Source organism: Oncorhynchus mykiss, chromosome 11 (assembly GCF_057628025.1).
Source record: "Oncorhynchus mykiss isolate SJ-2025 chromosome 11, ASM5762802v1, whole genome shotgun sequence".
Taxonomy (NCBI): Eukaryota; Metazoa; Chordata; class Actinopteri; order Salmoniformes; family Salmonidae; genus Oncorhynchus; species Oncorhynchus mykiss.
This window is the reverse complement of record NC_143032.1, coordinates 78,789,571-78,928,038: the sequence shown is the minus strand read 5'-3', so window position 1 is coordinate 78,928,038 and position 138,468 is coordinate 78,789,571. Positions and strand designations below refer to the sequence as shown.

Below are 138,468 nucleotides of genomic sequence, written 5' to 3'. Positions count from 1 at the left end.
TTTAATCAGGGCAAGGTGACCGGAAACATGACCGAATACAAAAAAGTATAGCTATTCCCTCCGCAAGGCAATAAAACAAGCTAAGCGTCAGTATAGAAACAAAGTAGAGTCGCAATTCAACGGCTCAGACCCAAGAGGTCTACAGTCAATCACGGGTTACAAAAAGAAAACCAGCCCCATCGCGGACCAGGATGTCTTGCTCCCAGACAGACTAAACAACTTCTTTGCCCGCTTTGAGGACAATACAGTGCCACTGACACGGCCCGCTACCAAAACCTGTGGACTCTCCTTCACTGCAGCCGACGTGAGTAAAACATTTAAACGTGTTAACCCTCGCAAGGCTGCAGGCCCAGACGGCATCCCCAGCCGTGTCCTCAGAGCATGCGCAGACCAGCTGGCTGGTGTGTTTACGGACATATTCAATCAATCCTTATCCCAGTCTACTGTCCCCACATGCTTCAAGAGGGCCCCCATTGTTCCTGTACCCAAGAAAGCTACGGTAACTGAGCTAAATGACTACCGCCCCGTAGCACTCACTTCCGTCATCATGAAGTGCTTTGAGAGACTAGTCAAGGACCATATCACCTCCACCCTACCCTACCCTAGACCCACTCCAATTTTCTTACCGCCCCAATAGGTCCACCGACGACGCAATCGCAACCACACTGCCCTAACCCATCTGGACAAGAGGAATACCTATGTATGAATGCTGTTCATCGATTACAGCTCAGCATTTAACACCATAGTACCCTCCAAACTCGTCATCAAGCTCAAGACCCTGGGTCTCGACCCCGCCCTGTGCAACTGGGTCCTGGACTTCCTGACGGGCCGCCCCCAGGTGGTGAGGGTAGGTAACAACATCTCCTCCCCGCTGATCCTCAACACTGGGGCCCTACAAGGGTGTCTTCTCAGCCCTCTCCTGTACTCCCTGTTCACTGCACGCCTCCAACTCAATCACCAAGTTTGCAGACGACACTACAGTGGTAGGCTTGATTACCAACAACAACGAGACGGCCTACAGGGAGGAGGTGAGGGCCCTCAGAGTGTGGTGTCAGGAAAATAACCTCACACTCAATGTCAACAAAACAAAGGAGATGATCGTGGACTTCAGGAAACAGCAGAGGGAGCACACCCCTATCCACATCGACGGGACAGTAGTGAAGGTGGAAAGTTTTAAGGTCCTCGGCGTACACATCACGGACAAACTGAATTGGTCCACCCACACAGACAGCGTGGTGAAGAAGGTGCAGCAGCGCCTCTTCAACCTCAGGAGGCTGAAGAAATGTGGATGCCGGCTGTATCACCGCCTGGTACGGCAACTGCTCCGCCCACAAACGTAAGGCTTTCCAGAGGGTAGTGAGGTCTGCACAACGCATCACCGTGGGGCAAACTACCTGCCCTCCAGGACACCTACACCACCCAATGTCACAGGAAGGCCATAAAGACCATCAAGGACAACAACCACCCGAGCCACTGCCTGTTCACCCCGCTATCATCCAGAAGGCGAGGTCAGTACAGAAAAATGTATCACTAGCCACTTTCAACAATGCTACTTCATAAAATGTTTACATACCCTACATTACTCATCTCATATGTATATACTGTACTCTATACCATCTACTGCATCTTGCCTATGCCGTTCTGTACCATCACTCATTCACATATTATTATGTACATATTCTTCATTCCTTTACACTTGTGTGTATAAGGTAGTTGTTGTGAAATTTATAGGTTAGATTACTCGTTGGTCATTACTGCATTGTTGGAACTAGAAGCACAAGCATTTCGCTACACTCGCATTAACATCTGCTAACCTTGTGACTAATAAAATTTGATTTAAATAACTACTGTATTTTAGGTTCAACTAACTAAATAACTACTGTATTTTAGGTTCGACTAACTAAATGACTACTGTATTTTAGGTTCGACTAACTAAATAACTACTGTATTTTAGGTTCGACTAACTAAATAACTACTGTATTTTAGGTTCGACTAACTAAATAACTACTGTATTTTAGGTTCGACTAACTAAATAACTACTGTATTTTAGGTTCGACTAACTAAATAACTACTGTATTTTAGGTTTAACAAACTAAATAACTACTGTATTTTAGGTTTAACTAACTAAATAACTACTGTATTTTAGGTTTGACTAACTAAATAATTACTGTATTTTAGGTTTAACAAACTAAATAACTACTGTATTTTAGGTTCGACTAACTAAATAACTACTGTATTTTAGGTTTGACTAACTAAATAACTACTGTATTTTAGGTTTAACTATACCATGATTATTGTCTTTGAGACTCGAAGGTATCAAGGTTTCTCTTCACAGACATCACCATGTCCACCAATGGGACAAAGGGTGTTTTAGTGAACCGTCAGCACTTCAAACTTTTCCAATCTCATGGGGATCCCCTTTTATTATCTAAGTCTATGAAAAACCCCTCAGTGTCCTAGTTGAATTCCACTTGAACAGTTTATTGCAGACTCAGTTCAACATTGGGGGTCATAGCTGATAGCTCAATCAATATTTTTGCATGTGAATACTGTATGGGAACTTAATGACCAGGCTTGGTGACCACACACACACACACACAGTGAAGCTACTGTAAGCCACTGTCAGACACACAGGCAGAGCAGACCTGCTTTAGTAAAAGTGACTATTGAAACAGGATTAGAAAGCCGTTATTTTTTTAAACCCTGAATAGGGGCAGTCTGTATATATGGCTTTGAGGGCCGTTGGATTTCCACAGGGTTAAGGTTTCAGAATTCATCCTGAGTGATGTCACAATGGGAAGCCCTCACCAGACCGAGCAGCCAACCAATCAGCTCCAGGCTCATCACATCTCACCAGCACAGGGCCTGCTTATTGGCTCATTCTTCAGTAGGATGGCCACGGAAGGTTTATGAATAATGCAGTACTCATTACCTGCTTATGGGGGTGTGTGTGTGTCCCAAATGACACCCTATTACCTATAGGGCTCTGATCAAAAGTAGTCCACTATTTAGGGAATATGGGTGTCATTTGGGACAAGCCCATGGAGTCTGGCACTAAGCAACAGGACAGAACAGGGAGTGTCCCCATAGGTCTGGAATAAGTACCGACTGCAGTCTCTATGTTCACAACTACAGCTTTTTGCTTGACAGGCCACCTCGTCTAGTATTTTATGTGTACTACATTTTTACATTGACTGTCTTGTGTATGTTTTTTTACTCTCACAAAACATACCCCTATGTACGTTGTCCGATACCTACAAATGGCCAAATAAACTTTGAAAAGCAAATATGCATCACATGAAAATCTGCTGTGGCTCTCTGTGAAGCTCTTTGACAAAAAAAACTCTGTGAAGCTCTCTGTGAAGCTCTCTGTGAAATTTAAATAACATTTCAGAAGAGCACAATATACACTGAGTGTACAAAACATTAAGAACACCTACTCTTTCCATGACATAGACTGACCAGGTGAATCCAGGTGACGGATATGATCCTTTATTGATGTACCTTGTTAAATCCACTTCACTCAGTGTAGGTGAACGGGAGGAGACAGGTTAAACACTTATTTTTAAGCCTTGAGACAATTGAGACATGGATTGTGCATGTGTGCCATTCAGAGGGTGCCTTTGAACAGGATATGGTGGTAGGGGCCAGGCGCTCCGGTTTGTGTCAAGAACTGCAACGCTGCTGGGTTTTTCACGCACAACAGTTTCCTGTGTGTATCAAGCATGATCCAGTATAACCGGGAGACAACCCTTCCTGCTGTCACTTTACAGCTGTGGTGTAAAGTACTTAAGTAAAAATACTTTGAAGTACAACTTTAAGTAGTTTTTTGGGGTATCTGTACTTAACTATTTATATTTTTGTCAACTTTTACTTTTACTCCGCTACATTCTTAAAGAAAATACTGTGTTTTTTACTCCCTACATTTTCCCTGACACCTAAAAGTACTCGTTACATTTTGAATGCTTTAGCAGGACAGGAAAATGGTCCAATTCACACACTTATCAACAGAACGTTCCTGGTCATCCCTACTGCCTCTGATCAGGCAGACTCACTAAACACAAATGGTTTGTTCGTAAATGATGTATGAGTGATGGAGTGAGCCCCTGGCTATCAGTAAATGATGTTTGAGTGTTGGAGTGTGCCCCTGGCTATCAGTAAATTAAAAAAAACACAAGAAAATGGTGCCGTCTGATTTGCTTAATATAAAGAATGTGAAATTATTTATATTTTTACTTTTGATACTTAAGTATATTTAAAACAAATACTTTTAGACTTTTACTCAAGTAGTATTTTACAGGTTGACTTTCACTTTTACTTTAGTCATTTTATACTAAGTTATCTTTACTTTCACTCAAATATGACAATTGTGTACTTTTTCCACCACTGAGACAGCATAACAAGGAGGCAACCCTTCCTGGAGTCACTTTACAGACAGTATAACAAGGAGGCAACCCTTCCTGGTGTCACTTTACAGACAGTATAACAAGGAGGCAACCCTTCCTGGTGTCACTTTACAGACAGTATAACAAGGAGGCAACCCTTCCTGGTGTCACTTTACAGACAGTATAACAAGGAGACAACCCTTCCTGGTGTCACTTTACAGACAGTATAACAAGGAGACAACCCTTCCTGGTGTCACTTTACAGACAGTATAACAAGGAGACAACCCTTCCTGGTGTCACTTTACAGACAGTATAACAACCCTTTTCAATGCACATATTCCAATAAAGGAAATAGAGAATCGCCAAAATATTATCATTTCAAAGATCCAAAGACATGAGTAGTTTTGAGCTGAAAACACCAGGATTATTCAGATCCTGTCCAGGAGAGCAGCTTGTGCAGTTATTGATCGTTCCAGCAGCCTTCATTAACACACCTGACAATATTTTTTGTCTTCATTCTGGACCATAATTAACTGATTCAGGTGTGTTACTACAGGTTTGGAATGAAACCCTGCACACCCATATCCTCTTCACAGTTCACACTACTGAGCAAAGCTGAGCTGTACTGAGCTGCACCCTGGTTACTGGAACCATGCTGGAAAGGACAGGGTAAATATACGTTTTTGCGAAAATGTTGCAAGTAGCTCTCCAGGACCAATTTGAGAAACGTTCTCCATATACTCACTCTGTATTCCTTGACTATTTATGTGTGAATAACGCCCTCTGGTGGTGAATTGGTTATATTGCATAAATCTGACCCCACCGCGCCAATGACTGTCACTCCTCGGCACAATAGGTAGCGTGGCGGTGACACAAACAGACACGAGCTTTTGGGCGAGCGCACACCGATTGTTCGAATCGCACGCGTCTTCTTCGCACAACCAAAACAAACATGGATGGAGCCATTTATAGAAATAAGAATACATATTCATTATTTTTTTCTATGGAGCCTTTGGCACATAACACAAGTTTGATCTCCCAAGTGTGGACGTCAGTATGTGTCAAATAAAGTTTAAATAAAAAAATAAATAAAAAATGTGGTTTGCTGGCGGAAGTTATCCACAAAAATGTCAGAAGAAACCAATCTTGTTGAAATTGACAATGGAAGATCAAGTAGAATTTTTAAATCACTGCTGCCTGCATGAGTTGGCCACAGCCACCCAGAGATGAATGGAAGAATTGCCAGTGGGGAATTCACCTTTGTGTTTGGGTCACCAGAGTTTTGTCCAACGATTATGCCATGAGGACAATACTGGAGAGTCCTTTGTATGGACAGCGACTGGTTGGAATGGTCGTGGAAGGGTCTACACAGTAGTCCGACAGTAAATCAGTTAGATAGCTAAGAAAACAATCAACATTTTTAGATGAGGATGTTTCATATACCTGGCTATATTGAAAGGTAGAGACTCTGCAATATGAAAATGATAATGCCCACATTTGGGAATAGCAAGTTGTGGCTATATTGAGTTATGGCTGTTAAGTCAGTCTAGAATGGGTGAAATTAATGACGTATTAATCATGATAAATTATGCTGTACGTCTTTCATTGGTGACTTCAATTACTTTAATCTGACATGACCATTGTGATTTTATCTTTTTTTTTTGGAACAGGTGCAAAGGAACACCAAAATGGCGCTCCGTTCCAGAAGTGGTGAAAACTAGCGGATGAGCTGAGATGTATACTACCCTGGCAGAGGCTACTCCTCACCCTCACCTCCACAGCATCACAGACCACCAGGAAGTGGGTGAGGAAGTACACTGTACATACAAAAGTATATGGTCACCCCTTCAAATTTGTGGATTCGGCTATTTCAGCCACATCCGTTGCTGACCGCTGTATAAAATCGAGCACACAGCCATGCAATCTCCATAGACAAACATTAGCAGTTGAATGGCCTTACTGAAGAGCTCAGTAACGATCGTCGTGGCACGGTCATAGGATACCACCTTTCCAACAAGTCAGTTCATCAAAATTTCTGCCCTGCTAGAGCTGCCCCGGTCAACTGTAAGTGCTGTTATTGTGAAGTGGAAATGTCAAGGAGCAACAACGGCTCAGCTGCAAAGTGGTAGGCCACACAAGTTCACAGAACGGGACTGCATGGTACTGAAGTGTGTAGCGAGTAAAAATCATTTGTCCTCGGTTGCAACACTCACTACAGAGTTCCAAACTGCCTCTGGAAGCAATGTCAGCGCAAGAACTGTTCGACAGGAGCTTCATGAAATGGGTTTCCATGGCCAAGCAGATATACACAAGCCTAAGATCACCATGCGCAATGCCAAGCGTCAGCTGGAGTGGTGTAAAGCTCTCCGCCATTGGACTCTGGAGCTGTGGAAACGTATTCTCTGGAGTGATGAATCACGCTTCACAATCTGGCAGTCCGATGAATGAATCTGGGTTTGGCTGTGCCAGGAGATCGCTACCTGCCCCAATGCATAGTGACAACTGTAAAGATTGGTGGAGGAAGAATAATGGTCTGGGACTGTTTTTCATGGTTCAGGCCCTTAGTTCCAGTGAAGGGAAATGTTAACACTACAGCATACAATGACATTCTAGATGATTCTGAGCTTCCAACTTTGTAGCAACAGTTTGGGGAAGGCCCTTTCCTGTTTCAGCATGACAATGCCCCCGTGCGTGCACAAAGCGAGGTCCATGCAGAAATGGTTTGTCGAGATCGACTGGCCTGAGCAGAGCCCTGACCTCAACCCCCTCGAACCCCTTTGGGATGAATTGGAACACCGACTGCGAGCCAGACCTAATCGCCCAACATCAGTGCCTGACCTCACTAATGCTCATGGCTGAATGGAAGCAAGTCCCCTCACCAATGTTCCAACGTTTAGTGGAAAGCCTTCCCAGAAGAGTGGAGGCTGTTATAGCAGCAAAGGGGGGACCAACTCCATATTAATGCCCATGATTTTGGAATGAGATGTTCGATGAACAGGTGTCCACATACTTTTGGTCATGTAGTGTACTTCAATATGCAGGACTGCCTGGAGGAGGTCAAAAGCCAGGAGAGGGACAACACCCGCCTGGCTGTGAAAAGTGTCCTCAAACCCATTGGGCCGACCAACCAGTGCTCCCCACCACCCGCCAACCCCTCTTTTACGCTACTGCTACTCTCTGTTCATCATATATGCATAGTCACTTTAACCATATCTACATGTACATACTACCTCAATAAGCCTGACTAACAGGTGTCTGTATGTAGCCTCGCTACTTTTATAGCCTCGCTATTGTATATATCCTCTTTGTACTTTTGTTTTATTTCTTTACCTACCTATTGTTCACCTAACACCTTTCTGCACTATTGGTTAGTGCCGGTAAGTAAGCATTTCACTGTAAGGTCTGTTTTCAGCGCACGTGACAAATAAACGTTGATTTGATTTAGAAGACCTTCTCCTGGTTGTGTGAGGAGCTGGCCTTCAAGGGGCCCGACGCTGGCAAGACGGTCATGTGCTGCTCAGACATCAAGGACTGTGGCCAACTGACCTGGTATGTGTTCTTGGCAGCCCTGGGAAAGAAGTCAGGCTACAGGAGCTGAAAATGTCTCTGGGAACCGACTGTTCGACATGTTCCATTCGCGTACCCCTGAGAACATCCAACAGAGCATCATCAGCTCCCTGAACGACCCCTCGTCCGTTCTCCGGGTCGTCATAGCAACAGCAGTGCTGGGGCAGGGGGTGGACTTCGCGAGGGTGCGTCACGTGGTGAACTATAGCCCGCCGTGGGAGATGGAGACCTACATGGAGGCCTGTGGCAGAGCATTGGAGGGACGGCTCCCCATCTCACTCCCTCATCCTCTACCATGGCATACAGATGCTCAGCCTTTCGGGCAAGACGAGGCACCGTGGTGGGAAAAGTATCCAAAAGATACCATAATAGAAGTAAAAGCGAAAGTCCCCCAGTAAAATACTACTTGAGTAAAAGTCTAAAAGTATTTGGTTTTAAATATATTTAAGGAATACAAGTACATGTAATTGCGAAAATATACTTAAGTATATCAAAATATCTTATATTAAGAAAACCAGACAACACAATTTTCTTGTATAAAAAAAAAAAAATGTATGGGTAGCCAGGGTCACACTCAACACATATAATTTACAAACAAAGCATGTGTGTTTAGTGAGTCCGCCAGATCAGAGGCAGGAGGGGTGACCAGGGATATTCTCTTGATAAGTGTGTGTGAATTGGACAATTTTCCGTCCTGCTAAGCATTCAAAATGTAACGAATACAGGGAAAATGTATTAAAAGTACATTATTTTCTTTAGGAATGTAGTGAAGTAAAATTAAAAGTTTGAACAAATAGAAATAGTAAAGTAAAGTACATATACCCCCCAAAAAATAATTTAAGTAGTACTTTAAAGTATTTTTACTTCTGTACTTCACACCACTGACGAGGCAGTACGTCTCTGATAGCACCACCTGCAGGAGGGTGAAGGTACAGCAAACAGAGCCGGTTTCACGTAAACTCAACCTCTGTGACAACAACTGTGCTGCGTCCTGCGGCGGCGACGAGACATGCGGTCGCTCCAAGACAAAGACCGGTCAGTGAAGAGACCTCGTAGGGTAAGAGTTTAATACCCCTGGGTTTAAGGTATAAACATTAAAATATGGGAAGTCTCGGATTGTACTAACTACATGGAGATAGGATCCATAAGCAGTTCCTATAGATGGAGCTGTTCTGTCCTGAACGTCACCGTGAATGGGTGATGTACTGGATAGGGTAACTAGCTTGGTCTGCTATACATTTAAATCATTGTAATATAGGCTTTGTTTTTATTATGTATGATGATTTACGGTCTCACAATTGATAGAGTGGCGTCTCCTGCTTCCAGCGATGTCTGTAAAGACTGACAGGTTAATGCAGCTAGGTGTCAGCTAGAGATGTGCAGGAGGATAGCGATGTGCAGGAGCTTGCAGGGACTTGTAGTTTTGCATGATGTCTACTTTGACGCTAATTAGCATTTTAGAATCGGGGAGTAAATAGAGCTGAATATATTGATAAAAGTCACTTGACCTAAAGAGATGTACACGGTTATCAAAATGTCACACCAGGATGAGCCTACACGAAACACAGCCGTTATTTGAATTAACCTGTACCCCGCACACTGACTCGGTACCGGTGCCCCCTGTATATAGCCTCGTTATTGTGTTACTTTTTATTATTACTTTTTATTTTAGTCTACTTGGTAAATATTTTCTTCTTCTTGAACTGCACTGTTGGTTAAGGGCTTGTAAGTAAAGCGTTTCACTGTAAAGTCTACACTTGTTGTATTCTGCGCATTTGACAAATAAAGTTTGATTTGATTGGAAGTGTTTCTAAAATGGAATGGTGGAAAAACGACTGGAACCACTTCCCTTCTTGACCGCTAAGTTTTATGGGTATTGTAACCAAAACTGTCGATAGTGATGGGCATTCCGGTTCTTTTCAGTGAGCCCTCTCGTTCGGCTCAGCTCACCAAAAAGAGCCGACTCTTCTGGCCCTCAAACGGCTCTTAAAAAAAATATGTTTTGTATTTTTTCCAAGTCAAATAGTTTGAGATAGTTTGACTATGATTGGTGTTAAAACAATTCTAATTAAATTATTAAATGAAATCATACTCTGCCTTAACCACAATGTGTTTAAAAATGCATTGGTTTGTTATGAAAAATAATGCTATTAAACATTTTTATTTAAAGTATAACTTTTTAATGTATATAAACAAAGTGCCTATAAATCTAACAATTCAAAACGAATACAATCTGAACAACATAATAATAGAATATTGCACCATATCAAAGAAAAATAAACAATGTGCAAAACTGCAGCATCCCTCTTAAAACATTAAACTGGTCCCTCTTTTCTCTCTCTTCTTTATTGCCATGTTATAACCAGCAGCACACAGCAACGCTGACCATATTTAGCATTTTTTTTCTTCCAGAAATGCAAGCGGCCTCACTTTCGAGGGGCTGATGTGGTTTCTTCTCTCAGTAGTTATTTGTCCCGTTTTCAAGAAGACCCTCTCAGAGGGAACGGATGTGGCCACTATGCAGAGTCTCCCTGTCATGACTTTAGCAAGCCGTGGGTAGACAGAAACCTTGTTCTTCCACCAGCTCAGAGGATCTGCAGATCTTTGGAGGAGGGGCTCCTCCAAATAGGATCGGACCTCCATTATGACATCTGCTGAGGGATTCCTTCGTGCTGCATCCCCAGTTGCTCTCTCGTCAAACAGCATCCAAACAGCAGACGTTTGTGGCACTACTGCTGGTGCTTCTGCTCCATCTGATCCCTCTTCTTCCTGTTGCCCTGGTGCCTGAGCCAGCTGACTGCTGGGGCTGTCCCTCCCTGCTGCTGAGGTTATTCTTTGAAGAGCCTCATCAATCGCTCTGGCATCACTGAAGGCTAACTTCTTAAACCTGTGGTCATGTGCAGTGGTTTCTAATAGCACGTGATTATATTCCATTCTGTGGAACTTTCTGTCCGTTGATGAACAAAGGGTGTCCATCAACTCTGTCACGTCCTGAGGTTACATTTGCTTCTCTCTGGCGGCTGGCTGTGATTGGCTGCAGACCCTGACACAGGAGTATCATTATTGAGGCTGTCACATAGCTGAAAAGAGAGAACAGTAACTTATTAGTTCAAGTTCATGTTTTGTCTACTGATACATTCTCATCTACTGCTCATATACATATATAATACTGGACTAAATAGTGATGTAGTAATAACTGCTTACTGTACCTCTCTCCACTGATCTCCACAGTGACCTGCTCAAAGGGTTCCGGGACTCTGCACACCTCCTCCACCACCTCCCATTCCTCTTGGGTCAGAGCATCAACAGGTGCATTGACAATAGCCAGGGTAGAGATGATGGCATCCTTTGACTCAATAAACAGCTTCAACATATAAAATAGTGCAGTCTTGTTTAGGCCTCAGCTCAGCCATCCCCATCTGGCGTTGTGTAGACTTGTAGTTTTTCAGCACCTACTGTGCTCCTGTGGAATTATTCCACAGCTGCTTTCACTTTGTCCACAGTGGGCTTCATCACCTTCAGAGCATCTCTTACAATCAGGTTGATTGTGTGGGGCAAGACATGGATGATGGGTCCATTTTAACATTTTCATGACTTTGGTTGTTAGCTGCATTGTTGCTAACGCAACAGACCACTTTTCCATCTATTTGCCATTCTCTGGCCACTCAACAGTTCCTCTGCCAAGTTCTCTGAGGTGTGTCTGTCGCTGAACTCAAAGCAGTCCAGAAGACAGCTAGACATCGAGAAATCTTCAATGAAGTGACATGTAACCGACATGTAAGAAGTGGTTGCCCTTGATGTCCAGCAGTCAGTGGTAAGAGAAACTGCAGTAGCTTTTGGACTCTTTCCCACACTGAAGCCTGTGTGCTCTCGTACAGTTGAGGAATAACTGATTTTGAAAGGGTTTTCCTGCTTGGAATTGTGTACATTGGATTTAGACTATTGCTATAATTTCTAAAACCTCTGTCCTCCACGATTGAAAATGGCTGGAAATTGTTGGCAATCATTTTAGCCAATGCAATATCAAGTTGGCCTTGTTTTGCTACAGATATAGACTTTGGCATAAACTGGTCCATAGAGAACTGTGTTGCTGTTGTTCACGGAGTAAGCCTACTTGACTGAGTGGATACATCTCCACCACTATCACTAGCAGGCCTACTTGACTGAGTGGATACATCTCCACGTGTGGAGGTGCTGGCTCCACCACCACCACTAGCAGGCCCGCTAGTTTCTCGAAGCTCCGCTACAGCTAGCTTCACAGTTGGGTGGACAGTTCGCATATGCCGGTGTAGGTTGTGCGTAGAACCGACTTTATATGAGATTTTGTTTTGGCAAATTCTACACTCTGCTCTAACATTGTCTACATTATTAAAATGCATCCAAATGCTACTGTGCTTCCGACTCATTTTCCATCTGTTGTTTTAAAGGATCCTCTCTCCCCTCGGCTGCGGTTGGCTCGGCCCTCCCTCCCTCACGCATCTTTGGTTCATTGGTTGACACTGCGTGTCTGATTGACAGGAACAACAAGTGAGGCTGTTAGTCAGAACGAATGTATGTGCGCTTGAGCATTTAGTCCTATATTATTTATTCATTTTTTAGTTCTTTGAATTAGTTTATTCCATTAATTTAAATATTTTAATAATTCATTTCTTAATTAAAAAATTATTTTTATAAATAGATTTGGCTCTTCTGATAACGTTCACCTCATAACGTTCACCTACAAGAGCCGGCTCTTAAGAGCCGACTCGTTCGCGAACGACCCATCACTACTGGCGTATTCTATGCTCTAACCACTAGGCTACCTGCTGCCCCAAACAAACAACGAGAGGTCTCAACCCCCGAGTGATTTTATTTTTTAGAACCAATCGCACAATTTCTGCATGAATACTGCCCTATTGGTAATGGTGAGAGGTTAGGGTATGATCTTTGTGCCTCTGTAACTTTCTCAATAATCATTATTTATGATTCATTCATGATTATCCGTAATCATGGTAGCATCCAGACCACTTTAATTTACTTAAGTGAATTTTGTCCAAATACTTATGACACCTTCAAATGGGGAGACTAGATACATACAGATATTTCATTTATAAAAAGGTAAAACACATATATATGTATGAATATACCCTCCAATAAAAGGTTACATTCTGTACTGTCGCCTCAAATGAAACATTTGATCAATTCCAAAATGCCAAATTAAAAGTTTTAGCTTCATTCATAAATATTTAAGGGAGTATATTTGTACTTGGTTGGCATGGTCCCTGACAAATAAAATACTAATTAACTACATATTAATGTTTTAATTGTATCTGTACCTAATAAATGCATAGAAAACTATTTGACAATAAATACAACTACTAGAGAAATACAGACACACCTTTGCTTTGGTAAACTCCAGTACTGTACGTCCAAGTACCTTTTTAGTTAGTATACTGTATATTCAGATACACATTCATGAAAAGCACATTAACAAGTACAGACAGTAATACTGGACATCAAATTAAACCCTCAGGCATGGAGTAATCCCCAGGCGAGAGAGAGAGAGAAAGAGAGAGAGAGATGAGTGGTGTGATTAGAGTAGCAGTGACAATGATCGGAACATTTGTTCAACTTGATTCAGTCATGTACACTGTTCCCCAATAGATTGATACCTTAGACTTAGTCTGGGTTCCAGTCTCTTTAGCTAACATTCCACGCCAAAGGCAATGACAAGGAGTGTCAAGGAGTCAAATGTTAGCGAAAGAAACTGGTACTCAGGCTAGCTTAAACTTCTGTCTCAGTACTGTAGATGTGCACTGACTTTACATTCATTAAACCGTTAAAAATAAATGACGTTTCCACTTTTAACTAAAGAAATTAAAGACATATGTTGACATAAATATAACTATTTACATGTTTTGGAGTGGAGGTACTATTCCCCATACTCATCACTAAAATACACAAGGTAATAAACTATAATCAATTGAACAGTGAGCACAAACCAACATTAAGGCTATAATGGCTAGCTTACAGTCCATGATTTTCACTCTAAGTGCAAAATACGTTGTCAAGATGCCGACAGAAGACGGATTCAACCGATATATAGTACAGTTTACAGACAGATGACCAATACCAGTGTTTGAAGTGTTTCAACTGTCCATAAGGTTCATTGGTTTTGTTGCAGCACGTTTTTCAATCACACCTGACATAGGTAAGCATACAGCAGGACATGTCTCTTGTTTTTACATACAGTATTTACTGGGAATGAAGGATCTACTGGTTGCAAAATCCCAATAACTTTCACAAAATGTCCACGTTGTCCAGAAATCTAGTTGTCAGATTCCCGGAATCAGGAATAAGCACAAAATCCGGAATCCTCTAACTAGGATTTCTGGAAAACATGGACATTTTGGTTCACAGAATTTTGGAAACTATATTTGACATGTGTGTGATTTTGGAACTACAGACACTTTTGGCATTTCTTATGAAAATTGAAAAAGTTGTTTCTTGAATACTTTTCTCCTTTTGTCAGGAATCATAAACTGGTATTGGATGTGACTATTTTTTTCAACAATACAATAGATTTGACTGTTTTTCCAGAACCTTCTGCAGATGTCATTAGCATCACATCATAAAACATATTTTATTTTAAAACTGAATGACAAACAATGGTTTTATTTTATCTTGTCTATATGATTTGGTGCTACCACAATCAGAAATATATATTTTAATTCATTCATCCATAAATATGTGCCTTTTGCTGGCTGAGCTTCTATACCGGCACGGAGGCTACCATCGACAATACAATTTATTGTTGAAAGTGTTATATATTTATCATTTTTACAATAGTTATATTGGGAACAAGTGCTTTACACTTGACATAGACAGAAGTGCGCTATTTCATGTGTAAATATATGTTTTCTTTAAAATGCTATGTGTCCACCTGGCACAGCCAGAAGAGGACTTGCCACCCCTCAGAGCCTGGTTCCTCTTTCTAGGGAGTTTTTCCTTCTACACCTGCATTGCTTGCTGTTTGGGGTTTTAGGCCGGGCTTCTGTACAGCACTTTGGGACATCTGCTAATGTAAAAAGTGCTTTATAAATACATTTTATTGATTACATTGTGGCTGTAATGACGGGGTAATGGTGTATCGCATTAGGATAGTCGTTCAAAATAAGTGGGAGGAAATGGATATCTACACATAATCGATTGCTATAAAGACAGTATAATATCATGTAGTAAGCAGTAATGAGCGGAGGTATACATTCTATACAGAAGTTATACAAAAAGTCACTACTTTGTAATGGTAATAACCCGGAAATTGTCAATACCGACACATTTTGGTGTTGGAAATGACAATTTGTTAATTTTTGGGATTGAACTGCCAGGCCATAAGGTTTTTCTTATTTGACTTAAAACCTTTTGCTTTTAGGGGAGCATAGGTCATTCGACAAACGTCCCCTATGCCGTTCGGAGTTTTCTCTAATCCAGCCCCATTACCTGCATTTCATTTGGATTTCATGTAGTTATTGTTGTGTGACTTCCTCGAGTTCTTTGTTTCTTATGGGTGTTTGACAAGTATATTGACAGGATGTGTCTTAGGCATTTGTTTCTGAAAGTTTGAAGTCTATTGCTCGTTACGTTTGTGTTTCTCCACGTTTCTTCCCCGTAGAACTGATTGGATATTGGAGTTGAAGATGCGTATTGGCTTTCTTGTTGAAATGATCTTGGGAGGTCCATATTTGTCTTGACATTTAAAAAAAGCTGTTCTTGACTTCCCTATTCTTGTTCGTCAGTCCGCCACTTCCTCCGTCTTTCCCGATTACACTTCCCAGGTCGGTGAATAGATGTTACTTCTTCCAGTATATCTCCCGTCCAGGTTTATGGTGTTGTCTGTTGTTTGGTTGATGCTCATTACCTTGGGGTTTGATGTGCTCATGTTAAGTCCCAGGGTCGTTGCCAAAGTCGACAGTTTTGTGGTTTTGTTCTGCATATCTTGCATAACATATTTTCCAATGATCACAAGTCAGGGTGTGGGACAACTGCCTGTGGCATCTACAACTAACCCATCTCAATGTATTGTTGGAAAATAAAACCTATAGTGATCCTGATGTTATTTCATGTGAATTTAATTAAAAACATTTTTTTGTGAATGTGGGTTCCTCTCGGTCAAATAAAATTTAGAAAACTGATTGGAAATCCCTTGGACTACACTAAGGGACATTTCCCTTCTCTGCTTCAGTTTGAGCCTCCTGATGTACTGGGGGTGATGATGTAGTGGGGGTGATGATGTAGTGGGGGGTGATGATGTAGTGGAGGTGATGATGTAGTGGAGGTGATGATGTAGTGGGGGTGATGATGTAGTGGGGGTGATGATGTAGTGGGGGTGATGATGTAGTGGGGGTGATGATGTAGTGGGGGTGATGATGTACTGGGGGTGATGATGTACTGGGGGTGATGATGTAGTGGGGGTGATGATGTAGTGGGGGTGATGATGTAGTGGGGGTGATGATGTAGTGGGGGTGATGATGTAGTGGGGGTGATGATGTAGTGGGGGTGATGATGTAGTGGGGGTGATGATGTAGTGGGGGGTGATGATGTAGTGGGGGGTGATGATGTAGTGGGGGGTGATGATGTACTGGGGGTGATGATGTACTGGGGGTGATGATGTACTGGGGGTGATGATGTACTGGGGGTGATGATGTAGTGGGGGTGATGATGTAGTGGGGGTGATGATGTAGTGGGGTGATGATGTAGTGGGGTGATGATGTAGTGGGGGTGATGATGTAATGGAGGTGATGATGTACTGGGGGTGATGATGTAGTGGGGGTGATGATGTACTGGGGGTGATGATGTAATGGAGGTGATGATGTACTGGGGGTGATGATGTACTGGGGGTGATGATGTACTGGGGGTGATGATGTACTGGGGGTGATGATGTACTGGGGGTGATGATGTACTGGGGGTGATGATGTAATGGAGGTGATGATGTACTGGGGGTGATGATGTACTGGAGGTGATGATGTAGTGGGGGTGATGATGTAGTGGGGGTGATGATGTAGTGGGGGTGATGATGTAGTGGGGGTGATGATGTAATGGAGGTGATGATGTAATGGAGGTGATGATGTAATGGAGGTGATGATGTAATGGAGGTGATGATGTAATGGGGGTGATGATGTACTGGGGGTGATGATGTACTGGGGGTGATGATGTACTGGGGGTGATGATGTAGTGGGGGTGATGATGTAGTGGGGGTGATGATGTAGTGGGGGTGATGTTGTACTGGGGGTGATGATGTACTGGGGGTGATGATGTACTGGGGTGATGATGTACTGGGGGTGATGATGTAGTGGGGGTGATGATGTAGTGGGGGTGATGATGTTGTGGGGGTGATGATGTAATGGGGGTGATAAAGGCCATTGGTAATTTGAAGATATCAGCATCAATTTGTTTAATGGAGACGGCTGTACATCTACCAGGGCCAAGATATCCTGTGGCGTCCCACAGGGTTGAATAATTGGACCTTTGTTATTCCTAATCTATATCAATGACCTTGCTGCTGGGTCTTCTACCGTACTTCTTCCCCTTCTCTTTGCTGAGGATAAATTTGATTTTATCACACAATCATTTTCCTTCACTAATTAACTAAGCTACTTCAGGCATGGTCATATGTTCTGAATGGTCCAAGATAAACAAATGATCTTTAAATGTAAAACAAACCAAAAAATATATCTTTATTGTATTCACCAGTAAGAATAAGAAATATTGTAAAAAATATTTTTAAAAGAGCCAAAGTCATATCTACTGTGTTCTAATTAATGAAAAGGTGTCCTGGAAAGATCATATTCAGTTTGTCTGCAGCAAAGTGATGAAATGTGTTGGTATCATCAGAAAGATTAGAGGCGTGGTTCATCAGGCTTGCTTCCTAACTCTATACTATAGCTTCATTTACCCAGATCTCATTTACTGTAATATTTGTCTGGGCCAGTACATATGCCTCCTTCCTACAAAAATTTCTCCTCATACAAAATACATTTTGCAAGACTAGCCACTTCCTCTAATTACCTGGCCCCATCTGCACCTTTGTTTAAGAAACTCAATATCTTGTCTATTTACGACATTAATGTACGCCAATTATGCACTTTCATCTACAAATACTCCTACCTCCCAGACACTTTACCTAAACCCTTCAATGGATTCTTCCAGGTTCATTCTGAAATCCATCTATATAACACAAGACACTGTGGAAACCTTCACCCTCCCCACTGCCGCACCTCACATAGTCAATTCTCTATCAGATACAGAGGTATCATACTCTGGAATTATTATCTTCACATTGCCAAAACCTCATCATCCCTCAGTAACTTCAAGAGAAGACTGGAAGTCAGCCTGATGAACCAAACTACCCAGTAATCTGATCCATGAAGATTGGAGGTCAGCCTGATGAACCAAACTACCCAGTAATCTGATCCATGAAGACTGGAGGTCAGCCTGATGAACCAAACTACTCAGTAATCTGATCCATGAAGACTGGAGGTCAGCCTGATGAACCAAACTACTCAGTAATCTGATCCATGAAGACTGGAAGTCAGCCTGATGAACCAAACTACCCAGTAATCTGATCCATGAAGACTGGAGGTCAGCCTGATGAACCAAACTACTCAGTAATCTGATCCATGAAGACTGGAGGTCAGCCTGATGAACCAAACTACTCAGTAATCTGATCCATGAAGACTGGGGGTCAGCCTGATGAACCAAACTACTCAGTAATCTGATCCATGAAGACTGGAGGTCAGCCTGATGAAGCAAACTACTCAGTAATCTGATCCATGAAGACTGGAGGTCAGCCTGATGAACCAAACTACTCAGTAATCTGATCCATGAAGACTGGAGGTCAGCCTGATGAACCAAACTACTCAGTAATCTGATCCATGAAGACTGGGGGTCAGCCTGATGAACCAAACTACTCAGTAATCTGATATCTGTTTTAACTAAACATTTTTATTTTGGTACTTATGTATTGTAATTCGTTTTTTTTAGGTGATTTGTATATCAGTCATTGGGCTGACAACCACACCTGCACACTGCTTCATTGTTATCTGGATGGGTGTTTATCACTTGTCTTCTTTGGTGCAAATAAATTAAGCTAAAATTTAACTAAATGCGAAACAGTGACCCCCAGCTAAAAAAAATGTAATAATGATAACAAAAGTTTAAGGTTATTTGAGTGTCAATTTAACATATGTAAATTAACAAGATACCCCATGGACACCAAAAGGCCTGTAGTTGCAGAATCTCCCGTATACAGCAACAAGCCACTTCAAATTACACAACAACATGGAATGTCATTCTAGTGCAGGGGTTCCCAACCTAGGGGGCACGTCCCCTATAGGGGCCAACGTTTCGTAGGAGGGTGGCACAGGACCTTCCTTGATTTGAGTGGTAAAAAAAAAATGCTTTAAGCTAGCAACAAGCGGTAAAATGCCAGAGGAAGACACGACATGCACATGGGAATTAATATCTTTGGTTTGTCTTATCTTTGGTTTGTCTCTATAACATTCAGAAGCTAAGCTACGACATTCTAATGCCGAGGAGGCATAGAAATTTGACACAATGTGTGACTCTGTTGCTATCAATTGATCTATTCACTTTCTGTAAACGAGAATATGTATAATTACATTGAGGGTTCATATAAATTATCATAAAACATATTTGGAAACATTTGGAGGACTTGGGTCTAGACTTTATCTTCCTTATCTATTCTTCTTATTCATATGTAAATAGCCTATCTGAAAGATGTCATGAGTCTTGTTAAACTACATTGAATTACAGGAAATGAGCTTCAAAACAATATTTACCCAGGTCCCTCAAATAAAAAAAGTCAAGCTGATGGTATATTTAAAATAGATTGAGTTCTCTGTAAACAGTAATACACGTGAAAAGAAACCCCTGCTGTAGCGTATTGATGCTTAACGAGACAATACCTTGTACAGTGGATATTAGCTTTCTCACAGGTCTTGCTTTAACAATACTAAATATATATATATATATATATATATATATATATATATATATATATATATATATATTTGTTTTCCCTGAAAATAAAACTACTTGTATGTCAACGTATGAATTTAAAACAGAAATGTTTGATGACAAAAAGAAAATACACACTCAAAATGGCCTGAGGAGAAGAAGCCAGAGGAGGAGGAGAGGGAGAAGAAGCCAGAGGAGGAGGAGAGGGAGAAGAAGCCAGAGGAGGAGGAGGGAGAGAAGAAGCCAGAGGAGGAGGAGGAGAGGGAGAAGAAGCCAGAGGAGGAGGAGGAGGGAGAGAAGAAGCCAGAGGAGGAGGAGGGAGAGAAGAAACCAGAGGAGGAGGAGGGAGAGAAGAAACCAGAGGAGGAGGAGGGAGAGAAGAAACCAGAGGAGGAGGAGGGAGAGAAGAAGAGAGGAGGAGGAAGGAGAGAGAGAAAGAGAGAGAGATGACTTAGGTTTAGGTTACAATTACTTATGTTTAAAAATAAGCTCAACTGGACACCTAAGCGGGTCAGTGAATGAACTGAGAGAGAAAGCATGCAGGGCATTCTACGCCATTAAAAAAAACAATTCAAATTAGCTAAAACTAATTGGGTGTCATTGAACCAATTGCAATTTATGGCAGCGAGGTGTGGGGTCCACTTGCAAAGATTTTACCCAATGGGACAAACACCTAATTGAAACCCTGCATGCAGAGTTCTGTACCATTATCCTACATTGTCAGAGGAAAACTACAAACAATGCATGCAGGGCAGAATTAGGACAATATCCACTAATAATAAAACTGAAAAAAGAGCAATAGGCTACCCGTCCTGTTGGGGGAGGACGCAGAGAGCTGTGGGTTGTTGGGGGAGGACGCAGAGAGCTGTGGGTTGTTGGGGGAGGACGCAGAGAGCTGTGGGTTGTTGGGGGAGGACGCAGAGAGCTGTGGGTTGTTGGGGGAGGACGCAGAGAGCTGTGGGTTGTTGGGGGAGGACGCAGAGAGCTGTGGGTTGTTGGGGGAGGACGCAGAGAGCTGTGGGTTGTTGGGGGAGGACGCAGAGAGCTGTGGGTTGTTGGGGGAGGACGCAGAAAGCTGTGGGTTGTTGGGGGAGGACGCAGAAAGCTGTGGGTTGTTGGGGGAGGACGCAGAGAGCTGTGGGTTGTTGGGGGAGGACGCAGAAAGCTGTGGGTTGTTGGGGGAGGACGCAGAAAGCTGTGGGTTGTTGGGGGAGGACGCAGAGAGCTGTGGGTTGTTGGGGGAGGACGCAGAGAGCTGTGGGTTGTTGGGGGAGGACGCAGAGAGCTGTGGGTTGTTGGGGGAGGACGCAGAGAGCTGTGGGTTGTTGGGGGAGGACGCAGAAAGCTGTGGGTTGTTGGGGGAGGACGCAGAAAGCTGTGGGTTGTGACGCAGAGAGCTGTGGGTTGTTGGGGGAGGACGCAGAGAGCTGTGGGTTGTTGGGGGAGGACGCAGAGAGCTGTGGGTTGTTGGGGGAGGACGCAGAGAGCTGTGGGTTGTTGGGGGAGGACGCAGAGAGCTGTGGGTTGTTGGGGGAGGACGTAGAGAGCTGTGGGTTGTTGGGGGAGGACGCAGAGAGCTGTGGGTTGTTGGGGGAGGACGCAGAGAGCTGTGGGTTGTTGGGGGAGGACGCAGAGAGCTGTGGGTTGTTGGGGGAGGACGCAGAAAGCTGTGGGTTGTTGGGGGAGGACGCAGAAAGCTGTGGGTTGTTGGGGGAGGACGCAGAAAGCTGTGGGTTGTTGGGGGAGGACGCAGAGAGCTGTGGGTTGTTGGGGGAGGACGCAGAGAGCTGTGGGTTGTTGGGGGAGGACGCAGAGAGCTGTGGGTTGTTGGGGGAGGACGCAGAGAGCTGTGGGTTGTTGGGGGAGGACGCAGAGAGCTGTGGGTTGTTGGGGGAGGACGCAGAGAGCTGTGGGTTGTTGGGGGAGGACGCAGAGAGCTGTGGGTTGTTGGGGGAGGACGCAGAGAGCTGTGGGTTGTTGGGGGAGGACGCAGAGAGCTGTGGGTTGTTGGGGGAGGACGCAGAGAGCTGTGGGTTGTTGGGGGAGGACGCAGAGAGCAGTGGGTTGTTGGGGGGAGGACGCAGAGAGCTGTGGGTTGTTGGGGGAGGACGCAGAGAGCTGTGGGTTGTTGGGGGAGGACGCAGAGAGCTGTGGGTTGTTGGGGGAGGACGCAGAGAGCTGTGGGTTGTTGGGGGAGGACGCAGAGAGCTGTGGGTTGTTGGGGGAGGACGCAGAGAGCTGTGGGTTGTTGGGGGAGGATGCAGAGAGCTGTGGGTTGTTGGGGGAGGACGCAGAGAGCTGTGGGTTGTTGGGGGAGGACGCATAGAGCTGTGGGTTGTTGGGGGAGGACGCAGAGAGCTGTGGGTTGTTGGGGGAGGACGCAGAGAGCTGTGGGTTGTTGGGGGAGGACGCAGAGAGCTGTGGGTTGTTGGGGGAGGACGCAGAGAGCTGTGGGTTGTTGGGGGAGGACGCAGAGAGCTGTGGGTTGTTGGGGGAGGACGCAGAGAGCTGTGGGTTGTTGGGGGAGGACGCAGAGAGCTGTGGGTTGTTGGGGGAGGACGCAGAGAGCTGTGGGTTGTTGGGGGAGGACGCAGAAAGCTGTGGGTTGTTGGGGGAGGACGCAGAAAGCTGTGGGTTGTGACGCAGAGAGCTGTGGGTTGTTGGGGGAGGACGCAGAGAGCTGTGGGTTGTTGGGGGAGGACGCAGAGAGCTGTGGGTTGTTGGGGGAGGACGCAGAGAGCTGTGGGTTGTTGGGGGAGGACGCAGAGAGCTGTGGGTTGTTGGGGGAGGACGCAGAGAGCTGTGGGTTGTTGGGGGAGGACGCAGAGAGCTGTGGGTTGTTGGGGGAGGACGCAGAGAGCTGTGGGTTGTTGGGGGAGGACGCAGAGAGCTGTGGGTTGTTGGGGGAGGACGCAGAGAGCTGTGGGTTGTTGGGGGAGGACGCAGAGAGCAGTGGGTTGTTGGGGGGAGGACGCAGAGAGCTGTGGGTTGTTGGGGGAGGACGCAGAGAGCTGTGGGTTGTTGGGGGAGGACGCAGAGAGCTGTGGGTTGTTGGGGGAGGACGCAGAGAGCTGTGGGTTGTTGGGGGAGGACGCAGAGAGCTGTGGGTTGTTGGGGGAGGACGCAGAGAGCTGTGGGTTGTTGGGGGAGGACGCAGAGAGCTGTGGGTTGTTGGGGGAGGACGCAGAGAGCAGTGGGTTGTTGGGGGGAGGACGCAGAGAGCTGTGGGTTGTTGGGGGAGGACGCAGAGAGCTGTGGGTTGTTGGGGGAGGACGCAGAGAGCTGTGGGTTGTTGGGGGAGGACGCAGAGAGCTGTGGGTTGTTGGGGGAGGACGCAGAGAGCTGTGGGTTGTTGGGGGAGGACGCAGAGAGCTGTGGGTTGTTGGGGGAGGACGCAGAGAGCTGTGGGTTGTTGGGGGAGGACGCATAGAGCTGTGGGTTGTTGGGGGAGGACGCAGAAAGCTGTGGGTTGGCAGCACACTACGTTTGTATTTTATATTGAACCTTTATTTAACTAGACAAGTCAGTTAAGAAAACATTCTTATTTACAATGACGGCCAAACCCGGACAGCGCTGGGCCAATTGTGCTCCGCCCTTTGAGACTCCCAATCACAGTCAGTTGTGATACTGCCTGGAATTGAACCAGGGTCTGTAGTGACGCCTTAGACCGCTGCGCCACTCGGAAGCCCAAAATTGCTGCCTGCCATAAAATGAATGTTATTGATTATCCCGTTAATAATCTTGATTATTATTATTTGAATTAGAGATAGAGAGAGAGAGAGAGAGAGACAGAGAGATAGAGAGATAGAGAGAATGAATCTCTGAAGTCTTTCCTTATTCCTTGAATTTTGAGAAGGTTGTTCAGCACTGCAAAATAATACGCCCTACTCTGTGGCTATGTACCCTGTTCAGCACTGCAAAATAATACACCCTGCTCTGTGGCTTCAGCACTGCAAAATAATACGCCCTGCTCTGTGGCTTCAGCACTGCAAAATAATACACCCTGCTCTGTGGCTTCAGCACTGCAAAATAATACGCCCTGCTCTGTGGCTATGTACCCTGTTCAGCACTGCAAAATAATACGCCCTGCTCTGTGGCTTCAGCACTGCAAAATAATATGCCCTGAACAATAACCAGCAATGACATTCATCTATAGTAGATATCCCCGGGCTATTTGTATCCAAATCCGGCTTTAAACTCCTTCACAACAGTATCTCGGGCCTGCCTGGTGTGTTCCTTGTTCTTCATGATGCTCTCTGCGCTTTTAACGGACCTCTGAGACTATCACAGTGCAGGTGCATTTATACGGAGACTTGATTACACACAGGTGAATTGTATTTATCATCATTAGTCATTTAGGTCAACATTGGATCATTCTGAGATCCTCACTGAACTTCTGGAGAGAGTTTGCTGCACTGAAAGTAAAGGGGCTGAACAATTTTGCAATTTTGCACGCCCAATTTTTCAGTTTTTGATTTGTTAAAAAAGTTTGAAATATCCAATAAATGTCGTTCCACTTCATGATTGTGTCCCACTTGTTGTTGATTCTTCACAAAAAAATACAGTTTTATATCTTTATGTTTGAAGCCTGAAATGTGGCAAAAGTTTGCAAAGTTCAAGGGGGCCGAATACTTTCGCAAGGCACTGTACATTTGTTTGTTGGAGCAGCATATGGAACGGTCCATGGTCAGATGAAATCCCTCAGTGCGGACCAGTGGGGTCTGTTTCAGTGCTTTCAAGTTTTCACTGACCATGGGGGGGGTAAGACTCAGGCTTGTGTCCCAAAGTGCACTATATATGGAATAGGGTGGCATTTGGGACACACTATAATCTAGGACAGGCTAGCAACTCAGTAATCTCGGTTACTTAGAATTAAAATTATCTAATATCCTGTTTTACTTCTGGGGGTGATTGCCGTTAACAATTCTGATTAATTATGTGCAAAGGAAACAAAGTCTCCTCCTTCCCAAATGGAAACTCTCAGCCAAACCTAATTTCACCAGTGTTTATCATGGCAAAAACAAAAAAATTGATTTTGACTTTGTGGCTGTGGAATCTAGTGAAAACCGTTCATCTGCACACAGGCTTGAAAATCACGGCACCAGTTTAAGCCCCGCCTTCACCCAATCCTGATTTGTCCAAATAATCAATGATGTAAACCCAAAACGAGGAGTGACTTCTGCTTGTAATCACATAATTCTACCTGAGCCTTGACAGATTCTCACCCGTTTCATCTGTCCACAAGAGATTAGCAACTCAGTAACGTCTGTCACGATTGGCTGCTGGCCCCAGATTCCGGCCCACCCCTGTTCTTCAGAGACTGCGATTGGCTGCTAGCCCCCCTTTCTGACCCACCTCTGTTTTTCAGAGACTGCGATTGGCTGCTAGCCCCCCTTTCTGACCCACCCCTATTTTTCAGAGACTGTGATTGGCTGCTAGCCCCAGATTCTGACAGACTCCTGTTCTTCAGGGACTGTGATTGGTTGCTGGCCCCAGATTCCATCCCAATCATTTTCTTCAGAGATTGCGATTGGCCGGGGAGCAGGACCTCGACCGTAAAGCTAATGCGTTTGGACTGGAAGATACTGTAGGTGTTGTCAAACCGCAGCACATCTGGAGAAGCAAAAGAAAACAACTTAGATGTCTCTCCTCAGTCAGGTCCTTCTACACCTTGACCTATTGCCCTTGTCCTCTTTGGCAGTGTTTACACAAGCAGCCCATTTCTGATATTTTGCCAAATTATGGCAAAAAAGCTGATCTCATTTGTCAAAAGACCAATTAGTGGAAAAAGTTGAGATTTGGGCTGCCTGTGTAAATGCAGTGTTTGTATCCCTGTATGCCAGGCCTGGTTCTCATGTGCCCCTGCACAATTCTCCATGTGTGACTGTAACCTTACCGAGCCGAGCCAAACCAAGCTGTATAGTGTCTGGGACCAAAAATACCCAAGCTAGCACAGTATGGTTTGGATCAGCATGTTATTGTGAGGAGGGTTTACAGCCCTGTCTGGCTGTCCTGTACTCACAGATTCCAGGCTCGCTGCAGGTGAGAGAGCCGTCCTCAGGCACCAGGTGGGTATTGTATCTCTGGCTGGGAACCACCTCCTGCATCTGCGATGCGTTCTGCCTCTGCCCCATCTTACCCTTCATAAACACCCCAAAGCCGATGTCTGCCCCATCACTGGAAAACTGCCACCTGCATAGGATACACACAGGAAACAACAGGAAGAAATATTAATGGATTCATTTTCCTTTCGGCTTACACTATACACAACACACATACAGTAAAAGAAACAGAACGAGGAACAGCGATGGTGAGAGAGGGATAGAGAGGTTAACAGGTTCCCACTCACCGGAGCACACAGCCAGGGAAGAGTATCTCATACTCCAGTTGCTGTGAGGAGCCTCGGCTGACTGTCAGACACCGTTCATAATCCACCTTCACGGACTCCCTCACGAAGTAGGAAGCAGGCACCGGCCCTGCGTAGTGGATCTGGAACACATTTATACAGTGTTTAGAGGATGGATGGTGTGGGTCTAGCTGATAAACATACTATGAAAGTCAGCAGGAAAAATGTTAGGGGAGTAAACACGGTTTTTATTTATTTTGAGGGAAGGAAATAAGAGGATATAAAAAAAGAAAGGCGTACTTACTACAATGAACACATTTCTGAGGTTTCATAGTTTCGAAATGAGAGTCCAGAGTATACGCTTCTGAGGTCCATTGTTTATTAATTTGCATAAAAACAAGAACAGCAAATTTTATTTGACCACACTGACTGTCCTCATTCTACTGGTTAATCTAGTCTTCCTCTGTAGTAACCCTCAACAGACATGAGAGGGAGCCCTCAGCCTTCAACCAAACACACGAGAGGGAGCCCTCAAGCCTTCTGTGCAACCAAAAATATGAGGGAGCCCTCAGCCCTAACGAACACATGAGAGGGAGCCCTCAGCCTTCCACCAAAAACACGAGAGGGAGCCCTCAAGCCTTCTGTGCAACCAAAAATATGAGGGAGCCCTCAAGCCTTCAGTGCAACCATGACATGCCTGGGATCACACAGGACCATGACATGCCTGGGATCACACAGGACCATGACATGCCTGGGATCACACAGGACCATGACATGCCTGGGATCACACAGGACCATGACATGCCTGGGATCACACAGGACCATGACATGCCTGGGATCACACAGGACCAAGACATGCCTGGGATCACACAGGACCATGACATGCCTGGGATCACACAGGACCATGACATGCCTGGGATCACACAAGACCATGACATGCCTGGGATCACACAGGACCATGACATGCCTGGGATCACACAGGACCATGACATGCCTGGGATCACACAGGACCATGACATGCCTGGGATCACACAGGACCAAGACATGCCTGGGATCACACAGGACCATGACATGCCTGGGATCACACAGGACCATGACATGCCTGGGATCACACAAGACCATGACATGCCTGGGATCACACAGGACCATGACATGCCTGGGATCACACAGGACCATGACATGCCTGGGATCACACAGGACCATGACATGCCTGGGATCACACAGGACCATGACATGCCTGGGATCACACAGGACCATGACATGCCTGGGATCACACAGGACCATGACATGCCATGTGGAATGTTCAGAGCTGAGCACTAGTGATAGGGTTATATCCACGGGGCAAGTGGCTTTAGGAAAGAAAACCAGCTTTACCGATGCGAACTAGATTGAAGGACTAATTCTATCGATGTATGTTACTATTCTGGTGAGCAAGAGTTTATTTAGTCTTCTAGGGCAACGTACAGTATAATGACCGAAGAGAAGCTGCATGTGTCTAATTATAGACAAGTTGAAAATAGCCTAACAAAATGTTTGAAATTATAAAACAGTAACATAGGCCTTTCTAAAAAAAAAACGGCATTTCAAAACATATTTTGTTCATCTCAGACTGTGTATTTTCTATATTAGTGGTTTAGGGTCAGGTGAGGGTCTTTATCACATGTAGTCGTACGGTTGCGGATGGGTTATTAGCAATTGCAGGTGGACAAACTGCTGACCCGCGCATCACTACTGAACACGGGTGCAGACACAAACAGGCCCAAACGCATTTGTGGCACTGCCAACGGTAAACGTGTTAAAAAAAATGACCTTTCAACTTTCACTGACTGTTTGCATAATCTGCCTTGTACACTGTACTGTACAAGCAGACCCCCTAATCTAATCTCTCTTATACAGCAAATAGGTGATGATGTCTGCACGACCTTCCAGCGCCTCACAGTCACAGCAGAAGTTGCAACATTCCACACATAGAATGTAGAACTACTAGGACCTGTGGAAGTCTTGACCCTTGATTTGATAATACTAATAAAATATATCTGATGAGACTTTGGTCTGAACGAGGTCAACAAGGCGTTAACCTAGTTCAGACCAAAGTCTCATCAAACACATTTGAATTGCTTTGTCATGTCTCTACATGCCTCTCTTTGGACTGAGCATCAGTTCTTCACGTTCACAGAGAAGTCAACAAGTAAGAAATGCTCCACCAAGTATCTGACCGAAGCACTACAAATAAAGTAGTGGGATAGCTAGAAAGTATGGGGCTAGATGACTACCAATGATAAAAAGCAAACTAAATTCCTGTTCACATCTTGAAAATGGCTAAATGACTCAAAAATGGAATGGAAGTAGAGAGTTTCAGTCCTTAGAATCTTAGTCTTCCTGAAGATTCCAAAGTCATTCCAAAAATACTCAAAGATTCCAAGAGTTCTATGAGATTTTCCTGGGCCTCATTTGGAATGACAAAGACCTGTCCTCCTGCTCCTCATCTCCGGTTAGGAAGACATCTCTACCTATATATCTACAGAAACATCAGACATAAGATCAGTTTTTCTGGGTAATGAAATTACCAATTTATCAGTCAGCATGTGTCTGCCCAAGCCTGCATCTAGACAACAACTAACAACTGCATTTAATGGCATGAAGATGACTAAAATGGCCATTGGCGGTGTTGGCTAGCAGCGAGGTCCAAGGTGAAAAGGTAGGACTGAACTGTAGAGCAAGAAGAAGCAGATCCATGACAGTAACATTGTCTAACATAAAATACCCAATCGCCATCAGACTGTATCCTGTGGAAGCAGACCCAAAGGAAACCATCTGGAGCTCCTATAACATCTCAGTGACCAGAAGTAATGAAGAGCCTGTGAAGAATGGTTGTGAATCGTTTCTTGATGCTGTACAGTCCACAATCTCAACGGATCACCCATAGGAGTTCAATTGTCCGACAGAGACTCCTTATCTAGCCCCACTGCCAGCAGGATGCAGCTTATGATTCACTAGTCCTGCCTACTGCATCTTGTGGTCACAGGCAGCAAAGCAAAGCTGCTCTCATCTCACAGCCTAATATCTAGTATGCAGCATCCTACTGCAAAACCACTAAGGCAGGTATGGAGAAACTACTAAATGCTGAAAATGAAAGTCAGAAATGTAGTCACCATGTACAACAAAAAGCGCCAAAACTACTTAAGAGCAGTAATGAGTGCAGAATTGAACTCTCCAGCCTATCATTCCAGCTGTAGCAACATGAGAATGGGGTCATGAAAACACTGCCCCCCCATGAAAAAAGCGTCCCACTTCCTGGTGGTGCGAGCTCACCTTGTTCCTACAGCGAGGGTCCCCGTCAGGGTCGGTGAGTTTCCCTCCGTACGCGGCAGGAAGCTGCTCTGGGTCTATGTAGTTCAACAACACCTCCTGCCAGTTAGCTGCACAACACACAGGTGAGGAGAGAGAGAGAGAGACTGATGTTACCATGTTACATTTCAGTCATTTAGCAGAAGCTTATTCAGAGCGGATAACAGTTAGTACATTCATAACCTTCATCTTCATGTAGGGTTAAGATGGGTATACATACTGTATGTATTCATAACCTAGTGTGTGACTAATAGAAATGGCATCCATAGAGCTGACAATTCTTTACTCAGCATTCTAGAACAGTACATTTTTATGGGAACATTCCGATGTCAATAAGGAAGTGTCTCACCCCCCAGGATGATGATCTTGTTGCGGGTGATCTCACTCAGGAAGTGCTTGATGAGGTTGTAAGCCACAGGGAAGAGCTTAGGGGCTGAGGAGAGGTGGAGGGGAGAAAGGACCATGTAAACGACAGTATGGTGTCTCATACAGGTTTAAGAGATGTGAGACACAGTTGCGCAGCGGTCTAAGGCATCGCATCACAGTGGGTCTGGGTTCGATCCCGGGCTGTGTCGCAGACCGTGAGACGCATGAGGCGGTGCACAATTAGTCCAGCGTCGTCCAGGTTAGTGGAGGGTTTGGCCGGCTGGGATGTCCTTGTCCCATCGCGCTCTAGCGACTCGTGGCGGGCCGTGCGCATGCACGCTGACTTCGGTCGCCAGCTGTACGGTGTTTCCGCCGACACATTGGTGCGGCTGGTTAAGCGAGTCAAGAAGCAGTGCAGCTTGGCAGGTTTGTGTTTCGGAAGACGCATGGCTCTCGACCTTCGCCTCTCCCGAGTCCGTACGGGAGTTGCAGCAATGGGACAAGACTGTAACTACCAATTGGATTCCACAAAATTGGGGAGAAAAAGGGGTAAAAAGTACCACAAAATATATACAGTTGAAGTCGGAAGTTTACATCCACTTAGTTTGGAGTCATTAAAACTATTTTCTCAACCACTCCACAAATTTCTTGTTCACAAACTATAGTTTTGGCAAGTCGGTTAGGACATCTACTTTGTGCTTGACATAAGTCATTTTTCCAACAATTGTTTACAGACAGATTATTTCACTGTATCACAATTCCAGTGGGTCAGATGTTTACACACACTAAGTTGACTGTGCCTTTTAAACAGCTTGGAAAATTCCAGAAAATGATGTCATGGCTTTAGAGGCTTCTGATTGGCAAATTGACATCATTTGAGTCAATTGGAGGTATACCTGTGGATGTGTTTCAAGGAATACCTTCAAACTCAGTGCCTCTTTGCTTGACATCATGGGAAAATCAAAAGAAATCAGCCAAGACCTCAGAAAAAAATGGTAGACCTTCACAAGTCTGGTTCATCCTTGGGAGCAATTTCCAAACGCCTAAAGGTACCACGTTCAAATGTACAAACAATAGTACACAAGTATAAACACCATGGGACCACGCAGCCGTCATACTGCTCAGGAAGGAGACGCATTCTGTCTCCTAGAGATGAACGTACTTTGGTGCGAAAAGTGCAAACCAATCCCAGAACTACACAAAGGACCTTGTGAAGATGCTGGAGGAGACAGGTACAAAAGTATCTATATCCACAGTAAAATGAGTCCTATAATCAACATAACCTGAAAGGCCACTCAGCAAGGAAGAAGCCACTGCTCCAAAACCGCCATAAAAAAAGCCAGACTACGGTTTGCAACTGCACATGGGGACAAAGATCGTACTTTTTGGAGAAATGTCCTCTGGTCTGATGAAACAAAAATAGAACTGTTTGGCCATAATGACCATCGTTATGTTTGGAGGAAAAAGGAAGAAGCTTGCAAGCCAAAGAACACCATCCCAACCGTGAAGAATGGGGGTGGAAGCATCATCTTGTGGGGGTGCTTTGCTGCAGGAGGGACTTCCCAAATAGATGGCATTATGAGGTAGGACAATTATGTGGATATTTTAAAGCAACATTTCAAGACATCAGTCAGGAAGTTAAAGCTTGTGGGCAGAACTGAAAAAGCATGTACGAGCAAGGAGGCCTACAAACCTGACTCAGTTACACCAGCTCTGTCAGGAGAAATGGGCCAAAATTCACCCAACTTATTGTGGGAAGCTTGTGGAAGGCTACCCGAAACGTTTGACCCAAGTTTTACAATTTAAAGGCAATGCTACTAATCGACATCAACTGTATATTTTAAATAAAGATATGTGAGACACACTACACAGGTAGGTTTACCACGGTGATACTAAGACATTTCACAATTTTGTTGTAGCCCTAAACTTGCGCACCCCGATTCACATAATCAAGGGTTTGATGATTTGTTGACAAGTTGATTCAGGTGTGCTAGCTGTGGAATAGTTCAAATACCTGGAGTGGTAGGGGGTCCCTACCCCCTGTGCTAGTGGGGATGAAACTTACCTTTGATGACAAACAGTCTCTTGAGGCCCTCTGGGTAATTGTCTTCAAACATGGTCAGGATCTGTAGAGGTACAACAACAACACAACGATCACACAGTATCATCACATTCACACTCTGGATTCTACAGAACAGTGTGTGTGTGTGTGTGTGTGTGTGTGTGTGTGTGTGTGTGTGCGCATGTGTGCGTGTACCTCTCCGTAAGTCTCGATGGCAGGCTTCCATAAATGTTTGAGACCCAGACCATCACAGTCATAGATCATAGTGATGGCTTCAACATGTCTCCCCAACTACAGCAGAGAGACAGTGACAGAGGAAGAGAGAGAGAGCGAGAGAGCGATTGAGCGAGAGAGAGAGAGAGACAGAGAGAAAGAGAGAGACAGAGGGAGGGAGAGAGAGACAGAGACGGAGAGAGAGAGACACAGAGAGAGAGAGAGACAGAGTGAGGGAGATAGAGAGAGAGTATCAAAGTATCATCTCAGATCTGTAACCCAGAGGTTTTAACAGATGACAAAGATTCTAGAGAGGACCACTTCATTAGCGGTATCTAATCTCAGTAAGGTTAGTGTCAGGAGTTTGTATCTAATCTCAGTAAAGTCAGTGCCAGGAGTTTGTATCTAATCTCAGTAAGGTTAGTGTCAGGAGTTTGTATCTAATCTCAGTAAGGTCAGTGCCAGGAGTTTGTATCTAATCTCAGTAAGGTTAGTGCCAGGAGTTTGTATCTAATCTCAGTAAGGTTAGTGCCAGGAGTTTGTCCTGGTCAGGTCATACTGTATGTTCAGGAACAACTCCAGGCCCTCCACATATGAATAAAACTCTCATATACCCTCTCAGACTGCAGCTCACACTCCTTCTGCAGGATCTCACAGTCTCTGATCTTAGACTTGATGAAGTCCTGTTTAGACGCTGACAGGAAGAGGCCCTTGGGGTCCACGGGGCCGATGACATCCCACCAGATGGGGCTCCCCTCACGGTCGTACCCACACATCCCACCTGACAGGTACTTCTCGATCACCTGGACACAAATACAATGGTAACGCACTATGAATACCACGGTAACGCACTATGAATACCACGGTAACACACTATGAATACCACGGTAACGCACTATGAATACCACAGTAACGCACTATGAATACCACAGTAACGCACTATGAATACCACAGTAACGCACTATGAATACCACCGTAACACACTATTAATACCACCGTAACACACTATTAATACCACCGTAACACACTATTAATACCACGGTAACACACTATTAATACAAGAGACCGGTACCTCTGGAGGCTGCCATTCTGTGGTGATTGTGTCTGCGTTCATGTGTTTCCTGAAGTCAAGGTGCTGAAATAAAACATGATAGAACAGTTTTTACATGTAATAGCATGTTCTTCCCCCCTCCCTCGCTCTTACACAGACATGCAAGAACGCACACACGCTCACACAGACAGGAGAACAGTGAGTATAGTGAGTTAAGTGGATCAGTCAGACTGTCAGAGTGACTAATACCTGCATAAATACCCCCTCAGCATGAAAGGGATATCAAATGTCACATGACATAATGGTACAGTAGGCTTGGCTAAATTGTTTAATGAGATTAATGTTCCGCATTAGACTAAATGCTGTTTTGTGAGCAGCACTTGTATGTGACACAATCCCTGCTATTTTCCATGGGCTTTCCCCACATAATTTCAGATGGCTTGTGTAAGGCTGGCTGGACAAACCACTGGTCACACTAGGGCTAGTCTAATGGTAGCATTGACAATATACAACAGATAGACAATAGCCATATAGCTACATGTTTCAATAAGAACAACATAGGAGAGGGGTGGCCTGGGAGGGTTACCTTTCTCAGCATGGCCTCTGATTTGTTGACATTGAAGTTCCTGGCTGAGAGGAGAAAGAGAAGGGGCCAGGGAGAAAGGGGGAGAGAGAAGGGGGGGGGGGGGGTGAATAATAGCTATGGTTGTAGATAACAGCTGAGGGGGATTGGGAATGTATGTGTGTGTGTATATGTGTGTGTGTGTGTGTATATGTGTGTGTGTGTGTGTATATGTGTGTGTGTATATGTGTGTGTGTGTGTATATGTGTGTGTGTGTGTGTATATGTGTGTGTGTGTGTATATATATGTGTGTGTGTATGTGTGTGTGTGTGTGTGTGTGTATATATATATGTGTGCGGTTATTCAACATGTAGTATGTCTATTTGAGAAACACAGAGCATCTTTGTCCTCCACAACTAAAACATTATCAACAGACAACTACTGGCAAACAAACAGGAAATGACCCCAAGTCCCCTTTTCGTTCATGAGAAGACGATGAGAGGCACTGGTTGAGTCCAAAATAGCTCCCTTTTACATATTTAGTGCACTACTTATGGGCCCTGGTCAAAAGAAGTGCACTGAAGAGGGAATAGGGTGCCATTTGAGTGCACTAGAGGGAATAGGGTGCCATTTGAGTGCACTAGAGGGAATAGGGTGCCATTTGAGTAATATAATTGGCTGAAACCCTGGTTTCCATCTCTCTTTATATACCCAGACATTGCATTTATTCCTCACTCTGGGTTTCAGCCAATGAGCAGGGCAGAGCTGGTTGTGTCACCATGACAACAGACTATCGCTAGCCTCCATTAACGATGGGAATCCGCGCCACTGGCCGCCCCACCAACATTGTTATTGTTTTTGTTGCCAAACTGAGCAGCAAAGTGGGAGAAAAAAATAGCAGCACAGGTGCTCTTCTATCGCTCGTGCAATGATGTCAGAGCAGGAAAAACTGTTGGTTGTTTGTTTGCAGTAACTTCTTTGTTGTTGTAAAATTGCAAAACAGACGTGGCTGCTTCACCATGAAAAATTCCAGCTTGAAGGGTCCTTTAAGAGATTTAAAGCATCCGGTCGCCTGCCTGAGGCTTCCTTCCACTGTGTGCCAAAACCTTATCAGACCTCCCGCTTGCAGTAGCAGCACTGTACAGTACTGACCCAGAAGTACTGACCCAGAAGGGATAGGAGAGGATGCCAAGCAGCCTATCTAATACTCTAGCTAAGGTGATTAAGTGGCCAGCTGACAGCAGGGGTCAGTCAGTGGCTGTGTCCCAAATGGCATGCTACTACCTACAGTGCCTTGCGAAAGTATTCGGCCCCCTTGAACTTTGCGACCTTTTGCCACATTTCAGGCTTCAAACATAAAGATATAAAACTGTATTTTTTTGTGAAGAATCAACAACAAGTGGGACACAATCATGAAGTGGAACGACATTTATTGGATATTTCAAACTTTTTTAACAAATCAAAAACTGAAAAATTGGGCGTGCAAAATTATTCAGCCCCCTTAAGTTAATACTTTGTAGCGCCACCTTTTGCTGCGATTACAGCTGTAAGTCGCTTGGGGTATGTCTCTATCAGTTTTGCACATCGAGAGACTGAAATTTTTTCCCATTCCTCCTTGCAAAACAGCTCGAGCTCAGTGAGGTTGGATGGAGAGCATTTGTGAACAGCAGTTTTCAGTTCTTTCCACAGATTCTCGATTGGATTCAGGTAACTAACTCAGTTGCCGGAGAGGAAGGAAACCGCTCAGTGATTTCAGGCTGGCAGCTTCATTAAATAGTACCCGCAAAACACCAGTCTCAACGTCAACAGTGAAGAGGGGACTCCGGAATGCTGGTCTTCTAGGCAGAGTTGCAAAGAAAAAGACATATCTCAGACTGGCCAATAAAATATTAAGATGGGCAAAAGCACAGACAGAGGAACTCTGCCTAGAAGGCCAGCATTCCGGAGTCCGTAGGTACGTAGGTGATCTTCAGTTTCTTGAAAATGTCTCGCATGGAATAGCCTTCATTTCTCAGAACAAGAATACACCGACGAGAAGAAAGTGCTGTATTTCTGATCAATTTTATGTTATTTTAAATGGACAAAAAAAACATGCTTTTCTTTCAAAAACAAGGACATTTCTAAGTGACCCCAAACTTTTGAACGGTAGTGTATGTAAATTAGATATTTATGTATTTCATTTTCAATAAATCTGCAAGAATTTCTAAAAACATGTTTTCACTTTGTCATTATGGGGTATTGTGTGCAGATGGGTGAATATATATATTTTAATCCATTTTGAATTGAGGCTGTAACACAGCAAAAACATGGAAAAGGTCAAGGGGTATGAATATTTTCTGAAGGCAATGTAGTTATCATGTTTCACATTGGATTTATGAACTACCAAAAGGGAAAATGTTTTTAATCCTGATGACGCTCTGCACACACAAGTTCGTTAGCTAGCTGGCTAGCTAGCTGTGGTCCAATGTTAAGCCAACTCTCTGAATTTCAAAGACATTCAAAGTTCCTCGATGGAAGCCGCTCATCCGTATGTATAATTGCGTGGGCCTAATTCAGATAATGCATGTCATAACAAGATGCTCAGGGCTTAAAAAAAAGCCTCCTCCTCCACCCTGTCTCACCAACAGGAAAAAATGTCAGTCACATCTCGCACCCTACACTCTGTCCATCTCGCATGTAAACAACTAGGCTACAGCTTGCCCGCTCCATAGCAAGATGCTTTATCCAAACTGATTGGTAGTAATGTGATTTCAGAGGTTTAAAAAGGAACTTAAAAGGAATTATATAAACCTGTACTTTTTGGGGGGGGGGGGGTCAAAACTTTATTTTGCAGGTCGGAACAGTGGAATAGAACGAAAAAAAATGACGGTTTCATTCAGAATGAAACGATTGGAAAATAATTTCGGTTCCAACACCAGTTCTTAGCTCTTCAGGGTTCTAAAGCGGACCTTCGTTACAAGGAGCACATGTGCGCTTAAAGTTTTAAAAATGTAGGTGTAACGGATGTGAAATGGCTAGCTAGTTAGCGGTGCGCGCTAGTGGCGTTTCAATCGGTGACGTCACTTGCTCCGAGACCTTGAAGTAGTGGTTCCCCTTGCTCTGCAAGGGCCGCGGCTTTTGTGGAGCGATGGGTAACGATGCTTTGTGGGTAAACTGTTGTTGATGTGTGCAGAGGGTCCCTGGTTCGTGCCCGGGTATGGGCGAGGGGATGGTCTAAAGTAATACTGTTACATAGGCGCACACAAAGAAATTCAGGAGCACCGTATTTCAGGTTATAAATACTGCATCACCCATCTCATGTGTATATACTGTATTCTATACTATGCCACTGTATCTTAGTCCAATGCCACTCTGACATATGTATGCATTCTTAATGCATTCCTTACTTAGATGTACGTGTATTTTGGGTTATGTTGTGAAACTGTTAGATATTACTTGTTAGATAATACTGCACGGTTGGAGCTAAGAACACAAGCATTTTGCTACACCAGCAATAACATCTGCTAACCACGTGTATGTGATCAATAACATCTGCTGAACACGTGTATGTGATCAATAACATCTGCTAACCACGTGTATGTGATCAATAACATCTGCTGAACACGTGTATGGTGATCAATAACATCTGCTGAACACGTGTATGGTGATCAATAACATCTGCTGAACACGTGTATGGTGATCAATAACATCTGCTGAACACGTGTATGGTGATCAATAACATCTGCTAACCACGTGTATGTGATCAATAACATCTGCTGAACACGTGTATGGTGATCAATAACATCTGCTAACCACGTGTATGTGATCAATAACATCTGCTGAACACGTGTATGGTGATCAATAACATCTGCTAACCACGTGTATGGTGATCAATAACATCTGCTGAACACGTGTATGGTGATCAATAACATCTGCTAACCATGTGTATGTGATCAATAACATCTGCTGAACACGTGTATGGTGATCAATAACATCTGCTAACCATGTGTATGTGATCAATAACATCTGCTGAACACGTGTATGGTGATCAATAACATCTGTTAAACACGTGTATGTGATCAATAACATCTGCTAACCACGTGTATGGTGATCAATAACATCTGCTGAACACGTGTATGGTGATCAATAACATCTGCTGAACACGTGTATGGTGATCAATAACATCTGTTAAACACGTGTATGTGATCAATAACATCTGCTAACCACGTGTATGGTGATCAATAACATCTGCTAACCACGTGTATGTGATCAATAACATCTGCTAACCACGTGTATGGTGATCAATAACATCTGCTAACCACGTGTATGGTGATCAATAACATCTGCTGAACACAATACATTTGATTTGAAAGCTAAAATCCTTACATTTTTTCGAGCGCACTGTTGGTCCTACATTGAAATTCCAGGTCACACAACAAAATACTCAGGCTCAATATGTGAGTCAAATGGTTGCACTGTAGAGCCCTGCTGTTGGATTGCAGGACTTTGACTGTGGGAAATCACCTTCCCCGTCAGCATATTGAATATTCTAATTGCACTTCACAGCCTAACCTATGGACTGTGCAGTCATTAAATGGGATATCGGCCTACTCAGTAACACCCACAGAGCACAATTAGCTCTGAATGGTCAATACACAAGGGATGCATCTAGACAGGCAGCCCAATTCTGATATTTTTTTCCCCCCACTAATTGGACTTTTGACCAATCATATCAGATATTTTCACGTCAGATCTTTCTCAGAGCTGATCTGATTGGTCAAAAGAATTGGGCTGCCTGTCTAAACGCAGCCGTTGTCGTTGACTGGCGGGCTAATGTGGCTCATTTCAAACTGGCTTCAGAGTCCTGCAATAGATTAGCCTATACATCCAACTTGAATCAAGGCTTGGAGGTAAGGATGACAGCGGTGGTGTAGCCTAAAGGCGTTACTGTATCAATAATAGGCCTAAGTGATATTGTATCTTCATAGCAAACAAACATTTTGATTTAACTAGGCAAGTAAATAAAGAAGTTGTTTGAGTGGTAAGGGGAAAGTCTAGGAGTGAAGTCAGGAGAGGTGCATCTGTGACACACCAAAAGCAGACACTGATGTGGTGTTCCCAACAGCAAGGCTCAGTGGAACATGGCAATGACTGACATTCTTTATAAAATGTTTTTTATTTCTTTCTTTAAATGTCGAAATAAACATGTCTCCAGCCCCAAATCAAACACTCACAACCTGAAAATATGTTTGTACATTGTTCAATCAATTGGTGAGAGCGAGAGCCTCAAATATCACATCCACTGTACACATCCATCGTACATATCCACTGTACACATCCATCTGTACACATCCATCTGTACATATCCACTGTACACATCCATCTGTACACATCCATCTGTACATATCCACTGTACACATCCATCTGTACACATCCATCTGTACACATCCACTGTATACATGAAGAGGCAAAGTAGTTTCCTGTTTCAGTCACGTCATTGGTCACGTTCCTGTGGTTGACGATAGAGCCTCCCACTATGCAGGTCGATGGCGGCAGGATGAAGTCGGTGAAGAGCAACTTTTGAAACTTGGAGTCAAAAACGACATTTCCCTTTGGTCACATTATTTTTGTTCCTGCAGTCGACATGTAGGCGCAAGTGAGACAAGTTGTATCCCTCGTAATGCAAAACACTTTGAAAGGCGACTTGACAGAAGTGATCCGCCCATTGACAGCAGGTATTCAGCAGTCATACAAGTATGCCTTATTTACTTTGAAGAACTACTAAAAATAGTGATTTTTGTCAGGCAGCAGCTCTATAGAGATGAGATGATGACTTGGAATGAAATAATAAAGTCAACAAATAAAACTACTGTAATAAACACAACTGGAACATTTTATTACAGTAAAGTCACGTGTGTAGATAGATGTTAAGTGATCAGCAGTAATAGGCCGTCCCTACCATCATGGGACTTGTATTGATTGTTGTATTGTGTTGTTACAGCATTCAACCCACATAATGCAGAGCGCAACAACAATAAAAAAATCCTCGAAAACTAAATTGAAAACCGTGAATATTTTTTTGGGGGGGAAAAGAATCAAAACGAAACCCAACGGACCTCAAAAAACACTAATCGCTCAGCACTAGTAACTGTAAGGAATTACATTTAGATCCACGGGCATACAGAATGGGGGCCGTGGTCGAGTTGCCCATCCCTGGTCTAGACAGACCAGACCATTACCGCTGAGTGATGTTGCTATGCAACGCCAGACTTGTTCAATGTTTGCATGAAGAAAAAAAAAAAGAAGGTCAACAACCTCTGGGTTCACCCCGTCTTCCTGTCACATGGGTCACAATAGTGTGCGTCATCCAACAGATTTCAGGGGACGTCTACAGTAACACAGCTACATATCTTTCTTCTCTAAACAAAATGGCACAGTGATTTCCCATGTCATGGCTCTTCCACACAGCAGCAGACGACTGGTGCAATAATTTGCCTTGGATTCAAATGTCTTTCCACTTCTTTTTTTTAACACATTCCCATTTACAGCAACAACCTGGGGAATAGTTACAGGGGAGAGGAGGGGGGAGGGGGATGAATGAGCCAATTATAAGATGGCAATGATTAGGTAGCCATGAAGATACAGTATGAGGGCCAGATTGGGAATTTAGCCAAGGACACTAAGGTTAACACCCCTACTCTTATGATAAGTGCCATGACATCTCTCAGCTTTTAAAGGAACCTTTGTGAACCATGATAATTGCCCTCTCTCCCTTGAAACCTGTTTTACAGGTTTAATGTCATCAGGTCATCTACAAGTCCATGCTAGGTAAAGCTCCGCCTTATCTCAGTTCACTGGTTACGATGGCAACACCCATCCGTAGCACGCGCTCCAGCAGGTGTATCTCACTGATCATCCCTAAAGCCAACACCTCATTTGGCCGCCTTTCGTTCCAGTTCTCTGCTGCCTGTGACTGGAACGAATTGCAAAAATCGCTGAAGTTGGAGACTTTTATCTCCCTCACCAACTTCAAACATCTGCTATCCGAGCAGCTAACCGATCGCTGCAGCTGTACATAGTCTATTGGTAAATAGCCCACCCATTTTCACCTACCTCATCCCCATACTGTTTTTATTTATTTATTTTTATTTTTCTGCTCTTTTGCACACCAATCTCTACCTGTACATAACCATCTGATCATTTATCACTCCAGTGTTAATCTGCATAATTGTAATTATTTGCCTACCTTCTCATGCCTTTTGCACACAATGTATATATAGACTCCCCTTTTTTCTACTGTGTTATTGACTTGTTAATTGTTTACTCCATGTGTAACTCTGTGTTGTCTGTTCACACTGCTATGCCTTATCTTGGCCAGGTCGCAGTTGCAAATGAGAACTTGTTCTCAACTAGCCTACCTGGTTAAATAAAGGTGAAATAAAAAATAAAATAAAAAATGTGCATTGCCCTAAATAACAATGATGCACAGAGAGCCTGTGTGAGTTCAGCCCAGTCCCATCTAGAACAAGCAGGAGCTACACTTCCTGGGGTCCACAAACACAAAACATGACAAGTAACAAAACACTGGTACACTAACAGACAAGGACAGACACATTTAAAATACTAAAGAAAACAAACAATACTCTCACTCTCTGTGTTCCTGCAACCTCTCGCTCTCTGTGTTCCTGCAACCTCTCGCTCTCTGTGTTCCTGCAACCTCTCGCTCTCTGTGTTCCTGCAACCTCTCGCTCTCTGTGTTCCTGCAACCTCTCGCTCTCTGTGTTCCTGCAACCTCTCGCTCTCTGTGTTCCTGCAACCTCTCGCTCTCTGTGTTCCTGCAACCTCTCGCTCTCTGTGTTCCTGCAACCTCTCGCTCTCTGTGTTCCTGCAACCTCTCGCTCTCTGTGTTCCTGCAACCTCTCGCTCTCTGTGTTCCTACAACCTCTCGCTCTCTGTGTTCCTACAACCCCTCGCTCTCTGTGTTCCTACAACCCCTCACTCTCTGTGTTCCTACAACCTGTCACTCAACCAATCAACTCTAGACCACAGACATTCTAACAACATCCATGTCCAAGCTAAACAACTTGGTTTCTAAATGTTTTCTCTCTTTCTCAAACTCTTCCCCCCATAACACCCAACTGAAGGCATTTACTGTAAGCAGGTTTTGTAAGTTCCCTAAAGGTCGCTTTCTATTTGAAAAGCTGTTGGTTACTTCTATGTGTTGAAAAACTATTGAGAAATACAAGTTTCAACTGCTGAAATTGTTCTGGTCAAACTACAATATCTACGCGTTCAATGTGACTTCTTCCATAGCGTATCCCAGTAACCCAGCTAGACCTGAGAGTTTGTCCACACACAAGCATGGTCTTATTAACAGCCTTACAGCTCTCCTAGTAGAATATTATAGTAGTCCAACTCCAAGCCGTGATGAAGCAACAGCTGTAGTTAGCCTCAGTCTCCCACCAACTTTAGTTTACCTCACCTCTGAGCCAGCGCAACAGGAAGTGGTCATGATGAGCAGGAAGTAGTGGAAGAACGTCCTGAATCCTCTCTCGAAACTGCCCAAGAATGAAACGGGGTGGCAGTAATAGAGAGAGAGAGAGAGTGAGAGAGAGAGTGAGAGAGAGAGAGAGAGAGAGAGAGACAGGGAGAGAGACAGGGAGGGAGAGAGAGAGACAGAGAGATAGAGAGAGAGAGACAGAGAGATAGAGAGAGAGATATAGACAGAGAGATAGAGAGAGAGACAGGGAGAGAGAGAGAGAGACAGGGAGAGAGAGAGAGAGAGAGAGAGAGAGATAGAGAGAGAGAGACAGGGAGAGAGAGAGAGAGAGAGGCCAAAGGTTGTGTTAGTGATAGACAAGGGTTTAGTTGTAAACATGAATGAAAGAACATGATATGAAATTAATTGTTATATGAAAATCACAGACACTTGTCTAAAATCACATGCAATCCACCTCAAAATGTGGAAGTTAATCTATTCTTACACATTAAACAAAGCGCATAGGTCAAAATAAATTCCATAGTGTGACTTCTGAGGGAAATTCCTGCTTTCAATCATAAGTTAACAATCACAAAAATAAGTCCACTAGAGAGCACACTCAGACATCAAGTTTAATATCATAAAATAAGACCGATGAAACCATAATCATACACACTGCCCCAATCTGTGACACTACTGTCACACTTCTGTTGATTCTGGAATATTAAAATGTGTTATGTAGAGATACGTAGGTAACACAAACAATCAGATTGTATGTTTGAGCTTTGCGTGATATAAACATAAACACAAGACAATATTAGAAAGTTGACATAAAAGGACAGTAACGAACCAAGACCGGAGAAACTCAATTCCATAAGCTATAAATAATGTTACATAATATCTTGAGAATTCATTCATGGAATACTAGGCCTTCAGGACGTTGATGTCAAATTCAGTTAGGTTAGGTTTAAGTCAGAATTATGAGATAGTAAGTCTGGATCATGGACATTGAATAGTCCTGCAGGTGGACCCCTTCTAAACGGGCAATCTGGGTTTCAAACAATGACAAAGCATTTACCCCGCTGAGGGAATGTCGCATGAGAGATGTAACCACTCTCAAATAAATAGACACAAGGAATCTAAAATATGGATGCAAGGACTAACCATCCATGACATCAAAATTATAGTTTTAACCATGTTTTGAAGATATACAGTGTTTGTTTACAATACAGTGTTTGTTTACAATTACATTGTTTACAAACAGTTGAGTAAACAAGCATAGATTTGGGGTTCTGATGGGGTAAGACCGTTGCTCATGAGGCATTTTTAAGTTCCATTTTTCGACATTTAAATTATTACTATATAGCCATTGATTCTTGAAGAATGTATGTACCAATCCCAGATTGCCCCTTTAATGGGTAGAATTGTATTCGTTAATTCTGATGTCAACTAGATGTCATCGAACAGGCACCCAACTCGCATCAACAAAACATCTTCAATCCATTAATATGGAACAATATCACCACAAACTCTCTCTCTCATTTTCCATCCTCCCCATGATTCAGAATATATCATTTTCATAGTCATGGCATATTTGTTAAAGTGCTATTGAAGATTGAAATCAGGAAGAACAAAAAAGTGTGGATTGTTCTATCCTCCCCTGATTCAGAATACATCATGTTCATAGTCATGGCATGCTTAGCTCAATAGCTATTGACGGCAGAATACCGAATATCCAGTATGAAACTAATTTGACCTTGGTGCTCTCGCCTACACACCAACGGTAATTTGATATCTGTGAGTATCAGCGCATTTACGAACGCAACCGATGCAGATTAGGGTAGGGGATATAGGCTACTGAATAATGGTGTAGCTATTGCGCTGTTTCTCCTGCATGTTGTTGGAAGACCAAGGCAAAAGTAATATGAAGTTTGGGACACACCAGTTATGCTTTTTGATAATCATATAGACTTAACGGGAGCATTTTTCTCCAATAAACAAATGACTTGCATGAACACGTGGTTTTGTTTAGGCATTTTAGTTTGATATTTGCCAGTGTGAAACCAACTTGATCAAATTAAGCTCTCTGAATCGAACTAGGCGTACAGCTCAGAACTGTGTGAAAACGCCCTTATAGAGAAACTTCAGGGAGAACGACATGATGCAATAATATTCTATTGGTAGTTACAATTAACTGTAGCCATATGTTTTCTAGGTTCCAGGTGTTACCGTCCTCAACAGTATCGGCGATTGTCACTTCGACAAACATAAATAATTGCTACACAAAAACAGAAATGTAGCCTACAATACAGACATTTACCTCTTCCAATGCCCCTGCCTGCTTCGGGCTGAGGTCGCCAACCCTGCCGCTCATCACGTCACGTCAAAGCACACACACAAAAAAGCTTGTTTTTCTGCCGTCAATGGAAGTTTAAGAACGACACACTGCTATCCCAGTTGCTGGACTGACTGCAGTCGGTCTGTCACGGTATCGTACTGTATGGTGATGCTCGACGGGGGCGCTGTTCTCTTCTCCATCCCTGTCTGTCAAGTCGTAAATGTGTAAATTCCAGAGGAAAACACCCACACCCTGACTTGCCAAGTTAATTAAAGGTTACACATTGGAGAGAAGCCAAACATTTTAAGTGATTTTAAGTGGTTAAGCCATTACTCAAGGACACATTTGTAGATTTTTCACATAGTCAGCTCGGGATTCGAACCAGCAACGTTTCAGTTACTAACCCAACGGTCTTGACCGCCAGGCTACAACCAACATTTACATTGGGCAAAAATAAGAATGAAACATGCCATCACAAGTTTAAACTTATCAAAAGCAATTAATGTAGATCCCTTTCAAGTTGGTGGCAGAACAACAGGGGAGTTCTTATAAAATGCCAGAAAAAGAAGCCTCTATTTACATATGGGGCGGCAGGGTAGCCTAGGGGGAAGCCCAAAACCTAAAAAGAAACCTAGAGAGGAACCAGGCTCTGTGGGGTGGCCAGTCCTCTTCTGGCTCTGCAGGGTGAAGATTATAACAGAACATGGCCAAGATGTTCAAATGTTCATAAAGTTCATAAAGATACCCCTGGACATACCCCTGGACAGGGCCAAACAAGCAGGATATAACCCCACCCACTTTGCCAAGGCACAGCCCACACCACTAGAGGGATATCGTCAATCACCTACCCTGAGACACGAAGACCTCCCCCATGGCACGAACCCGAGGGGCGCCAACCCACTCAAGTGACGCACCCCTCCTAGGGACGGCATGGCAGAGCACCAGTAAGCCAGTGACTCAGCCCCTGTAATAGGGTTAGAGGCAGAGAATCTCAGTGGAGAGAGGGGAACCGGCCATATCAATGAGCGTTACCATTCTAGCCAACAGGCAATCTCAATTAGGCTATATCAATGAGCGTTACCATTCTACTAGCTAACAGGCAATCTCAATTAGGCTATATCAATGAGCGTTACCATTCTACTAGCTAACAGGCAATCTCAATTAGGCTATATCAATGAGCGTTCTAGCTAACAACTGCAGCACGAAATAGTTATTTTTGCAAAGAACACAACCAAATATAATCTTAACGCTGTTCAAGCAAGAATCAAAACATCATTGTAAGCGCATGAGCACCCAAAGAGGTTATTTTGTTAAGAAGTAATATAGGCTATGTTGAATGGGCGCAGACGGCTGTTGCTTTCTTACGAGTCTGTGCCTGAGGTCAATGTGTCGCGTACTGGAAAAGGGTCTATAGCTTTGAAACAGAAACATCAAACGCAAGACAAGAAGGGTCTTTGCTTATGGATAATTCCTATTTCCTTTCATCTAGGCAAGGCCAAACGAGTCAATCAATTGTTGTATAATTGTTCTAGTACCCAAAAACGGAAATTGAATATCGACTCGTTTTCTTGTCTATGGTTGTCAAATTGAGTAACAGAAAACAAGTAACAACAAAATGTATCAAATGTTTATTTTTTTATTTTAGTTCATACCTGGAAGTACACACCCCCTAATATATTATTCAGGAGAATAGCGGCAGTGTTTACAGTCTGGGTCGAGCTGCAGTATCAGCAGCACAGACAAGGTTGCCATGTTCGCGTTTTTCCCCAAAATTAGGCTACTTTGAAAATCTATTGTTCGCGGATTGCACGTTTTTTGGACTACTAAATTGCACCGCGGCTGCAATGGCATTTCTCTTTTTTATTATCAATTAATTTCACTGTGCTGCTGTTGACTATCAGGCAGTGAAGCAGGCTGCTGTTGCTGAGTGAGTGAGTGAGTGAGTGAGTGTCGGCGAATAGCTTCGTATACAGTCATTGGAAGGGAGGGGTATGCCAGCTGTGAAACAGAAGAGTCGTTGTCTGTTCTTTTGAGTTTTGATGTTGAGTCTTTGCCCGACAAAATGTTAGGATATATAAATTATCCTGTACGAGATTGTAAGCTGAATACATTACGTTGTTACAGGTGTCAAGTGTATGTGCATGTGGCAGAATTGTGTAGGAGGGAGGTTCCTAGGTGTGAGAAGTGTGCAGAAGGAAGGGCATGAGACAAAGGAATGTGTAGCATTGGGAAAATGAGTGGTATGTGTTAATTATAGGCGTGCCCATGGAGCTGGGGATCAGAAAATATCCTGTGCGAGGCAGGTTGAGGTTTCCAGGGTTAGAGTAGTGCAGAAGTCGTATGCTGAGGCAGTGAAGAAAGTAGAGGAAGATGGGTCAAGGGAGAGGGATCCTGAGAGAACTGGTGTCAGTAGTGGTGTCAGTAGTAGATCTGTACCAGTACAGAGGGAGGGATCCTGAGAGGACTGGTGTCAGTAGTAGATCTGTACCAGTACAGAGGGATAGGCCAACAAGTGATATATGTTTCAGTAAGATTGGATTTTTTGCATTTATAGCAATGGTTATCAACTAAACTGCAGGGGCAGAACGTAAGTGGCAGAAAATGGAGGTTGTGATGTCTGCGAGACTTGTCATCAGAAGAGTTACAGAGTGTAGTAAGTGGTGGTGTCCCATCCTTTCAGGCTGTTGGCCTGAGGTACGACTAAATCTATTTAAATAGTGGAGTAGGGTGGTGTTTATTTTTTTGTGTATTTCATTTTAAATTGTTTGTTTATTAGTATCATTTTTTTAAAGTGTAATGTTAGATGGTATGGCATTTGTTTATTTATTTCAAGCAAAGTATAAGGGAGTAATACTCCAGTCTAGTAGGTTGGCGTTAATGCAACCTTTATTGAATGCCAACCGCTGTTAAACCTCATGGAAGAAGAGGGGCGGGCTGGACGGGTGTGTGTGTAGTACTATTGAGCACCCGATTAGACTACAATCACCCCATTAGAAGGTGGAAATCGTCACACCAATCCCACCATTCATATGGTGAATGTGGTACCTCACACTTACTGGTGCATGCACCCTGTGTTAACCATTAATCGGGTGGTTGTATGGGGGGTGATAAGTGCCAGAATTAAGCCTCGTGAAGCTACAAATATGTTTGTTATGGAAGATCTTACTATGAATGCCTTAAAAATGTCTACATGTGTTATGCGTCACGGGTTAGTTTAAGTGTTAGTTTAGTTTATTATTAAAGCTCTCACCATGAACACCTTGCAAATGTTTGCATGATGTCCATTTTTTTTACATTGCCAGAGTAATCTAATCAATTCAATTTGTCAATTTAGCTTAAAATAGCCATATCACCTCAATACAAAAATTATTAGGTTAGTTGATATCACAGCCGGCCACCTTTACTGTGCCTATTTCTCACATCAATACAGACAGAAGGGCTTCTTTGTTGGAGGTAGCCCTATTCAGAAATAAGATGTAGCTTAGGTCTCTAGCATTCAAAACAACTCAACTCAATCTCTGACTTCAGTGCGTTCAAGACAACCGGGAACACAGAAAAAGAAGATCTCAGACTGAGATTTTTTATTTTACGGTATTCTAACTCGGAATTTCAATTCAGACACCCTGGCATCTTTCTCTGACCTGAACATCACTGATGTCATGATTTGACCCCCCCAGAGTGTTCAGTTTACTGGTTTAACGGACACAATCATTGTCACCATTCAATCCTTAGGCTCTGCATATTTCTGTAGAGATGTGGTTAAAAGCAGGGCTCGAATTTGAGGGGGTGTGTGAGGATAGAGGCCTCACCCTTGTTATAGAGACGGATAAAAAGCATAGGCTACCCCTTGTTGGTTTAGCCTTAGAAAAAACACCGGTCCTGATTATACAAAGTGATCTAGGCAAAAACAATGATTAACTCTACGATTATATCCACATAGGCTAGTAGCCTATCGAAGGTCTTGCTCTGACTCAACATGGTTTCTTGGTAGACCTATTTATGACAACACTCACTTTTAAATTAAAAGCAAGTGTCACTATCACAGGGAAATATGGTTGTTTAATTAAATACGCCACAATTAGTGGTAGGCTAGCATATTAGTGGTAGGCTATGCCTACAGCAAAATACCAAAAAGATAGGATGGTTATGGGTCTGTCCATAGACCATAAAGTTTAACAGATAAACATTTTTTTTTATTCAGGAGAATCGCATTGAATCAGGCTATTACATTTCAGTGCAGTTGTGTTCTTACGCATAACCGTAGTCTAAACGGAACTGAAAAACACCCCAGCTTGTTTTGATCACAGATCATGATAAAGCCTGAACATTTCATCTATATTTGTCATTGATTTAGCCCACAATCGCCTACAGATTCGATACACACGAAGGCCTATATTTACTCTGGATTTGACAAACAATAGACTGACTAGGATCCTTTGACCTTTTCCCCACATATTTGTTCCCAATTAGGCTACAGTCCTATTGTGATTAATGATATTTACTATAATCTCCTTTTTTATGAATTAACAGGCATCGGGATAAAAACTAAAAATATATTGTTTCGATGCCCCCCGTTCACACATTAATGTTACTTACCTTAGATTACAAAGCCAGCTAATTTCCACTCCGTCCATATGCAAATACAAGTGATTCATACACTGGCTTGTCTGGCTGTCATGTTTTCATTTTAACCTTCCCTTTAAATAATAGTATTTCAGTAGTCCTCTATTATGACAAAAAAAAAAAACATATAGCTCATTAATACACCATTGTGGTTGAATGTATCTATTGGAGGTCCTAGGATACAACAATGAGTAATGTTGCACTAACAAATACCATCAAGGGATACCTTTACAACAATGAACACCTTGTGAAACATCTGTGTAAACCAACCTGGCAATATTTAAGATTTAAATATATAAACTTTGTTATTTTTTAGGGTACGGGTGTGTCAATTTACTTTCAAAGATTTCCTGTACACTCACATGACAATCATAGCCTGAAATACTGCATTACGGTGGGTGGAATAGAGAGGAGGTGGGTGCTGTGTGGGTGGGAGGTTCTGCCCGTCACTGCCCGGTTCTCAACAGGCAGCCAGTCAGTCTCAGAAGGGGGACTTAAAAAGGGAGAGTGCAAAGTCCAGGCACTGCTGCTCTCTTTGTTCTGAGTGTTTGCAGTGCTAGTGTTTTTAGTTAGTCTGTGTCTCACATATTATGTGCCCAGTATGATGGAGCAAGAAAACGTTCTTAGCAGATAATGACAACATGACAATAACAGTAGCTGTAGAGGATGTAATGAAAAGTTGGAGGGTGCTTGGTGATGAAGAACATCAGGTGGACCCATGTCTGGGTGTTGGGCAGAACCCCTAGGTCCTGGAGAACAGGAGCAGAGTTAAAGAGAACAGGTTACAGGTTGATCAGGTATGTAAAAATACAGTTATTGAATGATTTCATTTGAATGTTTGATTAGACATGCAATATTGTTAATGGCAGACAGAAACGAAAGGATATGTTTTATGTCAGTGGGGTTGATGAGAGAGGTAAGGGATGGTCCCTGGAAAAGATGAGTGAGGTGAGTAGTGAGAGAAACTCTGGGGTAGTGTCATAACCACTGGAGTCATACACCTTAACAGAACCTACCTGGCAAAAACCTCCACACCCTTCTCAGTCTGGGCCTGGAGGTGGTCCTCGAAGGCGTTCTGATCTGCTTCTTCAACTTCCACCACATCAGGTGGAGTTTCAGTGATCTGAAAGTACGTTATACAAATATAGCAATAGACAAAAAACATTAAGTCAACAACAAATTTGAAATATCATTGTGCGCTAGTGTTATTATTTATAAAGGCCATCTTACATCAGCTGATGTCAAAGTGCTGTACAGAAACCCAGCCTAAAACCCCAAACAGCAAGCAATGCATGTGTAGAAGATGCAACAGGTCAGCACCTCAGGAGTAAATGTCAGTTGGCTTTTCATAGCCGATCATTCAGACTATCTCTACTGCTCTTACTGTCTCTAGAGAGTTGAAAACAGCAGGTCTGGGACAGGTAGTATGTCCGGTGAACAGGTAAGGGCTCCATAGCCGCAGGCAGAACAGTTGAAACTGGAGCAGCAGCACAGCCAGGTGGACTGAGGACAGCAAATAGTCATCAACCAGGTAGTCCTGAGGCATGGTCCTAGGGCCCCCTTTGGCAGTTCTATCTTGGCTGAAAATGTTATAGTTAGCGATGGAGATTTCAGGGTTTTTGGTGGTTTTCCTAAGCCAGGATTCAGACACGGCTAAGACATCCGGGTTGGCAGTGTGCTAAAGCAGTGAGTAAAACAAACTTAGGGAGGAGGCTTCTAATGTTAACATGCATGAAATCAAGGCTATTAAGGTTACAGAAGTCAACAAATGAGAGCTCCCGGGGAGTGGAAGTGGAGCTAGGCACTGCAGGACCTGGATTAACCTCTACATCACCAGAGGAACAGAGGAGAAGTAGGATAAGGGTACGGCTAATGAACTGGCCGTCTAGCACGTTCGGAACAGAGAGTAAAAGGCGCAGGTTTCTGGGCACGATAGCATAGACTCAAGGCATAGTGTACAGACAAAGGTAAGGTAGGATGTGAGTACATTGGAGGTAAACCTAGGCATTGAGTAATGATGACAGAGATATAGTCTCTAGAGACATTTAAACCAGGTGATGCCATCGCATTGGTAGGAGGTGGAACAACATGGTTGGTTAAGGCATATTGAGCAGGGCTAGAGGCTCTACAGTGAAATAAGACAGTAATCACTAACCAGGACAGTAATGGACGAGGCATATACTATACCGACATCTATGGATAGCATAATTGTGTCTAACAGGTAGGCTTACCACTTATTTTTGGGAATAGGATGAAATAGGCTCCGATTATATATGTAATTCAATGATTATGCCCATAACAAAAGTAGGTGCACATGTGCACCTATAGGAGGTCCCAGGCAGAAGGGAATTTGACTTTAACCCCTGCATCGGAGAGTTACATTGTTGCTATCACTATGCAGCCAGTTGCCTATAGTAGGAAACAGAGTTTCTTACTAATAATATGACACCTGTTATCACACATGGCACAACCCCACAATTGTTACAATAAAATAACACTTTTATATTTTAACATATTTAACAAATGTTTTTAATATTCGAGTAGAACTGTAAAAAAAAAAATACAAAAAAAAGAGTGAGATAATTGTAGCTTTAGAAACGAGTGCTTTCATAAATGCATGGTGGGCCTCGTTTCACTGGAGCTGTGTAAAATAAGCTTTATGTCAATGACCCAGCTTCAACAGAATTTTGTTTATTTACATATCGAATTTGATTGACCAACATCAGTTTCACCATTTATTTATTTTGTCTGCGCCTAAAGTTGACCTCTTTCCTCTTCTTTGGCGCTGCATTGCAAGTCAGCGATGTTTTCTCTCTGTAGTTGTCCATGGTCCTGAAATCATATCATCTGAGAGAGAGAGAGATGTAGTCTATTTCAATCTAAAAAAAACAAACAAAGTAAACAGGTGATAGATAATTGAGTAATCTTACAAATGAATGCGGGTGTATGATCAACGCTTACCTTCTATTCAGACAAGTTGACTCGCCTGGCCTTCCAGGCAGCAAAAGCTGCTTCTTGGAGGTTGAATTTTGTAAGACAACTTGTGCTCAATTGATATGGTGGCGTGTCCTTTGAGTCTCTTGCTCAAGACTTTGAGCTCATTAAACAGATCTTTTGCCTCGATGTCCCTAGATTCGCCATATGTAAGGGCCCTCTCCAGTGTTGCGCAGTCCCTGGTAAGTGCTGCAGTGTCCATGTCCTTGATGGTGGGGATGTTGTACAGGATGCTGAAAACACTGCTGTGCTCTCAAGATGCATAAAGCGTTCGTTGACGGACTGGATAGCAGAATCCAGAATCTGATTAAAGAAAACTACTTTGAATTTCTGCTGAGGGTCAGTCACAGGCTCATCCTCTCCCTCGTAGCCAAACAAAACAGATACATTTTCTTCCTGGGACGGACCGTGGGCTGCCCTGGGAAACAGGGCTCAATACCCATCTCCTCTGCCAACTCTTCTGCGCTTGCTAATGCGCCAGCGAAAGCTGCATCGGAGCGGTAGTCTTGGCGGAATACCCTGGTTGAGTTCAATTGAGCCACTGCTAGTGAAAGGTTAAAACTAACTGCCTGCAAACTCTTACTGGTCATGTTCACTTCGAACAAGATGTCATACCAAACGACCACTGCGCACATGAAGCCCAAAGTTGTTCATCTTGGCAGCAATGCTGTTTGCCCCCAACCTTGTTTTAGCACCACAGTTGCCTGTGAGCTTGGTGTCGGTGGCGATCGAAAACAGGGCATCATAAATCTCCCCGAGTTGGTAACGCACGGGTTTCACAGCCTCCACCTGGCTCTCCCATCTCGTGGTGCTGAGGGGTTTCACAGCCTCCACCCGGCTCTCCCATCTCGTGGTGCTGAGGGGTTTCACAGCCTCCAACAGGCTCTCCCATCTCGTGGTGCTGAGGGGTTTCACTTTGAGTCCATCTTTTACGTGCTCTTTCAGCAAGGTCCCAGCAGTGTGTAGATCCGGATAAAAATGTATAAATCTCTTGGATGGTGTTAAAAAAAACTCAACGCCTCAAAGCAACACCATGCTGCATCAGAGAGAACCAGGTTCAGCGAGTGCGCGCTGCTTGGCACAAAAAAGGCCCTCGGATTGATATCCTACACTCTCTTTTGAACTCTGCTGTGCCTCCCACGCATATTCACCCCGTTGTCATAACCCTGCCCTCTCATGTCCATGATGGCGATGCCATGTTTCAGTAGTTTAAAGATGAGCAACTCGGTCATGCCCCCCCCCCCCCCCCCCCGTTGTGTCAAGCAGTTCCCTCAACTCCAGGAAGTTGCTCTCTCGTGCGCACTGACCCATCATCCTCGGTTGAAACAAAACGCACCACCATGGTCATCTGCTCTGTTTTGATCTTGTCTGGTGTGCAATCCAAAATGAGGTAAAATGTTTGTTTATATGATGATGATCCCATATAATCAGACACATCTGTGACACACACATTCTATATCACCTGTACGCCACACACAGAGACGTGTAGAAAGCTCTCCCTTGCCCTCTATTTGGTAAATCTGACCACAATTCTATCCTCCTGATTCCTGCTTACAAGCAAACATTAAAGCAGGAAGCACCAGTGACTCGGTTTATAAAAAGTGGTTCGATTAAGCAGATGCTAAACTACAGGACTGTTTTGCTATCACAGACTGGTGACCGATGACATTGAGGAGTACACCACATCAGTCACTGGCTTTATCAATAAGTGCGTTGAGGACGTCGTCCTCACAGTGACTGTACGTACATACCCCAACCAGAAGCCATGGATTACAGGCAACATTCGCACTGAGCTAAAGGGTAGAGCTGCCACTTTCAGGGTGCGGGACTCTAACCTTGAAGCTTATCAGAAATCCTGCTATGCCCTGTGACAAACCATCAAACAGGCAAAGAGCCAATACAGGGCTAAGATTGAATCATACCACACCGGCTCCGACGCTTGTCTTATGTGGCAGGGCTTGCAAACTGTTACAGACTACAAAGGGAAGCACAGCCGCGAGCTGACCAGTGACACGAGCCTACCAGACGAGCTAAATCACTTCTATGCTCATTTCGAGGCAAGCAACACTGAGGCATGCGTGAGAGCATCAGCTGTTCTGGACGACTGTGTGATCACGCTCTCCGTAGCAGACATGAGTAAGACCTTTAAACAGGTCAACATTCACAAGGCCGCGGGGCCAGACGGATTACCAGGACGTGTCAGGTGTCTTCACTGACCTTTTCAACATGTCCCTGATTGAGTCTGTAATACCAACATGTCTCAAGCAGACCAGCATAGTCCCTGTGCCCAAGTACACCAAGGCAACCTGCCTAAATGACTACAGACCCGTAGCACTCGCGTCCGCAGCCATGAAGTGCTTTGAAAGGATGGTAATGGCTCACATCAACATTCTCCCAGAACCCCCAAATCCACTCCAATTTGCATACCGTCCAAACAGATCCACAGATGACGCAATCTCTATTGCACTCCACACTGCCTTTTCCCATTAGCTATTTGTATCTAGTCTCTTAATAATTGCATTAAGGTGCAAGTTAGATATGTTCATTATAGTCATTCTGAGTCGGTGATGCAATGATTCGCTATCTTGCTATCTTGCTAGAGACGCACAGGGCCTGTTGCATTTTTTTTTAAAGAAAAGAAAACCACGCACTGCAGTATAGGCCTATACTCAGATAAAAGATGCTATCTACAACCTAAAAGGATTATTCCGCTGACCCCCCCCCCCCCCCCCCCACACACACACACACACAACTGTAGCATCTCGTTTACATTTCTCACATTTTAGGCGTCCAGTTGAGGCCTTGGATTGATCATGTTGCAATGAGATGGGCACAGACCTTTTCAGTGTGGTGGCAAATTAGTTGAACAGGAGAAGAGGATGTGGTTGCTTGTGGAGGGAGAGCAGTGGGGGGGGGGGGGGGGGTAGAACATCTGCAGTGAAGCTGATTGGTTGCTCTGACTCATCATTTCTTGACTAAAAGATAGATTTAGAAATGAGTTCGACATTGACATAGTTCAACAGCTGAAAAGCCTTCATTAACATACTCCCAGAGATAGCAAGACATTCATTATTCACTGAATGAAGTGACCTACCCATCTCCATTTACAATGTCATTCATCAATTAAATAACTTATAGTATAGCACATTCAATGACATCATTATTGTAGACTATGGACCACTCCTCTATCTACCTTGTACAATACCGTAATCATTGAATGAAGTAGCGTACCCATCCACATTTACAATTTCATCTATCAATTAGATAAATAATACTAGCACATAGTTACATTATTGTAGATTAGGCTACTCCTGTATCCACACTATATCAGGATAGCGTTATGATTGCATTGGCCTTGTCAGGCATGAATTTAGGTCTTCGATCAAAGTCGTATGTTGTACCACGTTTCCCTTCAGTAAAAAGTACTTAAGCATCCCCCATTCAATTCAGATCGAGTGTAAAATGTGTAGGCCTAGTGACAGTGGAAAAATAAACCCATAGCTCCAGCACACAATGGCAAGTAGGAGTAGTCTATTACAATGTCAAATATGTACTGTATATATGCTATAGCACAATGGCATGCAGGAGTAGTGTATTACAATGTCAAATATGTATACGTATATCCTATAGCATCTTTTCATTTACAATTTAATCCATGAAATAAATGATACTAACATAAAATGACGTTATTATTGTACACTATCCCACTCCCCTATCGACACAGTAAATAATATTGCCTACGTGCTTTCGACAATACGTTATCAACTCATTATCAACCAAAAGGATTTGCCTTTTCAACACAGTAGGCCTAAATATTTCCTAACGATATCGCCACTTAAATATAACCTGCTTACTCCTCAATCAGATCAAGGACATCTGGGTAATTATTTTCATCGTCTCGAAGGAAACTATCTGGGTCATTAACTCACGTCTGCTTCTTGTAAAAAAAAAAACAATTTTTTAAATGAACGCCTGTGTCACCGCCGAGCTCTCAAATAGCAAGTCCATCTCTCACTTGTATGAACGGTCACTGCTATCCGGATTCCTTGGGACATCCCTACCCTAAACCCTAAACTATAACCCTTAACACTAAACTTAACCATTTTACATGCATACTTGATAGAGGTAGGGACATCCCAAGGGTCCCGAATAGCACGGACCCGCTAGGAAGGCATATGAACTCCATTCGACTGAACGCCACAACTCTTATTGGTTGTCTGATGTAGGCTACTGGGAACTGGTAACAACACAGTCTGTGATTGGCTAACAACATTTAGATCTGTATACAGTGAGATAAGATAACATACCATGAGGTGTTGAGGGAAAGACAGATTACCTATAGATTGGACATCATCTTTTCTAGGCCATTAGCGATAACAGGAAATAAGGCGTTGGTATGACGTCATGGTAGTTACACGCAGGCGTCACGCAGACGTTAGTATCGTGTCATGTCAGTCAGACGTTCAATGGTAGGCGACAGCCACACGGTAGTACGGTTGCCTAGGCTTAATTCTGGCACTTATCACCCCTCATATGGTTGAGACAGAGAGATTTTGCTGCTGCCGGCAGCTCAGCTGAGTCATGTCAGTGAGAGAGAGAGCAGCACACGCTCACATCATGAAGTCATGTGAGGTTCAACAACGGACAGCAGCACTAGCTAAAGTACACTAACCCCATTCCATACAAATGTGCGCAACCGCGACATTCAAACAAGGCTGCAGAGAAAACTAATGGGACTGTAGCGACTGTGTTGACATCAACATCTGGGGTGTGAACTAGGTTTCTATTCAAGCGTTGATTGACATGGTAATGGCCCTATAGTATTGGAGAAAAGTTGAAAAAACTGGCCCCTCCGACGCTGTACGTTACATCGTGACGTGTCATGGCGTAACGTACAGCACGCATAAAGCAACTCATTCTGTCTTACAGCCTCTCTCCACCTGGTGGAGCACTTCTCTCACTGTTTAAAAACAAGAAAGGGACAGGGACAGGGATGGGGACAGGGTAAGGGACAGGGATGGGGATGGAGACAGGGATGGGGATGGGGACAGGGATGGGGATGGGGACAGGGTAAGGGACAGGGTAATGGGGATACCTAGTCATTTTCTGCGTCATCACTGCAAGCTATCATGACTCTCAAAAGCCGCTGTTTACTTCTGAAGATCACTTTAGCACCGCCCTAAAAACCAGATTTGAATTCAACACAAACCTTCAAATAGGTATCTAATGACACATTATATAAACTCTTTATTGTGTTTTATTTACATTTTAGAGGCGATAAGGTGATGAGTTGGACAGATCGAGTGAAAAAATACGTTTCTCTCCTTCTCACTATCACGTAATAGGTTTAGCTTCCCCACATGACATCTGTCTTTCTCACTATCACGCAATAGGTTTCCCTTCCCCACGTGACATCTCTCCTTCTCACTATCACGTAATAGGTTTCCCCACACAACATCTCTCCTTCTCACTATCACGCAATAGGTGTCGCTTCCCCACATGACATCTCTCCTTCTCACTATCACGCAATAGGTGTCGCTTCCCCACCCGCCATATTTAAAAAGACCAGACGGAGCTCACTGCCTTCTTGAATCATGCAGAGATGGGCAGCATAAAGGTCTCATCATTGATTTTGTTGGAAAGGGGAGAAATTGTGCTTTACATTGGTATTAATATTACAGTTGATCTGGAAGTATTACATTTTTTGGGGCGCTAAAATAAGGTCAATTGTACAGACCAGCGCGATGTACAAAAGTGAGTGAGTTTACGTTAGCTACATACTTCCCCCTCAAAATGATTCTTTGCATCCTGACTGCCCCCAGTCTTAACAATTATTACAGGCAGCACAGCAAGGCAGAGAAATTGAGACATAATTATCCAACAGCTTCAGAGAGAGGATCGAACAATGTGTTTTCTCTCTGGGTATGTAGCTTGCTAGCTAACATTGGCCAGAAAGTTGAAGTCAGAGGAGAGAGGACAGATCGATGAACCGATTTGACAGGCTAGTTTACTGGCCATCAGGCTGTTAAACAGCCATCACTAGCACAGAGAGGCTGCTGTCTACATACAGACTTGATATCATTGGCCACTTTAATAAATGGATCACTAGTCACTTTAATAATGCCACTTTAATCATGTTTACATATATTGCATTACTCATCTCATATGTATATACTGTATTTTATACCATCTATTGCATCTCAGCCTATGCCGCTCTGTCATTGCTCATCCATATATTTATATTTATATATTCTTATTCCATTCCTTTACTTAGATATGTGTGTATTAGGTAGTTGTGACCAATAACATCTGCTAACCATGTGTATGTGACCAATAACATCTGCTAACCATGTGTATGTGACCAATAACATCTGCTAACCATGTGTATGTGACCAATAACATCTGCTAACCATGTGTATGTGACCAATAACATCTGCTAACCGTGTGTATGTGACCAATAACATCTGCTAACCATGTGTATGTGACCAATAACATCTGCTAACCATGTGTATGTGACCAATAACATCTGCTAACCATGTGTATGTGACCAATAACATCTGCTAACCATGTGTATGTGACCAATAACATCTGCTAACCATGTGTATGTGACCAATAACATCTGCTAACCGTGTGTATGTGACCAATAACATCTGCTAACCATGTGTATGTGACCAATAACATCTGCTAACCATGTGTATGTGACCATTAACATCTGCTAACCATGTGTATGTGACCAATAAAAATTGATTCGATTTAGACACGATTCTACTGTCAGAATGCCAGGTAAATTGACAAAATATTGCAAAGACTGGTAAAGAGAATGGGGTATAAAAGGAAGGGATTAAGAGCATCCCAGGAGATGACAGAAAAACTTACTGTTAAGGTATTGCAAATCAGAAATGCGAGCTCACCACGCCGATCGTATTTCTCATGCACAAACTCCAGCATTGCAACTGTAGATCGCCTGGGATGTGTTGTTGATGACATTGCAAAGAAAGGAATCAACATCCACAGAACAACATGCACAGCGCTCGTGAAGGGCCTGCAGTGCCATGAATAACTAATGAAAGGACACTGGGAATGACGTCACAACCAAGAAGCAGCTGCGTGTGGTGATAAGATACCACAGTAAGAAACTCTCAAATCACTGGAAAAACACAAGAAAAAAAGCAGGGTGAGTAACTTTTATTTTTTTATTTTTTTTACAAGCGTTATTTTTGAGTCTACAGACAGACACTTCCTGGAGTCGTCTGTTACGTCTCATTCCTCCCATTTCTCTAACACATCCCTCATTAGATCTCTGTTTGTGCCACGACGTTAAGCTTTATTTTAAAACGTTAGTTTTGGACTGATCCCATTAGCATTAGTAGCGATTTTGTACTAACTTTTCTAGCTAATGACAACATTGCCATCTGCCTAAAGTACATTTGACAATGTGATAATGCTGGCAAAGTAGTTTCCTACTAAACATTTGAGTACTTTAGCGATGTCATCATATTTCCAGACACTATAGTGTAATTTAGACAAAACGGTTTATTAAACCCATCAGCTCTTATTGGCTCACAAAACAGACATTCAAGAAGATCTACATGCATATTACCATGAAACTGATTGACATCAATCGATTGCCATGCAGACGCAGTTAGTACATTTCTCTGATAGAACGTGAAGAATTGTTATTCACGATTGACAGTGATGATGCCATAGGCATACCTAATCTCAAAATAGCCTAACTTGGTGTTTGAGGGTGTAAAAAAAACGAACTATGGGTGCGTTCGTAAATTCACTCTGGCTGTCTACTCCGAATTTCAGAGCACTCGTCTGAGTGTGCCAGTGTGCAGAATAACTGATGAATTTACAAACGCTCAACACCCGTTGAATATGGCCGGTGTCAGTAGACGTCGGCAAAAATGCTCCACGGTTCTGACTAGAGGGAATACAGCTGATCGGAAGTTACTTTTCGGTAAAAGGTTTAGGAGAATTTACCCAGCAGGTTATAATAGTTAACGTAACAGGTTAGGAGAATTTACCCAGCAGGTTAGGATAGTTAACGTAACAGGTTAGGAGAATTTACCCAGCAGGTTAGAATAGTTAACGTGGCAGGTTAAGAGACTTGGGTTAAGGTTAGGAAAGGTTAGGGTTAGCTAAAATGCTCTCCTAACCTGCTACTAAAAGTCATACTTGCACTCTAGTCAGAACTGAGCTTCACAGGGTCCGGACGTCATTTAGACATTAATTGTAGCCATGGACGCTCTGTAGAGTTGCTATTGGGCGCATTTGAGTAGTAAGACGAAAGTAGCAGACTTCTGGAGACAACTCCTACTGTTTCTAGAAAACACAACAGTAGCAGACTTCTGGAGACAACTCCTACTGTTTCTAGAAAACACAACAGTAGCAGACTTCTGGAGACAACTCCTACTGTTTCTAGAAAACACAACAGTAGCAGACTTCTGGAGACAACCTCTACTGTTTCTAGAAAACACAACAGTAGCAGACTTCTGGAGACAACTTCTACTGTTTCTAGAAAACACAACAATGGCAGACATTCACCTTCAGGTTATTGCCGATGAAGTGGATGCTATCAAAATTCCTCTTCTCCTTCTCGTTCTTGTCTCGGTATTGGATACATTTGTGCTCATCGGACATTGATGACTCATAATTTCTTCCTGAGACCAACAGAGTAAATAACTCAGAATAACTCAGCTTCCATTCAGTCAGCACATAAAAACGCTTCGCTAGGCCAAATACAGTATATACACTCCTTTCTTATAACATGCATATTGTACCTGCAGTCATGACGGACTTAAGACAGAGGTGCAGAACGCCTCAAGATAAAAAGGTCATATTGAAAATCTGTAAATTTGACTAAATATTAGCACTTCACTCCACATACTGTTCTCATGGGAAATAACCTTCAATCTGGGAAAATAACACAACACAAGTGATAAGGCTAGAGAAATGTATCGACCAATAATACCAACACAGTCAACACCAAAACACGTCGGAGAGTAAGCATGGAGAACCAAACCCCAAAAGAAAACGAGACTCCTCGACAGACATGGGCGATCTAGGCTATACTCCAACGGGGAATGGTAAGTGTAGAAACCGACTTGCTACAGTTGATAGATGATAAACTGGGCATACTTAAACTAGTCAGTAAAGATATAAAGGAGTTGGAAGGCGAGCCTCGAGACGAGTGACCACAAAGCCGCAACAAAGGAGAAAATGTTGTGGAAATATTCAGTCAATCATATTTCTCAAATACCAGAGCCTGTGAGTTCAAATAGACTTTTATTATAATATAACAAAAGCCGACCTTGGTTCATGAAAAACAACTAACTTTCCAATCTTGGCACATACTTCTTATACATTTTTCCTACCCCTGCTCCCTAACAAAGCAGAGGCTAGGAAAGAGATGAAGACCCTACCCCTGCTCCCTAACAAAGCAGAGGCTAGGAAAGAGATGAAGGCTGTTTCAAAATATTTTTTACATGACAGTGTTAAGTTCCCATGACAAGTTGTGTAGGAAAATATGATGTATTATTTGTCTCTTTTATGCCGTTATATTCTTAATGTAAAATATACGTTGACTGTGATCAGGGTAGGTGTGTTTTAATTAACAACATAGTGAACTATACGTTGACTGTGATCAGGGTAGGTGTGTTTTAATTAACAATATAGTGAACTATACATTGACTGTGATCAGGGTAGATGTGTTTTATCTGTTTTAATTAACAACATACTGAACTATTGATTTCATTCATTTGACATTCTATTGTTTTATAAATATATTTGATTAATCTTATGTTTCTTAGGACATGCCTAAACAAATGAATAATGGATTTATTTTTGATGGTGTATATTCAATGGATTTATTAAAATAAACCTCACCCACATCTGCACACCACTACCACCAGTCCTCAAAGGTACAAAAGGCTATACAGGCAAGAATGTGGTAAAAATGTTCCTGTTTCTAAATGGGTCATTTAAAAATTGCACATATAAAAAAAAATTGTGGTAAAATACCGCAAATCCTGTGTGAAAGTAGTATTATTGTACAATGATGTTACTGTGTTCTCTGCCGCCCTCTACCCCCTCTCTCACTGGCTGGTATGTTATGTGTATGTGTGATAGGGAGTGTCTGTGTACATGTCAAGACCTGAGGAAGAGAAAACATTCTAGAAGGGCATTCTAATGTTCTTTGAATCTGTCCTGGAATTCCATGCGTTCTTTACAGAAAAATGTTAAGTCAAAGACATTTGAATGCATTTGTTTGTCCTTCTTGAAGGGCCCAGGGTTCACCACATGGTGAAATAACATATTAAGTATAGTATAACAATAGTTTATGGGGGGGGGCCCAGGGTACACCACGTGGTGAAATAACATATTAATAGGGGTCAGAAGTGGAAGAGTATCTTCTTGTTTCTGCCTTCTACTGTCACTATGGATGAACACATCACCAGGAACCCTGTGTCACCTTTTCCTATTGGACACCTGTCTTCCTGTTTCCCCCATCACTAGGGGAGAACTTCAGCACTGTGACACCTCTTCCCACAGAATATCTGTCTCTTCCATCACTAGGGGAACACTTCAGCACTGTGACACCTCTTCCCACAGAATATCTGTCTCTTCCATCACTAGGGGAACACTTCAGCACCGTGACACCTCTTCCCACAGAATATCTGTCTCTTCCATCACTAGGGGAGCACTTCAGCACTGTGACACCTCTTCCCACATAATATCTGTCTCTTCCATCACTAGGGGAACACTTCAGCACTGTGACACCTCTTCCCACAGAATATCTGTCTCTTCCATCACTAGGGGAACACTTCAGCACTGTGACACCTCTTCCCACAGAATATCTGTCTCTTCCATCACTAGGGGAGCCCTTCAGCACTGTGACACCTCTTCCCACAGAATATCTGTCTCTTCCATCACTAGGGGAGCACTTCAGCACTGTGACACCTCTTCCCACAGAATATCTGTCTCTTCCATCACTAGGGGAACACTTCAGCACTGTGACACCTCTTCCCACAGAATATCTGTCTCTTCCATCACTAGGGGAACACTTCAGCACTGTGACACCTCTTCCCACAGAATATCTGTCTCTTCCATCACTAGGGGAACACTTCAGCACTGTGACACCTCTTCCCACAGAATATCTGTCTCTTCCATCACTAGGGGAGCCCTTCAGCACTGTGACACCTCTTCCCACAGAATATCTGTCTCTTCCATCACTAGGGGAGCACTTCAGCACTGTGACACCTCTTCCCACAGAATATCTGTCTCTTCCATCACTAGGGGAACACTTCAGCACTGTGACACCTCTTCCCACAGAATATCTGTCTCTTCCATCACTAGGGGAACACTTCAGCACTGTGACACCTCTTCCCACAGAATATCTGTCTCTTCCATCACTAGGGGAGCACTTCAGCACTGTGACACCTCTTCCCACAGAATATCTGTCTCTTCCATCACTAGGGGAACACTTCAGCACTGTGACACTTTGCCTACAGAACAGCTGCAGGCACGCAGGGCTGAGCTTCACAGGAGAGGAGAGGAGAGGAGAGAGAGAGAGAGAGAGAGAGAGAGAGAGAGAGAGAGAGACTTACACCGGGGAGGCTCAGAAACCGTCTGCCTCTTATCTCTTAAGATTCTCTCTTTCCTTTCTTCAGTAAGTGAGAAGTAAGTCAAAATGTCTCGGTGTTGCCTTAATCTTTTTCACCCTCCTTCCATTTTTATACGACTACCTGATGATAAACAACGTGGCGCCGAGAGACACGGTCTCCCTGTTTCTAGCTCTTAGCCAATTTCACAGTATGAGCCGTTGTTGCTCCTAGACGTTTCCACTTCACAAGAACAGCACTTACAGTTGACCAGGGGGAAGCTCTAGCAGGGCAGAAATTTGACTTGAACTGACTTGTTGGAAAGGTGGCATCCTATGACGGTGCCACATTGAAAGTCACTGAGCTCTTCAGTAAGGTCATTCTACTGCCAATGTTTCCCGATGGAGATTGCATGGCTGTGTGCTCGATTTTACACAGTGGCTAATTTAAAGGGGAGTCCACATTTATTTATATATAATATAGTGTACATGACACAGGCCATCCTGCAGGAATACACAACACACAGATGCACTGAGTGTACAAAACATTAAGAACACCTGCTCTTTCCATTACATAATAATCAGTACATAATAATCATTACATAATAATCATTACATAATAATCATTACATAATAATCATTACATAATAATCATTACATAATAATCAGTACATAATAATCATTACATAATAATCAGTACATTATAATCATTACATAATAATCATTACATAATAATCATTACATAATAATCATTACATAATAATCATTACATAATAATCATTACATAATAATCAGTACATAATAATCAAATAATACATGGGACTTATGTAGCGCTTTTGTGTCAAGAACTGCAACGCTGCTGGGTTTTTCATGCTCAACAGTTTCCTGTGTGTATAAAGAATCGGCCACCAACCAAAGCACATCCAGCCTTCTTTACACAACTGCGGGAAGCATTGGAGTCAACATGGGCCAGCATCCCTGTGGGACGTTTTTGACATCTTGCAGAGCCCCGACGAATTGAGCCGGTTCTGAGCCAGCAGTGGGATGCAGGGTGTTGTGCTGCTGGATAGTAGTTGGCTCTATGACTGGAAGTCTATGGGAACAGCTAGCATGTCATCATTCAGCCACCACTAACAAACAAAGATCCTAGAGGAAATACTGAATACCTCAGAGTAGCAGCCTCTCACTAATGAGAAACCAATACCTCAGAGTAGCAGCCTCTCACTAATGAGAAACCAATACTTCAGAGTAACAGCCTCTCACTAATGAGAAACCAATACCTCAGAGTAGCAGTCTCTCACTAATGAGAAACCAATACTTCAGAGTAGCAGCCTCTCACTAATGAGAAAAAAATACCTCTGAGTAGCAGCCTCTCACTAATGAGAAACCAATCAGACACCAGGCAGTTGGTTTGTGATGTGACAACCACAGCTATGGACATAACATAATGTACCTGAGGGAATAGTCTTACCAGGAAGGACTGGTTGCGCTCCTTTCCCAGGAGGCAAATAACGTTAGCTAACTTCTGTCACCTTTTGCTCATCAAGCAGTATCATGGCACACGCCATTGCTTCTCTCAAGTTCAAGTTGATTATTCTAATATAGTGATGGATAGCTAGCTGTATTAGCTAAATGGATGAGACACACATCGAACTAGTTAGTTAGCCTGCAGATTAAGTTAGCCGATTCCCAGTTTGGCTAACAGCTGAGTAAATAAAAAACATGGATGATGAAGCTAGCTAGCTACAATCATTAGGGGTTAGAGTAGTAGTAGCTAACTAACTAGCTTGTAAAATCGGCAACGGTTTCTGTAGCTGGCATAAATACTGTCGTTTACATGACAGGTTGTGCATAATCTAAGAAGTGAATACACCAAATCAATGTGGCACTGGCAAAGGAAGACCTAGCTAGTTAGCAATCTAGTTAGCTACAGATAGTTAGCTAGTTAACTATACAGAACAAAAATATGTGTTGGTCCCATATTGCATGAGCTGAAATAAAAGATCCCAGAAATGTTCCATACAAACAAAAATCTTATTTCTCTCAGATTTTGTCCACAAATTTGTTTACATCCATGTTAGTGAGTAGTTCTCATTTGCCAAAATAATCCATCCACCTGACAGGTGTGGCATATCAAGAAGCTGATTTAAACAGCATGATCATTAAACAGGTGCACCTTCAAATAAAATTGTATTGGTCACATACACATGGTTAGCAGATTTTAATGAAAGTGTAGCGGAATGCTTGTGCTTCTAGTTCCGACCATGCAGTCATAACAAGTAATCTAACAATTTCACAAAAACTACCTTATACACACAAGTGTAAAGGAATGAGTATGAGTAAGAGTATGTACATAAAAATAAACACTGCTCAAAAAAAATAAAGGGAACACTTAAACAACACAATGTAACTCCAAGTCAATCACACTTCTGTGAAATCAAACTGTCCACTTAGGTAGCAACACTGATTGACAATACATTTCACATGCTGTTGTGCAAATGGAATAGACAACAGGGGGAATTTATAGGCATTTAGCAAGACACCCCCAATAAAGGAGTGGTTCTGCAGGTGGTGACCACAGACCACTTCTCAGTTCCTATGCTTCCTGGCTGATGTTTTGGTCACTTTTGAATGCTGGCGGTGCTTTCACTCTAGTGGTAACATGAGACGGAGTCTACAACCCACACAAGTGGCTCAGGTAGTGCAGCTCATCCAGGATGGCACATCCATGCGAGCTGTGGCAAAAAGGTTTGCGGTGTCTGTCAGCGTAGTGTCCAGAGCATGGAGGCGCTACCAGGAGACAGGCCAGTACATCAGGAGACGTGGAGGAGGCCGTAGGAGGGCAACAACCCAGCAGCAGGACCGCTACCTCCGCCTTTGTGCAAGGAGGAGCACTGCCAGAGCCCTGCAAAATGACCTCCAGCAGGCCACAAATGTGCATGTGTCTGCTCAAACGGTCAGAAACAGACTCCATGAGGGTGGTATGAGGGCCTGACGTCCACAGGCGGGGGTTGTGCTTACAGCCCAACACCGTGCAGGACGTTTGGCATTTGCCAGCACATTCAACTATGTAAAGAAAAAAGTATTTAATAAGAATATTTCATTCATTCAGATCTAGGATGTTATTTTAGTGTTCCCTTTATTTTTTTTGAGCAGTGTATATCGATGAGCGATGGCCGGACGGCATCGGCAAGATGCAGTAGATGGTATCGAGTACAGTATATACATATGAGATGAGTAGTGTAGGGTATGTAAACATGATATAAAGTGGCATAGTTTAAAGTGACTAGGTGCTGGGGACAATAAAAGGCCACTCAAAAAATTGCAGTTTTGTCTCAACACAATGCCATAGATGTCTACATTTTTAATTGAGTGTGCAATTGGCATGCTGGCAGCAGGAATGTCCCCCAAAGCTGTTGCCCGAGAATTGAATGTTCATTTTTCTACCATAAGCCACCTCTAACGTCATTTTAGAGAATTTGCCAATACTTTCAACTGTCCTCACAACCGCAGACCACATGTAACCACGCCAGCCCAGGACCATCCTCATCCGGCTTCTTCCCCTGCGGGATTATCTGAGACCAGACACCCGGACAGCTGATGAAACTGTGGGTTTGCTGAAGAATTTCTGCACAAACTGTCAGGAACCATCTCAGGGAAGCTCATCTGCATGCTCGTTGTTCTCACCAGTTCGGAGTCGTAACCGACTTCCTTCCTGGCACGCTGGAGAAGTGTGCTCATCATAGATGAATCCCGGCCTCAACTGTACCGGGCAGATGTGGGCGAGCGGTTTTCTCATGTCCACGTTGTGAACAGAGTGCCCCATGGTGGCAGTGGGGTTATGGTATGAGCAGGCATAAGCCACGGATAACAAACACAATTGCATTTTATCAACAGCAATTAGAACGCACAGAGATACCGTGACGAGATCCTGAGGCCCGTTGTCGCTCGACTCGTGTCATTCATCCGCCGCCATCATCTCATGTTTCATCATGATAATGCACAACCTCATGTCACAAGGATCTGTATACAATTCCTGGAAGCTTAAAATGTCCCAGTTCTTCCATGGCCTACATACTCACCAGACATGTCAACACCCACTGAGCATGTTTGGGATGCTCTGGATCGACGTGTACAACAGCGTGTTCCAGTTCCCGCCAATATCCAGCAACTTCACACAGCCATTGAAGAGAAGTGGGACAACATCCCACAGGTCAAAATTAACAACCTGATCAACACTATGTGAAGGAGATGTGTCACGCTGCATGAGACAAATGGTGGTCACTCCAGATACTGACTGGTTTTCTGATCCACAACCCTACTTCTTCTCTTTAAAAGGTATCTGTGACCAACAGATGCATATCTGTATTCCCAGTCATGTGAAATCCATATTAGAGCCTTATGAATTTATTTCAAATTGACTGATTTCCTTTTGAACTTTAACTCAGTAAAATCTTTGAAATTGTTCATTTATAAGTTATGTTTAGAATATATGTATTCGTTCTAAAAAATGACTTTATGAAGTACTTTTAACGTTATACCTTGTATATTGTGTAACAAAGTAATGAGACACGAGTTAATTTAGGAAAATTGTTTATAAAAAAAAAATACACGTTCCCAGCTCCCACAACACACTGCAAAAAGTACAACACTTCCTTGACACCCACTATTCACAGGAGTCCGACATCTTTACGTCACCAATAAATAACTTCTTTAAAAAGTCTAAAGTCAGTTTGAATCAGAGTTGGGGTCAATTCCATTTGAATTCAGGAAGTACACCGAAATTCCAAATCAAATTCTCAATGAACAACATTCGGAATTGGAATTTGGTTTTACGTTCTGAATTGACACCAACCCTGGTTGGTCACACACAAGTAAGTGTTTCAGACAGCAAAATCCCGCATGGAGGTAAGGACTTGTCGAAATGGAGGCTGAAGACGTCGAGGTGGAAATGTGTGTTGACTGTGTATGTACTCTGATTTCATACGTGTTGTATTGATGTATCCATATGACTAACAAATCTGTTTTACATGTGCAAAAATGTAAAATGATCGCTAAGAAGAAAATGAATAAATACAACAAAAAAATAGTGCAGCATTGTCTAGTTTCACATGGCTTGTATTTCTAAAACAAAAGAAGTGTGTAATGTGCATAAACTTAAAATGTAAAATGCATTTCAAAACATTATGGCTTAAACAATAACGCTGATTATCCATTAAAACTAACCGTTTCAAAACGTTCCAATACATTATGGTTGCCATTGTACAATTAATGAGATGGTTTATTTCATATAGATTAACTCAGAAAAGTGAAAGAACAATTACTCACCTAATCTTTAGGATTTTAATCTATTCTATGCCAATAAAATCAAGATAAATTGTAGACCGACATTGAAGTCAATGCATAGCAACTATAGTACAGCTCTGAGCAAATACTCAATGAAGGGGGGGGAAATATTATCCACTGCTTTATGCTGATTCATTTCAGAGGCAGTGTCTCCCTCTAGGGGTCACTTATAATATTACACACAATTGCATCTGCTAAATGGTACAATTCATTCTCTCCAAATAAATTCTGTCGAGACTGAGGAAGCCCACTCGTCCTGCATCATCATGGTTTTACAGTTTTGTTGACCTCATGTCACAGCACATTTTTGTTACTACCACACCGGTCCCTGGTGGCAAAGCTATAACAACTGTTAACTTATAACTTATCTCTTCGTATCAACTGTTATATAACCCTATAGCACTGTCATGACCCCAGCACTAATATAATACGTATTATATTATAATACATACTTCATAACTCACTGATCTAATCAACCATTGACATTGTAGAAGCTGAATATTCATTACATGGCCAGCCTTACAGATTCAACCATGTGGTTTGGGCATTGCTACATGAATGACACCCTCACGTCACTGAAGGAGTGAGATGGTTTCTATAGGGTGTTGGATAAGGACAAAAACATCTTAAAAATTGAGTAGTTCAGTATTTTACAACTTTATGTTAGATGGTTCCTCACCCTGAAAGTAGTCTATGGCGCTGGAGTGCACCCTGACACGGTGTTTTCTCCGACACATTGATGCGGCTGGCTTCCTCGTTAAATGGGCATTGTTGTCAAGAAGCAGTGCGGCTTGGTTGTGTTTCGGAGAACGCACAGCTCTTGACCGCCTCTCCCAACACAACCTGCACTGCTTCTTGACACAATGCCCATTTAACGAGGAAGCCAGCCGCATGAATGTGTCAGGGTGCACTGTGCCTGGCCCGCCACAGGGGTCGCTAGTGCGCGATGGGACAAGAACATCCCTGCAGGCCAAACCTTCACCCTAACAGCGCTGGGGCAATTGTGCACAGCACCATGGGTCTCCCTGTCGCGGCCGGCTGTGACAGAGCCTGGCCTCGAATCCAGAATATCTAGTGGCACTGCTATGCAGTGCCTTGCGCCACTCGGGACTGACTGACTTGCCTAGTTAAATACAAAATTCAGTTTTCATTAAACAGCCATTACCAACTTCGGCCACCGCTAGCTAAACATCTATGGAAGTGATTGGGGCTGTGAGCATGTTTTTTTATTTTTAAAGGCCAAATCACTTTAAAGTTACAGCAAACAAAATATAGAATTGATTTTGGGCGATTTGGACATTTTACTTTTTAATAGCTGCCCATCACTTCCAGAGATTTTTAGCCAGCGGTGGGGAAAAAGTTGAAGTTTGTTGTGGCTGTTTAAAGAAAACTGAACCATGGATTACAGTTTCTCCTGGCCCATCGACTATGTTCAGGGTGAGGAACCATCTCAACATTATCTTGTAAAATAGTGAACTCCTCCTTTAAGTGTGACTAGGATTCTGGGTGTACGGTCTTTGATTCTAAACATTCATTCATTACATACAAATAATACAACAATAGACGTTATCTCAAAATGATAACGGTATGGATAAGGAATGGAGGATTGCATTCATAGAGATTAGAGTCTTAGAAAAATCAGGTCAACGACATATGAAGGGCACAGATGGTTAGCTAGATGGGGGAACTGATCGGGAGAAATAGACCGTGGCTTCAGGTGCCACCATAGTCCGTCCATCCATCAAACATAGGCTCTGTCCAAAATGGCACTCTATTCCCTACAGAAAACCTTATTTTAGGAAGTGTACTATAATAGGGAGCTATTTGCTGAGATCTTAGTAGAGAACAATGACAACCGAGGAAACCAGGACAGAAAGCTACAAATCAGAGGAGGTTCTTGTTCTTCACACTTGTCACACTTTGGAGGAAAAACAATTCCCAGTGGAGTCCATCATAAACGGTCTGTCTGTCCACATGTTGTTGTTGTTGTTAAAATTCACACGCGTTGCATTTGTCTGGTTCCTCCTGAAGTAAAACATAACACAGACACATCAGTCCTATGTTGGGGAAAGGATTTGATCTTCTTCACGGCGGCTTGCTCAACTTTCCAGTTGATCTGTGTGTTATATATGTATATATATATATATATATTTATAGAACACTTTCTTTTTGGTATGTATTGAAAAAAAGGGTTTGCACTCTGACAATGAAAAAAAGGTCCAAGGATGTCTACAATACAACTGCTATTACCTGATTGTGCTGCGCAGGCCACCGTAGTTTGGCCCATGGGCACTCAGAGGCATATGGGTAACATAAATACACTATTTCCAAGTCGTTGGACCATGGGGTGGAATCATTACGCTGATTCTGTTGCAAAATGTTTTGCAACAGAAACCAAACAACCGTTTCTATTGGACAAATTCTGGTAGGTTCCTTACCATTTCGTTCCATTTGCTCTGTTTGCTACTGTTTGGTTCTCAAACGGTTTCCGTAATGAATACACCACTGGTTGCTCAAAATGTCCAACTCGACGCTCATCATGCATGTCCAAACTAACCAATGACAGAATGATCTCCATGACAACAGCAAGAGTCTTTGTAGAGCCGAAATGGTCTCTCAGTAGTCTGGGGAACAAGGAAGTGTTTGATTAAATAACTTTATTTATACCTAGTTATAGTTTATATATGAACTGTGTTTGTATAAATGGTTTGTAGATATTGCATGTCTGTTGGTCATCAGCATAGGAGATAATATGGTGGTCCTACCCCCTGCCTATGACTCGTTCCTGTCCCTGCAGGTGGCATAGAACAGAGGGGAAAGGGATCTCTAGGCTAGTCACCTAGCTGGCAAGGGGGGGCTTGTCAGAGAAGGCCCAAGAGAGATGAGGGAGGGTGGTACCCCTGCCAGTGTACTAGGGGGGTCAGAGAAGGCCCAAGAGAGATAGATGGAGGGTGGTACCCCTGTCAGTGTACTAAGGGGGTCAGAAAAGGCCCAAGAGAGATAGATGGAGGGTGGTACCCCTGTCAGTGTACTAGGGGGGGTCAGAGAAGGCCCAAGAGAGATGAGGGAGGGTGGTACCCCTGTCAGTGTACTAGGGGGGTCAGAGAAGGCCCAAGAGAGATGAGGGAGGGCGGTTCCCCTGCCAGTATACTAGGGGGGTCAGAGAAGGCCCAAGAGAGATGAGGGAGGGCGGTTCCCCTGCCAGTATACTAGGGGGGGTCAGAGAAGGCCCAAGAGAGATGAGGGAGGGCGGTTCCCCTGCCAGTATACTAGGGGGGTCAGAGAAGGCCCAAGAGAGATGAGGGAGGGCGGTTCCCCTGCCAGTATACTAGGGGGGTCAGAGAAGGCCCAAGAGAGATGAGGGAGGCCTGTTCCCCTGCCAGTGTACTAGTAGCTACTGCATTTGGGAACTGCTTAAGTCTTATAGGGTGCGTTCCTGCCGCACTAGTACTGAAGCCCCGGGTCTCTAAAGTCCTGAGGGAGAATCGGGGGCAAAATGGGGCCTGAGAGGGAGCCTGGGGAGGGATAGGCGGGCATTTCCATTCAGCTCCAAAAGGAATCATTACAGTTGAAAGCGGTTGGATCTGGTTAAAACCGACAGGGTGTAGTTGTGTGAATACTAATGCTAGTCTATAGTGATGGCTCCAGAGTAGGTGGTCAGAAGCAGCATGATGGCAAAGCCGGTTAGGAGGCCCGCGTTCTGGATGATGAAGGTCACAAGGAAGCTGCTTCCACCCGCCTCCTCCTCCTCACGACTCACCTCGTTCATCTCCGGGAACTACGGATAGAAGGGGGAGGGGGGGGGGCAGGTCAGTTACTTATTGCCCACACACAGAGTTATCCTTAGACATAACATTGGATGGGCAAACGGTATGTTGTGCTCCATATCTATGATCAGTGGACACACAACCCCCCCCCCCCCCCCTCACTCCACCGGACCATCACCGGCCGTGTCCACCCCCCTACGCCCATCCCCTCTCTCACCATGTCTGCCAGGGCGATGTAGAGGAACATGCCCCCTGCCAGGGCAAAGATCCATTGAGGTGAGAAGCTGTTTCCTGCCAGGATGCCAAAACCCATGCCCAGGTAGCAGCAGCAGGCAGACAGGAAGTTAAAGAACAGAGCCTGCTGGATGCTCATCCCAGCATTCAACAAGATCACAAAGTCTCCTGGAGGGAGAGAAGGAGATGGTGAGAGAGAAGAGGACAATATCAGCACAGCCAGACATATATTGCTTGGATAGGTGGAAGAGTGCTGGATTCACATAAACCACTTATACAGTGCACTTGGGAAAGTATTCAGACCCCTTGACTTATTCCACATTTTGTTACGTTACAGCCTTATTCTAAAATGGATTAAATTGTTTTTTCCCCTTCATCAATCTACACACAATACCCCATAATAACAAAGCAAAAATAGGTGTAGACATTTTTGCTAATGTATTAAAAACTGAAATATCATATTTACATAAGTATTCAGACCCTTTACTCAGTACTTTGTTGAAGCATCTTTGGCAGCGATTAGATCCTTGAGTCTTCTTGGGTATGATGCTACAAGTTTGGCAGACCTGTATTTGGGGAGTTTCTCCCATTCTTCTCTACAGATCCTCTCAAGCTCTGTCAGGTTGGATGGGGAGCGTCGCTGCACAGCTATTTTCAGGTCTCTGCTGAGACTTGTCCCGAAGCCACTCCTGTGTTGTCTTGGCTGTGTCTTTAGGGTCGTTGTCCTGTTGGAAGACGAACCTTTGCCCCAGTCTGAGGTTCTGAGTGCTCTGGAGCAGGTTTTCATCAAGGACCTCTTTGTACATTGCTCCGTTCATCTTTCCCCTTGATTCTGACTAGTCTCCCAGTCCCTGCAGCTGAAAAGCATCTCCACAGCATGCCGCCGCCACCACCATGCTTCACCGTAAGGATGGTGCCAGATTTTCTCCAGATATGACGCTTGGCATTCAGGCAAAAGAGTTAAACCTTGGTTTCATCAGACCAGAGAATATTGTTTCTCACTGTCAGAGTCCTTTAGGTGCCTTTTGGCAAACTCTAAGCAAGCGGTCATGTGCCTTTTACTGAGGAGTGGCTTTTGTCTGGCCACTCTACCATAAAGGCCTGATTGGTGGAGTGCTGCAGAGATGGTTGTCCTTCTGGAAGGTTCTTCCATCTCCACAGAGGAACTCTGGAGCTCTGTCAGAGTGACCATCGGGGTCTTGGTCACCTCCCTGACGAAGGCCCTTCTCCCCCGAATGCTCAGTTTGGCCTGGCGGCCAGAGGCTTGCTGGTTCCAAACTTCTTCTATTTAACAACGATGGAGACCACTGTGTTCTTGGGGACCTTCAATGCTGCATAATTTTTTTTTGTACCCTTCCCCAGATCTGTGCCTTGACACAATCCTGTCTCGGAGCTCTACGGACAATTCCTTCGATCTCATGGCTTGGTTTTTGCTCTGACATGCACTGTCAACTGTGGGACCTTACATAGACAGGTGTGTGCCTTTCCAAATCATGTCCAATCAATTTAATTTACCGCAGGTGGACTCCAATCAAGTTGTAGAAACATCTCAAGTATGATCAAAGGAAACAGGATGGAATTAAGCTCAATTTCAACTCTCATAGCAAAGGGTCTAAAAAACAGTTTTCGCTTTGTCATTATGGGGTATTGTGATGTAATTATGGGGTACTGTGATGTCATTATGGGGTATTGTGATGTCATTATGGGGTACCGTGATGTCATTATGGGGTATTGTGATGTCATTATGGGGTACTGTGATGTCATTATGGGGTACTGTGATGTCATTATGGGGTACTGTGATGTCATTATGGGGTACTGTGATGTCATTATTGGGTACTGTGCATAGATTGACGAGTAAAAAAAATATATCTTTATTCCATTTTTGAATAAGACCGTAACGTTACAAAATGTGGTAAAAGTCAAGGGGTCTGAATACTTTCCGAATGCACTGTAAGCCCAAACATTAGAAAGTAAATGTAATGATTTATAGAGGTCTTTTGTTTTTGGGGTGCTGGACCCATTCATTAGACTGTAACACTCACCCAGTTCATGGGGAAACTCCTCACAGAGTATAGCCACGGAGGTGCTGATGCCCTGGAAGGTCGAGGCAGTGAAGGAGGCTCCGATGGCCAGGCCGTCGATGAAGTTATGGAGCCCGTCGCTCAACGTGATCATCCAGGCCAGAGTGCCAATGTCAGAGTATGCTGTACCCTTCAGCCAATAGCAGCCTCCTCTGCTGTTGTTCCCTCCACCCAGGCTCTGAGAGTCCTGTTGGAGAGGAGGAGAGGTGTGAGGGAGAGTGTATGACTCACCGGTGGGTTCAGTGCGGGCGTGTGTGTGAGTATGTGTGACGGCGTGTGTGTGCGCTCGCGCTCTCACACCGGTGGGGTACGTGCTGGGTGAGTATGTGTGTTTTAGAGCTGGGACAATTACCGACGTTCCCTCGCTCTTACCGACAATCCCTCGCTCTTACCGACACTGCCCTGCTCTTACCGACAATCCCCTGCTCTTACCGACACTGCCCTGCTCTTACCGACAATCCCCTGCTCTTACCGACAATCCCCTGCTCTTACCGACAATCCCCTGCTCTTACCGACAATCCCCTGCTCTTACCGACACTCCCCTGCTCTTACCGACACTCCCCTGCTCTTACCGACACTCCCCTGCTCTTACCGACACTGCCCTGCTCATACCGACAATCCCCTGCTCTTACCGACAATCCCCTGCTCTTACCGACAATCCCCTGCTCTTACCGACAATTTCCTGCTCTTACCGACACAGCCCTGCTCTTACCGACACTGCCCTGCTCTTACCGACACTGCCCTGCTCTTACCGACACTGCCCTGCTCTTACCGACACTGCTCTGCTCTTACCGACACTGCCCTGCTCTTACCGACACTGCCCTGCTCTTACCGACAATCCCCTGCTCTTACCGACAATCCCCTGCTCTTACCGACAATGCCCTGCTCTTACCGACAATGCCCTGCTCTTACCGACACTGCACTGCTCTTACCGACAATCCCCTGCTCTTACCGACAATCCCCTGCTCTTACCGACAATCCCCTGCTCTTAACGACAATGCCCTGCTCTTACCGACAATCCCCTGCTCTTACCGACACTGCCCTGCTCTTACCGAAGCATTTTGCATTGGTCGGTAATTTCCTCCGATTTTGCTACAAAATGTCCCGGCAGATTGTTTTGTTCTAAAACCATTATTTGGCCAACAGTAATCTCCTATCCATTATGTTGATTCCTGCTATGAAAGTATCAGCCTGTCCCTGTTTCTCTGTCGGATGCTCGATGAGCGAGCCACTTTCACTCCCTCTCGCCACTGTGCGCACAGAGGAGAAAGAGGTGCATTTTGATAAGCAAAGCATATAACTGTTGCTGAAAAACGCAATTTCAAAGCAACTACTGTTGTTCTAGTTACAGAGAGTCACAGCTTTCTAGGAGTATATAACTTCTCTCTCACCTCTCAACATTGAGCTCAGGGCACCACTAGCCGAGCGGAGGGCACCAACTGCAGTGAACAGGGCTACATCAAGTAGCCGAGGCCTGGTACTGGAACGTTTAGTAGGATGTTACATTTACTGATACATTCATCAATTAGCCTATATGGCTATCGAGCAACAATATCATATTCAGAGTCAATCAATCTATTGATTTGAGTTCACTCTTCCTCAGGTGGTGAATTATATAGCCTATAGGCCAATGCCCAACGATGTCAGCAAATTCATCTCGGAAGCGCTCAAAAATAAATCCAATCATTCTGGATCCTATTTCAACAGGTTGCACATCAACATATGCATTCCCTGGATACGTTATATGAAATAGTTTATCCTATGATGAAAAAAAAAGTAAACTCTCTCAGTTGTCTTACTTTGCACTGGAGACAAATCCCTGCTGCTAATGAAAAGTAGGCCTAACTGTAATCATTGTATTTATCATTATCAAAGCAAAAGTTACACATTTATAGAACGACCCTACTGAGTCCACTGGTCCCACTCACATAGAACTACCCTACTGAGTCCACTGGTCCCACTCACATAGAACGACCCTACTGAGTCCACTGGTCCCACTCACACAGAACTACCCTACTGAGTCCACTGGTCCCACTCACATAGAACGACCCTACTGAGTCCACTGGTCCCACTCACACAGAACGACCCTACTGAGTCCACTGGTCCCACTCACATAGAATAACCCTACTGAGTCCACTGGTCCCACTCACATAGAATGACCCTACTGAGTCCACTGGTCCCACTCACACAGAACGACCCTACTGAGTCCACTGGTCCCACTCACATAGAACGACCCTACTGAGTCCACTGGTCCCACTCACACAGAACTACCCTACTGAGTCCACTGGTCCCACTCACATAGAACGACCCTACTGAGTCCACTGGTCCCACTCACATAGAACTACCCTACTGAGTCCACTGGTCCCACTCACATAGAACGACCCTACTGAGTCCACTGGTCCCACTCACACAGAACTACCCTACTGAGTCCACTGGTCCCACTCACATAGAACGACCCTACTGAGTCCACTGGTCCCACTCACACAGAACTACCCTACTGAGTCCACTGGTCCCACTCACATAGAACGACCCTACTGAGTCCACTGGTCCCACTCAGACAGAACGACCCTACTGAGTCCACTGGTCCCACTCAGACAGAACGACCCTACTGAGTCCACTGGTCCCACTCACACAGAACGACCCTACTGAGTCCACTGGTCCCACTCACATAGAACGACCCTACTGAGTCCACTGGTCCCACTCAGACAGAACGACCCTACTGAGTCCACTGGTCCCACTCACACAGAACTACCCTACTGAGTCCACTGGTCCCACTCACACAGAACGACTCTACTGAGTCCACTGGTCCCACTCACATAGAACGACCCTACTGAGTCCACTGGTCCCACTCACACAGAACGACTCTACGCCCTGACCTTTTTCTCCTCTGTCTCCAGATGAAATCCTACGACTAGCGAGGTCAGGCCGCCGACAACCTGCCGCTCGACCCCATCCCCTCATCCCTTCTCCAGACCATCTCTAGAGACCGTCTCCCATTCCTCACTTCCCTCATCCCTGACCTCTGACTTCAAAATGGCCCGAGTCGCTGCCCTCCTCAAGAAAGCAACACTTCGACTCCTCTGACGTACAAACACTATAGACCTGTATCTTGTCTTGCTTTTCATAATACTTGTGTGCTCTCTCAGAACAACTCTCGCGCTAAATCTCTCAGAATAATCTTCTTGTCCAAATGTGAGATTTTTGGTTCCAACTCCCGTGTCTTTGTGAGACGCAGAGGAGGTGAACGGATGATCTCTGCATGTGTAGTTCCCACCGTGAAGCATGGAGGTGGTGTGATGGTGCTTTGCTGGTGACACTGATTTATTTATAATTCAAGGCACACTTAACCAGCATGGCTACCACAGCATTCGGCAGCGATACGCCATCCCATCTGGTTTGTGCTTAGTGGGACTATCATGTGTTTTTCACAGGACAATGACCCAAAACACACCTCCAGGCTGTGTGAGGGCTATTTGACCAAGAATGAGAGTGATGGAGTGCTGCATCAGATGACCTGGCCCCACAATCACCCGACCTCAACCCAATTGAGGTCGTTTGGGATGAGTTGGACCGCAGAGTGAAGGAAAGGCAGCCAACAACTGCTCAGCATGTGGGAACTCCTTCAAGACTGTTGGAAAAGCATTCCTCATGAAGCTGGTTGAGAGAAGGAGCAACAACGGCTCAGCCACAAAGTGGTAGGCCACACAAGCTCACAGAACTGGACCGCCGGGTGCTGAAGCGTGTAGAGTGTAAAAATCATTGTCCTCGGTTGCAACACTCACTACTGAGTTCCAAACTACCTCTGGAAGCAACGTCAGCACAATAACTGTTCGTCGGGTTTCCATGACCGAGCAGCCGCACACAAGCCTAAGATCACCATGCGCAATGCCAAGCGTCAGCTGGAGTGGTGTAAAGCTCTCCGCCATTGGACTCTGGAGCAGTGGAAACGTATTCTCTGGAGTGATGAATCACGCTTCACAATCTGGCAGTCCGATGAATGAATCTGGGTTTGGCTGTGTCAGGAGATCGCTACCTGCCCCAATGCATAGTGACAACTGTAAAGTTTGGTGGAGGAATAATGGTCTGGGGCTGTTTTTCATGGTTCAGGCTAGGCCTCTTAGTTCCAGTGAAGGGAAATCTGAACGCTACAGTATACTATGACATTCTAGACGATTCTGTGCTTCCAACTTTGTGGAGTGCCCTCGTGCACAAAGCGATGTCCATAAAGAAATGGTTTGATGAGACCGCTGTGGAACACCTTGACTGGCCTGCACAGAGCCCTGACCTCAACCCCATTGAACACCTTTGGGATGAATTGGAAAGCCAACTGCGAGCCAGACCTCACTAATTATCTTCGACGAGCAGGTGTCCACATACACTACACGACCAAAAGTATCTTAAGATGAACGCTTGAACGCTAAACTATATTACAAAAAAGTTCAATGTAAATTGTCTCACCGGTGGTGTCAGTGTGGAGGTGAGTGTCTCTCTCACCGATGGTGTCAGTGTGGAGGTGAGTGTCTCTCTCACCGGTGGTGTCAGTGTGGAGGTGAGTGTCTCTCTCACCGGTGGTGTCAGTGTGGAGGTGAGTGTATCTCTCACCGGTGGTGTCAGTGTGGAGGTGAGTGTCTCTCTCACCGGTGGTGTCAGTGTGGAGGTGAGTGTCTCTCTCACCGGTGGTGTCAGTGTGGAGGTGAGTGTCTCTCTCACCGGTGGGGTCAGTGTGGAGGTGAGTGTCTCTCTCACCGGTGGGGTCAGTGTGGAGGTGAGTGTCTCTCTCACCGGTGGGGTCAGTGTGGAGGTGAGTGTCTCTCTCACCGGTGGGGTCAGTGTGGAGGTGAGTGTGTCTGTCACTCTCACCGGTGGGGTCAGTGCAGGGGTGAGCATGCGGTCCCCCTCTCCTCCGTCCACTTTGGGCAGGTTAAGCCCCGCCTCTCCACTCTGCTGCAGCTTCTCTGTCACACCCTCTTCCATGTCTCCGTTGGCTGGGAAATGGCTGTGGTCATGGCCCTGGAGGGGGGGAGAAAGAGAGAGAGCGCAAGAGCGAGAGAGCGGGCGAGAGAGGGAGCGAGAGAGGGAGAGAGAGGGAGCGAGAGAGGGAGAGAGAGGGAGAGCGAGAGAGAGAGAGCAAGAGAGAGAGCGAGAGAGCAAGAGAGCGAGCAAGAGAGAGATCACGAGAGAGAGCGAGAGAGAGCGTGAGAGAGCAAGAGAGAGAGCAAGAGAGAGAGCAAGAGAGAGAGCAAGAGAGAGTGCCAGAGAGCGCGAGAGAAAGCGGGAGAGAGCACGAGAGAGAGAGCGAGAGAGCGAGCGAGCGAGCGAGAGAGAGAGAGAGAGAGAGAGAGAGAGAGAGAGAGAGAGAGAGGACCATTAGCAAGGGAATCAGAAGTCCCTACCAGTCACATGAAAAGTATTTTAACGACGCCACGGTAAAGCACAGCTTTCAGTCGGCCACTGTTCAGTATATGGGTCAAGTAGACCATATGATTGGTTTAAGAGGCCACACCTGACCCGTGTTTGTTAAGGTATTACATTGGCTTGACAGTTCAGGTCTTAATCATATGGCTCAAAGCTGCACTATGCTGAAGGTCCAATAGGAGGAAGCATCACCTCAAACAATGTCAACAACAGACCCGTATGGCAGATGGCATGAGTGTGTGTGTGTCTCTACTACACTACTACATACAGGGGTTACTCTGGGTCATAGCAAAGCATCAAATAAACATCTCATCAAACACTACTGACCAGATTAAAACTATCCACTGATAGTAGCATCGCTAAGCAACCTTCCCGGGACTTTCCCTGGGCTACAGAGACGGGTTCAGTGATGGTAGTACAGTGTTCTTTCATGTCTCTATTCTACATTCTCATGGCTTGATTGTTTACTGTGGAAAAATGGCACCAATGTGAAGCATCTTTTTAAGACAGTTCACATCGTCGCTCCAAATCAAACTGGTTTCTTTCCAGGAAGGTCATTCTCATTTGTCATCAGTGGATTTATCATCGTCTCACACTAAACGATGTGACGCATCTCACTCGGCGTCTAGCTGGTTGGTCTGACACGTACAGTAGTCACTGATAAATTAGAATATATTCAGAGGAAGGAATAGTTACAGCAGTTAACCCACTATTCCCCGGGCGCCGAAGATGTGGATATCGATTAAGGCAGCCCCCCCCCCCCCCCCCCCCTGATTCAGAGGGGTTGGGTTAAATGCAGGAGACACATTCCAGTTGTACAACTGACTTGGTATTCCCCTTTCCCTTTCATTACACGCTTACAGTGCCTTCAGAAAGTTGTGTTACAGCCTGAATTCAAAATGGATTAAACATTCTCTCACCCATCTACACACAATACCCCATCATGACAAAGTTTTTACTTTTTTTTTTTTTAAATAGCCAATTTACGTAAGTGCACACACCTCTGGGTCAATACTTTGGAGAAGCACCTGTAGCAGCGAGTAGAGCTGCAAGTCTTTCTGGGTAAGTCTAACATGCTGACCAGACAGCACGCTGGTTTTTGATCATCCACACCAGATGCTAATCGGGACACGCAGATTGAAATATCAAAACAAACTCTGAACCAACTATATTCACTTGGGGACAGGTTGAAAAGCATTAAACATTTATGGCAATTTAGTTAGCTAGCATGCTGTTGCTAGCTAATCTGTCCTGGGATATAAACATTGGGTTGTTATTTTACCTGAAATGCACAAGGTCCTTTACTCCGACAATTAATCCACTGATAAAAGGGTAAAAGTTAGTTTCTAGTAATCTCTCCTCCTTCAGGCTTCTTCTTCTTTGGACTTTATATGGCGGTTGACAACCAACTTTAAGGTGCATTACCACCACCAACCGGACTGGAGTGTGGACCTCAGTTCATCTTTCAATCACCCAAGTGGGCATATGCTCCTAAAAAACACGCTGACCAGGTCGCCAGGTGTACGGTGTTTCCTCCGACACATTGGTGCGGCTGGCTTCTGGGTTGGATGTGCATTGTGTCAAGAAGCTTGGTTGGGTTGTGTTTCGGAGGACGCATGGCTCTCGACCTTCGCGTCTCCAGAGTCCGTACGGGAGTTTCAGCGATGAGACAAGACTAACTACTACCAATTGGATACCACGAAATTGGGGAGAAATAAGGGGTAAAAAAAAGATTAGGTCAAAACTGTAGCTCGGCCATTCAGGTAAATTCCCTGTCTATTAAGCAACTTCTGTAGATTTGGCCTTGTGTTTTAGGTTATTGTCCTGCTGAAAGGTGAATTCAGTGTTTGGTTGTCTACTTTCCACCAGGTTTTCCTCTAGGATTTTGCCTGCTTAGCTTCATTTAGCGTCCTTCTGTATTTTTCTGAGTATTACTTTAGAGCCTTGATGCAAAACAGGAAGCTTGTTTTGGAATATTTATATTCTGTACAGGCTTCTTTCTTTTCACTCTGTCATTTAGATTAGTATTTCGGGACTAACTACATTACAGACTCACCGACACAACGCTACAGACTCACCGCTACAGACTCCCCGACACAACGCTACAGACTCACCGACACAACGCTACAGACTCCCCGACAGAACGCTACCGACAGAACGCTACAGACTCCCCGACAGAACGCTACAGACTCCCCGACACAACGCTACAGACTCCCCGACACAACGCTACAGACTCCCCGACACAACGCTACAGACTCCCCGACACAACGCTACAGACTCCCCGACACAACGCTACAGACTCACCGACACAACGCTACAGACTCACCGACAGAACGCTACAGACTCCCCGACAGAACGCTAGAATCCCCGACAGAAAGCTACAGACTCCCCGACAGAACGCTACAGACTCCCCGACAGAACGCTACAGACTCCCCGACAGAACGCTACAGACTCCCCGACAGAACGCTACAGACTCCCCGACAGAACGCTACAGACTCCCCGACAGAACGCTACAGACTCCCCGACAGAACGCTACAGACTCCCCGACAGAACGCTACAGACTCCCCGACAGAACGCTACAGACTCACCGACAGAACGCTCTAGAATCCACGACAGAACGCTACAGACTCCCCGACAGAACGCTACAGACTCCCCGACAGAACGCTACAGACTCCCCGACAGAACGCTACAGACTCCCCGACAGAACGCTACAGACTCCCCGACAGAACGCTACAGACTCCCCGACAGAACGCTACAGACTCCCCGACAGAACGCTACAGACTCCCCGACAGAACGCTACAGACTCCCCGACAGAACGCTACAGACTCCCCGACAGAACGCTACAGACTCCCCGACAGAACGCTACAGACTCCCCGACAGAACGCTACAGACTCCCCGACAGAACGCTACAGACTCCCCGACAGAACGCTACAGACTCACCGCTTTCTCTTGTTGAGCTCTTTACAACGAACACGTGACAGGTGGCTCAGCTGTTCTGGGGAACTACGAAGTGCTTCATAATGTGACAGGTGAAATGAAGAACATAATCTGCTTAATCTAACGTTTTGCACAAGTTGACTGCTGGTATTAACTTTAAAAAGTTGATACAAATATTAAAATAAATAGTTGTGACGCTATAGACTGTATTAACCATCCCAAGGCTTTTCCCAAATACCCTGGAATACCGACCCAGCCTAATTCAATGTCTGCTTTTTAAATGTTTACCCATCTACCAATAGGTGCCCTTCTTTGTGAGGTAAAACCTCTCTCGTCTTTGTGGTTGAACCTGTGTTTGAAATTCACTGCTCGATTGAGGGACCTTACAGATGTGTGGGGTACAGAGATGAGGTAGTCATTCAAAAATCACATTAAAACACTATTATAGCACAGAGAGAGCCCATGCAACTTATTAAGCAAATGTGTACTCCTGAACTTCTGAGTCTTCCCATAACAAAGGGGTTGAATACTTATTTTTTATTAATTTGTTCAAATAAAATGACATTATTGTAGGTAGGTCTGTGAAAAATAAATCTCTATTTAATCCATGTTAAATTCAGGCTGTAACAAAACGGGGTTAAAAGTCCAGGGATGTGAATCATTTTCTGAAGACTCTGCATGTGAACTTGTGTTGCAGGTGTCTACTTCACTTCAGTCTGTCTTAAGTACACGTGTAATTATGAACGTGTCATTGACTCACGTCCAAGTAAGGTCTCCTCCAGGCTACACCACACAAAGCAAACAGACCCAACAACAACCGTCTGACGTCGTCATCCCAGATGCATTAAGCAGAGGCAACATTCCACACCCGTTTCAGTTGAAGGGCAACGGTTACTGTTCATAAAACCAACGCCCTGATACACAAGCTAAACCAGCCTTGACTCATATGATTTTATCCACATGGTCACAATGCAAACCGTAATATCTCTCCAATCCATCTAAAGAGCGGATGCTTATCGGTGTGTGTGTGAAAAGCCCTGGTCGAGACTATGTTTATGAGCACTACAGAGCAAGATTTCTCAACCTAATCTCTTTGGAAGTTGGAATACCAGTCTTTTCACATTTGCTCAATTCCAACACCAGCACACCTGATTGAACTAGCCAAAAGGTGTTACGATAAATGAGTTGACGAGTTGAAATCAGGTGATCTCGTGTTGGCACAAACATACTAGATGACTGTTGGTCCTGAAGCCTGGGTTCATTGGGCTGAGAAACGCTACAATATGGTCAGGTGTATTGGGTCACGTCTATAAGGTTATGAACTCACCAAAAAAAGAACCATGCCTTTTTCAAAAGATCATTCGTAAACGTCCAAATAACTTCACAGATCTTCATTGGAAAGGGCTTAAACACTGTTCCCCATGCTGCTTGTTCAATGAACCATAAACAATTAACGAACATGCACCTGTGGAACGGTCGTTAAGACACTAACAGCTTACAGACGGTAGGCAATTAAGGTCACAGTTCTGAAAACTTAGGACACTAAAGAGGCCTTTCTACGGACTCTGAAAAACACCAAAAGAAAGATGCCCAGGGTCCCTGCTCATCTGCGTGAACGTGCCTTAGGCATGCTGAAAGGAGGCATGAGGACTGCAGATGTGGCCAGGGCAATAAACTACAATGTCTGTACTGTGAGACGCCTAAGACAGTGCTACAGGGAGACAGGACGGACAGCTGATCATCCTCGCAGTGGCAGACCACGTGTAACAACACCTGCACAGGATCGGTACATCCGAACACCACACCTGTGGGACAGGTACAGGATGGCAACAACAACTGCCCGAGTTACACCAGGAACGCACAATCCCTCCGTCAGTGCTCAGACTGTCCGCAATAGGCTGAGAGAGGATGGACTGAGGGCTTGTAGGCCTGTTGTAAGGTAGGTCCTCACCAGACATCACCGGCAACAACATTGCCTATGGGCACAAACCCGCTGTCACTGGACCAGACAGGACTGGCAAAAAGTGCTCTTCACTGACGAGTCGCGGTTTTGTCTCACCAGGGGTGATGGTCGGATTTGCGTTTATCGTCAAAGGAATGAGCGTTACACCGAGGCCTGTACTCTGGAGCGGGATCGATTTGGAGGTGGAGGGTCCGTCATGGTCTGGGGCGGTGTGTCACAGCATCATCGGACTGAGCTTGTTGTCATTGGAGGCAATCTCAACACTGTGCGTTACAGGGAAGACATCCTCCTCCCTCATGTGGTACCCTTCCTGCAGGTTCATCCTGACATGACTCTCCAGCATGACAATGCCACCAGACATACTGCTCGTTCTGTGTGTGATTTCCTGCAAGACAGGAATGTCAGTGTTCTACCATGGCTAGCAGAGAGCCTGGATCTCAATCCCATTGAGCACGTCTGGGACCTGTTGGATCGGAGGGTGAGGGCTAAGGTCATTCCCCCCAGAAATATCTGGGAACTTGCAGGTGCTTTGGTGGAAGAGTGGGGTAACATCTCACAGCAAGAACTAGCAAATCTGGTGCAGTCCATGAGGAGGAGATGCACTGCAGTACTTAATGCAGCTGGTGGCCACACCAGATACTGACTGTTACTTTTGACCCCCCCCCCCCCTTTGATCAGGGACACATTACTCAATTTCTGTTAGTCACATGTCTGTGGAACTTGTTCAGTTTATGTCTCAGATGTTGAATCTTGTTATGTTCATACAAATATTTACACACGTTAAGTTTGCTGAAAATAAACACAGTTGACAGTGAGAGGACGTTTCTTTTTATGCTGAGTTTATAATGCATGTGCAGTACGTAACACTTCTCTGGTTTCTGACCAATCCCAATAGGTGCACACAGTCACACATTCGCACCAGGCAAACAAATGTCATGTTTTTAAAAATGTGCCATTTAAACCCCTTAAACCTTTAAACCATACAAAAACAGACAGGGTGAAAGCAATGACAATATCTCATGTTTGTCATCCTTGTGCATTTTTCAGTCATTTACCTCACCGTTACCCAAAACAAAAGTTGTTGAACGCAGACGCACCTTATCCTTGGGTTTGAGCAGCATCTTGAGGACCTTCTCAGTGAAGAAGAAGAGGTAGAACCCTCCGAACACCACCGTGGACTTAGACACATAGTTGTCCACCATAGGGTTAAAACCAAATGCCTAGGGAGGATAATATACATAGTTATCTATAATGCATCAGTCAAATTGGTTAATAGCAGGGTATTACATCGCACTGTGAAAAGATTTGTGTAAAAATATAAATTGGCTTGATTGAACTAGCTAGGGACTCTTACATGGGAAGAGAATCAAATTGTGGCTGCGTCATGATTCAGCACAATTGAAGCTGCGGCCATTTTCTCACTCTAAATCGAGGTCACTGACCTACTGTATGTGTTTATATGTGGCACTGAGAAGGATTTTCAGTACATACATTTGTTTTTTTTAAAGATTGGTAATACCAATCCCTAACTTCACACTTGTCAGTCTTCTTTTATAAAATGGTATGTGAACAATACTAGGTGACAACTAATCTCAGGAAGTCAAATGTTAAGTAAATTCTCCCTGATATCTTATTGAGACTATGGGAGAAAGACACAACAGCCCCTGGCTGGCTGGCTGCAGGGACAGGATATTACAAACACTAGCCAGTTTCTCTCCTCAAGGACACAGTTCCAGGCTAAGAGATAGCCTACTGTTATAAACATCACCAATAAAAATATGGTTTAGAGTGCTATCAAATGGCAAAATACTGCTTCAAGTGTTTAAAAAAAAAACAGACGTTGTATCTGTATTTCACTGTAATCAGCACATTCGCTAACACCTTGGGCTGTTTGTCTGCTAAGGTCATCTACTGTCTGGTTCCAAATATGACTCTTCTCTGCCATGTTGGTTTGGGATCATGTGACAACTGATATGGGATAGGGTTTTCTGGTGCAAAATGGACCCAGGTGTAGGAGGTGAATTTTGTATTTCATCTAAGAACAGACTAAAGCTACAGATTCTATTTTTCCTCAGTGCTTCCCTCTTTCCAGGAAGGCCCACCAGCAGCTCAACGGATCTGCTTTTCAGAACCATATAAGGGGGCAATAAAGTGACCCTGGTAATTAAGTGTGTGGTTCTCCTAATTAATCTATGGGCCGGGCATGACCGTAGTTAAGTCTGGTTTCATTTGGGCTGAGGGCTGCTTGAAGCGAGGGAACATCTGAGGTAGAGGAGCACATCCTATTTCCTATATAGTGCACTACTTTTGGCCATAGCCTCAGCCAAACGTAGGGCACTATAAAAGGAAATAGGGTGCCAGAAGTAGTGCACTACATAGGGAATAGGTTTCTGAAGTTGTTCACTAAATAAGGGAGTGCACTACGTAGGGAATAGTGTGCCTAAAGGAGTGCACTACGTAGGGAATAGTGTGCCTAAAGGAGTGCACTACGTAGGGAATAGGGTGCCTAAAGGAGTGCACTACGTAGGGAATAGAGTGCCTAAAGGAGTGCACTACGTAGGGAATAGGGTGCCTAAAGGAGTGCACTACGTAGGGAATAGAGTGCCTAAAGGAGTGCACTACATAGGGAATAGGTTTCTGAAGTTGTTCACTAAATAAGGGAGTGCACTACGTAGGGAATAGTGTGCCTAAAGGAGTGCACTACGTAGGGAATAGAGTGCCCTTCACACTACCTCTGGGATGAGCTGAAACAGGGCGTTGGAGTAGAGCGTGCCAATGGCCAGGGCTATGAAGTAGAGCAGCAGACGCTTGTAAAACGTTTTCCTCATGAAGGGGACCACACTGGCCCCAACCAGCGAACACAGAGAAATGAAGGTCACACACAGGAAGCCATAACCCCAAACTGACCACGACCAGGGAGAGAAGGGGGACCAAAGAGAGGAAAAAAGGAAAAGGGGAAAATTAGTTAAATTAACATCATGAAATCATTAAAGATATTATTTTTTTGCAGTAGAAGGATTAACCTGAGAACACCAGTTAATGTCAGCCCTGAAGAAGATAAATCACATCACCCTCAACAGTTCTGGTCCCAGAGAACAGGAAATGCCCAATCAATGGACACTGACTGTCTATTCACAATCAATGTCCATTCACAGACCTGTGTGTGTGTGTGTGTGTGTGTGTGTGAGATCACTGTGTGAAGAGGAGACACCATGATTTGTTTCCCATCAGATCAGTGTTCCAACCCCAAACAGCCTGTGATTAAGAGACGAGGGAGTAATTATGTCATCGCAGATCAGAGGAAGCAGAATCCTCAGGCCTTCATGATGCAACCTGGAACCACTGGTGCTTACACTGGAGCGGTCACACGATACAGGCGGGTATTAGGGAGTACGCAACGCAAGACCGATCAGATAAAACCAGAGAAAGATAGGGAAAGGGTAGCTAGGGAAAGGGTAGCTAGGAACACACACACACGCCATTGTCTTTCGGGCCAGGTCTGCTCTGCACCACTCCACAAGCTAGCTGCCAGCGGCCCCAGGGCATGGTCTGAGCTCCTGCTGTCTCACTGCAGACAGACTAAACAGTCCCACTGCCTGAGAGACTCATTTTATTCTTTACACCAAATTCACCAATCGTATTTTGAGAAAGGGGGTAAAGTTGTGGAACACTGGGAGCAGCAAATACCCACTTGGCCTGGTTTCCCCTGAGGTGAGCTTAGAGGGGTACGATGCACTGTGCAGCCAGCCAACCAGCAGGTCAGCCAGCCAGCCTCTCTCAAAGGAGAATCAGTCTCACAGATGGCACATATATTCCACAGCCAGCGAAGAGTGCAGAGTAGCCAGACCAGCCCGTGTAGACTCACACACAGATAAGAGAGAGAGAGAACAATCAGTTCACAATTCCAGTGGTAGGGAAAAAATTCACTGAAGCAACTGTAGAATCACAGTAGCTCTTTGATGACCACTGGTTGGTTGAACAAGACAATTCCCAAGCTGCTAATTACACCCCCAGGAAGAAAGAGAAGGAAATGCCCAGGAGGAGGTGAAGAATAGAGAAGAGTGCTGTGGTCGGTGGGGCATTGTTGTTAAGGGAGTATATAGAGAGAGGGGATGGGGGAGAAATCTTTTTTTGGGGGGGGTGACTTTTTCCCCCAACAGGGGATTGATGGATACCGCACCTCTGGCAAGAGCTGGAACACAGCGGTGGAGTAGAGCGTCCCGATGGACAGGGCGATGAAAAAGACGAGCGCCCGGCGCATGTGACTCGTCCTCATGAGGGGAACCAGGAACACACCGGTGAGAGAGAAGGCACTGACCAGGGTCACACTCAGAATAGAGAAACCCCACACTGATGGGAGAAGGAGGGAGAAGAGGAGGCACACGACACACCAAAGAGAGGGTTTGAAGTGAACACTGAAGCACACATGCCATTTGTTTATTATGAGAATTACTCTGTGTGCTGTGACAATGATCACAGAGGACTGTGACTACAGGAGCAGTAATGATCACAGAGGACTGTGACTACAGGAGCAGTAATGATCACAGAGGACTGTGACTACAGGAGCAGTAATGATCACAGAGGACTGTGACTACAGGAGCAGTCATGATCACAGAGGACTGTGACTACAGGAGCAGTAATGATCACAGAGGACTGTGTCTACAGGAGCAGTAATGATCACAGAGGACTGTGACTACAGGAGCAGTAATGATCACAGAGGACTGTGACTACAGGAGCAGTAATGATCACAGAGGACTGTGACTACAGGAGCAGTAATGATCACAGAGGGCTGTGACTACAGGAGCAGTAATGATCACAGAGGACTGTGTCTACAGGAGCAGTAATGATTACAGAGGACTGTGTCTACAGGAGCAGTAATGATCACAGAAGACTGTGACTACAGGAGCAGTAATGATCACAGATCATGTGTGTGATGTCTGAGGGGGAGGTATCACAGGGCGGTATGGAAGAGAAAGGAGATCAGTGGAAAGGGAAGGAGGAGGGATGGAGTCACACTGTGGAAAGGGAAGGAGGAGGGGAGAAGTCACACTGTGGAAAGGGAAGGAGGAGGGGAGAAGTCACACTGTGGAAAGGCGCGGTCGACCTGTAGACCACATTGCGATGGTTTTGAGCATAAAACTCCTGTAATGTCAATGAAGAGTTAAGAGTTTCCTTTCAGCACACATAAAACACATGTATCCTGTGGGAGAGGAAGTTTGGTTAACTTTGGTTGTGGTGTGGATTTCAGAAGTGACAAGGTCTGTAAGAAGAATTTAGTTTATTAATTCGACCATTTCAAAAAACAAGCACACATAAAACTTGACAAAGCCATTTACACGCACATCAGTAAAATCATGGAGGATAACAAAGTCTGGGACTTATTTCCATTGTGGTCCTCTTAAAACCAGATGACTAGGCAAGATCCAACACTGTTAAACACAGTTTGACAGAGAGATAATAAAACATTACAAATAAAGAAAAATAAGATCCAACACGGTTGAACACAGTATGACAGCGAAATAATAAAACAAAGAAGAACATCGATCTCATCATTGCAGTGACATCATAAGGTACATTCAAATGGACACAAAAGACAAACAGTTTTTTTTTTTATCTTAATTGTTTAAAGCCGGGCAGAGAGGATGTAGTGTTTATGGGCGGAGGAAACTCGTTCCTATGTAATTCAAACAGGACTAGACTACTACGGTGTAAACTAGACGTCGACCGATTATGATTTTTCAACGCCGACACCGAATATTGGGGGACCAAAAAAAAGCTGATACCGATTAAATCGGACGATTTCTTTTTTACATTTATTTGTAATAATGACAATTACAACAATACTGAATGAACACTTATTTTAACTTAATGTAATACATCAATAAAATCAATTTAGGCTCAAATAAATAATGAAACGTGTTCAATTTGGTTTAAATAATGCAAAAACAAAGTGTTTGGAGAAGAAAGTAAAAGTGCAATATGCGCCATGTAAAAAAGCTAACGTTTAAGTTCCTTGCTCAGAACATGAGAACATATGAAAGCTGGTGGTTCCTTTTAACATGAGTCTTCAATATTCCCAGGTAAGAAGTTTTAGGTTGTAGTTAATATAGTATTTATAGGACTATTTCTCTCTATACCATTTGTATTTCATATACCTTTGACTATTGGATGTTCTTATAGTCACTTTAGTATTGCCAGTGTAACAGTATAGCTTCCGTCCCTCTCCTTGCTCCTCCCTGGGCTCGAACCAGGAACACAACGACAACAGCCACCCTCGAAGCAGCGTTACCCATGCAGAGCAAGGGAAACAACTACTCAAAGGCTCAGAGCGAGTGACGTTTGAACTAGCTAACTAGCTAGCCATTTCACTTCGGTTACACCAGCCTCATCTCGGGAGTTGATAGGCTTGAAGTCATAAACAGCGCAATGCTTGACGCACAACGAAGAGCTGCTGGCAAAATGCATGAAATTACTGTTTGAATGAATGCTTACGCGCCTGCTTCTGCCTACCACCGCTCAGTCAGATACTTAGATACTCGCATGCTCAGTCAGATTATATGCAACGCAGGACACGCTAGATAATATCTAGTAATATCATCAACCATGTGTAGTTAACTAGTGCATAATGAACACACATTGTCTCAATAGGAAGCAGTCATCTTCAAATACAGTGCTTGAAATCCTAAACCAAATGGGACAAGCACAGATCTTGGAGCAAAACAGAGACGGCCATTTCATGAACAGACTTTTAAAAGGGAGGGCAATAGGACGCATTGAACCGACGTCACTCTGCCCCCACTGCAGCAGCTAGTAGCACTTCAGCCCGAGTCACAGCTGGCCAAATACCCTGTCCCAGACCTGGGTTCAAATAGTATTCAAAATCTTTAAATGTACTTAAGCTGTGATTGAGCTTGCCTGCCGCAATAGGGCCAATGAAATAGTTTCAAAAGTATAAACCAAGCCATCTACCACTCCAGTTTTGGCTTAAGCAAACACAATAGATTTCAAATACTATTTGAACCCAGGACTGCACTGGGGAGAGCGCTCTAGACATTAGCCAAAACACATCCTGTATCAATGCTTCTCTTGACAGAAATTAGGACACAGAAAGGGACAAACACCATAAAGAGTGAGAATTTTTTTTAACATCTTCTTGAAGAACATCCAGATAAAAATCACTGAAACAATCACAGTACAGAGAGCTCTCTTCCAGCAGTGTCAGTTCATGGGTTAGAATCTTTGCAAATTGCAACTAGAACTGTTAGCTGGTATAGAAATGGGAGGGCAAGGCATATCAACATTCTTGAGTTTGGTTTCTGAAAACACACAAGTGCTGTTAGACCACAGAAAACAGAAAACAGAAGAGGTAGTACCTGACACAGTTGTAAAATCATCATGACTTTCTACAGAGAGTTACAATGTCCTTTCTATGTAGTGTAATTCTATGTGCAGCGCCCCAGTGGGAGGATCACACTAGTTTACTACATTCTCAAAGCCTGTCATTAACAGTCTTTTAATATCCACCAGTTACACCAACTTAGACTGGGTCAACTTAGACTGGGCCAACTTAGACTGGGCCAACTTAGACTGGGCCAACTTAGACTGGGCCAACTTAGACTGGGCCAACTTAGACTGGGCCAACTTAGACTAGGGCCAACTTAGACTAGGGCCAATTTAGACTAGGGCCAATTTAGACTAGGGCCAATTTAGACTAGGGCCAATTTAGACTAGGGCCAATTTAGACTAGGGCCAATTTAGACTAGGGCCAATTTAGACTAGGGCCAATTTAGACTAGGGCCAATTTAGACTAGGGCCAACTTAGACTGGGCCAACTTAGACTGGGCCAACTTAGACTGGGCCAACTTAGACTGGGCCAACTTAGACTGGGCCAACTTAGACTGGGCCAACTTAGACTGGGCCAACTTAGACTGGGCCAATTTAGACTGGGCCAATTTAGACTGGGTCAACTTAGACTGGGCCAACTTAGACTGGGCCAATTTAGACTGGGCTCTGATGAGAGCTAGCTAGTAGCTACTGTTCTTGTTTGCATGTTAAATACTGCCAATTTGTACGTAATAAAACTAAACTATACCCTAAAAGCGCCTGTACAAAAGCCTAGGCTGCAGCCTACATACATCTACAACACAATCACCTAGATTAGAACCAGATACTAAAATGGCTTCCAGAGTAATAACATCAAGGACATCCAGTTTCATGGCCTGCCAACCTCTGATGTCAGCAGGCTGAGAAGCTGTGGGCAGTGTGAGCCAGATCGATCCAAGATGGAGGTGCCTTTACGTATCATCTGTACCCGCTAAGAGGATTCTGTACCTAGTATCTGCTGACAGTGGCATTCTAATAATGGCTGTTCTGTGCTAAAGTGGACCAGGAAGTACAAGATGCTGAAAGCTAGAGGAGAAACATCACCAACGAACGGCCTTTGATTTTTAACCTTCCTCTGAACTTCATACTGCAGACCAATTCTAACCCACAGTAGACTTCTAGAGGAGAGGGAATTGTGTTGTTCTAATGAAAACTTCTTGGGAGAAAGTTTCAAATAAGACATAAGACTAAACTGCCTTGATAAACAGAACGTGAACAGTCAGCAGTATACTGTAACTGCAGTACTGGTATGCCAAACCAAAGTTGTCAACAACAAAAAAATATGTATAAAACACGTATATAAAGTATGTAGAAAATATAAGCTAAATAAATCAAATAAATAAATAAAAACTAGTCTGGGAGAATCTAAAATTCCCAAAATGTCATTACATGGGTCCCCCATTGATTTGGTGATGCTGGAGTCAGACAGCATCACCACACTGCATAAACCATGGCAACGTGTAGAATTACAGGAAACTAGCTTTATAAATGTTTATTTAAAATAAAATAAAAAATGTACAGGACTGTCTCAACCATTGGCTACGTACACTACCACGCCCGCCCGCCCCCCTTTTACGTAGGGGAAACACTGCAAATGTATAATGAAAGACCATAGGAGTTGAGAGGCTCACCTTCAGCAGCAGTGGGTTTGGAAGGCGGGTCTATGATAAGCTCCTCCTTTTTCTCCACCCCACAGGCGCCAGAGTCCAATTGCTGAAGCATGGTGGGGCAGAGCTCCTGTAGGCCACGCCCATCCAGACGAGACTGCTCGTTCATACTGTAAACTGCCAGGGTGTCTCCAGGTAAGCACTGTGGAGGGAAACAGGCAAGCCGTCACACACACACACACACACACTGACCACAAAAAGAAACCCCAATCATTTCCTATCTGATAAAGGACATGCTGTTTTCCCTTCATGGAAAACTAAAGTGAGATTAACTTATCCATGTAGATATGATGGAACTGGAAGGTTCCATGCCTGAGCACACAAACTCTGGACCAAAAGTCAACACTCATTCCCTTAGCTCAGGGACACACGAAACACACCTCTAACACGAAGAGAAGACAACTAACTTTGTGTTAACTTATCCCTCTGCTCTCAAATCAACATGGTAGCGGCTAGTGAGTCAAGCCGACATGGCATTAAGCCGAGTAAGAATGCAAAGCACCCCCCATCTCAGTGTTTCCGTTGTAGTCATTTACACTGTATACAAGCCGCTGATGCAGGCCTTTGGAACATCTACATTTTAAAAAGTCTAATAAATTAATTTAATATACACCATCACAATAAATACCCTATGATGACCCCTCCACTGCATACATAGGCTCAATGCATGGTCCAATATGTTCAATATGGTCCAATATGTTTTATTTTTTTTTTACCTTTATTTAACTAGGCAAGTCAGTTAAGAACAAATTCTTATTTTCAATGACGGCCTAGGAACAGTCTGTTCAGGAGCAGAACGACAGATTTGTACCTTGTCAGCTCGGGGGTTTGAACTTGCAACCTTCCGGTTACTAGTCCACCGCTCTAACCACCTGCCGCCCCAATATATTCAATATGTTCAAATAATTAACAAATAATTGTCCCAACATGTTATTGGGCTCATTTCTGGAGTTGGAAATTATATTTTAGACGTTGTCAGCATCATTTATTTTAAATCATTTTGGAGTAGAAAGTCCATTTAGAAAGTCACCTGAGATTCTCAGTCCTTCTACATCAAATGACTCGGGGGGGGGGACCCGAACATCCAAAAACAATGGGGGAGGATGCCCCATTCAACCCACCCTCCCCACAACCCCAGACACAGACTGGATATAGGGATGTCACTTCCTTTGTTTTGACATGAACAGCAATAAATCAATATGCTCCGTCACAAATGTTATGAAAACACAAACTGTCATTAAGGTTTGTGTGGGACAGATCTCAGGGAGAGGGTCTGAAAGGAAGGAAATGTAGGGAGAGAGCTGCTCCTAATGCTTAGTATAAAGTCAATATAAATCGATTTACTTTGGACAGGTTGACTCTGGGCGGCGCCGGTGGAGCTGTCGCCTCTGCTGCGGTGCCGTTGTCCCCCAGGCCGGGTGCACCGAGTCGTGCCAACAAAGAGCGGAGCTGGGGGACAGAGATGGTGGCATTGTCCCCATATCGCTCCAACAGGCCCTGCAGCACCTGGGCTGGAGAAGCCTGGTCTTCACCGAGTGCTCTCCCCAGGGGACACAACAGCAGGGCAAGGGAGAGGAAGACTGTCAGCTGGGCCACACAGACCGAGCAGCCATGGACGGGACTCTGAGTCATGATGATTATGATGACCCCTCCACTGGCTGGGTTACGGCTGGGGAACAGGAAGAGAGCAAAATGGGTTAGTTAGTAGTTCTGGCTGGCTGAGGAGAGGTCACTGAGGTGGATTGGTAGGTAGGTCTGGCTGAGGAGATGGGAGAGCCAAGGTGGCTTAGTTAGTAGGCCAACACAGTGGACTCTGGCTGGGGAGAGGAGAGGTCAAAGGTCACAGAGGGGGTCAGTAGGCCAACACAGTGGCTGGGGAGAGGAGAGGTCATAAAGGTCACAGAGGGGGTCAGTAGGCCAACACAGTGACTGGTTCTCAAACCTTTTTGTGCAGCCAGCCAGCCAGCCAACCAGCCAGCCAGCCAGCCACACACACACACACCAAGTTTCATTGTCTTACACCTAGTACAATGAACAGAGGAGAGAGCAGGGAAAACCCGATCCCCAGCAACCCGAGCCAAAACACAATTGCACCCTGATCTCACATAATAACAGTAGCCCTTCCACGACAGGAAGATGGGGCAGCTACAATGACGCACAGTTATGCATCAGAGGACCAATTCAGCCAACAGTCCAGAGTCAAACCCACACACAGAGGTCCAATTCAGCCAACAGTCCAGAGTCAAACCCACACACAGAGGTCCAATTCAGCCAACAGTCCAGACATCAATAATCCATATTACATCATGGCAGTTGACTAACTGAGGTGAGGGAGGGGAGGCTAAATAAACGCAGAGTAAACGGTTCAGAACAACGTTTCCATTCATTGCCTTAAGGTATGAAAGACTTACCTCTTCCAACCTGAGTAGTGTGACGAGGCTTAGAGCCCTTATGTAGAGCCCTCGGCACAGAGTAGAGCTCTTAGGTCTTCAGTCGGGCTTGGGTAGTAGAGTGAAGAGATGGAAAGAGCAGGGTAGTCAACTGTGGGAGAGAGAGAGAGAGAGAGAAAAAAAAAATGAGCTAAAACGGAATAGGGAAAAGTACAAACAAAACCTCATAGAACAGTGTAGCAGCCAGCCACAATGTAGACACAACTTGTATACCCACTTACCTCACACTAGAGCAGCCAGCCACAATGTAGACACAACTTGTATACCCACTTACCTCACACTAGAACAGCCAGCCACAATGTAGACACAACTTGTATACCCACTTACCTCACACTAGAGCAGCCAGCCACAATGGAAACACAACTTGTATACCCACTTACCTCACACTAGAGCAGCCAGCCACAATGGAAACACAATTTGTATACCCACTTACCTCACACTAGAGCAGCCAGCCACAATGGAAACACAACTTGTATACCCACTAGCCTCACACTAGAGCAGCCAGCCACAATGGAAACACAACTTGTATACCCACTTACCTCACACTAGAGCAGCCAGCAACAATGGAAACACAACTTGTATACCCACTTACCTCACACTAGAGCAGCCAGCCACAATGGAGACACAACTTGTATACTCACTAGCCTCACACTAGAGCAGCCAGCCACAATGGAAACACAACTTGTATACCCACTAGCCTCACACTAGAGCAGCCAGTTTAGACATTGGGAAACCAAGCAGATGCCACAAACCCACAACAATCTAAGAACTCTAGTCACTTCAACTGACATTCCTTGTCGATTCTGGTTTAGTTTGAAGATAAAAACCAGTTTAGAATGTTTATGTGGCCTGTGCTATACAGATAGTTTTGGATGGACAGTCTGGTTCAGGGGCCAACAGTATACTGTCCCATAGCAGGACTTGGGAGTGTACAGTCTCTCTCTTGCCCTTGTTCTCTCGGTTTGTTTCTCTGTGTGTCTGCTGGGAAGAGGCTCAGTGTGACCTGTCCTTGTATGACACACGGAATTGGAGGGGCAGAGAGAGGTAAAGAGCCAATGAGGGGCAGAGAGAGGTAAAGAGCCACGGAGGGGCAGAGAGAGGTAAAGAGCCACGGGGGGGCAGAGAGAGGTAAAGAGCCACGGAGGGGCAGAGAGAGGTAAAGAGCCACGGAGGGGCAGAGAGAGGTAAAGAGCCACGGAGGGGCAGAGAGAGGTAAAGAGCCACGGAGGGGCAGAGAGAGGTAAAGAGCCACGGAGGGGCAGAGAGAGGTAAAGAGCCACGGAGGGGCAGAGAGAGGTAAAGAGCCACGGAGGGGCAGAGAGAGGTAAAGAGCCACGAAGGGGCAGAGAGAGGTAAAGAGCCACGGAGGGGCAGAGAGAGGTAAAGAGCCACCGAGGGGCAGAGAGAGGTAAAGAGCCACCGAGGGGCAGAGAGAGGTAAAGAGCCAGCAGAGACCAGGCTTTGTGGACTCCAGCTCCGACTACAATGTAAATCATGAAACGCCCACCTTGTAGTTACGTTTGTCCTCTGTAGCATGTCTGTCTTTGTTTGTCAATGGCAACTCACAGCAAACGTGTCAGTTGATGTGTATAATGAACTTCCCCTTCCTTCACCATGGAGTGGAGTGAAGTCTGCCAGTGTAAATCAAGCTACTGGGGCTCAATGTTTCATGGTACTACCTCCAGAGTCTAGCTAGGTGTGGAGCTGGGTGGGTGTGGTAACCATATGGAACACAACCCAGACTACTAAATCATCAGGTTAGAACGAGATGTACAAGTTTAAAACACATCCAAGAGATTAAGCAGGAAGTGCTGAGTATACACATTAAAAAAAGAGGCCTAGTGCAGTCGACAATGTGATTCTCCTGGGTTTTATATACACTGAGTGGACAAAACATTAGGAAACACCTTCCCACTATTGAGCAGCACCTAGGGCTGTGGTGTAGTACAGTGTTACAGTGTGGTTAGGGCTGTGGTGTAGTACAGTGTTACAGTGTGGTTAGGGCTGTGGTGTAGTACAGTGTTACAGTGTGGTTAGGGCTGTGGTGTAGTACAGTGTTACAGTGTGGTTAGGGCTGTGGTGTAGTACAGTGTTACAGTGTGGTTAGGGCTGTGGTGTAGTACAGTGTTACAGTGTGGTTAGGGCTGTGGTGTAGTACAGTGTTACAGTGTGGTTAGGGCTGTGGTGTAGTACAGTGTTACAGTGTGGTTAGGGCTGTGGTGTAGTACAGTGTTACAGTGTGGTTAGGGCTGTGGTGTAGTACAGTGTTACAGTGTGGTTAGGGCTGTGGTGTAGAACAGTGTTACAGTGTGGTTAGGGCTGTGGTGTAGTACAGTGTTACAGTGTGGTTAGGGCTGTGGTGTAGTACAGTGTTACAGTGTGGTTAGGGCTGTGGTGTAGTACAGTGTTACAGTGTGGTTAGGGCTGTGGTGTAGTACAGTGTTACAGTGTGGTTAGGGCTGTGGTGTAGTACAGTGTTACAGTGTGGTTAGGGCTGTGGTGTAGTACAGTGTTACAGTGTGGTTAGGGCTGTGGTGTAGTACAGTGTTACAGTGTGGTTAGGGCTGTGGTGTAGTACAGTGTTACAGTGTGGTTAGGGCTGTGGTGTAGTACAGTGTTACAGTGTGGTTAGGGCTGTGGTGTAGTACAGTGTTACAGTGTGGTTAGGGCTGTGGTGTAGTACAGTGTTACAGTGTGGTTAGGGCTGTGGTGTAGTACAGTGTTACAGTGTGGTTAGGGCTGTGGTGTAGTACAGTGTTACAGTGTGGTTAGGGCTGTGGTGTAGTACAGTGTTACAGTGTGGTTAGGGCTGTGGTGTAGTACAGTGTTACAGTGTGGTTAGGGCTGTGGTGTAGTACAGTGTTACAGTGTGGTTAGGGCTGTGGTGTAGTACAGTGTTACAGTGTGGTTAGGGCTGTGGTGTAGTACAGTGTTACAGTGTGGTTAGGGCTGTGGTGTAGTACAGTGTTACAGTGTGGTTAGGGCTGTGGTGTAGTACAGTGTTACAGTGTGGTTAGGGCTGTGGTGTAGTACAGTGTTACAGTGTGGTTAGGGCTGTGGTGTAGTACAGTGTTACAGTGTGGTTAGGGCTGTGGTGTAGTACAGTGTTACAGTGTGGTTAGGGCTGTGGTGTAGTACAGTGTTACAGTGTGGTTAGGGCTGTGGTGTAGTACAGTGTTACAGTGTGGTTAGGGCTGTGGTGTAGTACAGTGTTACAGTGTGGTTAGGGCTGTGGTGGTCATGACATTTTGTCAGCCGGTTATTGTCATGTAAGAGACTGCTGGTCTCACTGTATTTGACTGTTTGTTAACATAAACCTGTTTAGCACTTCCAGGTCTCCAGCTGTATTCAAGCCTCTGATGACACCTTTGGAACATCTACATTATAAAAAATTAAATAAATGAATCCATGATTTATTTTAGTCAGGTCTAAAGAAACATTATGATATGAAGAAATGGTATTTCAGAAGAACAGAATATGAGTTCGCCTACTGCATGTTATCTGGCTATGCTCCGTGCCCTTGGCTGTAGGATTATTAATTTACCTGAAAAGATATGCTTTTAAGTCCCATGCCATTATTTTATATTATAGTATTTTACAGTAAGAAGAATATAACTGAACTTAGCTGAATAAAATAGAAAGGATATTTTTCCCATCCGGAGCGAGTGCACATATGAAGTGGCTATACTGTATGTTGTAAAAGTGATCTTTAGAAACAGGTCCTCTATGCTATATTTAGAGTTATTTATTTGACTACTTAAGTTGTGAATGATACAAACCTTAGAATGTCTTAGAAATATAGGCATATATGGGCTGCATGATGCGACTACAGGATATTGATGATTTTAGAAGGTCGCGGAAAAAAAGATTTCTCTCTGTTCCTCGCCTCAGGCTGCACAGCTGTTCTCTCATCAACTGATCACATTTTCACCCATCAGACTATTCTCAACGTAATCTGGTCTTTACTAATATGTAAGATCAGTGTTGATTTAGAATGGCCCATTATCAAAAGGGGCGGGAAGAGGGGCAGGGGGAAAGAAATACGTACTCTGTATGTACTCGAATAGCGAATGGGAGGCCGCGCATGGAGGTCCGTTTTGTAGGCTACCGCCTCAATTGGTTGGCGCATGGACTCTACAAGGTGTCGAAAGCGTTCCACAGGGATATTGGCCCATGTTGACTCCAATGATTCCCACAGTTGTGGTCAAGTTGGCTGGATGTCCTTTGGGTGGTGGACCATTCTTGACACACACAGGAAACTGTTGAAGGTGAAAAACCCAGCAGTGTGGCTGTTCTTGATACACTCAAACCGGTGTGCCTGGCACCTAGTGCCATACCCTGTTCAAAAGCACCCCCTGAATGGCACATAGACACAACGCACGTCTCAATTGCAGCAAGGCTTAAAAACCCTTCTTTAAAATAAAATAATATTTGTCACATGCGCCGAATACAACCTTACAGTGAAATGCTTACAAGCCCTTAACCAACAATGCAGTTAAGAAAAATGAGTTTAAAAAAATAGATACGTAAGACAAATAATTAGAGCAGCAGTAAAATAACAATAGCGAGGATATATACAGGGGGTACCAGTACAGAGTCAATGTGGAGGCTATATACAGGGGGTACCAGTACAGAGTCAATGTGGAGGCTATATACAGGGGGTACCGGTACAGAGTCAATGTGGAGGCTATATACAGGGGGTACCGGTACAGAGTCAATGTGGAGGCTATATACAGGGGGTACCAGTACAGAGTCAATGTGGAGGCTATATACAGGGGGTACTGGTACAGAGTCAATGTGGAGGCTATATACAGGGGGTACCAGTACAGAGTCAATGTGGAGGCTATATACAGGGGGTACCAGTACAGAGTCAATGTGGAGGCTATATACAGGGGGTACCGGTATAGAGTCAATGTGGAGGCTATATACAGGGGGTACCAGTACAGAGTCAATGTGGAGGCTATATACAGGGGGTACCGGTACAGAGTCAATGTGGAGGCTATATACAGGGGGTACCGGTACAGAGTCAATGTGGAGGCTATATACAGGGGGTACCAGTACAGAGTCAATGTGGAGGCTATATACAGGGGGTACCAGTACAGAGTCAATGTGGAGGCTATATACAGGGGGTACCGGTACAGAGTCAATGTGGAGGCTATATACAGGGGGTACCAGTACAGAGTCAATGTGGAGGCTATATACAGGGGGTACTGGTACAGAGTCAATGTGGAGGCTATATACAGGGGGTACCAGTACAGAGTCAATGTGGAGGCTATATACAGGGGGTACCAGTACAGAGTCAATGTGGAGGCTATATACAGGGGGTACCGGTATAGAGTCAATGTGGAGGCTATATACAGGGGGTACCAGTACAGAGTCAATGTGGAGGCTATATACAGGGGGTACCAGTACAGAGTCAATGTGGAGGCTATATACAGGGGGTACCGGTACAGAGTCAATGTGGAGGCTATATACAGGGGGTACCGGTACAGAGTCAATGTGGAGGCTATATACAGGGGGTACCGGTACAGAGTCAATGTGGAGGCTATATACAGGGGGTACCGGTACCGAGTCAATGTGGAGGCTATATACAGGGGGTACCAGTACAGAGTCAATGTGGAGGCTATATACAGGGGGTACCGGTACAGAGTCAATGTGGAGGCTATATACAGGGTATTACGGTACAGAGTCAATGTGGAGGCTATATACAGGGGGTACCGGTACAGAGTCAATGTGGAGGCTATATACAGGGGGTACCGGTACAGAGTCAATGTGGAGGCTATATACAGGGGGTACCGGTACAGAGTCAATGTGGAGGCTATATACAGGGGGTACCAGTACAGAGTCCATGTGGAGGCTATATACAGGGTATTACGGTACAGAGTCAATGTGGAGGCTATATACAGGGTATTACGGTACAGAGTCAATGTGGAGGCTATATACAGGGGGTACCGGTACAGAGTCAATGTGGAGGCTATATACAGGGGGTACCGGTACAGAGTCAATGTGGAGGCTATATACAGGGGGTACCGGTACAGAGTCCATGTGGAGGCTATATACAGGGGGTACTGGTACAGAGTCAATGTGGAGGCTATATACAGGGGGTACCGGTACAGAGTCAATGTGGAGGCTATATACAGGGGGTACCGGTACAGAGTCAATGTGGAGGCTATATACAGGGGGTACCAGTACAGAGTCCATGTGGAGGCTATATACAGGGTATTACGGTACAGAGTCAATGTGGAGGCTATATACAGGGTATTACGGTACAGAGTCAATGTGGAGGCTATATACAGGGGGTACCGGTACAGAGTCAATGTGGAGGCTATATACAGGGGGTACCGGTACAGAGTCAATGTGGAGGCTATATACAGGGGGTACCGGTACAGAGTCCATGTGGAGGCTATATACAGGGGGTACTGGTACAGAGTCAATGTGGAGGCTATATACAGGGGGTACCGGTACAGAGTCAATGTGGAGGCTATATACAGGGGGGTACCAGTACAGAGTCAATGTGGAGGCTATATACAGGGGGTACCAGTACAGAGTCAATGTGGAGGCTACATACAGGGGGTACCAGTACAGAGTCAATGTGGAGGCTACATACAGGGGGTACCGGTACAGAGTCAATGTGCTGGGGCACCGGTTAGTCAAGGTAATTGAGGTAATATGTACATGCAGGTAGAGTTATTAAAGTGACTATGCATAGATAACAAACAGAGTAGCAGCAGTGTAAATGCTAATAGTCTGGGTGGCCATTTGATTAGCTGTTCAGGAGTCTGGCCTGGGGGTAGAAGCTGTTTAGAAGCCACTTGGATCTAGCCCTGGCGCCCCGGTACCATTTGTTGTGCGGTAGCAGAGAGAACAGTCTATGACTAAGGTGGCTGGAGTATTTGACAATTTCTAGGGCCTTCCTCTGACTGATTACACTGATGGAGGTGGATTTAACAAGTGACATCAACAAGGGATCATGGCTTTCACCTGGATTCACCTGGTCAGACGGTCATGGAAAGAGTGTTCCTAATGTTTTGTACACTCAGTGTATATTTCTAAACTATGAGATTGGAATTATACTGTGAAATTGTAAAAAAAAAAAAAACATGCATTTTTAGTGTAAGATCACCTGAAATATCAGCCTGTTTTGGTGAGATGGAGTTTTGGCCTGACATCACCAGCCAGTAAATTAGTTAGACCAAGAAGAAAACTTCTCTGCCAATAACAGATGGGTTTTCAGTTTTCCCCTTCCCAAGCCAGACCACTCAGACAGTCCGAGCTAAATTCTTGCTTGAGAAATTCCTCTCTGCTAAGTAGATATTTCTCTTCTTTTTTGACCACAAAAATCACAGTAAGGTACTTCAATTGTTACCCAGAAATGATTTGATATTGAGATAAAAACCAGTTGCACTGGACCTTTAAAATACTGTGGTCCTGAATGGATAAAAAAAAACATAATCCTGTGCAGGGCTGACTCAAGACTTCTCAGGAAGACAAGGTAAAGCAATAGTAGTGAAGAGGTTTACAATGTCCAGGCATGTCTCCAGAGGTTATATTTAGACCACATATAGATAAGGTGGTAGGATCGGTCAACACCAACCAACCTGCCAGGACCCTGGTCTCTGACCTGTGTGTAGGCTACACTGCTGCATAACAAACCTAGGGTTTGGGACTATGACGTAAAAGATCACACATATTTTAGGTTGTTAAAAGGAACATACAGTACTTGACATGGATGGAGAGAGAAGAGACGGGGAACCAATAGGCTACATGGATGGAGAGAGAAGAGACGGGGAACCAATAGGCTACATGGATGGAGAGAGAAGAGACAGGGAACCAATAGGCTACATGGATGGAGAGAGAAGAGACGGGGAACCAATGGCTACATGGATGGAGAGAGAAGAGACGGGGAACCAATAGGCTACATGGATGGAGAGAGAAGAGACGGGGAACCAATAGGCTACATGGATGGAGAGAGAAGAGACAGGGAACCAATAGGCTACATGGATGAAGAGAGAAGAGACAGGGAACCAATAGGCTACATGGATGGAGAGAGAAGAGACGGGGAACCAATGGCTACATGGATGGAGAGAGAAGAGACGGGGAACCAATAGGCTACATGGATGGAGAGAGAAGAGACGGGGAACCAATAGGCTACATGGATGAAGAGAGAAGAGACGGGGAACCAATGGCTACATGGATGGAGAGAGAAGAGACGGGGAACCAATAGGCTACATGGATGGAGAGAGAAGAGACAGGGAACCAATAGGCTACATGGATGGAGAGAGAAGAGACGGGGAACCAATAGGCTACATGGATGGAGAGAGAAGAGACGGGGAACCAATAGGCTACATGGATGGAGAGAGAAGAGACGGGGAACCAATAGGCTACATGGATGGAGAGAGAAGAGACAGGGAACCAATAGGCTACATGGATGGAGAGAGAAGAGACAGGGAACCAATAGGCTACATGGATGAAGAGAGAAGAGACGGGGAACCAATAGGCTACATGGATGGAGAGAGAAGAGACGGGGAACCAATAGGCTACATGGATGGAGAGAGAAGAGACAGGGAACCAATAGGCTACATGGATGGAGAGAGAAGAGACAGGGAACCAATAGGCTACATGGATGGAGAGAGAAGAGACAGGGAACCAATAGGCTACATGGATGGAGAGAGAAGAGACAGGGAACCAATAGGCTACATGGATGGAGAGAGAAGAGACAGGGAACCAATAGGCTACATGGATGGAGAGAGAAGAGACAGGGAACCAATAGGCTACATGAATGGAGAGAGAAGAGACAGGGAACCAATAGGCTACATGGATGGAGACAGGGAACCAATAGGCTACATGGATGGAGACAGGGAACCAATAGGCTACATGGATGGAGACAGGGAACCAATAGGCTACATGGATGGAAACAGGGAACCAATAGGCTACATGGAGACGAGGTCACCAGTGCCCCATCACTGTTCCCACATCGCAACCTAGACCCTAATCCACAAAGTCTCTCAGGAGTACTGATCTATGATCAGTTTTGCCTTTTAAATCATACGGAATCAGATGATATGGATTTATGGACAGATCCTAGATCAGCACTCCTACTCCTTGCGGATACGAGTCCTGATCTGTCAAAGAGTGAAAGAGCGAGTGAGCTCGTCATCGATTACATAACAGTGCAATCAGCAGTGCTATCAAAACAGTGTTGCCCCAATGATTTGTTTTCTCGGGCAGCGGTGGCTAAGTTAGCGTGGCACAGTCTCTGACCTAACATTTTAGAGGTCCTTCCTCTTGGCTGCACAGAAAACATGTTGCTGTTTTATCCCATATCATAAGCCCTCTGAGTGACTTAAAAACTACAACAACATCAATGTGGGGGCCATGAAAGGACATTTTGAATTTTAGATTTGTATTTTTTTTAAATCTTGTCACTGTTCTTTTTAACTTTATTCATTTAAAAAAAAAAATGTTTACATTCGTCAAATTGCTTTGATCAACTTTTATAACTTTTGTTATAGAGGCCAGCTGGCAACTTGTCACGGTAGCTGAATGTGGGTTGTCTGTGCCAGGCTGACTTCACAGTTGAGAGAAGATGTGACACGTTCAGTCAAAAGTTGGGCCTTCATTTAATGATTGACTTTCTCTCATAAATATATGGTTTATCTTAGTTCTCAAAGATGAAAGATGATATTATTAAAAAAAATATACAGCTCTATTTTCAACATACTTTATATCTTGTTTTAGTCATTTGAAAAGTTTAAAAACTGAAAACTTTCTATCATCCTAAAAATTATTTCTGAGATGGTAAAAGAGCCGAGAAGAGGTTTATTTTTTTACCATTTTAATTTAAAACGAATCACAGTAAGGTTCTTGTTAGACAGTAATGATTTGATATTGAGATAAAAAAAAAAAAAAAAAAAATGCTGCCTTTAACTAGCTTTCTACCTTTAACTAGCCTGCGACAGCACAAACAGCTCTGGGATCAGATAAAAATGACCTTTATCTGCAGAGTCAGCAGGAAACTCATGATAGAACTCAGGGAAAGTGGAAGGCAATCAGCAGGAAACTGTGCAGAATTACTATAACAACCTCAAATAAAGGACGGGTGTTCTGTTTCATCACCGCGTCTGCCTGACACCACACTGCCCCAGGTCTGCTAGAGGTTATTCAATGTAGGCTATCACAACACACAGACAGGACATCTAGGAGGGGAGGGGAGGGGTCAATGGAAGGAAGTGAGACGGCGTTACAGTTAGACACTAGACACGACTTTCTCTAAAATCAGCAACAAGTTGTGCCATAAAGGCTATATATATATATATATATATATACGCCATGACATAAACCATATATTTATGAGAGAAAGTCAATCATTAAATGAAGGCCCTACTTTTGACTGAACATGTCACATCTTCTCTCAACTGTGAAGTCAGCCTGGCACAGACAACCCACATTCAGCTACCGTGACAAGTTGCCGGCTGGCCTCTATAACAAAAGTTATAAAAGTTGATCAAAGCAATTTGACGAATGTAAAAAAAAAAAAAAAATTTAAATGAATAAAGTTAAAAAGAACAGTGACGGAACATTTTAAAGTTTGTTTATAAAGTTGTCACAAAATCTTGCTGAAAACAGCACTATCCTGAAGACGTAGGCTAGACACATGATACACCAGCACACTGAAAGAGTTCTCAGCCTACTTTAGAAACATTTGTAATATTCTGTCTCCGACAAAACCACAATTCCCCCGAACTCCACATAGCCTAATAAGGAACAGACGATGTACAGGTTGAAAATCAAAAAGTAATATTCTGTCTCCGACAAAACCACAATTCCCCCGAACTCCACATAGCCTAATAAGGAACAGACGATGTACAGGTTGAAAATCAAAAAGTAACTTGCCAGCTTCAGAAGATCTTTCTCTCCAGACAAGAAAAAAACTGAAGCTTTCGCCTCAGAAACAGGTTGCACTTTGAATCTTCTTCAAGAGGTTTTGACTGACAAGAGTATCTTATAGTGTAGGGGGAGATGGGGGAGGGGTGGGAGGGGGTGTAAACTATGTAGAGGGGAGATGGGGGAGAAAGCCCACAACACAACCCTAACATTCTGTGAGAACGTAATTACAGAGTTCAGTAAAATCTCAGGACAGGTGATGTTATTAACCAACACTGACACTGTCATTAGATGACAAAGCATTTAATAGATCAGGGACACTCAGAAAGCACACACACACACACACACACAAATCCTTCCATTAATAGAATTCCTCACAGTAGTGAAATAATAAATTCCGCAAACTTCCAAAACAGTTTCTGGCAAGATGTCTTTTTTTTTATTAAATACAGTGTGCTTCTTCGCCGAGGGCAGCCTTGTGAGAATCTGTAGGCGAGCGAGTAAACTCCTACTGCCATCCGCTCTTCATGCTAAAGTGCAAACATCCCTGTAGATATTGTTATTCTTCTTTACTGCTGCTCTTTAATTACTTGTTACTTTTATCATTTTATTTTTTAAACTGCACTATCGGTTAGGGGCTCGTAAGTAAGCATTTCATTGCAAGGTTGTATTCCGCACATGTGACTAATTTGATTTGATTATTGGAAAATAAAATTGATAACCTACAATTAAGATTATCCTACCAACGGGACATCAAAAACAAACATTTTATGTTTCACCGAGATGTGTCTAAACGACGAACCGGACAATATAGAGCGAGCGGGATTTTCCATGTACCTCTGGTAAAACGAGGGGAGGGGGTGTGTGACTATTTGTCAATAACAGCTTGTGCGTAATGTCTAATATTAAAGTATTGAGGTATTGCTCGCCTGAGGTAGAGTACCTTATGATAAGCTGTAGACCACACTATCTACCAAGAGAGTTCTCATCTATATTATTCGTAGCCGTCTATTTACCACCCCAGAACGAAGCTGGCACTAAGACCGCTCTCAACCAACTCTATAAGGCCATAAGCAAAGAAAATGCTCACCCTGAAGAGACACTCCTAGCGGCCCGGGAACATTAATGCAGGAAAACTTAAATCAGTTTGACCAAATCTTTACCAGCATGTCACATGTGCAACCAGGAAAAAATTAAATAAATCCTAGATCACCTTTATGCATACAAAACTCTCCCCCGCCCTCCATTTGGCAAATCTGACCATAATTCTATCCTCCTGATTCCTGCTTACAAGTAAAAACTAAAGCAGGAAGCACCCGTGACTCGCTCAATACGGAAGTGGTCAGATGACGCGGATGCTAAACTACATGACTGTTTTGCTAGAACAAACTGGAATATGCTCCGGGATTCATCCAATGGCATTGAGGAGTACACCACCCCAGTCATCGGCTTCATCAATAAGTGCATCAACGACATCGTCCCCACAGTGACTGTACGTACATATCCCAACCAGAAGCCATGGATTACAGGCAACATTCGCGTTGAGCTAAAGGCTAGAGCTTCCGCTTTCAAGGAGCGGGAGACTAATCCGGACGCTTATAAGAAATCCCGCTATGCCCTCAGACGAACTATCAAACAAGCAAAGCGTCAATACAGGATTAAGATTAGATCCTACTACCCCGGCTCTGACGTTCATCGGATGTGGCAGGGCTTGAAAACTATTACGGACTACAAAAAGGGAAACTCAGACACGAGCTGCCCATTTACGCATGCCTACCAGATGAGCTAAATGCCTTTTATGCTCGCGTCGAAGCATGCAACACTGAAGCATGCACAAGAGCACCAGCTGTTCTGGATGACTGTGTGATCACGCTCTCGGTAGCCGATGTGAACAAAACCTTTAAAACAGGTTAACATTCACAAAGCCGCAAGGCCAGACGGTTTACCAGGACGTGTATACAAAGCATGCGCGGACCAAATCTGTAATACCTAAGTTTCAAGCAGACTACCATAGTACCTGTGCCCAAGGAAGTGAAGGTAACCTGACTAAATGATTACCGCCCGTGGCACTCACGTCGGTAGGCATAAAGTGCTTTGAAAGGCTGGTCATGGCTCACATCAACAACATCCTCCCGGACACCCTAGACCCACTCCAATTCGCATACCACCCTCAACAGATCCACAGAGGACGCAATCTCAATCGCACTCCACACTGCCCTTTCTCACCTTGACAAAAGGAAGACCTATGTGAGAATGCTGTTCATTGACAACAGCTCAGCGTCCAACACCATAGTGCCCACGAAGCTCAACACTAAGCTAAGGACTCTAGGACTAAACGCCTCCCTCTGCAACTGGATCCTGGACTTCCTGACGGGCCGCCCCCAGGTGGTAAGAGTAGGCAACAACATGTCTGCCACGCTGATCCTTAATACTGGGGCCCCTCAGGGGTGTGTACTTAGTCCTCTCCCGTATTCCTTGTTCACCAACGACTGCGTGGCCAAACACAACTTCAACACCATCATTAAGTTTGCTGACGACACAACAGTGGTAGGCCTGATCACCGACAACGATGAGACAGCCTGTAGGGAGGTGGTCAGAAAACTGGCAGTGTGGTGCCACACTCAACAACCTCTCCCTCAATGTGAGCAAGACAAAGGAGCTGATCGTGGACTACAGGAAAAGGCGGGCCGAACAGGCCCCCATTAACATCGACAGGTAGTGGAGCGGGTCGAGAGTTTCAAGTTCCTTGGTGTCCACATCACCAACAAACTATCATGGTCCAAACACACCAAGACAATTGTGAAGAGGGCACGACAAAACCTTTTCCCCCTCAGGAGACTGAAAATATTTGCTATTGGTCCTCAGATCCTCAAAAGGTTCTACAGCTGCACCATCGAGAGCATCCTGACCGGATGCATTACCACCTGGTATGGCAACTGCTCGGCATCTGACCAAAAGGCGCTACAGAGGGTAGTGCATACGGCCCAGTACATCACTGGGGCTAAGCTTCCTGCCATCCAGGACCTATATAATAGGTGGGTGGCGTCAGATGAAAGCTCATAAAATTGTCAGACTCCAGTCACCCAAGTTATAGACTGTTCTCTGCAACCGCACGGCAAGCGGTACCAGAGCGCCAAGTTTAGGACCAAAAGGCTCCTCAACAGCTTATGCCCCCAAGCCATAAGACCGCTGAACAATTAATAAAATTGCCACCGACATTGAACCCACCCCCTTTTGTACACTGATGCTACTCGCTATTTATTATCTGTGCATAGACATTTCACTCCCACCTACATATAGAAATGACCTCAACTAACCTGTACCCCCGCTCAGTGACTCTGTACTGGTGCACCCAAAATATAGCCTCGTTATGGTTATTCTTATTGTGTTACTTCTTATTTTAGTCTACTTGGTAACTATTTTCTTAACTCTTCTTGAATTGCACTGTTGGTTAAGGGTTTGTAAGTAAGCATTTCACAGTAAGGTCTAAACCTGTTGTATTCGGCGCATGTGACAAATAAAGTTTTATTTGATTTCATCACGTTGAAACAATAGCTATTGAAGAGAATAAAAGTGGTTTGATGAATGACAGAGATAGCGACAATCAACCCTCTTTAGTCCTAGATAGTCTACTGCATTCCCTCTCTCCCTCATCCCTGATCAAACAGGTCAGATCAAATCCAATCCAATTTTATTTGTCACATGCACCGAAAACAACAGGTGTAGTAGAACTTACAGTGAAATGCTGAATACAACAGGTGTAGTAGACCTCACAGTGAAATGCTGAATACAACAGGTGTAGTAGACCTTACAGTGAAATGCTGAATACAACAGGTGTAGAAGAACTTACAGTGAAATGCTGAATACAACAGGTGTAGTAGACCTTACAGTGAAATGCTGAATACAACAGGTGTAGTAGACCTTACAGTGAAATGCTGAATACAACAGGTGTAGTAGACCTTACAGTGAAATGCTGAATACAACAGGTGTAGAAGAACTTACAGTGAAATGCTGAATACAACAGGTGTAGTAGACCTTACAGTGAAATGCTGAATACAACAGGTGTAGTAGACCTTACAGTGAAATGCTGAATACAACAGGTGTAGTAGACCTTACAGTGAAATGCTGAATACAACAGGTGTAGTAGACCTTACAGTGAAATGCTGAATACAACAGGTGTAGTAGACCTTACAGTGAAATGCTGAATACAACAGGTGTAGTAGACCTTACAGTGAAATGCTGAATACAACAGGTGTAGAAGAACTTACAGTGAAATGCTGAATACAACAGGTGTAGTAGACCTTACAGTGAAATGCTGAATACAACAGGTGTAGTAGACCTTACAGTGAAATGCTGAATACAACAGGTGTAGTAGACCTTACAGTGAAATGCTGAATACAACAGGTGTAGTAGACCTTACAGTGAAATGCTGAATACAACAGGTGTAGAAGAACTTACAGTGAAATGCTGAATACAACAGGTGTAGTAGACCTTACAGTGAAATGCTGAATACAACAGGTGTAGTAGACCTTACAGTGAAATGCTGAATACAACAGGTGTAGAAGAACTTACAGTGAAATGCTGAATACAACAGGTGTAGTAGACCTTACAGTGAAATGCTGAATACAACAGGTGTAGTAGACCTTACAGTGAAATGCTGAATACAACAGGTGTAGTAGAACTTACAGTGAAATGCTGAATACAACAGGTGTAGTAGACCTTACAGTGAAATGCTGAATACAACAGGTGTAGTAGACCTTACAGTGAAATGCTGAATACAACAGGTGTAGTAGACCTTACAGTGAAATGCTGAATACAACAGGTGTAGTAGACCTTACAGTGAAATGATGAATACAACAGGTGCAGTAGACCTTACAGTGAAATGCTAACTTACAAGCCCTTAACTCGATTTTTTGAACTGCATGCAGTTAAGAAGTTAAGAAAATATTTACTAAATAAAGTTTAAAAAATAACAATAACGAGGATACATACAGAGGGTACCGGTAACAAGTAAATGTGCAGGGTAGGTTAGGGTTAGTTGAGGATTATGCTAGTATCTTCTGGCCGGGGAGGTTTTGTTAGACTGCGGTACTTTGGCGACTAAGAACGTATTCTTTAAAACATCCCGCTTTGGGCTGGAAGTGTCCATGTGTAGTACATACAGTGCCTTAAAGTATTCACCCCCCGGATACTTTCTCTACATTTTGTTGTGTCCGAATTTAAAAAGGATTTAATTGAGATTTTGTCACTGGCCTATACACAATACCCTAAAATGACAAAGTGGAATTATGTTTATATACATTTTAACAAATTAAAAGCTGAAATGTCTTTATTCAATAATTATTCAACCCCTTTGTTATGTCAAGCATAAATAACTTCAGGAGCAAAAATGTGGTTTAACCCTTAAAAGTCGATATAAATATAAACTTGTCAAATTTAAACCTGACCGTTTAAGTTAGAGATGTGTTGAATTGTCTCCATTCACCGATGTAACACTTCAGCATCTGTAGTGAAAGGTGACATAGAGAGATGTGTCAGACCATAAGACACCACGAAAATCTGTCTTCTCACAAAGTCGTCTGTAGCGTCTGAACGGTTTGCCCTAAAAACTATTACGACCCGTCTATGGAAAGCTGAGACTCTTACGATGTCAGTGTTTTTCTCTGGGACGCCCACAGACCTCAAGACTTATTGAAGGTCCCCTGTACAAGTCGAGAAAAAAAATCATGGAAGTATACTGAAAAAATATATAAAAACAACATGTAATAATTGCTGTAACGATTTTACTGAGTTACAATTCATTTAAGGAAATGTGTCAATTTAAATCAATTCATTAGGCCCTACTCTATGGATTTCACATGACTGGGCAGTGGCACAGCCATGGGTGAGAATAGGCCTTGGGAGCCAGGCCGTCCCACTGGGGAGCCAGGCCCAGCCAATCAGAATGAGTTTTTCCCCACACAAGGGCTTTATTACAGACAGAAATACTCCTCAATTTCACCAGCTTTCCGGGTGGCTGGTCTCAAGATGATCCTGCAGGTTTAGAAACCTGTATTGGAGGTCCTGGGCTGGCGTGGTTATACATTGTCTGCGGTTGTGAGGCCGGTTGGAAGTACTGCCAAATTCTCTAAAACGACGTTGGAGGCGGTTTGTGGTAGAGAAATTAACATTACATTTTCTGGCAACAGCTCTGGTGAACATTCCTGCAGTCAGCATACCAATTGCACGCTCTATCAAAACTTGAGGAATCTGTGGCATTGTGTTGTGAAACTTTTTGTCCCCCCGTACAAAAGTGCACCTGTTTAATGATCATGCTGTTTAAAATCAGCTTCTTGATATGCCACACCTGTCAGGTGTATCTTGGCAAAGCAGAACTTCTCACTAACAGGGATGTAAACACATTTGTGGACAACATTTGAGAGAAATATGTTTTTTGTTCATTTGGAACATTTCTGGGATTTTTTTATTTCAGCTCAAGAAACATGGAACCAACACTTGTTGTGGTTATATTTTATATTTATATTTTAGTATATGACTGTTTAGTGCAAAAAATAGAAGGATAAATACAATATATATATATATATATATATATTATTTTTGTTTCCTGATCTCTCAGATATAGGTAGACAGTTCAGAATAAACTTCCTTTAATTGTTTATTTTAGGACTGTTGTGCCATGTAGTAAATATGTTATTCAATGTGTTTGTATTGGCTAATAGCAAGAAAGGCCAAATAAATGTTACTAAAACATTTTTTTTTATATATTTTTCGATACTTCAAGGAGTCTTAAAATTCAATATCAAGTAGCAAAATGATCCTTGGTATGAACTTCTTTTAAAAAAATCCATGTAGATTAGTAGAACCCCCCCGGCTTAGACAGGTCTTAACCCGGTCTTAGGTCTTAGACTTATCGGTTGGCAAGTAACATAATACGCTGCATGGACTCAATAATAGTGTTTAAAATGATTTTTGAATGACTACAGCATCTCTGTACACCACACATACAATTATCTTTGGTCACTCGGTTGAGCAGTGACTTTTAAAACTTCTACCAACCAGGGAGGTTGGTAGAAAGACGTCATTAAAAGCAGTCATTGAATATACCTATGAGCACGGTGAAGTTATTGATTACACTTTGCATGATGACTCAATACACCCAGTCACTGCAAAGACACCGGCGTCCTTCCTAACACAGGTGACAAAGAGAAAGTAAACCGCTCAGGGATTTCACCATGAAGCCAATGGTGACTTTAAAACAGTTAAAGTTTAATGGCTGTGATAAGAGAAAACTGAGGATGGATCAACAACATTGTAGTTAGTCCACAATACTAACCTAAATGACACAGAGTGAAAAGAAGGAAGCCTGTACAGAATACAGATATTCCAAAAGATGCTTCCTGTTCGCAATGAGAAACTAAAGTAAAACTGCAAAAAAATGTGGCAAAGAAATGAACTTAATGTCCTGAATAAAAAGGGTTAGGTTCTAGAAAGATCCAACACCACATCACTGAGTACCACTTCATAAATTCAAGCATGATGGTGGCTGCATCTATTATGGGTATGCTTGTCATCGGCAAGGACTAGGGAGTTTTTCAGGATAAAAAGAAACAGAATAGAGCTAAGCACAGGTAAAATGCTAGAGGAAAACAAATTCACCTTTCAGCGGGTCAATAACCTAAAACACAAGGCCAAATCTACACTGGAGCTTATAAAAAAACATTTTTTAAAAACACAACAAGCAATTTTACTGAGTTACAGTTCAAATAAGGGTATCAGTAAATTGAAAAATGAACGAGGCCCTAATCTGTGGCTTCGGGGAGCCCTGCCTAAAGGGTTAGGGTCCCCCACATGGCCATATTTCCATGTTTTACAGTGCTTGTTTATGGAAAACAGATGAAAGACAGCGGCGTACCTTTGCCTAAACATCAGACCGTTACCATGGTTACCCCATGGATATTCAGTCGGAAATAAATCTGCCTTAAAAAAAAAATACCACAAGGATCTCTACAACTCAGAATGTCGAATAAAATATTTACACACGGTTGCACAGTGCATTTGGAAAGTATTCAGTCCCCTTGACTTTTTCCACATTCCTATGCTACAGTCGTATTCTAACTTGTATTAAATTGTAGTTCCCCCTCAATCTACACACAACAATAAAAAAAAACATTTTTTTATTTATTTTAATGTTAGCAAAAAAGTATTCAGACACTTTACTCAGTACTTTGTTTTCACACCTTTGGCAGCGATTACAGCCTTGAGTCTTCTAGGCTACAAGCTTGGCACAACTTTACATGGGGAGTTTCTCCCATTCTTCTCAACAGGTCCTCTCAAGCTCTGTCAGGTTGGATAGGGAGTGTCGCTGCACAGATATTTTCAGGTCTCTCCAAAGATCTTCGATCGGGTTCAAGTCCAGGCTCCGGCTGGGCCACTCAAGGACATTCAGAGATTTGTCCCAAAGCCACCCCTGTAATTGCTGCCAAAGGTTCTTCAACAAAGTACTGAGTAACGGGTCTGAATACTTATGTAAATGTCATGAGTTTTTGACATTTTATATATACATTGGCTAACATTTTTTTTAAACTGTTTTTGCTGTGTCATTATGGGGTATTGTGTGTAGGGGGGGGGGGGGGGGGGGATTTAATACACCTTTGAATAAGGCTGTAACGTATCAAAATGTGGAAAAAGTAAAGGGGTCTGAATAGTTTCCGAATGCCCTGTACATTCTGTTGGTCCTTTTGATGGTAGGTGGTGAGGTTTGCCCAACTTTTTGCAGCAGCCTTTGGTTCTGTCACTTGTATTTTTAATTTCTAAACGCATTGCACATTATGTCAACAATAACTGATTGTGCCACTCACTGCCTGTAACAACAATCTGTTCGTGTACAGATCAGGCCCAGTCAATGTAACAACAATCTGTTAGCGTGCAGATCAGGCCCAGTCAATGTAACAACAATCTGTTCGCGTGCAGATCAGGCCCAGTCAATGTAACAACAATCTGTTAGCGTGCAGATCAGGCCCAGTCAATGTAACAACAATCTGTTCGCGTGCAGCTCAGGCCCAGTCAATGTGACAACAATCTGTTCGCGTGCAGCTCTGGCCCAGTCAATGTAACAACAAGAGCAGGTCCTTGTTTTGTTGACCAATAAAAATCATGCGCCAATAAATGCAATTGTGTGGGGGCCCAATACACATTATTTATTTGTTTAATTTGGGGGGGGGGGGGGTAATTGTTTTAACACTCATTCCGCTATTACTGTAGACATTAAATACATTTAAGGAATTACAATGCATAATTATTACATTTACAGTAGCTCCTTTAACACTGGGCAAAACAGTGTACAGTAAGTGTACATTTCGCATACGCGCAAATATGTTGATGTGATATAAAAGTTAGATGGCTTTATGTTTCTTGAACTGTACCGCAATTGTGAATTGATTCACGTTTAAATTGAGTATTTAGATTTTTACCGGCAAAGCCAATTCGCGTCTAAACAGATCATGTAAGATCATTCCTAAGGAGTAACGTTAGGCTCATTTAGTCCATTATTGAGCTAGCAGCTAACGTTAGCTAACTAGCTTTGTTAGCTAGCCTTGTCAGCTAGCCCATTCACAATGAGACCCCACATTTAGCAAAGCCTATGCATACACGAGACATGTTAACATTGATAATAGTCAGCTAAATTGTATATTCGTGGACTAGCTAGCAAGCTACGACGAAGACAGACCAAGAAGCATCATTGGATGATGTGATGCATGCTCACCTACCCGCTGAAGAAGATCAGCTCGCTAACTAACTCCCGCACGTGTGACGTCTTCCTTACTTTGCATATATATATATATATATATATATATGGCAATCAATCGTCCATAAAGAAGGCACCCTTTTCAATGCATCACAAATGCAACAAAGGCTACTAATCTCCCTCTCTCATGCCAAAGATAACGCTGGACCAGATATGATCTTGTTTCTCGGCCCATTCGCTGTATGAGAAGCAGTGACGTTATAGACCGCCCCTTACGGAGCATTACATTTCGTCCCGGTTTAAAATCAGACTCAATGTGTTTATGTTTGAGCTCTCGTTCCTCACCTCTAAAATATGGTCAAAATTGATATTGTAGTTAAAATATGATTTTCAGGTACTATTCTGATTAGGGCATAATAGACATGAGGACTTATTAGCAGGCTTTGCATTGATATAGCTACTGAATCGTTTTCTGGAATGACACGTTGATGATGACATCCCATTCATGAATGTCGTTAACCAGTCTTTTCTTAGGATTTAGCGCCTTCAAGCGGATATAACAGATATGCCACATATACTTATCACAGGATAGGACCCAATTTGGTCAGTGGTTCCCAGGGGACATTAATTAATGTGTAATAGTTTTAATTCATGCGTAATAGTTAGGTACCACTGACTTGGGCCAGGGTTCCGGTCTTGAAGCACGGATTCGACTGCTCCTACAGTTTTGCTTCGGTACTGCAGTTTAACTGACGTCCTGCACAGAAAGATAATTTCCATACACGGCCACATAGAGAAATCAAATTAGAAAATTCCTAATAAGACACTTTAGTCATCACCTTTGTGCACAAAACATCCATTAAATTATTCAAATAATTGTGTATAGGGTGTGTGTGTATAGGTTGTGTGTGTATAGGGTGTGTGTGTATAGGGTGTGTGTGTATAGTGTGTGTATAGTGTGTGGCAGTGTCATTGTTCTCCTAGTCATTTGTTACAAGTACTTGCATTACTGTTATTGAGTAGCTTTTCCAAGTACTTTTTGTATTTTTCAAAGTCAGTAATTTTACTCCTACTTGAGTCAAATGTCATTGAAGTATGAGTAACTCTACTTGAGTAGGACCTTTCAGTGCTCCTCCCACCCCTGCTGTAAACCATGCACAAAGTGCCTGGACTCAACTCAATGCTGATTAACGTCCCACACACAGCAATAGACTGTATTGAAGAATAGCATTTTCTGAGCAATAGGAAAGGCCACAATTTGTGTGTGGATGCGCAGGCTTGTGCAAGGGTGGCAACAACAAACAATAATTTCACAAAGACAAAAGTACTCGGTTGTAATGTTGCAATATTTTATATCAAAGGTGGCCAACCATCCTCCAGGATAGCGACTGAGAGTGCAGGTTTTTGTTCCTGCCCTGCTCTAACCACGTTGTAGCAATCAGCTGCTCAAAAGGACCTTGATAAGCAGACGTGGGTGTTTCAGGGCGGGATGATCATTTTATAATCATATTCTTCAATCCCCAGGCTGGAACCAATATTGCTGAAGATCTCTGCCTGGTGCCTTTGTTCTGACCCTGAGACAATCGCTTGGCTCCCTGGCGTTCACCGTCATGAATGGGCAGCCTCTGGAGCAGAAGACATTATGTTTCATCGTTGTTGTTGTTGTTGTTGTTGTTGTTTTACATACATTCATGTTGACCTAGAAGTTTTTGTTTATTTGTGTTTCTTTTGCATGATTTCTTTTTGTAGCTGAAATTAATATCTGAAAAAATAAACATGTTGTTTTTTTTATATCTACAATTTGGTCATGATTGGCTATATGTCATTTTAAGAATGTCATAGACTGTGTATTAATGTTGTAACAGAGTTTTATTGTTAGAAGTATTTTTACCTTTAGAAATTTAACAGAATCTGTAATAGAGAGAAGGTGGACATTTTTCACCCAGCAATAAAGCTAGAAATAACCCACTTCTGCTTCAATGAATATCCCATAGGCCTCTACATTATGGACAAGGTATGTGTATGAGACCATTATAACAGGAAACCCGTTCAGTCACCATGCACTGCAAAATCATTCTGGCTGTGGATACGGAGAACATCAACACATTAACATTACCACACCAGAGGATAAACCCATTGGACTTGGGTCTCCGCTGGGAGTTCACCTCACATTTAGATTTTTTTAATTCTGCTTTGTCACTAAAATCACAATAAACACCAACAACTAAAATATTATTTTATTGTTATTCTGATTATTATTAATAATAGGGGGATAGTTCAAAAAGTCAACCTTAAAGTTTGAGGATCCATTAAAATAGGTTCTTATCGGGGTTCCCCCACAGTTTCAATTTGAAGAACCCCTAAAGCCTAAAGGATACTCCAGAGTTCTTTTCTTTTTAGAGTGTGCTCCCTGGTTTTTAGAGTGTACTCCCTGGTTTTTAGAGAGTGCTCCCTGGTTTTTAGAGTGTACTCCCTGGTTTTTAGAGAGTGCTCCCTGGTTTTTAGAGTGTGCTCCCTGGTTTTTAGAGAGTGCTCCCTGGTTTTTAGAGTGTGTTCCCTGGTTTTTAGAGTGTGCTCCCTGGTTTTTAGAGAGTGCTCCCTGGTTTTTAGAGTGTACTCCCTGGTTTTTAGAGAGTGCTCCCTGGTTTTTAGAGTGTGCTCCCTGGTTTTTAGAGAGTGCTCCCTGGTTTTTAGAGTGTGTTCCCTGGTTTTTAGAGTGTGCTCCCTGGTTTTTAGAGTGTGCTCCCTGGTTTTTAGAGTGTGCTCTCTGGTTTTTAGAGTGTGCTCCCTGGTTTTTAGAGTGTGCTCCCTGGTTTTTAGAGTGTGCTCCCTGGTTCTTATAGTGTGCTCCCTGGTTCTTAGAGTGTGCTCCCTGGTTTTTAGAGTGTGCTCTCTGGTTTTTAGAGTGTACTCCCTGGTTTTTAGAGTGTGCTCCCTGGTTTTTAGAGTGTGCTCCCTGGTTTTTAGAGTGTGCTCCCTGGTTTTTAGTGTACTCCCTGGTTTTTAGAGTGTGCTCCCTGGTTTTTAGAGTGTGCTCCCTGGTTTTATTTGTCAATGTTTCTGGTCAGTTGTGAACTTGGTCAGTAGCCTTAACTAGTCTGTAGCCTTAACTAGTCTGTAGCCTTAACTAGTCTGTAGCGTTTGACAGAGCCGTCAAGTGAAAGGAACTGAGATATTTGTGTACTCCTACTCCTGTACTCCTGCCAATACGTTTTACTGTAATCCTTTTTCAAACAAGCAAATCTAAACCTGAAATATTTAAAACACTTGGCTTGTTGTTTTTCCCTATAGATTCTCCTAGAAACGGTGATTGTAATTTGTTTACATTAGGAATATGCTTTTACAAAAACAAAAATCCAACCAAACCTTTTTTATTATTTTTTTGAATTTTTACCCCTTTTTCTCCCCAATTTCGTGGTATCCAATTGTTGTAGTAGCTACTATCTTGTCTCATCGCTACAACTCCTATACGGGCTCGGGAGAGACGAAGGCTGAATGTCATGCGTCCTCCGATACACAACCCAACCAGCCGTACTGCTTCTTAACACAGCGCGCATCCAACCCGGAAGCCAGCCTGCTACACCGTGCACCTGGCAACCTTGGCTAGCGTGCACTGCGCCCGGGCCGCCACAGGAGTCGCTGGTGCGCGATGAGACAAGGAGATCCCTACCGACCAATCCCTCCCTAACCCGGACGACGCTAGGCCAATTGTGCGTCGCCCCACGGACCTCCCGGGGACTCAGGGAACCCAGGGACTCTGATGGCACAGCTGGCGCTGCAGTACAGCGCCCTTAACCACTGCACCACCCAAATCCTTAACCTTAACCCTAACCTAATCCTTAACCTTAACCCTAACCTTAACCAAATCCTTAACCCTAACCTTAACCCTAACCTTAACCCTAACCTTAACCAAATCCTTAACCCTGACCTAAACCAAATCCTTAACCCTAACCTTAACCCTAACCTTAACCCTGACCTTAACCAAATCCTTAACCCTAACCTTAACCCTGACCTTAACCAAATCCTTAACCCTAACCCTAACCTTAACCCTAACCTTAACCCTGACCTTAACCCTGACCTTAACCCTGACCTTAACCCTGACCTTAACGCTAACCTTAACCAAATCCTTAACCCTGACCTGAACCTTTACTGAAATTAAACATTGATTTGCACGTCAGCCACGTTTTCTTAGTTCACGTGTCAAACTCATTCCACAGAGGGCTGAATGTCTGCAGGTTTGTCAATCTTCTCTCGTACCTGTTTGATGAATTAAATTCACCGATTAGTAAGGAACTACCCCCCCTCACCTGGTTGTCTAGGACTTAATTGAAAGAAAACTCAAATCCAGCAGACACTAGGCCCTCCATGGAATGAGTTTGTCACTCCTGCCTTAGTTCTTCCCAGGTGAGGGTATCAACCGCTTCTATTTGATTTGACTGTCAATCAGACAGTAATACTGATTTGGTCACACAATTCCCCTGACAAATGTTCTAGGTTCTATTAAAACAAATAATGTGTCTGCATTTATGTTTATTTGTAGAGCATGTTTATTTGTAGAGCATCATTTACATACTAAACTTCAGCAGAACATAGCCCTACGCGGGGAAACAAACATGTTTAGAAAAGAAAAGTAAGAAACCTGAGAAAGAGAAGAGTAGCCTATCCCAGTAGCCTGTTGATATATGAATCGCTGGTTATCTTCTGACTTCAGACCTAAAGCTGGACACAAATCCTTTGTCACAGTGAGGAGTTAGATATCATTTGCAATGCATAGTGTAAATGTCAGATACACATTCGATATACAGGTGGGTCAGTGCTTTACAAGTTTAGTCGAATATTTACTATTGCATTTGTATACAGACTATTCACGTATTATTTTTGACAGAATAGAGACGTGTGAATTCTCTGCAGTTATGATCTTCCACCACTAGGGGTCAGACATGAACTGTGCAGTAAAAACGTTGAGTTTTTAAAACAATCCAACAACATATTTCTGCACTGACAATACATAAATCGAGGGGAGTAAGAATACATTGACATAAATCCAGAAAATATTACGTTTGAACATATTGAAGGATTTTCTACAAAAAAAAAAAAGAGTTTTGACTGTACAATGGTCTGTAAAGCCTACATTATGTCCTACCTTGTACAAGAAGAAACAGTGGGAAAACTAATGACTGGCACTGAGCATGTCTCTACTCTAGGTAAATGGTCTTGCAGGAGTTACTCCCGTACACACAATCTCTCACCATTGTCCCCACCCAGTCTTCTATCACACACAGACACACAGACAATCCAGTGTTTCCCTCAGTACTCAATCTCGTTGAAGTTTTCTGAAAAGCCGGAATATGGAATTGTGTCTCCAGGATCTAGAAGAGAAATTAGAATGATTAACATGCATCCACAGGAGGTTGGTGGCACCTTAATAGGGGAGGACGGGCTCGTGGTAATGACTGGAGCGGAATCTGTGGAATGGTATCAAATGCATCAAACAAGTGGTTTCTATGAATTTGATGCCATTCCATTTGCTCCGTTCCGGATATTATTATGAGCCCTTTTCCACTCAGCAGCCTCCTGTAAATTCATCTGTGAAACAATCTCATGTTGGGAAGGGAATCGAAAACAGTGTCTATTGGGGTCAATTCCACAAATTGGGAGGTCAATTCCACAAATTATATTCGAATTCAATTCTCACAATTGATTGGGGTCAATTCCACAAATTATATTAGAATTCAATTCTCTCTCCCTGTATTCAATTTAATTCAATTAAAATTCTACGTCAGTCTTTTTGAATTCAGAAATAATTAAATTCCTCTTAATTCCAATGTTAGGTCAATTCGAAGAATTCAATTCCCAATTCAATATTATCCCCAACAATTCTGCAAACTCCAATTTGAATTCAATTCCCTCGGGCTTTCAGGCGGATCATGTCACTGTTCAGACAACTTAAGTATACTGGAAATATAGCAATACACGTTGCAATGATTCAAAACCAATCTTATAGTACATTTTTTATACTAATGTTCATTAATTCCATTAACTGAGAAATGTAAAAATGTTTACTTTAATTCCATGTCAATTCTCCACTTCATGAGAAAAAAAAAATTGAATTTGAATTTCAAATTAAATTGGAATTGATCCCTGGCGTCTTATCTATTGTATATCTGGTCCCCAGCCGCCTCTCATGGAGTAACCTGGGGACGAGGTGATTCTATTCATATTTCTATGTATAAAGAACAGTCTTTTCTATACCTGATAAGTCTATGTACAGGGAACTGTGTATTCTATACTTCATATTTCTATGTATAGAGAACTGTCTCTATTCTGACTGAGGTCCTGTGGTAGGATGCTGTACTGCACTGTGTGAAAGAGGTTATTATACTGAGCTACTGAACCGTGATTAGACATGATACCGCCTATCAAGTGCTGTACAGACCACACCAGTCCCTGTCTACACAGCATTAAGCTATTCTAGCACGTGCTGTACTGTACAGACCACACCAGCCCCTGTCTACACAGCATTAAGCTATTCTATCACAAAACAGAAATAGCTCAGTGATTACAGTATCAGAGTACAACTTTGCTGCTGATTTAGCCTGTCATTATGATGTCATACTAAACTGGTTGAAGTTTCCCCAGATAGAGTATAATGTGTAAACTGTGTAATGTCTGTTCAAGTTCTGATTCCCCCCTTTATCTATTCAGGCGAGTCAATTAAGAACAAATTCTTATTTACAATGACGGCCTGGACAGAGAACCTACCTGCTGTGCACGGTCCTTTTTTAAACACAATGTCATCAAGAGCGATATCACTTCTTATTGATGGTCCTCGGATCGCTTCGAATATAATCTGGAAAGAAAGGCAAAGAAAATCATCATCACAAACCACGTTTCCATCTACAGTTTAAACCCCGTTTCCATCCACAGTTTAAACCCCGTTTACATCCAGTTTAAACCCTGTTTCCATCCAGTTTAAACCCTGTTTACATCCAGTTTAAACCCCGTTTCCATCCACAGTTTAAACCACGTTTCCATCCACAGTTTAAACCCTGTTTCCATCCAGTTTAAACCCTGTTTACATCCAGTTTAAACCCTGTTTACATCCAGTTTAAACCCTGTTTACATCCAGTTTAAACCCCGTTTCCATCCACAGTTTAAACCACGTTTCCATCCACAGTTTAAACCCTGTTTCCATCCAGTTTAAACCCTGTTTACATCCAGTTTAAACCCCGTTTACATCCAGTTTAAACCCTGTTTACATCCAGTTTAAACCCCGTTTCCATCCACAGTTTAAACCACAATTCCATCCATCAATTTAAACCCTGTTTCCATCCAGTTTAAACCCTGTTTACATCCAGTTTAAACCCCGTTTACATCCAGTTTAAACCCTGTTTACATCCAGTTTAAACCCCGTTTCCATCCACAGTTTAAACCCCTTTTCCATCCAGTTTAAACCCTGTTTACATCCAGTTTAAACCCTGTTTCCATCCAGTTTAAACCCTGTTTACATCCAGTTTAAACCCTGTTTACATCCAGTTTAAACCCTGTTTACATCCAGTTTAAACCCCGTTTCCATCCACAGTTTAAACCCCTTTTCCATCCAGTTTAAACCCTGTTTACATCCAGTTTAAACCCTGTTTCCATCCAGTTTAAACCCTGTTTACATCCAGTTTAAACCCCGTTTCCATCCACAGTTTAAACCACGTTTCCATCCACAGTTTAAACCCTGTTTCCATCCAGTTTAAACCCTGTTTACATCCAGTTTAAACCCCGTTTACATCCAGTTTAAACCCTGTTTACATCCAGTTTAAACCCCGTTTCCATCCACAGTTTAAACCACAATTCCATCCATCAATTTAAACCCTGTTTCCATCCAGTTTAAACCCTGTTTACATCCAGTTTAAACCCCGTTTACATCCAGTTTAAACCCTGTTTACATCCAGTTTAAACCCCGTTTCCATCCACAGTTTAAACCCCTTTTCCATCCAGTTTAAACCCTGTTTACATCCAGTTTAAACCCTGTTTCCATCCAGTTTAAACCCTGTTTACATCCAGTTTAAACCCTGTTTACATCCAGTTTAAACCCTGTTTACATCCAGTTTAAACCCCGTTTCCATCCACAGTTTAAACCCCTTTTCCATCCAGTTTAAACCCTGTTTACATCCAGTTTAAACCCTGTTTCCATCCAGTTTAAACCCTGTTTACATCCAGTTTAAACCCCGTTTCCATCCACAGTTTAAACCACGTTTCCATCCACAGTTTAAACCCTGTTTCCATCCAGTTTAAACCCTGTTTACATCCAGTTTAAACCCCGTTTACATCCAGTTTAAACCCTGTTTACATCCAGTTTAAACCCCGTTTCCATCCACAGTTTAAACCACAATTCCATCCATCAATTTAAACCCTGTTTCCATCCAGTTTAAACCCTGTTTACATCCAGTTTAAACCCCGTTTACATCCAGTTTAAACCCTGTTTACATCCAGTTTAAACCCCGTTTCCATCCACAGTTTAAACCCCTTATCCTTCCAGTTTAAACCCTGTTTACATCCAGTTTAAACCCTGTTTCCATCCAGTTTAAACCCTGTTTACATCCAGTTTAAACCCTGTTTACATCCAGTTTAAACCCTGTTTACATCCAGTTTAAACCCCGTTTCCATCCACAGTTTAAACCCCTTTTCCATCCAGTTTAAACCCTGTTTACATCCAGTTTAAACCCTGTTTCCATCCAGTTTAAACCCTGTTTACATCCAGTTTAAACCCTGTTTACATCCAGTTTAAACCCTGTTTACATCCAGTTTAAACCCCGTTTCCATCCACAGTTTAAACCCCTTTTCCATCCAGTTTAAACCCTGTTTCCATCCAGTTTAAACCCTGTTTACATACAGTTTAAACCCTGTTTACATCCAGTTTAAACCCTGTTTACATCCAGTTTAAACCCTGTTTACATCCAGTTAAACCCCGTTTCCATCCAGTTTAAACCCAGTTTCCATCCACAATTTAAACCCTGTTTACATCCAGTTTAAACCCCGTTTCCATCCACAATTTAAACCCTGTTTACATCCAGTTTAAACCCCGTTTCCATCCACAGTTTAAACCACGTTTCCATCCACAGTTTAAACCCTGTTTCCATCCAGTTTAAACCCTGTTTACATCCAGTTTAAACCCCGTTTACATCCAGTTTAAACCCTGTTTACATCCAGTTTAAACCCCGTTTACATCCAGTTTAAACCCTGTTTACATCCAGTTTAAACCCCGTTTCCATCCACAGTTTAAACCACAATTCCATCCATCAATTTAAACCCTGTTTCCATCCAGTTTAAACCCTGTTTACATCCAGTTTAAACCCCGTTTACATCCAGTTTAAACCCTGTTTACATCCAGTTTAAACCCCGTTTCCATCCACAGTTTAAACCCCTTTTCCATCCAGTTTAAACCCTGTTTACATCCAGTTTAAACCCTGTTTCCATCCAGTTTAAACCCTGTTTACATCCAGTTTAAACCCTGTTTACATCCAGTTTAAACCCTGTTTACATCCAGTTTAAACCCCGTTTCCATCCACAGTTTAAACCCCTTTTCCATCCAGTTTAAACCCTGTTTACATCCAGTTTAAACCCTGTTTCCATCCAGTTTAAACCCTGTTTACATCCAGTTTAAACCCTGTTTACATCCAGTTTAAACCCTGTTTACATCCAGTTTAAACCCCGTTTCCATCCACAGTTTAAACCCCTTTTCCATCCAGTTTAAACCCTGTTTCCATCCAGTTTAAACCCTGTTTACATACAGTTTAAACCCCGTTTCCATCCACAATTTAAACCCTGTTTACATCCAGTTTAAACCCCGTTTCCATCCACAGTTTAAACCACGTTTCCATCCACAGTTTAAACCCTGTTTCCATCCAGTTTAAACCCTGTTTACATCCAGTTTAAACCCCGTTTACATCCAGTTTAAACCCTGTTTACATCCAGTTTAAACCCCATTTCCATCCACAGTTTAAACCACGTTTCCATCCACAGTTTAAACCCTGTTTCCATCCAGTTTAAACCCTGTTTACATCCAGTTTAAACCCCGTTTACATCCAGTTTAAACCCTGTTTACATCCAGTTTAAACCCCGTTTCCATCCACAGTTTAAACCACAATTCCATCCATCAATTTAAACCCTGTTTCCATCCAGTTTAAACCCTGTTTACATCCAGTTTAAACCCCGTTTACATCCAGTTTAAACCCTGTTTACATCCAGTTTAAACCCCGTTTCCATCCACAGTTTAAACCCCTTTTCCATCCAGTTTAAACCCTGTTTACATCCAGTTTAAACCCTGTTTCCATCCAGTTTAAACCCTGTTTACATCCAGTTTAAACCCTGTTTACATCCAGTTTAAACCCTGTTTACATCCAGTTTAAACCCCGTTTCCATCCACAGTTTAAACCCCTTTTCCATCCAGTTTAAACCCTGTTTACATCCAGTTTAAACCCTGTTTCCATCCAGTTTAAACCCTGTTTACATCCAGTTTAAACCCTGTTTACATCCAGTTTAAACCCTGTTTACATCCAGTTTAAACCCCGTTTCCATCCACAGTTTAAACCCCTTTTCCATCCAGTTTAAACCCTGTTTCCATCCAGTTTAAACCCTGTTTACATACAGTTTAAACCCTGTTTACATCCAGTTTAAACCCTGTTTACATCCAGTTTAAACCCTGTTTACATCCAGTTTAAACCCCGTTTCCATCCAGTTTAAACCCAGTTTCCATCCACAATTTAAACCCTGTTTACATCCAGTTTAAACCCCGTTTCCATCCAGTTTAAACCCCATTTCCATCCACAATTTAAACCCTGTTTACATCCAGTTTAAACCCCGTTTCCATCCACAGTTTAAACCACGTTTCCATCCACAGTTTAAACCCTGTTTACATCCAGTTTAAACCCCGTTTCCATCCAGTTTAAACCCTGTTTACATCCAGTTTAAACCCCGTTTACATCCAGTTTAAACCCTGTTTACATCCAGTTTAAACCCCGTTTCCATCCACAGTTTAAACCACGTTTCCATCCACAGTTTAAACCCTGTTTCCATCCAGTTTAAACCCTGTTTACATCCAGTTTAAACCCCGTTTCCATCCACAGTTTAAACCACGTTTCCATCCACAGTTTAAACCCTGTTTCCATCCAGTTTAAACCCTGTTTACATCCAGTTTAAACCCCGTTTACATCCAGTTTAAACCCTGTTTACATCCAGTTTAAACCCCATTTCCATCCACAGTTTAAACCACGTTTCCATCCACAGTTTAAACCCTGTTTCCATCCAGTTTAAACCCTGTTTACATCCAGTTTAAACCCCGTTTACATCCAGTTTAAACCCTGTTTACATCCAGTTTAAACCCCGTTTCCATCCACAGTTTAAACCACAATTCCATCCATCAATTTAAACCCTGTTTCCATCCAGTTTAAACCCTGTTTACATCCAGTTTAAACCCCGTTTACATCCAGTTTAAACCCTGTTTACATCCAGTTTAAACCCCGTTTCCATCCACAGTTTAAACCCCTTTTCCATCCAGTTTAAACCCTGTTTACATCCAGTTTAAACCCCGTTTACATCCAGTTTAAACCCTGTTTACATCCAGTTTAAACCCCGTTTCCATCCACAGTTTAAACCACAATTCCATCCATCAATTTAAACCCTGTTTCCATCCAGTTTAAACCCTGTTTACATCCAGTTTAAACCCCGTTTACATCCAGTTTAAACCCTGTTTACATCCAGTTTAAACCCCGTTTCCATCCACAGTTTAAACCCCTTTTCCATCCAGTTTAAACCCTGTTTACATCCAGTTTAAACCCTGTTTCCATCCAGTTTAAACCCTGTTTACATCCAGTTTAAACCCTGTTTACATCCAGTTTAAACCCTGTTTACATCCAGTTTAAACCCCGTTTCCATCCACAGTTTAAACCCCTTTTCCATCCAGTTTAAACCCTGTTTACATCCAGTTTAAACCCTGTTTCCATCCAGTTTAAACCCTGTTTACATCCAGTTTAAACCCTGTTTACATCCAGTTTAAACCCTGTTTACATCCAGTTTAAACCCCGTTTCCATCCACAGTTTAAACCCCTTTTCCATCCAGTTTAAACCCTGTTTCCATCCAGTTTAAACCCTGTTTACATACAGTTTAAACCCTGTTTACATCCAGTTTAAACCCTGTTTACATCCAGTTTAAACCCTGTTTACATCCAGTTTAAACCCCGTTTCCATCCAGTTTAAACCCAGTTTCCATCCACAATTTAAACCCTGTTTACATCCAGTTTAAACCCCGTTTCCATCCAGTTTAAACCCCATTTCCATCCACAATTTAAACCCTGTTTACATCCAGTTTAAACCCCGTTTCCATCCACAGTTTAAACCACGTTTCCATCCACAGTTTAAACCCTGTTTACATCCAGTTTAAACCCCGTTTCCATCCAGTTTAAACCCTGTTTACATCCAGTTTAAACCCCGTTTACATCCAGTTTAAACCCTGTTTACATCCAGTTTAAACCCCGTTTCCATCCACAGTTTAAACCACGTTTCCATCCACAGTTTAAACCCTGTTTCCATCCAGTTTAAACCCTGTTTACATCCAGTTTAAACCCCGTTTACATCCAGTTTAAACCCTGTTTACATCCAGTTTAAACCCCGTTTCCATCCACAGTTTAAACCACAATTCCATCCATCAATTTAAACCCTGTTTCCATCCAGTTTAAACCCTGTTTACATCCAGTTTAAACCCCGTTTACATCCAGTTTAAACCCTGTTTACATCCAGTTTAAACCCCGTTTCCATCCACAGTTTAAACCCCTTTTCCATCCAGTTTAAACCCTGTTTACATCCAGTTTAAACCCTGTTTCCATCCAGTTTAAACCCTGTTTACATCCAGTTTAAACCCTGTTTACATCCAGTTTAAACCCTGTTTACATCCAGTTTAAACCCCGTTTCCATCCACAGTTTAAACCCCTTTTCCATCCAGTTTAAACCCTGTTTACATCCAGTTTAAACCCTGTTTCCATCCAGTTTAAACCCTGTTTACATCCAGTTTAAACCCTGTTTACATCCAGTTTAAACCCTGTTTACATCCAGTTTAAACCCCGTTTCCATCCACAGTTTAAACCCCTTTTCCATCCAGTTTAAACCCTGTTTCCATCCAGTTTAAACCCTGTTTACATACAGTTTAAACCCTGTTTACATCCAGTTTAAACCCTGTTTACATCCAGTTTAAACCCTGTTTACATCCAGTTTAAACCCCGTTTCCATCCACAGTTTAAACCCCTTTTCCATCCACAGTTTAAACCCTGTTTACATCCAGTTTAAACCCTGTTTACATCCAGTTTAAACCCCGTTTCCATCCAGTTTAAACCCCGTTTCCATCCACAATTTAAACCCTGTTTACATCCAGTTTAAACCCCGTTTCCATCCAGTTTAAACCCCATTTCCATCCACAATTTAAACCCTGTTTACATCCAGTTTAAACCCTGTTTACATCCAGTTTAAACTCAGTTTCCATCCAGTTTAAACCCCGTTTCCATCCACAGTTTAAACCCCTTTTCCATCCACAGTTTAAACCCCGTTTCCATCCAGTTTAAACCCTGTTTACATCCACAGTTTAAACCCCATATTCATCCACAGTTTGTCTGTCTGTCTGTCTGTCTCTGTGTGTCTGTCTGTCTGTCTCTCTGTCTGTCTCTGTGTGTCTCTCTGTCTGTCTCTGTGTGTCTCTCTGTCTCTGTGTGTGTCTCTCTGTCTCTGTGTGTGTCTCTCTGTCTGTCTCTGTGTGTCTCTGTGTGTCTCTCTGTCTCTGTGTGTGTCTCTCTGTCTCTGTGTGTGTCTCTCTGTCTCTGTGTGTGTCTCTCTGTCTCTGTGTGGGTCTCTCTGTCTCTGTGTGGGTCTCTCTGTCTCTGTGTGGGTCTCTCTGTCTCTGTGTGGGTCTCTCTGTCTCTGTGTGGGTCTCTCTGTCTCTGTGTGGGTCTCTCTGTCTCCTTGTTGTATCTCTCTGTCTCTGTGTGGGTCTCTCTGTCTCTGTGTGGGTCTCTCTGTCGCTGTGTGGGTTTCTCTGTCTCTGTGTGGGTCTCTCTGTCTCTGTGTGGGTCTCTCTGTCTCTGTGTGGGTCTCTCTGTCTCTGTGTGGGTCTCTCTGTCTCTGTGTGGGTCTCTCTGTCTCTGTGTGGGTCTCTCTGTCTCTGTGTGGGTCTCTCTGTCTCTGTGTGGGTCTCTCTGTCTCTGTGTGGGTCTCTCTGTCTCTGTGTGGGTCTCTCTGTCTCCTTGTTGTATCTCTCTGTCTCTGTGTGGGTCTCTCTGTCTCTGTGTGGGTCTCTCTGTCGCTGTGTGGGTTTCTCTGTCTCTGTGTGGGTCTCTCTGTCTCTGTGTGGGTCTCTCTGTCTCTGTGTGGGTCTCTCTGTCTCTGTGTGGGTCTCTCTGTCTCTGTGTGGGTCTCTCTGTCTCTGTGTGGGTCTCTCTGTCTCTGTGTGGGTCTCTCTGTCTCTGTGTGGGTCTCTCTGTCTCCTTGTTGTATCGCTCTGTCTCTGTGTGGGTCTCTCTGTCTCTGTGTGGGTCTCTCTGTCGCTGTGTGGGTTTCTCTGTCGCTGTGTGGGTCTCTCTGTCTCTGTGTGGGTCTCTCTGTCGGTCTCTCTGTCTCTGTGTGTGTCTCTCTGTCTCTGTGTGTCTCTCTGTCTCTGTGTGTCTCTCTGTCTCTGTGTGTCTCTCTGTCTCTGTGTGTCTCTCTGTCTCTGTGTGTCTCTCTGTCTCTGTGTGTCTCTCTGTCTCTGTGTGTCTCTCTGTCACTGTGTGTCTCTCTGTCACTGTGTGTGTCTCTCTACCTGGTGTCTGCGGTCACACTCGTAGTCCACCGTTGCCCTCATCCAGGAGATGCTCTGCTCGCCGCGACGTCTCCATAGCAACGTGTCCTGCTCGCTATCGCCGCGGCGCAAATGTACGCTCAGCAAGCCGGTGCCAGAGCCGTACATGTGGTAGTAGAAGACCAGACACTGTGGCCCCGCGGAGCCCCTCAGGTCAGAAGACAGCAGACGGGCTGTGTGACCAGGACGCATCAGAGAAGCCTCGACATACATGAAGTACCCTGACGAGAGATATGAGATATGACAGGTTAGTGGTGGAATGTAAATAGTCAGGAGGAGGAAGATATCAGGGGTCATACAAACACGTTGCTGACATACAGTACAGCATATCATCAGCATTACGTGTGTGTGTGTGTGTATAACTGATGCTGGGTGAATGGATGAATGAATGAACTGGTGACTCACCCACCCCTGTAGTGTGGTCTCCTCGGGGCCCGGTGTAGGAGGTGGGGGTTTGCCCTCGCACCCGGAGCCAATCCCCTTTGTCTGTCTCCTTCTCCTGGCTATAGCCACAGTCCCCTGTCTCAAAGTTACACTGGCCAGGCAGGGGTCTCAGCGGCCCTGGAACACACACACACACACACACACACACACACACACACACACACACACACACACACACACACACACACACACACACACACACACACACACACACACAGCTGTTTTAAGGAATCTGACAGAAAAGCTTGATTAAATGTAGATACATGGTAATCAACAGTGTTCGGACTCCCTGGAGGTTGGCAGTTGACAGTGATGTTTGAATGATGACTCACATGATTTCATAACGAGATAAAGAAGAACTCCTTTCCCACTGGGCCAGAACCGGTTGCATCAACATTGTCTCCACGTAATTTCAACAACAAAAATGATATCTGATGACATTGAATCAACGTGGAAAACTAATTGGATTTCCAAAAAATCATCAAGGTAAAGGAATCTAGTATATTTTTCACCCAACTTTTAACCTAAATCCAATGACATGGTAAAAAAAATATATATTTCACGTTGAATTCATGTGAGTCGACATCTCAACCTGTCTCGCCCTGACCTTCGAGCTTTTTATGTCTCTATTTTGGGTTGGTCACGGTGTGATTTGGGTGGGCATTCTATGTTCCTTTTTCTATGGTTTTGTATTTCTTTGTTTTGGCCGGGTATGGTTCTCAATCAGGGACAGCTGTCTATCGTTGTCTCTGATTGGGAACCATACTTAGGTAGCTTTTTCCCCACATGGGTTTTGTGGGTAGTTGTTTTCTGTTTAGTGTTTGCACTTTACAGGACTGTTTCGGTTTCATTTAGTCTCTTGTTATTTTGTTTAGTGTTCAGTTCAATAAATAAAAAACGTGAACACTTCCCACGCTGCGCTTTGGTCCGACTCCTCCTCCTCCTCATCCGACGACGAAAACCGTTACACAACCAAATGTAAATCAGAACTAGATGTTGAAATGATGTCTGAGTGGGTTGGCTGTATTTCTCCATTGCTCTTCACTACCAGGGTCATCAGCAGCAGAATCAGCAGCAGCAGCAGGTATGAAAGTCATTAGCAACATAATCGCAGCCCTGCTGAATGGCAGTTTACTCTGGGACTAAAATAGTTTAAATCCATTGCCGCTTTGAAGATAACTGTTGTCTTAATAGTTTTAAGAATGACAACATTACAACAAAACCTTTACAAGTGCTTTGAAATGTATTTCTGTTATGCATATGTGAAATAAATTATAATTACAATCAGACAATTCACTTGTGATAGTCTTTGAAAGGTTGGCAGTAATATTATCACATCCCATCTAAACTGTTCCGAAGGCCTCATAGTTTTCACCACAGCGGCATGAGAACGAAGCCCAAATGGCCCAGAGGAACTGCTGTCAAAGCAAAGAAGTCGTCACTGCCCATGTAATTACCATATACCACCATAGACGGCGAGACCAGATGTTTTCCACAACGGCCGATCGTCCAAGGCTGCGTTTACTGTTATGGGCAAAGGATCTGATTGGTCAAAAGACCAATTAGTGGTAAAAGATCCGAATTGGGCTGCCTGTGTAAACGCAGCCTAAGAGCTTATAAATAGTAAGAGTTTAACTGAAGGACCCAGCCCAGTCTCCCAGCAGCTGGCATCAAAAACCACATATCCACAGCCGGGGCCTGTGTAGGAGGAAAAGAGGAGAGTTGTACTTGATTTTATTTCAGCTTGAGATATTTTCTCATGCTACTAGCTACTCTGGCTTGAGCAAGGCCAGGGCCAGGATCACCCCGCTTGCGAGGTAGACCTGCCTGCGACTTTATAATCAGTGTCAGCCCTTGGCCCAAGAGGGAATTTCCTTAAGTTAAGATGTTGGTTTCTCCAGTGGGGGACCCAAGATCACATCCAGCCTGTGACACTTCTTCAGATCCGGTTATGTAGTGAGGGATACCTGGCTAAATTACAACATCAAGTCCTGGACTGCTACCAGAGTAGCAGGATGCCACTGTTAAGTAGCACACTCCTAGAGTGGCTCCCGAGTGGCGCAGCGGTCTAAGGCATTGCATCTCAGTGCTAAAGGCGTCACTACAGACCCCAGTTAGATTCCAGGCTGTATCACAACCGGTCGTGCTTGGGAATCCCATAGGGCGGCGCACAATTGGACCCAACATCGTCCAGGTTAGAGCTTGGCCAGGGTAGGCCGTCATTGTAAATAAGAATTTGTTCTTAACTGACTTGCCTTGGTAAATAAAGGTTAAATAAATAAAAATAGAACTACGTTTCGATATGTAACCTAGCCAAACTAGCTCTCTGAGCCAGCGGTGCTAACATAAATAGTCAAGTGTTTTAATAAACACTTCACTTTGGATGGAAACTAAAGAGCTTTGGGCTTGGCAAGCACGGCTAGAGAAAAACACCAACTTAAACTTAGAAATAGACTGTTTATTTCTACAAAACTCAACAATGGAGAACATCCAGATCTGTTAATCAGATGACCCTAGACACTGGGTACCTCTCTGTTTCAGTTCTGTTTAGAAGTATTGATGTCAATGGGAGAAATAGTTCATAGTTGCATGTGCAGTGGATATCACAAGGCAGGATTCAATCCCATGTGCAGTGGATATCACAAGGCGGGATTCAATCCCATGTGCAGTGGATATCACAAGGCGGGATTCAATCCCATGTGCAGTGGATATCACAAGGCGGGATTCAATCCAATGTGCATTGGATATCACAAGGCGGGATTCAATCCCATGTGCAGTGGATATCACAAGGCAGGATTCAATCCCATGTGCAGTGGATATAACAAGGCGGGATTCAATCCCATGTGCAGTGGATATCACAAGGCGGGATTCAATCCCATGTGCATTGGATATCACAAGGCGGGATTCAATCCCATGTGCATTGGATATCACAAGGCAGGATTCAATCCCATGTGCAGTGGATATCACAAGGCAGGATTCAATCCCATGTGCAGTGGATATCACAAGGCAGGATTCAATCCCATGTGCAGTGGATATCACAAGGCAGGATTCAATCCCATGCGCAGTTGATATCACAAGGCGGGATTCAATCCCATGTGCAGTGGATATCACAAGGCAGGATTCAATCCCATGTGCATTGGATATCACAAGGCGGGACTCAATCCCATGTGCAGTGGATATCACAAGGCAGGATTCAATCCCATGTGCAGTTGATATCACAAGGCGGGATTCAATCCCATGTGCAGTTGATATCACAAGGCGGGATTCAATCCCATGTGCAGTGGATATCACAAGGCGGGATTCAATCCCATGTGCAGTTGATATCACAAGGCGGGATTCAATCCCATGTGCAGTGGATATCACAAGGCGGGATTCAATCCCATGTGCAGTGGATATCACAAGGCAGGATTCAATCCCATGTGCAGTGGATATCACAAGGCAGGATTCAATCCCATGTGCAGTGGATATCACAAGGCAGGATTCAATCCCATGCGCAGTTGATATCACAAGGCGGGATTCAATCCCATGTGCAGTGGATATCACAAGGCAGGATTCAATCCCATGTGCAGTGGATATCACAAGGCAGGATTCAATCCCATGAGCAGTTGATATCACAAGGCGGGATTCAATCCCATGTGCAGTGGATATCACAAGGCAGGATTCAATCCCATGTGCAGTGGATATCACAAGGCGGGATTCAATCCCATGTGCAGTGGATATCACAGAGCAGGATTCAATCCCATGCGCAGTTGATATCACAAGGCGGGATTCAATCCCATGTGCAGTGGATATCACAAGGCAGGATTCAATCCCATGTGCATTGGATATCACAAGGCAGGACTCAATCCCATGTGCAGTGGATATCACAAGGCGGGATTCAATCCCATGCGCAGTGGATATCACAAGGCGGGATTCAATCCCATGTGCAGTGGATATCACAAGGCGGGATTCAATCCCATGCGCAGTGGATATCACAAGGCAGGATTCAATCCCATGTGCAGTGGATATCACAAGGCGGGATTCAATCCCATGTGCAGTGGATATCACAAGGCAGGATTCAATCCCATGTGCAGTGGATATCACAAGGCGGGATTCAATCCCATGTGCATTGGATATCACAAGGCGGGATTCAATCCCATGTGCAGTGGATATCACAAGGCGGGATTCAATCCCATGTGCAGTGGATATCACAAGGCAGGATTCAATCCCATGTGCAGTGGATATCACAAGGCAGGATTCAATCCCATGTGCAGTGGATATCACAAGGCAGGATTCAATCCCATGTGCAGTGGATATCACAAGGCAGGATTCAATCCCATGTGCAGTGGATATCACAAGGCAGGATTCAATCCCATGCGCAGTTGATATCACAAGGCGGGATTCAATCCCATGTGCAGTGGATATCACAAGGCAGGATTCAATCCCATGTGCAGTGGATATCACAAGGCAGGATTCAATCCCATGAGCAGTTGATATCACAAGGCGGGATTCAATCCCATGTGCAGTGGATATCACAAGGCAGGATTCAATCCCATGTGCAGTGGATATCACAAGGCAGGATTCAATCCCATGTGCAGTGGATATCACAAGGCAGGATTCAATCCCATGTGCAGTGGATATCACAAGGCGGGATTCAATCCCATGTGCAGTGGATATTACAAGGCAGGATTCAATCCCATGTGCAGTGGATATCACAAGGCAGGATTCAATCCCATGTGCAGTGGATATCACAAGGCGGGATTCAATCCCATGTGCATTGGATATCACAAGGCAGGATTCAATCCCATGTGCAGTGGATATCACAAGGCGGGATTCAATCCCATGTGCAGTGGATATCACAAGGCAGGATTCAATCCCATGCGCAGTTGATATCACAAGGCGGGATTCAATCCCATGTGCAGTGGATATCACAAGGCAGGATTCAATCCCATGTGCATTGGATATCACAAGGCGGGACTCAATCCCATGTGCAGTGGATATCACAAGGCAGGATTCAATCCCATGTGCATTGGATATCACAAGGCGGGATTCAATCCCATGTCCAGTGGATATCACAAGGCAGGATTCAATCCCATGCGCAGTGGATATCACAAGGCAGGATTCAATCCCATGTGCAGTGGATATCACAAGGCGGGATTCAATCCCATGTGCAGTGGATATCACAAGGCAGGATTCAATCCCATGTGCAGTGGATATCACAAGGCGGGATTCAATCCCATGTGCATTGGATATCACAAGGCGGGATTCAATCCCATGTGCAGTGGATATCACAAGGCGGGATTCAATCCCATGTGCAGTGGATATCACAAGGCAGGATTCAATCCCATGTGCAGTGGATATCACAAGGCAG

General features: G+C 43.9%; 3 protein-coding genes and 1 long non-coding RNA gene across 18 annotated transcripts in view; all 4 read right to left on the bottom strand.

Moving 5' to 3' along the window:
- Window positions 1-24,284: 24,284 nt before the first annotated feature.
- LOC110536412 (SEC14-like protein 2) lies at window positions 24,285-45,439 on the bottom strand. Of its 4 annotated transcripts, XM_036936403.2 has the most exons (12): window positions 44,694-45,439; window positions 42,377-42,452; window positions 33,940-33,983; window positions 33,375-33,437; window positions 32,917-33,105; window positions 32,285-32,380; window positions 32,093-32,153; window positions 30,011-30,094; window positions 29,626-29,732; window positions 26,317-26,456; window positions 25,990-26,159; window positions 24,285-25,580 (listed from the first exon to the last, which is right to left on the bottom strand). In XM_036936403.2, the coding sequence occupies exons 1-12, from the start codon at window positions 44,745-44,747 to the stop codon at window positions 25,237-25,239; spliced, it is 1,428 nt and encodes a 475-aa protein (XP_036792298.1). In that variant the 5' UTR covers window positions 44,748-45,439; the 3' UTR covers window positions 24,285-25,236. The 4 variants fall into 4 exon arrangements, with proteins under 4 accessions (XP_036792298.1, XP_021477851.2, XP_036792299.1 ...); XM_021622176.3 differs by lacking the exon at window positions 42,377-42,452 and having other exon boundaries at window positions 44,694-44,927; XM_036936404.2 differs by lacking the exons at window positions 42,377-42,452; window positions 44,694-45,439 and adding an exon at window positions 38,281-38,406.
- A 3,443-nt stretch (window positions 45,440-48,882) lies between these two features.
- Window positions 48,883-52,686, bottom strand: LOC110536652 (uncharacterized). The gene is made up of 3 exons (XR_002475503.3): window positions 50,719-52,686; window positions 50,351-50,457; window positions 48,883-50,083 (listed from the first exon to the last, which is right to left on the bottom strand). It is a non-coding gene; the product is annotated as an uncharacterized LOC110536652 (long non-coding RNA).
- A 15,823-nt stretch (window positions 52,687-68,509) lies between these two features.
- On the bottom strand, window positions 68,510-118,095 carry slc39a14 (solute carrier family 39 member 14). Of its 12 annotated transcripts, XM_090191193.1 has the most exons (13): window positions 117,828-117,868; window positions 113,707-113,762; window positions 113,508-113,564; window positions 97,138-97,267; window positions 96,071-96,395; window positions 94,691-94,868; window positions 89,857-90,026; window positions 88,409-88,578; window positions 86,774-86,896; window positions 80,222-80,371; window positions 75,323-75,548; window positions 73,264-73,448; window positions 68,510-73,057 (listed from the first exon to the last, which is right to left on the bottom strand). In XM_090191193.1, the coding sequence occupies exons 8-13, from the start codon at window positions 88,502-88,504 to the stop codon at window positions 72,905-72,907; spliced, it is 933 nt and encodes a 310-aa protein (XP_090047319.1). In that variant the 5' UTR covers window positions 88,505-88,578; window positions 89,857-90,026; window positions 94,691-94,868; window positions 96,071-96,395; window positions 97,138-97,267; window positions 113,508-113,564; window positions 113,707-113,762; window positions 117,828-117,868; the 3' UTR covers window positions 68,510-72,904. The 12 variants fall into 12 exon arrangements, with proteins under 12 accessions (XP_090047319.1, XP_090047315.1, XP_036792292.1 ...); XM_090191189.1 differs by lacking the exon at window positions 88,409-88,578 and having other exon boundaries at window positions 117,828-117,998; XM_036936397.2 differs by lacking the exon at window positions 89,857-90,026 and having other exon boundaries at window positions 117,828-117,877.
- A 4,239-nt stretch (window positions 118,096-122,334) lies between these two features.
- The window catches only part of mamdc2a (MAM domain containing 2a), a 58,844-nt gene continuing 42,710 nt past the window's right edge, over window positions 122,335-138,468 (bottom strand). The window contains exons 11-14 of the mRNA XM_036936395.2: window positions 133,080-133,235; window positions 132,636-132,895; window positions 124,568-124,655; window positions 122,335-123,174 (exon numbers count right to left, since the gene is read on the bottom strand). Coding sequence (XP_036792290.1) covers window positions 123,113-123,174; window positions 124,568-124,655; window positions 132,636-132,895; window positions 133,080-133,235 — 566 coding nt within the window. The 3' untranslated portion in view covers window positions 122,335-123,112. The remainder of the gene's footprint in view (window positions 123,175-124,567; window positions 124,656-132,635; window positions 132,896-133,079; window positions 133,236-138,468) is intronic.

Bases quoted from the DNA above. Each gene is read 5' to 3' on its own strand.
- LOC110536412 (XM_036936403.2), bottom strand. From the start codon at position 44,747: ATGAGCGGCAGGGTTGGCGACCTCAGCCCGAAGCAGGCAGGGGCATTG. The intron at 42,453-44,693 runs GTAAATGTCTGT...ATTCTTGGGCAG, and splicing joins AGGCAGGGGCATTGGAAGAG to TTTCGAGAGAGGATTCAGGA. The intron at 32,154-32,284 runs GTACACGCACAC...GTACCTCTACAG, and splicing joins CCATCGAGACTTACGGAGAG to ATCCTGACCATGTTTGAAGA.
- slc39a14 (XM_036936402.2), bottom strand. From the start codon at position 96,358: ATGACTCAGAGTCCCGTCCATGGCTGCTCGGTCTGTGTGGCCCAGCTG. The intron at 90,027-94,690 runs GTGAGCCTCTCA...TTCTCCCATCAG, and splicing joins CAAACCCACTGCTGCTGAAG to TGTGGGGTTTCTCTATTCTG. The intron at 73,058-73,263 runs GTGAGAGAGGGG...TTCTATCCGTAG, and splicing joins ACATCGCCCTGGCAGACATG to TTCCCGGAGATGAACGAGGT.